At 55.8% G+C, this 139,782-nt stretch overlaps 2 protein-coding genes across 2 annotated transcripts; both read left to right on the forward strand.

Moving 5' to 3' along the window:
- Positions 1 to 475: 475 nt before the first annotated feature.
- On the forward strand, positions 476 to 89,062 carry PARVB (parvin beta). Its single transcript, XM_069489550.1, has 13 exons — positions 476 to 590; positions 43,861 to 43,950; positions 45,665 to 45,735; positions 53,011 to 53,113; positions 62,762 to 62,902; positions 64,147 to 64,262; positions 66,792 to 66,850; positions 69,701 to 69,720; positions 75,105 to 75,166; positions 77,360 to 77,428; positions 82,082 to 82,183; positions 84,951 to 85,023; positions 86,941 to 89,062. The coding sequence occupies exons 1-13, from the start codon at positions 476 to 478 to the stop codon at positions 87,015 to 87,017; spliced, it is 1,098 nt and encodes a 365-aa protein (XP_069345651.1). The 3' UTR covers positions 87,018 to 89,062.
- Positions 89,063 to 98,111: 9,049 nt separating this feature from the next.
- Positions 98,112 to 119,042, forward strand: PARVG (parvin gamma). The gene is made up of 13 exons (XM_069490604.1): positions 98,112 to 98,154; positions 99,833 to 99,928; positions 101,843 to 101,907; positions 103,644 to 103,746; positions 104,798 to 104,938; positions 105,880 to 105,995; positions 106,948 to 107,003; positions 107,619 to 107,641; positions 109,489 to 109,547; positions 109,719 to 109,787; positions 111,865 to 111,966; positions 118,262 to 118,334; positions 118,751 to 119,042. The coding sequence occupies exons 2-13, from the start codon at positions 99,850 to 99,852 to the stop codon at positions 118,858 to 118,860; spliced, it is 996 nt and encodes a 331-aa protein (XP_069346705.1). The 5' UTR covers positions 98,112 to 98,154; positions 99,833 to 99,849; the 3' UTR covers positions 118,861 to 119,042.
- Positions 119,043 to 139,782: the final 20,740 nt, after the last annotated feature.

The raw sequence follows: 139,782 nt of genomic DNA on the forward strand, positions 1-139,782 counted from the left end.
GTGGGGACGGTTCCTTGTTCACTAGGGTTCCCTCGGCCCCAGGTCTGGCTCTTGTTAGAACCGCAACAACTGGAAGTGCGCATTTTTGTGCTGCTGGGATTCTCATCGCCTCCCAGACACGCTGAGGCCACGGCGGGCCGCCGCGCCCCGTTGGATCCAGCACCGCGTCAGCACAGCTGGCGAAGCCCAGGGCTCAAACGTGGGCAAAAAGGCCGCAGGCTGAGCCCTGGGTGTTGGTCCCCGCGCCCCCGGTTCTTGGAGAGTCAGCTGCCCGCGCAGCGCGGGATGGGGACGGGCGGCGGCTCCGCTGGGGCGCGCGGACTTGGGCGTCCGGGGGGCCGCGCTCCAGGCCGGGCGGGCGCGGGGCGGGGGCCGGCGGCGGGGCCGCGCCCTCGGCCACTCCCCGGGGCGGTGGCAGCGGCGACCGGGGCGGCTCTCTCACGTGCTCCGCCCGCACCGGCCCCACGCGCGGCCCATGTCCTCCGCGCCGCCGCGCTCGCCCACGCCGCGGCCCCCCAGGATGAAGAAGGACGAGTCGCTCCTGGGCAGGCTGGGCGGCACGCTGGCGAGGAAGAAGAAAGCCAGGGAGGGTGAGTGCGCCCCGCGCACGCGCACACGCGCCCGGCCGCCGCGTGCCGGGACCCACGCGGGGCCGCTCCGCCCCGCCAGCGCGACCCACGCGCACCGGCTGCGCGGCGCGACCTTGGGGACGGGCCCGTCCTGTTGCCCTAGGCTTTAACGCCGCCGGGAACCAGCCGCGCCTGCCCGGGTCCCGCGTTTGGGGCTCGGGCGTGTTGATCGCGCGCCGCCAGCTCCTGCGCGGCCAGGGTCGGAGCAAACGTCCGGTTCCTGCGCCCACCCTCGCTGCAGGCGCCATTGATTTAGCCCCGTGCGTGGCCAGGCGACAGCCGCCGGCCGCTCTGCGAGCAGGCACGCCGGGCCGGGAGGGCCGGCCCGGGGACCCGCGGTGTTTCGCTGCGCGCGTGTCCCGCAGGGCACGTGGGGCGGGGAGGCAAGGAGGAGGGCGCGGGACATGCGGCCAGAGGCCGGGGAGCCCTGCGAGCAAGGCCTACGGAGATCCCCCAATTTTTTTTTACCCCATGTGCTCCCGAGAATATTTCTGAAAAACTCCCTACCTCCTGGTACATTTGTAAGTTTTTTAGAGTTGCAAGGGGCATTGTGGCTTCTTTAAGCCTACAGCGTTCCCAGGGCCTCCCCGGGAGCTGCTTCCTGAATTTTCCCTTTGTTTGGGCCTGAGGTTCTTCCCCTGGGGCAGTGCCTTATTGTGAGATCTCGGAGGGGCAGAGGGGAATTGAGGAATTGGCCGAGGGGAGGCAGGAAGCCCAGGGGCTGGCCTCAGGCAGGTCACTGGGAAAGAGCTCTCCAGTGGGGGGGTATGTGGAGTGTTTTCTTTAAACTACCTGGGCCTGACTTGTTCCCCGGAACTCTTCCTGTGCCTCCAGCAATGAGTGTGTACCCCTGGGACACATTAGCTCCACTGTGTATTCCTAGGGACGTGGTGCCTGTGGGACACGTGTGACAGATGGACCTCAGGGGATGTGTGTCTGTGTGTGCCCCATGCACCCCACCCTGGGAATTTGTGTAGGTGTAGGGAATGCACATCCTCCGGGGCATCTCCCCAGGGCAGCGTGGGCCCCAGGGAGGCCCGTGTCCCCAGCATTATCCAGCTCCCCCAGGACAGGCCCCTGCCACCTTCAGGAGGTCTCCTTGAACATTTCCAAGCAAATTGGACACTGCTCTCTCAGGCCTTGCCCGGAGGACCCAGCCTGGCTTGTGTTAATCTCTGCTTGTCAGGTCTCCTAAATGAGATGATAAGTGGCTGTCACCCTTCTCTCTGTCATCGCCACTGTCTCTCAATGTGCTTCCTCCCCTGCAGTCAGCAGCGCCCTCACCAGAAATCTTCTCAGTTCCTCTTTGCGCCTTACAATTGTGGACATCCCCCTCCCAACTCATCCCGCAGTCTGCTGCGCCCGCGGTGGGCCCCGGCTTTCATGGGACGGGGAGTCGTAATGAATAAACAAACAGTACCATGGCAACATGTGCGGTGGCGGATATACAACGGGGCAGTCAGAGTGCCCACGGAAGGTCTCCGGGGGTGGGGGGGATGTTTGGGTTGAGACCAGAAGGAACCAGAGAAAGAAGTCTTTCGCAGAACAGCAGAAGCGAAATGTTCTGGACTATTACAGCTTTTTACAGGTGGTATTTATGCTCTTGGAGCACGAAGAACACACACCCAAAGTCATGGGCTGGTCCTGAGTTTCACAGTAAATGCTTTGCATCCTGGCTTTTATGAATTAATGTGTGCGTAGAAAACTGAGGGCCAATCTGGTTCAATTTAAATACACCAGGAATCCCAGTAGCCCAGAGCCCCTGTGATGAGTACAGTAGACATGACAATAGAAGTGTGATGTTGCTGGCGTTGCTGATGTTGCTTTCACATGAAAGTTAGCTGAGTGCCCCCGTCTTGGTTCTCAAGGTTGGGGTGCCTGGCACTCTAGGGGTCCCCCATACAAACAGAAAGCCACCAACCCTAACTGGACCCAGATACAGGAATTGAGGGAGGGGCTGGACCGGGAAGGGCTTAGTGGCTTCTCTGTGGTCTTCTGGGAAGTGGAGGAGTCAGGAAAACTGGATAATGAGGTCTTGAATAATTGAGACTTGCCAGTATTTCTGCAGGCCTGTTGCCCTGGCAACTTGCACTCCTGGCCATTCCTGGTGGGAGCAGCTCCCGCCCCGACTCTGGGCGTCAGAGCTCCCTCATATGCCTGCAGGGAATGACCAGGAAGAGGGCGCTCCGAGGTTTTCCTCTGCCCTGCCCGCCAATGGGCGGCTGCATTTCCTCCTTTGTTAGAAAGTTGCCGGTGGAGTCAGGACAGTGGATGTCACTGACGTTTTCCTGAGTTGAGGGCCCTGTAAGGGGGCGGGGGCGTGCTGGGAAGCCTGTGGGCATTTGACCTCATCCGACTGGCGGAGATCCTCTGGGTGTGACAAGACATGGAGGAACATTTGGGGCAAATGTCTTGTCCTATTCCGGGGGAGGCAGCGTTAGGAAATGTGGGGTGCTGGGGTTTGGAGGAACAAATGCAGGAAGTGTCTGTGCATGAACTTCACAGTGGGTGTGATTAAGGCTCATCCTCTGTGGGAGGCGACACCAGGAGTGTCACGTGGTGGCCAGTTCAGAAGAGGGAACTATGACTAACTGTGGGCATTGGGAAAGTGGACAGGAACACTCAGACCCCAGAGCTCCCACAGGGGTCTGGGGACTTCAGAGGACACTATGCTAGGAACGTGGACCCCTCCAGACCAGGTCCCCCTGGCAACCCCGGGATGAGGAACCCCAGCGGGCCAGCGGGCCAGCAGGTGGGCCGGGCACAGCACCGCCGCTGTGAACGTCCTCAGAGGTGGCGGCCAGCTCTGGGGCCAGGGAGGCCCTGACAGAAAGGGGCTCGGTGGAGTGCCACCACCATGTGCTGTGGGAGGCTGGCTCTGCGCTGTGCCCAGACGCTGGACATCAGGCACGACTGGCCAGTGATCCGTGTCAGGATTTGTCAGCAAACCGAGACCAGCAGGGCCAGGGCAGCCACATCCAGGGGTCCTGTCCCTCTTTCTCCTATGAGGAAGACTCTAAGGAAGTTCCTGTTCCCTGATGGCCTTAAAAATATGTATATATTAAACAATTATTTAGAGCAGTTTTAGGTGTTCCATCTGTCCCTTCTCCCAGCCCCCAACTGCCCGTCACCAGCACCCCCAGGCCTTGTGGTCCATTGTTACGGTCGTGAACCGGCACTGAGACATCACCTCCCAGCGACCATCGGTGGCATGAGGGGTCACGCTTGGTGTACGTTCTGCGGGTCTGGACAAACGTGTAATGATGTGTGTCTGCTACCGCAGAACCATACAGAGTAGTTTCACTGCCCTAAAAATCCCCGACTCTCTGCCCATTCATCCCTCCACTTCCCCAAACCCTGGGCAACCACTGGTCTTTTTTTTTTTTTTTTTTTTTTTTTTACTGTCTCCATGGTTTGTCTTTTCTAGAATGTCATATAGTTGGAGTCATATACTGTGGAGCCTTTTCAGATTGGCTTCTTTCACTCAGTAATGTGTTCTTACGGTCTCTCCGTGTATTTTCATGGCTTTATAGCTCATCCTTTTCTGCGCTGCATAGTGGTCCAGCGTCTGGACGTGCTGCTGTTCATCTCTCCTCTCACCTGCTGAGGCCGTCTTGTTGCTTCCAAGTTTGGGCAGTTAGGAATGAAGCTGCCGTAAACATCCGTGTGCCGATTTTCATGTGGACATAAGTTTTCAGGTCATTTGGGTTCATACTAAGGAGCTCAACTGTGATTGTACAGTAAGAGTATGTTTAGTTTTGTAAGAAACCCCCCAACTGTCTTCCAAGTGGCTGGACCATTGTGCATTCCCACCAGGAGCAAATGGGAGTTCTGGTTGCTCCATATCCTCGCCAGCACTTGGTGTTGTCAGTGTTCTGGATTTTGACCATTCTATTAATAATAGGTGTGTGCGTGGTGGTATCTCACTGTTTCAGCTTGCATTTGCCTGGTGACATGTGATGTGGAGCATCCTTTCATATGCTTGTTGCCACCTGCGTATCTTCTTTGCTGAGGTGTCAGCGTCTTTAGCTCATTTTTTAATCAGGTTGTTTGTTTTCTTATTGCTGAGTTGTAAGAGTTCTTTGTATATTTTGGATACAAGTCCTACATCAGATAGGAGTTCTGCAGGTGTTTTCTCCCAGTCTGTGGCTTGTCATCCTCTCTTGACCCTGATGTCTTTTAAGCATGTGATGTAGAAATAGTGATAAATGACAAGATACTGAGACGGCAGGAACTAGATGTGAAGAAATTATTAGGTGTCTGTGACATGGGACTGAAGGTTGAAAGTATTAAGTTTCTTTTTGACTATAAATAACTTCCAGGAGATAACTCTCAGAGCCCTAAACCACCAACCTCGAGTTCCCTTCAGATTATCCGTCTTTTATGCAGGGCCATTGGTAGTGTAGACGCTGAGTTGCTCCAAACACCACGACACTTAAACACGGCTGTGTAATGAGAGCTCCTAGAGACACACGCTATTTAATTTCGCCCCACAAGGTAGGGATTTCCCTTCATTTTAGAGCTGAGGAAACCACCTTACCTAGTAGCCACTACACAGTAATTTAAGCCAGTTGTTCTCAACCGGGGTGATTGTGACCACAGGGGACATTGCCAGTGTCTGGAGACACTTGTGGTTGACACGACTGGGGTCGGGGTGCTCCTGGCGTCAGTGGACGGAGCCCCGGGAGGCCGTTGTACGTCCTGCGGTGCCCCCATGGATGAAGCATCTGACCCCAAATGTCGGACAGCAGCGCTGAGGTGGAGAAACCCATGTTTCTTAGGTGTCGTAAGAAGTCCAAGAGAAGGTTAGTAACCAGATGGCAGGTCAGCCGGTGCCACTGAGGGGCTTCAACTGCCAGAGTCTGGGAAAGCCCCCCGAGCCCCACCGGGATGCCCCGGCCCAGCGCCCAGCGTCTGGGGCTCTCAGCCGAGTCCTTGAGCGGGAGGAGCCACAGGCCCACTCTGGCGGCAGCTGTGGCCGGGTCAGCCAGTGCCCGGTAAGTGTGGTGCGCAGGCACCTGGGGAGTGGGGGTCCTGGGGGTCCCCATTCCCAGAGGTGGGAGATGGGCGTGGCCTTGGCAGATCCCTGCTCTGGAGGTGGAGAGCTACATGAGAAGAAACTTTTGGAATTTAATCGGTTTGTGAAAGCTGAAAGGAAATGCAACCAAATCCTCCAGGATTGCAGGGGTCCTGGCTAGGAAGCAGGGGAGGGAGGCCAGCTTGTCCCCTCTGCCTCTGAGGGAGGGGTGCCCCTGGGGCTTGGAGGGTGAGGAAATATAATAGGTCAAAGGAGGTGTGATTGTGACAACAGAGTTCGTGCCAGGGACTCGTTCCCCGCCCCCCATTCCCTCACCAAATCTTCACCCATCAGGGCCTGGCCTGGGAGCAGGGGCTGGGTGGGGACCCTTGCTCAGGACAGTGTGGTCTGGGGGGAAAGAACAGGCAGACATGGGGACCGAGACCCATGGGGGACACACCACTGGACTCGGGGCTCTCCCAGCTGGAGGAACTGGTCCCAGTGGAATATAAGGGATGGTGGAAATTAGCCCAAGGAGGGGACCCGCAGGGCCCTTTTGGGGCCGTGCAGGGGCTCCCAGTGGCTGTGGTCAGCCCTGGTGGGAGGCTGGAGAGGTCCACAGTCCTGGCACCCCTGCACACGGGGCTGTGGGAGCCCTCGCCAGGTTAAGCAGGGGTTACCAACCTCGGTGACCTGCTTTAGGGAGTCTGGGAGGGCTGTAGAGTAGGTGGCCGGGAGGCCGCTGTCAAAATGAAGGGATTTTGCATAGGGACAGATTTCCAGTGTCCCTAGATTGCTGGTCTCAGGACAGGGTTTGTCTTTTCTTTGGGGGGATGTGTGACTCCAGGGCCGTGTCCCCCCAGCGCCCCCACCTGTTCTCACGGCCGGCTCCCCTGTGTCGGTGGGGGAGTTTGCAGCAGGTCAGGACGTTTCTGCACGGGGAGCTGCCCTGCCCTGATCACGACTCGGGAGCGATTCCGTGGCTGCTTGCCGGCAGATCTAGACGGCCCCTCTGCCACGAACCTTCGGAAGTAAAAAATGGAACAAGATCCTTCTTTGTGGGAAGATCCGGGAGAAGGATTTGCAGGGACTGTGTCTGCTTTGTGCGCGGGGTTTCGGAATCCTCATTTCCAGGCCCTTGGAATGGTAACTACGGCGGGCTGGACTCAGCCTATGAGAATGGAATGAGAGTGGCTGCCCTAAGGGAGGGAGATGAGCAGGTGCTGGACCAGGGCCACGTTCACCATGGTTTCTAGAATATTCTATGAGAAAGAGGAGTCAGTGACGGCCCTATTTGGAGACCTTGGGTCACAAGGCTCTTGCAGACACTGCCGAGGAAGAGAAAACAATCCTGCGTCCTTTCTCCACACCCAGGCCTTCTCCGCGCAGAGCACACCGCCGTTTGCGCACGGGGCAGCTCTTGGCTCGCTAAGCAAAGGTACAGTGAGGTCACCTGCAACGTCGCCCAGCTCCTGTGTTGTCAGACACCCCTCAGGGAGGTGGGGTGGAACTCACTGGAAATCCTCTCTCTGACTGAGAGGAAGTGGGTGGCTTTCAGGGATGGCTTAGGTACATTTCCTTTGATTATTTCTGATTCTAATCTTCAAATCCAGAATTCCCCATTGTGTGTCGCCCGACACATTCTGTCCTGCAGGGGAGCACAGTCAACTGTATGCACTGGGTGCTTTTCTCGGTGGCCCTCTAGAATTTCTCAGAAACTCTGCTTCAGCAGAAAAAGGAACAGGTGATACTTGGCCCAACAGGTGATAACGATACTTACCTTTTTTGGCTGGGAGGGGTTTCTGAGGGATAGCTGGCTCTTGGTGGTTCTCCCAGCGACTTGGTTACAAACCTCCCGGGAGACTCAAATCGCCTTGGCAACCCCCGCACGGTAGAGGAGCTCTGCATCGAATTCCTGTCTCACCTCTGTGCAATTAATATTTATTGCACATCCTGAAGTTGCCTACCAGCAAGCTCCCTGTCCAGTCATCAGAATAATTAAGGGATGTTTGTTCGATGTGAGTCTGCACCTGCTGTGCGTGGTTTGAAAGCGCCTGATTCGACTGATTCCTCCCCGCTGTGGTTGGCAGAGGCCAGGTGGGTACCTTTAGCTGTTTTCTTCTTTTCAGATATGTGGCTCCGTCACATAAAAGGCAGATCCAAAGAAAACTTTGTTTCTTTTTGCATTAGCTGTACTCGTTACTTCCTGGCATTCAGATGAAAAATTGGTTTATCTCCTAATGAGCGGATTTGCTGTTTATTAGGTTACGTGGAGGCTGAAGAGTGTATTAGTAAGCTTCGGAATACATTATAAACATATGTTGGCCCAATGGTGTTCATCTGCTTGTCTGTGCTACATGCTGTTAGGGTGAAAGAGTGTAGACACAACGCAGTCAATTCTAGAAGTTTTTGGCAGCTTTCGTGTCATTGAGGTACTTCTCCGTGATACGTATTGAGACGAGAGACTTCCTTTCCGTTGTAGGAAGAAACGGAAGGAGCAGCAGTTTCTGGCTTCGTCCAGTTTTCAGGGCTTCCAGCGTCCGAGCGATAACTTGATCAGCCCGGGGAGACCAGCAGTCTTTTAGTTTTCTGCCTACTCTGGTGCTCCAGCCTGGTGTCTGGGCCGTGGGGACCAAACTCCCTTGGAGGCCGCGTGTTGTGAAGCTTCGGGGCCTTGTTTCCTCATGTGCGACGTGGGGACGTCCGGGGCAGACGCAGCTCCCGTTTCTGAGCTGATGAGCTCCCGCGCTCTCAGAAATGCACGAGGAGGCGGCACAGCAGCGTGGTGTGGCCTCACTGGACCTGTCACTTATCTCTCTAAGCCTCTGTTCCTTGTGGTCCCTTGTTGATCATAGTGGCACTTGTCTCCTGTGTGGTGTGAGGATAAACTTTCACGAAGGAAGTGAAGCCCTATCAGCAACCGAGTGAGCGTTAGTTATTGATAAATGTTGACTCCAGAGATGGTTTGTGGTAGAACAGAAAGGGCGAGTGAGCTCAATATATAATGATCACCTAACTCTGTGTTGAGAAGGATTCTGAGGCTGTGTCTGGGCTTAGGGGAAAAGAATGCTGGGACCAGTTAGCCACCCTACCAGTGTATATGGAGGGTTAATGGTGTGACTGTCATGCCCAGAATAGAAGCCTTTCCCAGCTGTGGTCCTGTGTCATTGCTACAGCACTGGCTGCTTTCCCATTGTGTCTCATGCAGCAGCTACTTGGCCCTTGGTCACAAAGTTACAGAAATCCTGCCAGGTGTGGGTGCGTGGCCCACGCTGGAGTCCCAACTACTCTGGAGGCTGACGTGGGAGGATTGCTTGAGGCCAGGAGTTGGAGACCAGCTTGGGCAATGTAGTCAGACCCCATCTCTAAAAAAATTTTTAAAACAAAACACACAAAAAATCCCCAAACCAGAGTTACATAAATCTTTTAAGATATTTGCATTGAGGAGCATAAGTATCCTAACTCGTCCCTAGCCCTGTGTGACCAGGAAGCACCCTCCATTCTCCTGAGCTGGCCCCTGCACAGTAACAGTTTTGCATTTTCGGAGCAGCAGGTGTTTCTGAGCCGGAACTGAACGCTGGTGCCTGGAAAGTGAGAGCAGCTCAGGTGGCTCAGGGGCGTTCTCACCTTCCCCGCCAGCCTAAGGAATCAGAGAACATTAGGCAGACGAGAGTTTCTTGTGTTTGCGTGTTGGTAGTTGGATGTATGTTCCTTTAAGCTTAGCCATTTTAGGCCGTGCACAGTGGCTCACGCCTGTAATCCTAGCACTTTGGGAGGCAGGAGAATCGCTTGAGGCCAGGAGTTTGAGAACAGCCTGAGCAAGAGCGAGACTCTGTCTCTACTAAAAATAGAAAAAATTAGCTGGGTGCAGTGGTGTGTGCCTGTAGTCCCAGCTACTCTGGGAGCCTCAGCCTGGGAGTTTGAGGTTGCAGTGAGCTGTGATGATGCCACTGCACTCTAGCCTGGGTGACAGAGCAAGTCTCTGTCTCGAAAAAAAAAAAAAAAAAATCATCTGTTTTCTTTTTGAGACAGGGTCTATGTTGCCTAGCTTGGACTCTAACTTCTGGGCTCAAGTGATCCTCCCACCTCAGCCTCCCGAGTAGCTGGGACTATAGGTGCATGCCACTGCACCTGGCTCTTGATGAACATCTTGTCCAAAGCTGAATTTAAAATATCTTCATCTGTATCTTTTTTCTCTTTTTGAAAATTAATACAGTTGAACTTAGAACACATGGGTGTTAGGGGTGCTGTCCCCCTTGCAGTTGAAAATTTGAGTATAACTTTTGACTCCCCCAAACCTTGACTACTAATAGCCCACTGATGACAGGAAGCCTTACCAATAACATATGTAGTCAATGAACATGTATTTTGTATATGTATTATTTACTGTATTCTTATAATAAAGAAAGCTGTAGAAAAAATGTTTTTAAGAAATCATAAGAGGCCGGGCGCGGTGGCTCACGCCTGTAATCCTAGCACTCTGGGAGGCCGAGGTGGGTGGATCGTTTGAGCTCAGGAGTTCGAGACCAGCCTAAGCAAGAGCGAGACCGCGTCTCTACTAAAAATAGAAAGAAATTATCCGAACAACTAAAAATAGAAAAAATTAGCCAGGCATGGTGGCGCATGCCTGTAGTCCCAGCTACCCGAGAGGCTGAGGCAGGAGGATTGCTTGAGCCCAGGGGTTTGAGGTTGCTGTGTGACGCCAGGGCACTCTAGCCTGGGCAACAGAGTGAGACTCTGTCTCAAAGAAATCATAAGAAAGAGAAAATACATTTACAGCAGCGTACTATATTTATCGATACTGTATGTTAATGTTGATGAATCATCTGTCTGAAACAGTGGCAGCTGCAGTTGCGGACCTCCATCTGCGGTGCATCAGGCATTGCTACTTTTGCTTGTAATGTCATGACTTGTCTCTGCTTTTTGGGAACTCTTCCAGCATCACCAGGGGCACTTTGTGTGGGTCTTATAGTATTATTCAGGGTTTATGGGATTGTACTAAACATGGTGAAAAATATGAGAGAACTGCAAGAGATCACTTTTTACTGCAATTTGCAATTTACTGGAGAGAGGAACTGCTCACACAGAGATAATTAGGTCACACGGGGTTTTAAGGGTTTTTAAGCAGACACTTGCAACACTTGAGCTCGCCGCACTAGCAGTGGGAGGTGGCTACAGCGGTACAGTATGTACTACAGTTAATTTCATGCAGTTATGATTTAATACCACACGTTTATATTTGCTTACATTTCTGTCAGCTACAAATGTCCAGTCTGTGTTTGTGTGTGTAAGTTTTGCTATATTTTAACTTTGTATAATAGATTTGTGTATATTTTATGGTACTTAATGATAAAATAGACTGGTATTATATCTACACATATTTTATGCATTTATGATATACCTAAATTTTTCTTATTTTTTTTTGATATTTCTAGGCTGTGTGGTCAGGCTGCAGTTTTTTAAAATTGTTGCAAATCTCCAAAAAAAAATTTCCAATAATTTCCAATATATTGAAAAAAATTGACTTACAAGAGGACCCACGTGGTTCAAACTCATGTTGTTCAAGGGTCAGCTGTGCTGTCTTTAAAAGTAAGACCTGAACCAGCCCTTAGCTGATATATATAAGCATAATAGAAGGTCATCTGTGAAGTGAGAAAAAAAGTTAAAAGATGTTTAAAAAAAAAAATCCCAGAATGGATTCTGCAGTCGTCATACTGTACCTAAGACTTTTTGGGCACTTCTAGTGTTCTAGGCATCCTGCTAAAATAAACACTTTATGCATTATTACCTTGTTTACTACTCTCACCAGGCTGGGAAATAGGTATTGTGTAGTTATCCCCATTTTGCAGGTGAGCAAACGGAGGCTCAGAGAGGTTATTTTGATTTTGCAAATGGGCAAACAGGCTCAGAGAGGCACAAGGTCATACCGCCAGCAGGGGAGATTCAGTCCCAGGCAGTCCGGCTGTTAATTGCCGCTGACCCTGCTAAACTAGGAGAATGATTCAGACGTGAGTGCTTCTCCCAGCTGGCTCCTAGTAAACCGAGATCAGTCCTGGCATTTGAGCCGCACTCCGCCCCAGTGTTAGGAAGATGCACCAGAGGAGACAAATTAGATCCATTTTGTGCTGAATGAGCTTGTTGGCATTTACAGAAAGAGGACAGAACCCCGGCGGCTTCGTGCTGCTCCAGGACCGAGTCCAGATTCTCACCGGCTGTCCGGCGCCTGCCGAGCCCCAGCTCCCGGCCCTTCTCTGCCTTGCCTTGGTCCCAGCGTCTCGTTCACCTCCTGCGGGTCCCATGATCTCCCTTGGCTTGGAGCCCTCACCCGCGCTGTTCTCTCTCCTCAGCAACTTTCTGTCGCGCCTCCAGCACGGCTGGGGCCCCTCTCTGCCCACCTGCCCCACAGTGTTTGCAGGTTCCTGCTTGGGCTTGTTGGTTAGGTCCTGTCTTCCTGCTAGCCCAGGTCCCTGGGAGACAATGATGAGAAATGCTCTTCCGCCACTTCAAGTGGCCCTTGTGTGTTTTCACAGGAAGCAAGAGGCAGTGTGGTGTAGTGGTCGGGGGCACTGACCTTGGGGCCAAACCGCACGGGTTTGAACTGATCCTACAGGGCTCTGTCTGGGGCTCTGACCTTGAGGAAGGTGCTTCCCCGCCCTGTGCCTCTGTCCCCTCGTCTGTAAAGAGTACCTAACTCACGGGGCCATTAGAGAATCCAGATATTACGTGAAATGATATAACTAAAACTGAGCCTGGTCAAGCCATCGAGCGAGAGAAAATATTTGCAAAACACACGTCTGATAAAGGACTGTTGTCCAGGAGTCGTAAAGAACGTCTGCAACGCACTAATAAAAAGACAACCCAACAAAAGAATAGATAAAAGGTGTGAACAGACACTCCGCCAAAGATAGGGAGATGGCCAGTGTGCCTCTGGAAAGGTGCCCAACGTCAGGAGCCACCTGAGGGTGCACATTAGAAGTGGGGGAGCGGGTGGCACACTGCAGACCCGCGGGAAAGCCCGACACCGCCAAGTCGCGGCGAGGACTCCCTTCAGGCCGGGGGGATGCGCAGCGGCGTGGCCACTTAGGAGGTCGCTTTGGTCGTTTCTTTTATAACTAAGCGAGTCTCAGATATATTTACTCAAGAGAAGCAGAAACCCATAAGAATGCTTGTTCACGAATGTTCATGGCGGCTGTGTTCGTAAGAGCTAAAACCTGGAAATGGCTTGGGTGTCCGCCGGCAGGTGAGTGGACACACGGACGTGATATGTCCACAGGCAAAACGAGGGGGCAACGGCCAGGACAAGGTGCCAGTGCCCCAGACGACACGGCTCTCAGAACCGCAGTGCTGAGCGAAGGCAGCCATACCCGAGAGCACGCACTGGGTGGTTTAATTTCCACACCGTCCTGCAGCAGCCAAAGCTAAGGAGCCCAGGGGCCGGGCTCGTGGTTGAGGGACACAGTAGGAAACATACCAGGAGACCATCATGACGTTTGGATGGGTGCTCTCCTCTAAGAAAACGTGAGAGATAGAAGCCTGTCTCGGCGGGTCCCTCGGTGAGCTGCCCTTCCCGCCGTGGTCCGGCTGCGGAGTTGGCAGAGGTGGGCGGGAGCCGGCCTGGCGTCTGCAGACATCCTGTGCTGCTGCTTTTCTGAGAATGCCTGCACTTTGTTCAGAGAAGACAGTGTTTTAGTTAAATTTATCTAGAAAACATATTATTAGTATAATGAGATTTTAATGATTTGAAATTTGGTTGGAGCAGCACACACAGAATTTCAATCTTACTGTGTGCAGCTGGGTGGTGTTTTTATTTTATTTTATTTTTTTTGCTTGGGTCTCATTGCAAGGACATGTTTCTACAATTATTATTTAGTTATTCTTCCATAAAGCCCTGCTTTTATGCTGCTTTTAATTTTCTTGTTTAAAGGATCTCTTGGAAAAAAAGAATATTCTTTTTGGGAACACTTGGCTGGCTTGATCGGAACCAGAGTGTGAGTGTTGTTACTGAAGGATGCCTGTGTCTGGTTGAGGTTCGCACTGGCACCCTGTTCATTATTCATAATTGCTGCGGAGCGGGGACAGCCAGATGTCCATTAGCTGATGAATGGATCAACAAAATGTGGTACATCCATACAAGGGAATACTACGCAACCATAAAAGGAATGGCGTGTTGATACCTGCTACAACATGGGTGCACCTTGGAAACATCCTGCTAAGCAAAAGAATGCAGCTGCAAAAGGACAAATGCTGTGTGAGTGGGTTTATGTGAAGTATCCAGAATGGGCAGACCGGCAGAGACAGAAAGTAGATTAGTGGTCACCAGGGGCAGGGGGAGGGCAGGACGAGTGCTGATGGGCCAGGGTTTCTTTTCCGCATGGTGAAATGTTCTTATATTGATTGTGGTGATGGTTGCATAACGCTGTGAATACACTAAAAATCATTGATTTGTAGACTTTAAAAGGGCGAATTGTTTGGAATGTGAATTCTATCTCAATAAAGCTGGTAAAAAAAAAAAAAAAATAGTGTGCTGCCATAAGTTGGAGCCCGGAGCTCGTCAGATTTTTCTCTCCAATTGTGAATCGGAGTTCCTTGTGTGTTTTCCAAGGTGGGGTCCTTAACTTCGGGTAAGGAAGGGGGGATCCCAGACAGTCTACCTGTCCTCACCTTCCTAGTCACTGCCCCAGCAGCGGCGGCGGCAGCTGTTCCACATCAAGGGCTCTCAGGGGCTGTGCTTGGCGCCGTACACAGATTGTCTTATCTGATCACGACTGGGAGGCTTTCGAGGTGGGTACGATAACATCCTTACTGGGCAGGTGACAGTGGGGAGTCCCCAGAAACTGTGTGCCCCATTCTGCCCGATCCTACACACTTTGGAAGGGGATTTAGATCCGATTCTCAGGGGCCAACAAATGGTCAGGTAGCTCTGAACTGAGATGGTGGCTGTTGAACTCTTTTTTTGTTTTTGACCCACGGTAAGAAATATTTAATACATTTTCATAAGAATCTCTGTTCACACATACATTTATCCATATTCATAAGTAAAAGTTTCATGGCATAATATCTTACTACAAGTGAAGCGCACCGATATTTCCTCCCTACTGTTCTGGTCCATTTCACTAGAGAAATGTGCTGGTCACAGCTTAGCAAACTGATTTCATGACCCGCTGGGTCAGGGCGATAGTTTTAAACGGTTGCTAGCAGAGATGCCAGGAGGAAAATGAGTTGGCGGATGTTGAGGAACTCAAGTGCTTTTGAGGAACGTGATTCAGGTCTGGTGTCTCTTGTTCCAACCTGGGTTTTCAACTCTCCTTTGCTTGTTCAGCTGCTCGCTGATCACGCAGAGCGTGGCCCTTCTGGTGGCCTCTGGTCACGGGTGTTCCTCTCCTGGTGGTTACTCAGGGCCCCCTGAGCCCCAGGGGTGCAGCCACCCCTTGGATCACTCCCTTGGGAGGAACCAACAAAAACAGTGCCCCTCCCCCTGTCAGAGCAAAGCCAGGGCCTGGGCCGTGCATGTCACTGAACGGGCGGAGTGGAAAGAAATGCTCCTCCTGAGCCCCACGTGGAGGAGCAGCCTCAGCTCTGGGTGGGGAGAGGCCCTGCTCAGCGTCACCGAGGTGGTAAGTGACAGAAACTCAAGGTGCAACATTAAGTGGAAAAGGTTTTGGCTTAGGTCACCGTCGGAGCTTCCTAGGGCTGCTGTGGCAAAGTACCAAAAACTACGTGGCTTAACACAGCAGGAATTTATTGTCTCGCAGTGCAGAAGGCCAGAGCCCCAAATCTCGGCATGGGCAGGGCCGCGTTCCCCCTGAAGGCTCCGGGGCAGATCCTTGGCTCTGTCTTGGCTCCTGGTGTCTCCCGGCAGCCCTGGCTCAGAGCGTGTCACTCCAGCCCCACGGCTGTGTGTCCCCTGTGTGTCCAGTCCAAACCAAACCCACCCCCCCTTTTTTTTTTTTTTTTTAAAGAATCTCACTGTGTCACTCAGGCTGAACTTGAACCCTTGGGCTCTAGCGATCCTCCTGCCTTAGCCTCCCGAGTAGCCGGGACTATAGGCACCACCATGCCCTGCTCAGATTTCCCCTTTTTATAATAAGGACACCAGTCCCATTGGAAAGGGCCCACCCATATGACCTCGTTTTAACTTGATTACCTCTGAAAGATCCTATTGCCAGATAAAGTCACATTCCGAGGTACTGGGGGTTAGAACTCCAACATATCTTTTCTAGGGGGGCAGTTCAGCCCATCGCATAAGGAAGCCCTAGAAATGGCAGGGGAGGAGCTGGCCTCGGGGAGTCTTGACCCAGAAATGTGGTGTCGGTGTGACCCTCTACCTGTGTGTGTCGGGGGGGCCGGGCGCACATCCTTCAGCATCTTGGGGTAGGGTACCCCCTCCCAATCCCAAGTCAGCCCCAGGAAGACCGAGTGGGGGGCTGGGTCTCGTGGGCACCTCCCTGGCCCCTGTCCTGTCTCAGGCCACTGATTTGTGTTGGCTGCTCCCCTTGGGACCAGTGGGTGGGAGGGGGGCAGCCCCCCAGGTGGGGTGGAGGACGAGGTTCTTGCAGGTGACACAGATGCACACACAGCCGGGAGCAGAGAGCAGCGGGTGGAATGCAGCGTAGCGTCCCGCAGGCTTCTCAGTGCCCTGGTGTCGGGGCCTGAGCCACTCGGTGCAGAACAGGACCAGACGCGCTTGTCTTGTTGAGCGAATCATTCAGCGTTATTTAAGCGGAGAGCACTAATGACCACGTGGACATATCTTTTGGGGGCCACAAGCCCTCAGGGTGGTGCTTTCGCCCCGTGCTATGTGTGAGGGAAGGGAAGCGTGGGGTCCCTGGGAGCGCGGCCGCAGGCCAGGCGATCTGTGCTCCGTCAGCTGTGCCGCCGCCCCCCAAAGTGAGAGGAAACCGAGGCCCCGAGAGCGGGAGAAGCCACGTCTCTTGTCGAGTGCTCTTCTTGCCGGAAGACATCGGCGAGCGGCAGCGGGTGGCGTCACAAGGCACGATGCTGACCGTGAACGTGAGAGCCAGCCGGCCGACACGGCGCTGCCCCGGCTCCCTTTTCTCGTTTCAGGCAATAACGAGAATCAAAGGTCCATTTCCCAAGTTTGGCTCCTGTCTGATTAAATTTGGTTGTTGCTTCACTCTTTTTAACGGGCGGAGAGACATCCATCAAGTGGAAATGTGAGCAGAGGACACGCCGCGCCCAGGCTGCGTCTGAGGTCGATTAGATTCCTCCCGCGGTAAAGGCTCCTCTGGGGGAGTGTCTCCGCCGCGCCGTAGCCCCGCTGATTGGTTTTTACTTTCCTGGTGTGGGAGTGATCCAGTTTTAAGCACCGCTTCTGAGCACGCGGCGAGGAACTCAGGGGCTGCGGCAGCCCTGGAGACCCCGGCTGGACGTCCAACTCAAATTGGCGCTTTATTCCTATTAAAGGCGGAGACCTCTGCCCGGGAGCAGGCTGGGGCGCAGCCGTGGGAACCGAGTGCGTGGGCTTTGTCGCCGGGGCAGCTCGGGCCTCAGGCTCGCAGCCCGTGTGTGGGCCTGGCGGGGAGAGTCTTGGCGCTCCTGCCGTGAATAAGCCCCGTGCCTGCTTGAGACTTGGGTTTCTGTTTCACACGCACTTCCGTATGTTGGGCACGGAAAGCCCCAGACTGTGCCTGTGCCTGTGCCTGGGCTCCGTGTCACTTGCCGGCCCGTGGTGACACCGTCTGGGTAGGGTTGCTCCACCCCGACTGGTTGGGGTGATGAGATGAACAGGCCTCCTCTTCACCTCCTAATCAGGAGGGTGGGGCCTGGCCCGGGCCCTGGTGTCCTGCTGTCATTCACAGATCCTTTTCCAGATACACGGCTGTGTCTCTAAGTGCAGAGCCTTTCTCTGTTCCTCAGTTGTCATCCACAGCAAGGGCTGGCAGACTTTTCCTGTGAAGGACCAGACCGTAAATATTTCAGTCTTTGTGGGACAGACGGTCTCTGTCGCAGTTATTCAACTTTGCTGGCATGGTGTGTGAGCAGCTGTAGAAAACATGTAAACGAATGGGTGTGGCTGTGTTCTAATAAAGCTTTATTTACAAAAGCAGGCAAAGGAACAGATTTGGCCCCCAAGCTGTGGTTTGCTGACCCCCTATCTGTGGCATAGATTCTATACCGTAGGTTTGAGGTTCGTTTTTAGTCCTCTTTCCTTCTTAAACTGTTTGACAAGAAGTTCCGACAACCCAAACCCTTCTGGCTACCTTCTGCACTCTTTAAGTCTCCGCGTAGTGCAGACTGGCGGGGTACCGATACCGTTTAGAGACGGGACTTGGTCGCTTGTCCTCTGTTGGCTCAGTGACCTTGAGCTCAGCTCAGCCCTGTTGTCTTTGGACAATGCGATGATGCCAACACCTCCCTTATCTTGCAGGATTGTTTGGAGAGTGAAATATGATAACATGGGAGAAAGTGCAGGTATTAAGTAAGAGGACACATATTTGTCACCAAGGGCACACAAGGAGGAGAAAAGTGGGTAGAGATGTGAAAAACGAAAGCCAAGGCTGGGGCTAAGCCGGGTGTTTATTTCCACCTGTGCCACAGGTATTTCCCTTTCAGGTGCTGGGTGTCTGGCTCCTGTTGTCTGATCTGTGTAGCAAAGTCCCTGGTGGCCTGTGACTCTCCCTCACTGCTCCTGGCTTTTGTCCACCCTGTGTGCAGAGTAATAGCCATGGGGAAGGAAGCTTAGATCGTCTGTGGCCGTTTAGCTGGGCAGCCATAAACATCCCACTGCTGGTTAGTGGAAAAGGTCTCTCGTGACAGGTGCTGTGTCATCAAAGACCTGTGCTCTGTGGCTGCAAATTCTCAGCTGCAAAATACATTCTGTATAATTCTTAAGAAGTGAGGAGAGAGCTGCAGAGTTGGTACCTCGCTCAGCATTTGCAGGTGCTGGAGGAATTGAGAACAAAGTGGAGAATGTTCTGCCTGTGACTCCCTCACTGGGGGAGTGCCCAGGGAGTGCCTCACTGGGCACTCGTCCTGCCTCTAGCGAAGCCCTTCTGGCCCAGCTCTGACGTGCCAGGCTCGTGCTTCTGTGTCTCCGTGAAGAGACTAGCAGGTGATGGTACCAGGCGGGCACGGTGGTGCTGGCGTCCGACTTAGCAACTGCAGGGAGCGGGAAGGGACAGCTACCCCGTCCCTCCTCCATGGAAGGAGCACTTAGAGCTGGCGCTGCACTTAATAAACGACGCTTATGCCGTTGAAACACTTTGTGTGAACAGGGGAGAGGGCTGTATGGCCGTCTAAGAAGGGGCCGTGCAGGGAAATCGAGTGAAGGTCTCTGTTAGGGTTGAATTGTGTCCTTCTAAAAGGTATGTGCAAGTGCCTGGGAGTGTGACTTATTTGGAAATAGGATCTTTGCAGATGTAAATTAAGATGAGGTCGTCCTGGAGTAGGGTGGGCCCCTAAGTTCATATGACTGGTGTCCTCATAAGAAGAGGAAAAAGTTCAGAGACAGACACGTGCGGGGAGAGCGCCAGGTGAAGGCGGAGATCGGAGAGATGTGGCCACAAGCCAAGGAACGCGGAGGACTGACGGCCACCACCAGCAACTAGGAAGAGGCGAACGGGGACACTCTCCTAGAACCTTCAGAGAGAGCGCAGCCCCGTGACACCCTGGTCTCAGACTTCCAGCCTCCAGAACCAGGAGAGGATAAATATCTGTTGTTTTGAGGTGTCGGGATTGTGGCACTTTGTTACCATGGCCACGGGATGCTAACACAGTTTCCCTCTGGCCTTTGGTCCTCTGATCACCTTGGGGGGGCTGTGGGGGAAATGGGAAGGTCCCAGTTGGAGGTGGAGTTAAAAGCATTAAACTGGAAGTGCTCCTGAGAGGAATGCGGAACGCAAGCCGCAGAGCCGCACCTGCATAAATTGTCGCTCTCCGTGGCACCAAGAGACACCGGAGGGCGAGTCCTGCTTTCCTCCCCATTCTGAGAGTGCAGAAAAATGCATGTTCCTGACATCGCCCCGGTGCTGGATCAGAACATGGTGTCGTGAATGGTCATCACTGAGAAGTTGGCGGTCTTGTTCTGTAGGGGTCCAGAAAGTAAATATGTCAGACTTTGGGAGCCCTGTGGCCTCTGTAGAAACAATCAGCTCTGCGGTTGTAGCGTGAAAGCGCCGTGGACGCCGTGCGGCTGTGGCTGTGTCCCCCTTTGTTTACGGAAGTCGGTGGCGGGCCAGACTCGGCTCACTGGCGGCAGTTGCCGGTCCCTGGTTTAAACCGACAACGTAAATAAAACACACACACGTATGATATGGTATACTTTCCAGCGTGTTCTCAGAGACGGGATCGTTTGCAGTGTTCTGTTACTGCTCCCTGTGCCCCCGTGACATGAGCTGTCCCTCTGTCCCTCCGTGCCTGGCTGCGTGTGGGTTTCCTGCTGCTGGTTTCGGCCAGGGGCGGAGAACAGGCGGGGAGGGCACAGCCGTGGATGCAGGGTTGCCTGGGCTTGAATTCTGCCTGCGTCATTTCTTCCCTGCGGAACCTGATTGGACACGTTACTCCACCTCCAGGTGCCTCAGTTTCCCCAGTCAGGTAACGGGGAGCCACCAGCTGAGGAGAAACGGCCCCCACGGGTGCTCAGGGGGCAGCCTGGTGTCTTCTTTGGCAGGGGGGCTCTGGGGCTGCTTGTCTCAACTTGGGGAAAATGCTCAGTTTAGAAGCATATAGTTCCCTTTGTGGGAAAATTAAACACATTTCAGAGTAAATTAAATTAGAGACTTGTGATCGTTAGTTAAGTAAATTATTTTTTAAAAATCTAATGTTCCAAGCAAGATATAGCGCATGGTGGCATACTCAATAAATATTTGTTAGGATGAGCGATAATTTTATGAGCCAGTCAAGTCATATATAATGAGATTATTTGGCTCTAAAACTAATGAAGTGACTGTAGAGCAATAACGGCTTCTAAAAATAATCTGTGTGCTTGTAAAAAATCGCAGATGGGGGAGGAGGCTCGTGCTGGATTCCACCCAGGAGAGCTGGGACGCTGTGTCCTGGGAGGCGTCCAAGGGGGCATTTGTGACCTTGGTGCGGATTGTTCCGTGGCCTGCAGGCTCTGAGGCTGGAATCTGTCAGCGCTGGGCAGACTGGGTGTCAGGTGTGGCCTGCCTTAGCTGAGCTCGGCAGACCGGTGGGTACAAGGGGAGCTTTGTAGTTCCTGGTTTATGTCGTGCCGGAAGTGCAGCCGGGATCTAATGTCACTGCCCTTGGCACCTGTGGGGCTGGGGGAGGGGTCTGCCCAGCGCCAGGCCCCTGCTTGGTGGGGGAGGGGGTGGGAGGAGTGAAGCCGGAAGGGGCTGGAGCCCTGGTCCCACAGCTTAGATCCTGGGAGGCCACTGTGGGTCATGCTTGCGGGGTGGGGAGATTGGATGAGGGACAGGATGGGGGGACGGGAACCTCCCAGTGCGGTCAATGCTTTGCTGGAAGCCGGGGCTCTTGGAGAGGCAGCGAGGCCAAGACCTGCCAGACCTGGCTTCATCCTCCTGCTCAGCCACCCACCTGGGTGCACCCTGGCGAGGGACATGACCTCCCCTGTCAGTGGAGAAGATGAAAACACCTGCCTCACTGGGCCCTTGAAAGTAATAAGTGAGATAATACAAAATCAGCTGCCTAGGGCTGCAATAGCCAAACACCCTAGAAATTTATCCTCTCGCTGTTCTGGAGGTCAGAGGTCCAAAGTCACGGTGTCGGCAGGGCCACGCTCCCTCTGACGGTTCCGGGGGATCCTTCCTTGCCAATCCCGGCCTCTGGCGTGGCCGTCAGTCCTCGGCACATCTTGGTTTATGGCGGCATCACTCTAGCCTGTCTCCGTGGTCATGTGGCCGTGTCCTCCCTGTGTGCCTGCCTCTCTGTGTCTCCCGTGGCCTTCTTCCCTCTGTGTGTCTGTCCACATTTTCTTCTTCCAATAAGGACACCAGTGTGGCCTCATCTTGACTTGATTAGCAAAGACCCTCTTTCCAAAAAGGGCACATTCTCAGGTTCCAGGTGGGTGTGAATTTTGAGGGGGACGCCATTCAGCCCGCAGCACCTGTGTGAGACCCGCTAGTCCTTGTCACCACTCTTGTCACTGCTTTCATGGGTGGGAAGTCCTGGGAGACGAACAGTCGAAGCACAGTTGATGGTGTTAACATTTTATCCTGATTCCGCACACCCAGGGTTCGTTTGGAAGAGAGGGCGTGGGGAGGATTTGTTCTCTTTTGGTTGATAAAAGACCTGTTTGCGCAGTGTCCACACCGCTGAGCCTTTTTAGGGTTTCCTGCGCTCTACTGTTGCATCCTGTGCAATTTTCAGCCATAAGGTAAACAGCAATTTTTATGACATACAGTCCTTTAGAATAAGTGCTGTTCACTGTCAGCTTGGGAAGCCGAATGAGCCGGTGTGGCGTCCCGGTCTCGTTCTCAGGGGAGAAGAGGCGCCCACAGCCGTCAAATGTGGGTGTGGGGTGTAAATTCAGAGTATCACATGCCTGGTGCTGATCGTCCCAGCTTAAAAAAAAAAAAGATGTCATACGTCTTTTCCTTTAAAAAGTCTCACTTAGCTTGTTTGACAGGTACAAAAGGTGTGTTACTAAACAGATGCAGAGACTGCTGTCATTTGGTTTTAAATAGCACTTGTCATTCTCCTCGGGTGTCTTTGCTCGGTGCAATGGGGGGCGGATGGGATGTGCCAGCTAGACGCTGTCTCTGCCTGTCAGCAGAAGAAAGCTTCTTGCTTGTGTCCTGGGCAGCTGGAAAGGACACTCAGAAATGTAGGGTGACTTCTTGCATTAGAACTTGGTGGCATTTTTAATCCCAATATCTGTGGCAGTGGGAGCCACTTTCAATAGGGAACTTTAAAGGTTTGAGCAGCAGAACTGAGGCTGAGCTGGAAGAAATTGGTGGTGAGGAAGAGGGTAGAAGCTGGGAGTTTTGGGGTTCCAAAAATCTTGGCATTTCGGGTCTGGTCTCGGGGAAACCAGAGCTTAGTGTGAGTTACACCCGGTGGGGCGTACCCGGGTAAAAGTCTCTGGTAACCCAGCTACATGAGACTGTAATTCCCAGTCAAGGTGGGGATACTCCTGGGTTCTCGGGGCGCAGGCCAGGGAGATACATGTTGCTCAAGAAGAGAAGCAGGGAGGCTGGGAGAGGTCTAATGAGCCGGCTGGAGTGGGGCACTAGGTTCATTTAGTTCATTCCTTCTTAAATGCAGCCGGTTCTCGTCATTCTCGGTGGCTGTGTGCTATGGAGTCGCCATAGATGCTGGGTTAGCCAGTGCGAGCCGTTGCTCCTCGAGGACCACAGGGCTAGGTCCCCGTGAGCCTCTGGTCACATTTCCAGCAGCACAGCAGCATATAACTCTGCCTCCTATACGCTTCTGTCTAAAGACACCTCATTTATTACAATATATATTTCTGGTTCATGATCGTCAAATTCATGGCCAACAGCGCCATGATTCGTGCTGTTGAATGAAGCTTCCCTACCCTGTGCTTTCTCAGTAGAGAAAGAGCATGCTGAAGTCCTCTACTCTGGGGGGCCCGTTTTAAATAGGGAAATCACCCACAAAAATGCGCACAACGTGGCCTTAAGTCAACTGTGACATGGACACTGGTTTGCGATGTGAGAGCTGAAGCAGGACGGCGGAGCGTGGCTTGCTGACCTCAGATGGGAGCGTCAGGAAAGTGTTTTGCCTGTCTGTGCACATGACTGCCGAGAGCACTGATTTGGGGGTTAAAAATTTCAGTGAGCAGGCAAATCCACAAATACGGCGTTCATGAATAACGAGGATTGGCTGTACTTTGTGGAGCACTGTAGGAGGAGAGAGCAGTTTTCCTCACCCACCACTCCACGCACTGCTGACACCAGGTGCGTGGGGCTCTGTCCCCACACACCACGCACACACCAGCCGGGTGTCCTGGATGACCCTGTCTACCCGGAGAGAGCCCTGCCCAGCTCCCTGGCCCCGCAGCGGGGCGTTTGGTGGACGGGCACGGCGCCTTCGCTGATAAGACAGGCTGAGGATGTTTCCTCCCTCGGTTTGTGTGGGGTCGGGTGGCCCTCTCGCCCGTCCCCTGCTCGTGCCGCCTGGAGGTGGCACGTGTGCCTCGGCCACATCAGCCGTCTTCCTTCCTGCTGAGCCACCGGCCCTCAAGTGCAGCCTTCCTTACTGCAGGTTAAAGTCACGCCAAAGCCAAGGTGTTTGTCCAGGGGTGTGGCGTTCCGGGTGGCTGTTTCTTCCAAGCCACGGTGTCTTGGATTCCTTTTCCCTTGGATGTGTTTTGTGGTGAGGAATGACACGGCGCCTGGACGGGCCTTGCCCAGATGTGCAATGCTGGAAAAGCAGAAAGCAGCCCAACTAGAGCAGATGTTGGTGGCCCTGAGTGTGTAGAAAGGCCCAGCTGAGTTTCCCAGCGGCTGGGTTGGGGTCAGAGGCCTTCGACAGCTCCAGATCTGGGGGCCTCTGGGGCCGACCTCACCTGCGGGGCCAGTAGAGGTTATTGGCTTTGAGACATGTGGCTATAAAATGTTACTCCAGATAGTTTTAGAATCGGGAGCTCAGAGCTGGAGGGGCCTTTGCAAGTTGATCTTCCCATTGACTTCCCAGTGTGGTGGACTGAACCCCTTTAGGGAACGCACGGGGTTTTGTGGAGGAAAGAAAGGGGCATTTATTGGGGTTTACCCGGGTTGGCGCTGGGCACGGCCCCCTGCATGCAGGGGCCAGCTGGGCCTGTCCCGAGTGCCCCGAGGCTGCAGAACGTGCCGCGCCCCAGTGCTCGCTGGTTTCAGTGTTTTGTGGGGAACCTTCACCCCTGCGCTCCGTCTCCCCCAGACGAATCAGGGAAGTGGCGGCTCTGTAGCCGTGTGAGGACACCCGCATCTCCGCACCGTGGCTGCTCCCGGGTGGGTTCTCAGAAGAAGTCTGGGAAGATTGCATTTTATTACCCATCCTCCCTTTTTAAAGGAAGCCTCGATCTTTCTTAAAAGCTGTTGCAAGAAATGAGAATGGCAGTACAGCAAGTATTTATTGAGTGCCTACTGTGTACTGGGCAGGTGGCTACAGTGAGTTACCCTTTTCCTGAAATATTTTGTCCTTCAACTGTATGCTTTGTTATTGATTGATGGGTTAGACAGGGCATGTAGCCTCAAACTCCTGGGCTCAAGCCATCCTCCCTCCTCAGCCTCCTGCGTAGCAGGGACTACAGGCAAGCCACCACACCCGGCTAAGTTTTCTGTTTCTTGTAGAAACAAGGTCTTGCTGTGTTGCCCAAGCTGGTCTCAAGCTCCTGGCCTCAAGGGATCCTCTCACCTCGACCTCCCAAAGCGCTGGGATTGCAGACTTGAGCCACTGCACCCAGCCTGAATGCTTTGATTTTTTAGAACTTAGCATGTTTGTGAGCCAGTGAAGGACCCAGGTGATTCAGAGAGAAGGTAGGAATGGAAATGCCTTTCTCCCCCTCAGCCCCTGGGCGCTCAGATGGAAACACTTCACTAAAAAGGTGGAGCTCTTCTCTGGCTTTGAACAGATTACGTTGAAAAGGACACACCCTGTTTACAGGGGTGCAGCTTGCATTTGGTTAGTCTTAATTAAGCGTCCTGGTGAGGGTGCCTCCCCCACCCTCCAGCCCCACACTTATTTTCACAGCACCTGTCATTCTCTGAAATGTTGTATTTACATATTTATTGACTTTTCTCCCACTTTGATACCAGCTCTTTGTCTTCTCACCGTGGCACCCTGGGCTTCAGCGATGCCTGGTGCACAGTAGGTGCGCGGCACACCCTGGGAGGGGTCCTGCGTGCACCCTGTGTGTGACCTCGAGCACCCTGGCTCACCCCTCACTGCCTTGGTTTCCTCAGCTGTTCCATGAGGGTGGCGGTGAGAACTCCTTGCCTTAGGGGGCCTTGATGCAGATCCGATGAAGCCATGACCTGCCGTCCCTTGGGGGGTCAGGTTGCAGGCAGAGGTGGGTGTGGCTCTCGTCTGGCTCCAGGACCTTCCATCAGCATCGTGAGCGCCCCCGAAAGCCAGCCTGCCACCTCTGCAGCTGGGGAGGCCTCAGCGTGCTTCCGTTTTCTGTTTCTGGTATTTGATTTGTGTTGTCGTGGAAACGGGGTGACAAGTGTTCAGCGTTTGGTCCCCCGATGTAGTTGGCAACCATCGGGCACATCGAGTGCCTGCGGGGACGTCACCTCCCGCCGGGGTTGGGAGGAGAGCGGCCCCTTCGCCTCTCCTGTCTGGGGCCAGACAGAGCGAAGGCGAATTAGAGGCCGGAGTCTGTGGTTCGGTTTGTTCGCGGAGCCTCACGTGCCTTGAGTCGCACCCTTCCTTCCTCCGCCGTGCGTTGTGGGTTTGTGTTCCTGGGGAGCAGTCTCGGGGAGTCGAGATAGGGGTGACGTTTGTGGTTAGCAGGGCTCTATCGTTAGAGAACAGCCCGTCCTCCCTGCGGCTTGGGCCTCTGTGGCCGTCACCGGGGTCTCCCTAAAGAGGGCTTTTCCTCGAACTGCAAGTCATGGTGGCGTCCCTGCCGCGTCCATATATGAGCACGGTGGTGTCCCCCGCCTGCCCTGCGATGCCGGCCGCGCCGTCTGGTTGCCAACCCGCCGCCGCCGCGCCCTCCCCGCCAGTGAGTCGTCCGGTTTCCTTCCCATCGTTGTCAGCAGAAGTCAGCAGAAGGCCGGCCCCTATTTGCTTTTCTGCTTTAGGGCAGGATTTTATTTTTGTGAGAGGGGGCCCCGGGTGGCCACTGGACTTTTCCCAGGAAGCCGAGGGGACGTTGGTGTTAGGGGGGCGGGGGGGCCCAGGTGGCCGTGTCTGACTCGTGGGACGAGGTTTCCGTCACTCTGGTGGGGCATGTGGACCTCCGGGCCCCGAAGGATGGTGTTTGGAGCATTTCGGGGACAAGCTGCAATTGAGATTTCTCTTCCCGTGGGGGGCGTCTGGTGCGGTGGATTTCTTGGGTTCTGTCTTTCCCGTCCCGCCGGCCGCTCTTGGCCAGGCCCTGGCCGTCCTTCTGTCTGTCATGTCTTGGGGAAGCGGGTCAGTGGGAGGCGCTTTTCACCGGGCAGGCCCAGGGTTACTAGTGCTGTTCAGCTGTCCCCCCTGTGAAGCGGGAACAAGGGCACAGCTGAAGTTTGCTGAGCACTTTCTGCATCCTGGAGACTGTCCCAACCCCCTAACGCATTTTGCCTTGTGCTATTGTCATAACAACTTTTCTTTTGCAGTTGAGGAAACCAAAGCCCAGACAGGTTCTGTAACCTGCCCGAGGTCACACAGCGAGTGGGAATGGGGACAGCCTGGCTCCCTAGTCAGTGCTCTTAACCTTGGCTTGGAGGCCGCCTCCCTGGGCCCTGCTTACGCTCTGATCCCGAGCAAGCTCCCAGCAAACTCTCCTTCCCCTCTGTGCTGGAATACCCGCCTTGCGAGTCCTTAAGGAAAGGCTGCCGTGTCCAGGTCCGCAGATGAGCAAGGCAGGAGCCCTTCCCTGGGGGAGCTCACGGACTGGTTTTTGCTTTGATCTGTCACGTTCTCTCTGGAGGCGCGGGGCCTTTGCAGACAGAGACAGCAGGTGAAGGAGGGGCTGAGGGATTGGATGCGGGGGCTCTCCGCCCACGTTCTCTGAGGCAGCTCCTCAGAGACAACAGACCTTCCGGGAACAGGCAAAACGTGATTGAACCGGGCCCAGGGGCTCTTCCCCGCAGTGCAGGCAGGGGAGGGGGCGGACCCTGCGCCCCTCTTGGGGCCTTGCCGACTTGGCTCTGTCTGTCCAAGGGGCTGGAGCCCTTCACTCCAGCGCGTCACATGTTAACCCCTCAGGCTCCTGCTAGGTTTGTTCTAAGCCAGTGGTTCCTATTCATGGGCCCCTGCCCTAGACCCCAGGCCGGGACCCCACCCTTGGCCTGGTGGGGAAGAGTCACCGTGCAAGGTCCTTGAACCCAGGTTCACTCCCTGCAGCGTTTCCCGGAAAGTGTCCTGGGACCCTCACTGGGTGGGCAGGGGAGGGAGACGGTGAGTACTCTACCCCTCCGTTGGAGCATCACAAGGTGCATTGGCATAGTCAAGGCTCTGAGAAGTCCTGCAGAAAAGACATCTGTTTAGCTTTACTTAACCCAACACCTCCTCCCCTTCTGGGACCTCTGAATATCCACGCCATGGAACTCACTTCGGGAAATGCCAGTGGAGACCGAATAAACAGCTGTCTTGCTCGTGTATGTGCTGCTGCTCTTCGGGTTTTCTCGGGTTGCCTTGGGCTTCCTAAAGTGCAGACCAATTTAAAAGTGCAACCACTGGGGAGGGGAGGGCTCTGTTAGGTTTTCTGTTAGAAAAGGGGTCCCCGGCTCCAAACACTCGAGGACCTGACAGAGACCACCCCGCCCATGGTGGGCCACCTGTCCCCCACCCCCCACAGGCCTGTCTTTGCACCCAGAGGTCTCTCCTGGAATCACTCTTGTCACCCGTGTGTTTGTCACCTCCTTCCAAGCTTAATGTCCCCTGTTGCGTGTGAGGACGTGGAAGCTGTGCCGGGGCTCGTGAGTGAATGTGTGTTTATTCTGGGCGCTCAGCTCATTAGACAGGGAAGGTTCAAACCCAGCTGCGTGGCTGGCTCGTCGTGGCTCCCTGGGCGACGGCCTGGACTCACTCAGCTTTCTTTCCCTCATCAGTGACACGGTGGTAGTCAGGGTGACCCACTCACAGGATTGCTGGGGCCCCTGCGGGCGTCCGCGCTCGCCCGGAGCAAGGACCCAGGAAGGGAAACCGGCTGAGCTGCCGCTTCTGTGTTAGCGCCAGGTGCTGGTCGGGTCCTGCCTCCCTCCCTGCCGGCGGGATCCAAGAAGATGGGAATTTGGAAGATTTCTTAAGTGTCTGTGACTTCCTCACGTCGCTTATTTTGTGGAAAGGACGTTGTAGCCGGACAGACTTGGTTGCAGTATGAACAGCGCCACCGGCTGCCTTTCCTTGAGTGAGTCCCGCCTGCTGGGCCCCTGTCCCCTGAGCCGTAGGAGCCCCCCATGCCAGCCCCCTTTCCAGCTACTGGGAGCCCGAGAGGGCTCACCCGTGAGGACGTGGGCAGACAGGCCTTGGTGGACGCTAACTCCCTTCTCCCGTGGCGCTGCGGCCACGAGTCTCTGTCCCCACCGCACAGGCCATCTCGTACACCCTTTCGGGTGGGGGAGTTTCAAGTTGGACGTGGGGTAGGACGGGGGGAGGGAACTTGAGAAGGAAGAGCCGGCAGTTTGCTGATTGGGGCTTCAGAGTCACCCTCTCTCTTCCTGGCCGATTAGACATCTTCCTGCCACAGGACAACCTTGAGCAGAAGGACATGTTTCTGTTATCACTAATAAGTCCCCTGCCCTCTGGGAACATGAGGATGGAGGACTGGAACCCTCCCGCTCCACTGTACAGGACAGACTCCTTCAAGACTGGGCTGCAAGGTTGCCTCCTCCAGGAAGCCTCCCAGGACTACCACTTGTTCCCTCCAAGGTCCCCAGCATTCTCACATTGCTTACATTATTTGTCTCCTGGGTGCTGAGGCGTGGGGCAGGGCCTGGGTCCGAGTTCCACCCCCGGGCCCAGCCGGTGCCTGGTGCCAGGCCTGACGTGAGAGGACGTCCACTGAGTGGTCGTTGGATGAGTGAAAGAACAAGTGCAAACTAGGCCAAATCTTATCATAATTAGACTATAAATTTTGTCTAAAAAGCCAGACTTTTATTAAGTGGAGGAAATTTAAAGTTAAAAGTGATTGAATACGTCCATGCCTACTTTCTCCAGCTCTTGAACCTTCAACCTCTCAGACACCAGCTGCGAATAAAGGGGAGCAAGAGATGTCGGGTGTCCTCATAGTTACGGTCTCCAAATGCAAAGGTTTTGGTGCAGCTGAGGAGTGGGGGGTTTGGGGTGTGCTGTCCCTGAGCAGAAACTTTCATCGCCTGTAGAAGGCCGAGGGGACCCCAGGAGGGAACATCCCTCGGACAGGGGGCAGGCAGGTCCCGCAGCGGCTGTCCTGGGCCAGGCGCCGGGGCCACCTCCTTCCCCACTGCTGGGTCTCTGGCCGGGCTCGGGGACTGGCCTGCTCGCCGTGGGTCCTCAAGCTGGATGTCGAGCACTGTTGGCGTCTTTACACGTTCTCTCGTTTAGTCGGTAAGGCAGAAGGAGGTGTGATGATGGCGCATACTTTATGCAGTTTTTCGGCGGATACTATCGAGGACCTGCTATGGTCAGGCCCTGTGCTGGGCTCTGAGGATGCAGACAAGGTCCCTGTGCGCGGGAGCTGCTGCTCAAGCTGGAGACAGTTCATGAAACAAAATAGTGATGGGCAGAAGCGAGGCGGGGTTCTGTGCTGGCCGAGCCGGGGACGCTTGGTGGGGCAGGGAAGCACAGGGAGCCGGTCGTCTGAAGCTGGGCTGAGGCCCCGGTAGAGGGGCGGAGGGAGGCCTGGGGGTGCCAGCGAGCCCTGGTGTTTTGAGCCCGTGGTCTGTTCTGTTGCCTGCACAGCAGCCTGAGTGAGCAAGGTGACAGAGACCGTCCCTTCAGCACTGGGTCCCCTGGCGCAGGTCAGTGGCACCTCCTGGCAGCAGCTGTCCAGGCTGCTCAGAATGCTGACTGCACACTTGGCTGGGCTGGCCGTCCCTGCCTGGCCCCAGCTGTCACTGGTGTCCAGAGCCTGCACCTGGCCAGAGCGCAGTGGCTTCCCTACCCGCCACTGCCCAGCACTTCCTTGTGGGGGTGCCCCATTGCCAGGGCATCCAGAGGCCGACCAGAGCAAGCTGCTGAGCTGCTCACAGCCCTGAGAGTGGGGACCGGGGCAGGGTGACCCTGGCCTGTGGGACAGAAGCATCAGAGGAACCCCGCTACCCCAGGAGGGAAGGGGGGATGGGGTGGCATTATTAGTCATCACCTCTGCTCCCCTCTCCCCAGCTGCCCAGCGTGGCCCCAGGCCAGGCCAGCGGGGCTGTGCGGGACAGTTAGAATCTGGCAGTGGCAGCAGCTCTCTCTGCCCTCGGGCCCCTCCCTCTGCCCACCTCCGGTCCGCAGGATGAGAAAGCAAAGGACAGGGAGCACAGGCTGTCTCTTTGTGCCAAGGAGGCTCACCTGTGGGAGCCCCATGGGGAAGGGGTTGGGGGTTGGGGGTCCCCGATGACAGCAGGCAGGAGCCTTTCTGCTTGGCCGTGCCTTTGTCCCGAAGGGTCTGGCTGTCCTGGTAGACTGAAGGACGCCCACACTGTGCACATAGCATCTGCTGTTTACGCAGCAGACGACAGCTGGGGTGTCCACGTGACGACCCTTGGGGCAGGAAGCAGGACCCCCCCCCCAATCATGCCGGGGCTCCTAACCTAGGTGATGGCTCCAGACTATCTGTGGACGCCACACGTGTGGAAAAATGTCGGCAGCTGTGCCCGGCCGGCTTCTGGGGCTCCCAGGGCTCCCAAGTCAGCCCGGATCCCGTCCCCGACCTCGGCTCCAGATGAGCGGTTGTGGCGCTGCCCTGGGCATTGCAGGGTGTTTAGCACAGCCCGGGCCTCTGCGCGCGAGATGTCAGTTGTGACAGCCCAAACTGTCTCCAGACTCCGCCCCGGGGTCCCTGGCGGTAGGGGGCAAATTGTCCCGGTTGACGGCCACTGCCCTAGGAGGCGCCCCAGGAGTGGGAGTGGGGGTGGGGCGAGCGAAGGGAAAGCCTGGGCCTGGGGACGTGGGTGCCTGTGGCCTGCCCGGGACACATGCACATGTGTGTGCGTACACACACACACACACACACACACGCACACGAATGTGTGTACACAGTGACCCTGAAGGGCGCCCCCTGCTGCTCTTTTTTTAAAAAAATTGAACTAGACCATTTGTGGAGCAGTTTTAGGTTCATAGCACGATGGAGAGGAAGGACGCAGATGTCCCGCACCCCGGCCCCGCACGCGCACAGCCTCCCCACCGGGGGACGTTTGTTACAGCTGACGGGACATCGACATCCTTGTCCCCAGAGTCCACGGTTTACAGCAGCGCTCAGTCTTGGTGTGGGTGTCCTGTGGGTTTGGACAGACGCACAGCGACGTGGACCCGCCATCCTAGCGCGTCCCGAGCGGCTTCTCTGCCCCGAGTCCTCTGTTCACCCCTCCCCCACACAGCCCCCGGCGGCCGCTGACCCTTCTGCCGTCTCCACGGCTTTGCCTTTTCCAGAATGTCGTGTGGTTGGGATCACACGGTCTGCAGCCTTTCAGATCGGCTGCTCTCACGCAGTGGTGTGCGCCTGCTCGCTCGCGACTTGGTGGCTTCACAGCCCGTTCCTTCCCAGCGCTGAGTGACACTCCGTTGTGTGGACGCATCCCAGCTCGTGCGTCCCCTCACCTCCAAGGACCTGCTGTGCTCGCTGCAGGTGGGTGGCCCCGGGCTCCGTGGAGTTGTGATCGAGAAGCTGAGCCCTGGCCATACCCCGCAGGGGCCTGTGGGTCGTCTACACCGGCGGCAGTGGAGCCCGGGAGGGTGAAGTGAGAGAGGTGCTGAAGGGGGTGGGGGGGGCTGGGACCTGGCCGTGTCCAGCAAGGACGGCCTGCCTGCCCCCCAGGCGGCCTACGGGGGCCGAGGAGACAGCTCAGCCCCTCCGACGCTGGGCCTGTTGTGAGTTTCTCGATGAGAAGACGCTCACAGAACCTGGTGGGCTGGTGCCCAGAGGGATGGTGGCAGGACTGGGAAGACATGTGTCAGGTGCACCTGGGGACAAAGAAGAGACACAGAGGTTCTGGGCAGGGAGAGGCCTGTGGGGCACAGCTGCGTCTGGAAAGGTCAAGCAATTAGCGCATCTCTGGCCACGTCACAGGAGCCCATTCAATAGCCAGGCCACAGCGGGAGGCGGCGGGTGGTCTCAGCCCCACAGCCTTTGAGCCTGGGCTGCTGCGCTCGGCCGTCCTGAGAAGTCACGGCAGCAAAGCCACTTCAGGCCTTGCTGACTGTGAGGCCATCCTGTTGTTTTCGTGCATAAAAAACAGTACATTTAGCAGATTTGCTGCTAAGAAGCCAACCTGCTCAGGCCTTGGTGTCACGGGAGAGTGACCTGCGGCAGCCTGGGGACAATTGTGTTTTTATCCTTGGTGTCGGTCGGATGCATCTTCTCTGCTTGTTTGATGTTCATTCTGCCTCTGTGACCAGAGTGCCTTTGTGCCTTCGGGTGCCCAGCGTGGAGTGCGTGCTCAGTAAAACTGCTGCAAAGAATATTCTGGGCCTTTTAAAGTGACACGGGGTCACTGGAGTTGTCTTGAGACGATCAGTTTCTTAGGGCTGCTGTAACAAAATACCACAAATTTAGCAGATTAAAACAATACAAATCTATTACTTTGAAATTCTAGAGGCTAGGTGTTGGCAGGGCTGTGTGCCTGTCTAGAGGCTCTGGGGACAGTCCATTTCCTTGTCCACCGCCTGGAGGCCCCCTCCGTCCTCAAAGCTGCAGGTGTGGCGTCTGCAGTCTGTTGGCGTGTGTCACCGCACCTCCTGCTCCGAGACTCTGACCCTCCCGCCCCCTCTCATCAGCACCCACCTGAATAATCCTGGCTGATCTCCCGTCTCAGGGTCCTTACTTGACACATTTTGCCGTATAAAGTCACAGGTTCCTGGGATTAACATGTGGACGTCTTTCAGGGGGCCGCTATCCAGCCTGCCATGGAGACCATAAAAGATGAGGACAACCTAGGTCCTTTGAGTTCCAAAAAGGGACACCACAGTGGAAAACGTTAGCGTCCTGAAGTGTAGATTCATTGATTGATTCATTCATTCATTCACGGATTTACCACGGAACTCACTGAGTGCTCACAGAGCACCTCTCTGATCCAGGCACTGTGCCGGGAGTCGGGGACACGCAGCAGGCCAGGCGCCTGCCCTCACGAGCCCTCTGGACGTGAATCTGGCAACACGGGTGGATGCCTGCTGTGACTTCAACTGTGAGGGTGGGAAAGTATGTGGGAAGTGGGGGCAGGGAGGGACTCTCAACATGCCTTCAGCTCCCAGCCCCTCCTTGTCCTTCTGTGCACAGGCGCAGTGTCTGGGACGGATGCGGGAACACCCGTGAGTCGGACGTTCTTCATTGCCGTGGGTGTCGCGTCCGTTCCAGACAGTGGAGCTGCCTGCCGGGGGCTGAACGCCATGCCACGTGGCTGATGGAGTATGGCAGGTGGGAACAGAGCTGCCAGCATGAGGGGCTGATGGCTTCAGGCACCCCCAAAGCCACCTGCTTTTGGGAGGGGCTGTCTCCCCAGCAGGCGGCTTCTCTCCTTAGCAGAAACGTTCAGCGTCTGTCGCGGCTGCAGGCGGAGATTGGCCGCTAGAGGGCGCCGTCCTCCCGGCCTTCCCGTCCTCCGGGTTGAGCGTCTCTGTGGCAGGTGCACAGCACAGTCCATTTTTTTCTAATGACTTAATGATTTAATCTTCTTATTTTCTCAGCAGAGCGCACTTCGGCCGTCCCTGGGTACGCTGACACGTTGCGGATCGGATTAATTAGTGCGAGTTTCACAACTCGGGAGCCGCCGCACGTGCTCTCCAGACTTACTTTTTCCATTGCGTTTCTGTTTCCTGTTCGTTGAGCACGTTTCTCTACAGGTGTGTTAATCGCGCGGGCTCCTCCGCCGCTGGAACTGATGGGCGGATTCCGTCCGCCCTGGCGGGTCACAGCGTGCCGCTTGCCGGCAGGTGGCTGGGCTCGGAGGGGCGGCGACCGTGACACCCCCGGGGAGATGGTAGAGTCGCTTTTCTGATAATTGTTTCTTTTGGGCTCCCACCCGCCCCCACCTTCTGCTGCTTCTAGGTTCTTTTTTCCTTTATTATTAACTAATGACAGATCTTCATGACCGGCTGTTAGGGGCACTTTGAAGTATTCACGGAAAGCCAGCGTGATTGACTGGCAGAGACGCGACACACGCGCCCTCCACAAATGAGGGAAGCGGAGCGCTCGCATCAAGGACCCGCGGGGTCAGGGCGCAGGGGCTGCCGGCTCTGGAGCGAAGTGGGGAGAGGGAGACGGAGGCGAACAGGGTGACCTTTGGGGGCAGGGAGGCTGGCTGCAGGGGTGTGTGTGCAGCTGTTCATCGAGGTGGGGTAACTGCACCGTGTGCTCCGGAAGGGCGCACCCTGGCGGTGGCGCCCTGGAGTCCACCGCCGAGGTCCCGGGGGAGCGGCGCCAACCCCCCAGCAGGCCTGAGCTCGGCCACTCTGCCGTCCTCCCCGCCTGCGTGTGGCTGCGTCTCAGCTCCACTCCACGTACCTGGAGGGGGCTCCCCTGCCTCCTGTGGGCCCGTGGTTTCCTGCTCCCGGGTGGCCGTCGGTGCGATTGTCCTGGTCCCCGTGGACAGCTCTGACCCGGCTGGCCTCGGTGGGCTTTAGGAGGCCCTTCTCGCATTCCAGAGTTGGTGCTGCCACCCCAATGTTTACGCAGAGGAGGAGTCCTGCTATCACTCAGCCTAATTAGTGTCTGTTCTGGGTGCGCAGGGACCCAGTGAAGGCCTTTGTGGTGATGCCTGTGCGGTGGGTTCCGGTCTCCGAGGTCCTGCCTGGTTTGTGGGGAGGCGGATGTTTCCATGCCCAGATTTGTCGACAGTTACTGACCTCGGGGCACATGGGCCCCTTGAGCCAACCGGACAGCTGCTTAATGAGGCCACTCCACGCCAGGCACTGGCAGATGACTGAGGCTTTCGGGACTTGGGTTCAGTCTGGTTCCACATAGGCGAGACCTTGTTGAGCAGATGATCCTAAACTGTGCTAGTCTGGTCCCTGAACCCTGGTGCAGGGCTCATGGCAGGGACAGGCGGTGGGGAGGGGCCCCCATTCCTGCTCAGCTGCTTGGCCACACACCACTGTAGGAAGTTCATCATCATGACAGCCTTGTGACCAGCGCCGGTCCTCACCCCTCTGCAGTGAAGAGACTAAAAGATTGAAAGAGTGGAAGCATGTGGCCATTCTGCGAGGACCCTCCAGAGCCTCTGTTCCCTCTGATCCTCTGTCTGGGCTGGGGTTTTGGAGGAGGGGAAGGTGGCTTCTGGAGAGGGGACATCTGCAGTAGGCTCTGAAGGCCCAGTGCGTTGGGTCTCCCAGTGTGAGCAAAAGCACGGTGGACCCTGCTGGAGGGAGCAGGAGAAGGCGCTAGAAAGGCCAGCTGGGCTGGGTGGCAGACTGCGTGTGGTGCGTGGGGAGGAGTCTGGACTTTGTTTTGGAGGCAGAGGAGGGCTGGGATCGTCTGTGAGCCGAGGAGTGACCCGGTGGGCCTGTGTTCTGGGGACAGTGTCTTGAGACGCTGTGGGGTGGGGCAGTAGAGGGTCGGGGGATGGCCAGGAGCCCCGAGGCCCAGCAGCAGGTCGTGTGGCCGCCCCGGCCTTCCAGAGGTCTGGCCACTGTGGCTGGCCCCCGAGGACTCCATCTGGTGCCTTCAGAGGCGTGAGCTGAAGGAGCTGACCCACTGGGCTTTCAGTCTGAAAAACCGACCTGATTGTCGCTGATCTCTAAAGGATCCTTTTATCCCCTTTAGAAACGCGGAGCCCACCGCCAGCCCCTCCCGCACGCCGGTTTCTGCGTGCCCGGGCGGGCGATATGTAAACCTGACATTTTAACGCACACCTAGAAGTCTTTCTTTCTGTTCTCCTTCCCAGAGACAATTCGTTTTTCTGTGGTTCTAACATTTTTCTGATCACCCCAGGGACAGAGGGGAAGAAAAGGCCGTGTTTCCGGGCCGAGGGAATGATCTATTTAACATTGGCTTCTGAGCTACAGCTTTTTATATATATATATATTTATACTTAAGCAACTTTTGGTATTCAGGAGACCTAGTTTCCCTGAGACAGATGGCTGCTTTCCATCTCGGTGGTCTATATTTTGGATGCCTGCGGCAGGTGGCCCGCCGGAATGCGCACCGCGGGAGGTGAGGCTTGGGAACGTTGTCCCAGTGGGTCCCTAATTGCAGAGCAGAATCCGTCCTCCCGAGTCCTCGCCCTCTGCACGGCCACATCGCAGTAATTGGGTTCTTGGTGACCCACGACTGCCAGGCTAATGTAAGCCTTAGTGGAAACCCTCTTTTTCCACCCAATTAAGTGGCCGGAGGTGGAATGTTGTACGAGAACAGTCTGTTTCTGGTTTCTCTTACTTGAATTCCCTACTTAGCTCCATTGTGCCTATGTATATGCATTGTATTCATTTGCTCGTTCATTCCCTAGATACTGATTGAGTGGCTGTCACGTGGCAGGCTTTGTGCAGGATACGAGGCCATGGTCATGAGTAGGACCTGGCCCCTGTGCGCTCTGTGCCGGGGGCAGGGGGGCAGACACGCCCCACGATCACGTGCCTGGGGAATGAGGGTTTGTAGTTGTCATGTGTGTGGGGACCCAGAGGAGGGTCCCTAACTCCACCCAGGGTGGGAGGTGTAGAGAGAATGCTTTCCAGACAAGTCTGGGGCGGGGGATGGAGTTGGATGATGGAAAGTTAAGGGCATTTCAGATGGTGGGGACAGCTGGGCAGAGGTGCGGAGCTGTGGCCCACAGGAGTGGCCTGGAGTGGCCTCGTTGGCAGGTGCAGGCAGGAGCATGGGGGCTGCAGCTGGGCTGATGAGAGGAGGGGTCCGCCCATTAAGAGTCTTTAGGCACCACTGTGAAGGGGTTGGGTTTCATCCTGGAGCTGGTGGGAGCCATGGCATGCACTACACCAGGGAGTGACGTGACAAGCTTTGTGTTTCAGAAGACAAGACTTTGTCAGTTTGCAAATGACAGAAAGTCCAACTCAAAGTGGCTTGAGAACAAAACGGAATTCATTGGCGCATTTGACTGAATGGTCCAGGGGTGGCTGGCCTCAGGTAAGGCTCGATCCAGCACACAGATAGTGTTGCTACATTCTGTTTCTCCTCTTAGCTCTTCAGACCTGGCACCTTCGTTTCTAGGTTCTGTGTGGTGGTAAGATGATTAGACAGCTGCCGCCTGCATCCTGTCTGGGTCAAGGCCAGTGGGAAAGAGTGCCTGTCTCACCCTCTACTCCTGGTAAAGTCTCAGTGCAGTTCATTAGCTCTATCTGGGGCTGTGCCCATCCCTGACTATATTCCTAGGCGTGTTCTGGGATGCCTGCTCTGTGCCCTGGGGCTGAAATATAAGGCTGAGAGTGGTGGCAGGAGGGGCTGGCTCTCCCAAGGGAAAGCTGAGTCTTGTTTGGCAAAGAAGGACGAATGGATGCTGGAGAGAAAAAACAGTGGTGTCCAGGACAGTCACCTGCAAAAGGGGAGAGGCTGGGTTGGGGTGGGAAGAGGCCTGGAGTGAACCTGTGGAGGCCAAGGTGGTGGTCCTAGTGAGAGAGCTCCCAGGCCACCCCAAGGGTAGGTCATGAACTGCCACTGCCCAGGGTGGTCCTAGGTCCAGCATCTTGGTTCCTTCCTCTGTGTTCTTGGCACCGATACCTGGGCTGGAGCCTCTACTTTCACGCATTGACCCAGAGTCAGGTCCTTTGCATGGGTGGGGCTGTGCCGTGGGCGCCCCTCCTCAAGTTCCTCCCCTGGGGCTGACAGTGCTGTCAGGAGAGTCCTGAGGCTCCTTCCGGGTCCCAGAGCCATCGCTGTGGTTGAGCCCATTTTGTATCCTGCCCTGTAGAATTGGATGCCACTCCTTTGGCCCCCCCACCAGACCCTGCATATACCCTTGCCAGGGCATCTGTTCATTTTCTGTTCTTTTAGCTTTATTTTTATTCCACAAGGAGCATGTGAACACAATCTGTCTCCTCCCGGCTTCAGCCACGCAGCCCTTCCGGAGGTAATGCTGTTCTTGTCATGCTGGAGCGTGCCCTTTCACTCCTTTTTCTGTGAATTGAGATATTTGCACATAGAAATATACAATGTTTAATTTTTCTGGTTGTATTTTTTATATGAATATCATGCTATACTTTCTTTTTGAGATGGGGTCTTATTCTGTCACCCAGGCTGGATGGAGTACAGTGGCATCATCGTAGCTCACTGCAGCCTCAAACTCCTGGGCTCAAGTGATCCTCCTGCCTCAGCCTCCCGAGTAGCTGGGACGACAGTTGTGCTCCCCTGCGCCCAGCTCGTGCTGTACTGCTTTGCAACCTGCTTTTTAAAAAAACCTCAGCACTCGGAGCTGTATTGCACTTAATTGTGCTTTGAATCCATAGGTTGGCTGCTGGGGTGGGAGTGCCCGGACATACCTTTCCTCTTCGGCTGCCTGCAGACTCTCTGCAGAGCGAGGGCAGGGCCTGCCCGGCCACGTGCACAGCCCTGTTCCCCGCCACGGGGCTTTGTCAGATCAGCAGCCCGTGACATCCAAGGCTTGCCGCGACCTCAATAGGACAGGTCTTTAGCTGCGAGCTCTTGATGTGGAGTCAGTGCCGCCTGTCGACCTCCTCTGGATTTTACCTTACTGAAATGCTCACACATTTATTTTAGCCTCTAAACTTATTTCATTTTGGGAAACGGGGTGGAACCTTGTGCCCCAGCAGAGCAAACCCCATAAATCAGACGGCCGAGCTGAGCGATCCTTCTGGATTGGGCAACAGTCACGGTGCCCTCGTATTCCCCTGGCCCTGTCAGCACAGCTCAGAAACTCACCCTCCGCGTAGGCATTACGCTGCGTTAAATGTGCATAAATACACCGAGCTGATTACGGCGGGCTGGTGTCCTGCATGACAAGGCCAAGATCCACTCCTCGGGGACAACAAAACAGCTCTGCCGCTCGAAAGGCTCTTTCTTTTAAGTTTTGCTCCGTGGATGGCTGGAAGTCATTTCATTCTCCCCGTGTCCGGTCAGGAGGAGCAGCTGCTCTCCGTGGAGCTGTTAGCCTTTGCGTGTCTCACCCTGGGCCAGACGTTGGCATCCATCCAATTTGTAGTCACGAGAAACTTGGAGATTGAACGTGGGGTTCATGACCTCCTGGGGAGGGCCAGGCCTCGCTTTTCAAGGCTTTTGCTCGTGTGACACGCCAGAAATAGCCCAGGCCTTGAGTCAGGTCCGCAGAGCCTCTGCTCGCCTTGCCTTTGGATGTCAGGACAGATTGCCCAAGAGCGTCTCCCCCAGCTGTCGAGGCTGATGATGTTTTTGTTCTTATTTAGATCTTATTTGGGTCCTATTTTAACTCCACTGAGCTGTGAGATCTTCACATGAAGTACAACTGGATTTATTTTTGGAAGAACTGCTCTGTTAAGACCTTCATGGCTGATGAATTTAATTATTCTGAAACATTACAGCTTCTGCGAAGAAACCACCCCTCTGGGCGCAGATGGAGGTTGGAAAATTCATAGAAAGCTCTCCTTTCCCCGCGGAGGCCGGGGCAGCTCACTCAGCAGAGACGTCTGGGGGCTCCGGCGACCCCGCGGCGGCAGAGCTGGTGGTGGGGTTGCGGGGACCTGTGCCTTCCTCCCCTCGCCCCTCCTGGCGGCTCTGAAGCCCACTCGGGTTCTTTGAGTCGGATCAATTGGAACTGGAAGTGGGTGGGGCTTGAAAAGGGCGGTTACGTGTCCCAAATGGAGGCAGCTTTCCTGCCGTTCTCAAGTTCTCCTTTTAGACGGCCAGCCGACCAAGAAAGGCCGTTTTTGTTGGCTTTTCTCTTTGATCCTGGTTCAGACGAGGCCCTCTGAAGTTTCTCCCCCTGATCTTTTGTTGTCTGTGAAACCCAGGAAGTGCACATATGGTGTAGAAAGTCCCCATAGGTGGCCGAGAGTCTCTGCTGTGCTGAAATGACACACTTACAGAAATGTCAGAAATGGAGTCCACATCGTCCTGGCCGCCCAGGGCCCGTGGCTCGGTCTCCCTGAGGCCTCTGTGTCCTCACCAGGCCACCTGCAGCCAGACCCCACGAGCAGCCCCCCCATCTTTGCAGGGGGTACGTCACGGTCCCTCGTCCTGCCCCGAGGGGGCCTGCCCCGGGCCCCCTCGTGGAGCCGGAAACCAAGGAGCCTTTGTGATTTCAGATTAATTCTTTCCCTTAAGGTAACCTTGTACTTGAAACCAGCCTGCTGTCAAAGTTGTTTTCCTAATAATGGCAAAAGAAAAAAAAGCTGTCTCAAAATCCTTTTTTGGAAAGATCCTGGGTATAAAAAATTAAACAAATAAATAAATGAAACCCTCCAAAGAAAAAGATTAAAAAAAAAATCAAAGATGGAAACTTTGTGTTTGGCCTGAGGAATAAATGGCAGGCTTTTTATGAGATGCTTTTAGTGTTCAATTCTCTTTCCTCCTTTTTATGTTCTTGTAATTCTAAATCAGAGCGGTGGTTCTTTTTTTTTTTTTTTTTAACCTTGCCCAGTGTTTGGGTGGAGCAAGGGAGAGAGTGGGCTTTGGAAGCATGTGTTCATCCATCAACAGACAGGAAAGTTGGCGTCCACCGAGGGTCACGCGTGCCCATGACTGTTCCGTGTGCTCATCTCATGGAAACTTTGGGTCACTCCAAGGTGTATCGGCCCCATTTCACAGGTGGAAACATGCATGGCTCATCAGTGGCCGAGTTGGGATTTGAAACCCAGGTTCTAAGCCCTTCCTTGTGCTGTTCCTCAATTATGAAGACCTACTTTGTGCAGGAGCTGAGTTTTCACTGGGTTGGAGGGAGGTCTAGGAAAGAGATAGGGCTGAGTGACTTGAGCTGGGTAGAGGGAATCCTGGACTGGGAGGGGAGTGCCCAGAAGGGCTTCCTGGAGGAGGTGGCCAGTAAGCTGAGGCTTGAAGATGGGTAGGATTTAGCAGGGTGCAGTGAGGTGGGCAAGATCAGGTGTAACTGGGTTTAGTTCCCTCTCCAGAGCTCACTGGTGGTGTAGGTCAGGTGGCTTCACATCTAACAGAGTAGGCCCAGCTAGGACCCAGCCACTCCCGCAAAGACTTGTTAGGAGAATAAATGAATGGATGACATGGGAGGTGCCCTGCACATAGTAGGTGGTCAGAAAATGTTTGTGACCATCTCCCCCTTTCCCTCTGACGGTCAGGATATGGGTTGGATGCATGCTACACTCCAAGTCTGCAAACTGGTGACCTCTGGCTGGCCCACAGAACTTGAATTATTTGCTCACATTTATAAATTGGGAGATTCCACACAAAACCTCGTATTTCCAGCTCTTCTTGAAACCTCAGAAGATCTGGCGAGTGTGGCCTGCACCTCCCACTCTGCTGTCTTGGGCCGAGAGAGGAATGGTGTCCCCAGAGACAAAGTGGCAAGGGGCACTTGTCCCGGCAGATGCCCTCCCCGTCTCTCTCTCCTTGCTTGGCTCTGGAGCCGCGCACCGGCCGTGGAGCGTGGTGCCCCAAGGTGAACTCCAGCGCGGTGGGAGCGTGTTGGCATCGCCTCCCTCGTGGCCGGCTGTTGGGTTTGTGTGGACAAAGGCATTCATCTCAGAACAGCGCAGACACTTAGGAAAACAAGCGAGAGACGGTCTTTCCCCCTTAATCACTGATCTCACGAAATCGAGCCCCAGTCCCTGGGAACGTTCACACCCTCCGCGCGCACCGCCACCGCCCGGGAACGCGTGCCAGGCCAGCGGATCTCTCTCCGTGACTCAAGACTGCCGGCATTTCGCATCTTTGAAGTGTTTGTCTTTCTGGCAAGTGGACCCGTACTTTAAAAACCAAAACATTCCTGGGATTAACAGAAAGCCACTAAACTGGCACGGGTAGGTCCTCGGGGAGGGAGAAGCTGTGGGCACAACGGGAGCCCCTCCTTCCGAAAATCAGGCGATCCGCGGAAGACAGCAGTCAGGTTTAGCCTGGAAGCTCCCAGCAGAGAGGATGTGACTTTGTGAAAGGGGCAGGGCCCCGAAAGGCACCTCGTGAACCTTGGTGCGGTTGAGTATCAGCGGCCACCAGGCCAGGCTTCAGGGACTGCTGGCTCTGATCCGCCACCCATGTGGTTTGCACAAGGTCCCAGAGGCCCTTTTCCCGATTGTTGCCGTCTTTCAAGGCCAGCTCAGTTGCTGTCTCCTCCAAGCAGCCTTCCATGCTTCTCCATGGACCGAGGGACCTCACTCTCTTCTCGGTCACCTGTCTTTTGGTTTGTTCCTCTCTTGGAGCCCTATCGCAGAGCCGCCCTCCCACGCACAGGGTGTGCGTTCTGGGGCCCCCGGGCACTCGGCAGTCTCCCTTATTCCTCCAAACCCCGTGAGGTGGGTGCTGCTGCCACGCCCACGTCATAGATGGGGAAACTGAGCCTTACTGGGGTGAAGGGACTTGCCCAAGGCCACACGCCAGCAAGTGGCAAAGTGAGATTTGGACCACGGCTCTGTGGCCACAGGCCTGTGCACGTCCCGCCGACCGAGGGGTCTGCCGGGCTGCACCCCGTCCTCCTGGCCCCTGGGGTCTCTGCATGGCTCAGGGCGCCGCGCAGAGCAGGCTCCTTCGGGGTTTGCTGTGGCACAGGAGCCCGGGCGGCTTTTGTGAGCGTTTCCCGTTTATGAAGGTTGCAAAATCCCCGGCCCTGTTTAGTGTCATCTTTGATGTTCAAGGGCGGTGTGGAAATTTCTCTGTTTTTATGTGACCCAATTTCTGTGCTTTGAAAATGCTGTTCCTTTCCTCCTCCCTCTCTGTTTTTGACATCAGACGAGCAGGGCTGCCTGCAAGCATTTCCCCGTCTACCCGGCTCCCCTCCGCCCCCCCAGGCCCTCGGCCACGGCTCTGGGGTCCAGGCCCGTCCAGTACGCCGGTGATGTGCTGGATCTCGGGTCTTTCCGAGAGGAGTCACAGGATCACCGTGGCGGCTCACCTGCGCGTCTCACCTGTGCCGTGAAGCCCACCTGTACACCTTTCTGCCTACAGGAAACCTGGGTCTTCTGTTCTTCCTTGACTGTCAGCACAGCCATTGCAGACGGCCACGGAAGGGACCTCCCTGGGCCTCTTCTACCCTCTCTACCTGCAGGACGCGGCTCTCCAGGGGAGGGGAGGGCGGCCCCACCTTCTCAGGCCCTGTTGCTGAGGTCCAAGCTTTGCCTTAGCAGCCTTGGGCAGATCTGGAAGCCTCTGGAAGCATCCAGAACCTTCGATGTCTTAGTCATGTGTTTCAAAGAGCAGCGAAAACAGACTGGCAGGGCTTGGCTGGCATTGGGAAGTATTTGGTGAGGGGGAAGAGTTGCAGAATGTATTCTTGGTTCAGAGCATTTTCCCTTGGACTCTTTCTGGGCAACAAGCCTTTTAGGAATGTTTGTTAAATGCTGAAAAAACAGGAGTTTATTTCTCTCCACTTGCACAGCCAACATGTGAGGCTGTCTACGCTAACCTGGGTTTTCTTTCTTTTTGCTCAACAGTGAGTGACCTGCAGGAAGAAGGCAAAAATGCCATCAACTCGCCGATGTCCCCTGCCTTGGCGGACGTTCGCCCCGAAGACACCCAGCTAGGTAATGCCGGTTTCCCCAACCCCTGCCACGAGACAGTCGGGCTTCCGTGGCTCGAGATGGGTCTTGTTGAGGCTGACAAGGAGCCCGAGAGTTCTGGCCGCCTGATCCGACGCTGGTGGCATCGAGAGTGTGGTTCTTAGCTGCAGGTCACGTTTAGGAAAGTCCATAAGGAAAAGCAAGTTCTCCCTCGTACACTTCTGCCCCCGTCTGAAAACGTACATTTTATTGTTACTCAGGTTTGGTGAAGCCACGGTGAGGGGAGACTGACGCTGAAAAGAGCGTGCTGTGCTGCCACGCCCTGCCACGCCACGCAGGGCCGGAGGAAGGAGCGTGGCAGACGGCTTCACTGTGGTTTTCTCGAGAAGGAGTGGGCGGGGCAGGGTGCGCAGCTCAGGACTGGCCGGTTAGATTGTCTCGGTGGCTCTGGCACAGCGGCTGCCCTGAGTTGCCTGGTACCTGGCCCTGGGGTGTGTCCAGCGGGATGTCGGTTGGAGCGTCAGAGCCCCGAGAGCCCAGTTACAGAGGTGGCGGGGGCTCCGGAGTGGTTTGCACGTGCAAGGCTCGCTCTCAGGGGGGCGGTTTGCCGTCTCCAGGAGTTAGCTGGCTCTGGAGGGGCAGTCGCTCTGGGGCCAGCGAGGCCCCGTGATGTCAAAGCATCAGAAAATGAAAAACATGATTAATTCACCTCCCATCTCTATGCCAGCTGGAGCTGCCCGAGGCCTGGGGCTTGCTGAGTGGGCCCTGCCCAGTGGCGAAGGGCCCCACACTCACTGTCTGGCGGTGATGAGGTGACAGCCCAGGCACGTTTTGGGACCCAGTGGATCTGGAAGGCAATTGTGGAACATTCTGCACATTTCCAATCCCTGATTCAAAGGGAAATCCCGGCTGATCCCTCTCTGGAAGTTTCTGCAAGGCCAGGCCAGCAGGAGCTTGCGGAGAGGAAATGCTAGTGCAGTTCAGCCGGCTGGGCTCCCTGAGATCCCGCCGGGGTATCCAGGTGGTTTCTCTCTCCCTCCTGGAGGAGCACAGCTCTGTGCGTTGCTGCTGCTGTTCAGGCGGACACTCCCGGGTCACTCTCTGCAAGGGGAAACTGAGGACTCAGGTGCTCTGGGATGAGCCTGCTTTAGTGCCCGTTTCTCCTCCGTGGCACTGTGGACCCCTGGGGCCGTCCTGTGCACTGCCGATATGAAGCCGTGTCCCTGGCCTCTGCCCACCAGCTGCCAGTAGCGTTTCCCCACCAGTGGGGACAAACACAGATGTGTCCGGACATTGCCACGTGTGCCCGGGGGCGTGGTCGCTCCTGGTTGAGAGCCCTGCTTTAGACCAACGGGAGCCCTAGAAATAGAATATCTTAAACGCGACAGGCTGTTATGTTCTCAGCATAGACCTACTGAACAGTGTTTGGTGACGCTAAGGCTCGACACAGCATCTGTGTCCTCCGTCACCCATCATGGGCGCCGACCAGGCATCACCTCTGGGTCAGGCACCCTGTTCTTCGCTGGTGTCCCCGCTGACTGAGGCAGGGGTGCCACGGGGATTGGACATAGGCCCAGAGTCTGTGGGCAGAGAGAGGGAGTTCCGTCTAGGAACACGAGAGTGCTGGGTTCTCTGCTTCTCGGCCCGTCTCCGCCCATTTGTGAGGGGGGCGTGGCTGCCCCCAGCGTCCCTGCCATCCCCCAAATGCTAACCTGTGACTCCCTTTTGTCCCTGGCAGAGGAGAACGAGGAGCGCACGATGATTGACCCCACCTCCAAGGAGGACCCCAAGTTCAAGGAGCTGGTCAAGGTGAGGTCCGTCTTGGTTGGAGTGTCCTGTCGGGGTGAGGGCTTGGCCTTGGGGTTCAGGGCTCTGGTGAGCACAGTTACTGCGGCGTTGGGAGGGGCCGGGCGCATGGTTGAGGAGCGGAGGGAGGTCCCAGCCCACAGCACTGAGCACCTTCCATGTGCCCGGCTCGGCCCGGGGCCTCACAAAGCCTCTCTTGAGCTCCGCAGGACGGAGTGGGCAGCCGGGAGTGAGTGGCTGGAGTGGCCTGTCACACGCCTGCAGGTCGGGGTGAAACTCCCTCTGGGGCCTGCGGGGTCTGGATGAAGAGGCGAGTGCGGCCCCTCTGGCCACTGCTGCCCAGGAGACCTCTGACACGGCTGCGCTGGTGCTAGGGGGACGGTCGTTTTTGCTGTGTCGGGACGGGCAGGTGTCCCCGAGGCCAGAGGCAGCGGCCGCTTGGTTCCCGGAAGTCGGGGAGCCGTGAGTGGAGGGGCCGGCGGCTCTGTGTTGTCCCTGGAGCAGCGGCTCCCACCTGCCAAGAGGCTTTGTGCGCGGTGTTTGTCCGGGTGAGGTTCACGGTACCATCACCTAACAGGGCGAGCAGCTTAGAGACAGGACGTGGTGTTTTGCCCCAGCCCAGACCTATGGATTCTTACCTCTGGGGGGATGGGGTGGGGGTTGGGGGAACTTGCGAATCGGATGCTGATGTGGATGGTGCCAGGTGCACACTTTGGGAACAGACGGCCCGTTTGGGTGGTTCAGACAAAACCCCTCTGTCCGTGTTACCGGTGTGGTTCTTGCTGCTTTTCCAAATGCCCGTTGAGTGCTGTGGATGGTAATTATTGAAGTTTCTAGATAGATCGGACCCCTCCCAGTGGTTTCTTATAGGATTCGGTCCAGAAGCAGATGTTTTTAGTGCAAAGCGCGTACAGTGTGCAGGCCTGAGCAGGTCAGGGGCAGACGGCGTGTCTGGTTGTGGCCGTCCCTCGTGGCCTCGTCCCAGTTTTGAAACTGGGGAGCTTTTCCGGGAGCCTGGTTGTCCCCTCTTTTCTCTGTCACCTGCTCTTTTCCTTGTCTTGGTTGCCTGTCCTGCCTTCCCCTCTGCGCTGCCCCCTCGACCCCTGCTGCCTCGGGAGTGTCACCGTTGCACGCACTGCGAGTGGCCCTCTGCTCCTGGGAAACGATCCTGGGCCTCGGCAGAGCCAGGCTTTGGAAATGAGGCCGGGTGTTCCGAAATGGTCTCCGCGCATCCGTTGTGTGTGGTGTCGTGCTGGGGTGAAGGTGACTTGGGTCAGCGGGCTGCGTTCAAATCCCAGCTCAGATCGCAGTGGGAGAATAACAGCGCCGGCCTCGAGGTGTCACCGTGAGGGTAACGCGAGGTCCCTCACACGGTCCCACGGTAGTGCCGCTGGGCAGGCCTGGGAGCGTGAGTTGAATGGGGGAGACCCCGGAGGGAGACGATGGCAGACCTGCAGTGCCAGCTTGGAAATGGGCGCACGTGTCCCGTGGGTTTAGGTTCCTGAAAGACTTACCTGAACGTGGGTTTTGCTGGCGTTTCTTCCTGCAGTTTCCTCCAGCAGCGACCTGCGGGTGGGCGGCAAGTGCTGCCCAGGCAGCTAGGGGCTTGTAGATGAGATACTTTATGTTGTTAATGATTCTCGAAAGAGGGGTGGCAGTTCCTGTGCCTTCCAGAATGAATGGCACTTGTGGTCAACGAAAGGCCTGCGTGTGGTCTTCATGCCTGGTTCCTGGCACAGGTCCCTGGTGCACAGCGCCTGGAGCCCTGGGGGAATTTCCTGAGTGAGAGGAGCATCTTCTGTTTATCATCAAGAGCCCTTTCGACGGCACCCGAGTTTATGCCAATGAGACGCCCCAGGCTGGGGGCTGGTCCCAGCCGAACAACCGCAGGATAGAAGGTCGGAGCCCTCAGCCCAGCCGCCAACATCTGGGGAGGGCAGCGGGACTGGAGATTGAATTCCTCATCAGTAGCCAGTAGCCACGTGCCTGTGTCATGAAGCTTCCGTGAAAACCCTTAAACGAGGGGGCCCAGAGAGCTCCCGCATTGGCAAGCGCATGGGGGTGCAGCGAGGGGGCACCCCCCACCCCCATAAGGCGTGGACACTCTGCATCTCTTCCTGTGAAGGCTGTTCCTGAGCGGTGTCCTCATTAATAATAAACTGATAATCCTAAACATTAGCGAATGCTCTCCTGCGTTCTGTGCGTTCCAGCAAATTGCTGAACCTGCGGTGAGAAGGCCCGATCAGAGTCAGCCGGGCAGAGGCGCAGGCAGCCTGGGGGACCCCATCCCAGCGTCTGCAGTGGGGCCAGCTCTGTGGGTCTGAGCTCCTAACTGTGGGGTCTAACTCAAGCTGAGTCGTTGGACTCCAGTTGGCATCAGATGAAGAGAGAATTGCTGTTAGAATGGCGCACTCGGTGTCAGGAGGAGACCTCATACTTCCTCGGTGCGTTGGTCCAGGGCAGGCGTGGAGGGGCACGCTTCTCCAAGAACACATTCCACGTCCCATCTCCCGGGACTCTCCTGGTCTTTCAGTTCTGTTTTCTCGCCCCCTTCCTCTCTGGGGGGGAGGCAGCTGCAGGACAGTGATCCTCTGGGTGGCAGTCGGTGCCCTGGGAGCCATGCAGAGTGCCCCGTGATGCCCTCGGGCCCCCACCGCCTGAATCTCCCCCGCCTGTCACAACAAGGCCACGTCCAGCTGTGACTCTTTTGGAAGCGATTAAAACATAACTGTCATAGCTCTGGGGGACACAGACTGCAGATCCTGATTATAATTCAGAAGGAACTAAAGGAAAAGTAATTTTTTATTCTGGGTAAAGCAAGCTCGTGAGCCGTCTGTGACAGAGTGGTGTGCCGAGACCACAATTAATGATGTCCTAGATATTTGCCTGCGGGATTTCGAGTTTGCAAATGAGTATGTCCCTAAAAACAATGCCGGTGCTACCTTTAAAAAGTCCTTTGTGAAGCAGAGGGTTGAGATGGATGGCCTGGGAGGTACAGTGGCAGGGTGATTTGTGGCATCCAGGGACAAGTCTCATCTCCTCGCGGCAGTGGTGACGCTGGGTGGTAAATGGCTTTTGCTCCCCAGGGCTGACCGCTGTGGCTTGTTGCCTGGAATGTGACTTTAATCTCTTTCTGTTTGTTATTTCTGTATTTGGGCTTGGACCAGGTTAGAGACCCAGATGTGATTGGTTTTGTGGTTTCTTCATAGCAGAACCATTGTCTCCTGTGTGTTTTCCTACAGGACTAAGCTCTGGGCAAGACAGCCTCTGGAGCCAAATGTTTGCATGCCCAGGAGACCTTTCTAGAAAGTCTCTAGGTGGTTTTGCAGTTTGTTTGAGTCTCTTCAGAGGGTCCGTTCCTGTTCTAGCTGCGGGGGATGTGGCATTGAGCAACACACTGGCCCGGCTGCCCACCCATGTGTAGCTAACAGTCCAGCCGGGAAGACAGACATGACAAGGGACAAGTGAATATGTGGTCAGATGGCATGAGTGCTTCAAAGACGACTAATGCAGGAAGCAGAGACCCCACCCCCATCCCTCCACCCCCCTGGTTAGGGTGGGATGGTCAGGGAGGTGGCATTTGAGCAGAGACCTGGAAGAGCACCCTTGGTGTGCTCCTGCCTGGCATGTCTAGGACCAGCGAGAAGGGCGGTGTGGCTGGAGCCTGAACAGACAGCAGAGGGGCCAGAGACGTAACTGGAGCGGTGGCAGGCGTGTGCCACGGTGCCCTCGAAGGCACTCCATTTGATGCCCAGTGCAGTGGGGACCAGCTCTTCTGGTGGCCACGGCATGATGAGGTGGCTCAGCTCCCATGTCCTCCCACGGGCACCCTTCACGCGTGTGCCCTTCCCAGCACAACATCTGCAACCCCTGCAACGTCCTGCCTGGTGCAGAGACGGGGTCTGGGTTCCTTAGGGTGGTACCTGGCATACAGTAGATGCTGCTGGGTGGATTCAGTCAGAAAAGGGCTTTTGACATGCAGAGAACCCAGTGACCGCCATGCCAGCGTCTATGTGGAGCTCTGTCGTGGATGAGGACGGCAGCCAGCTCACCTCACCAAATCCGCCCTCAGCCCTGCACGGTCCAGACCAGCACCTGCATCCTAGAGATTAACTTTTTTGATAACGGCTTTACTGAGATGTAATTCACATACCGTACAATTGAATGGCTATTAGCACGTGCACAGTGGTGTTCAGCCATCACCGCAACCCGTTTAAGGACATTCTCGTCACCCCACAAGGAAATCCTGTGCCCGGTAGAAGTCAGTTCCTGTTCTTCCCTCTCCCCAGCCCCTGGCGACCACTGATCTGTCTTCTGTCTCCATGGATTCGCCTGCTTTAGGTATGTCGCACAAGTGGAATCACACACTCTGTGGCCTTTGTGACCGGCTTCTTTCCCTTAGCACACGTTTTCAAGGGTCATCCGGATTTTAGCGCGTATCATGCCAAACATTCTCTTTATAGCAGCCTCCTTCTTATGGCCGGATAACATTTCATTGTACGGACAGACCACGTTTTGTTTATCCACTCATCCATTGATGGATATTTGTGCTGTTGCTACTTTTTTGGCTATTATGATGAACACTGCTGTTGTGAACATTTGTGTACGACGTTTTTGTGTGGACGTGTGTGTTCGATTCTCTTGGTATATACCTGGGAGAGGAACTGCTGGGCCACGCGGCTACTCTACATTTGACCTTTTGAGGGTCAAAGGCTGTCTTCCTCAGTGGCTGAATGTTTTCCGTTCCCACCAGCGACGCAGGGGATTCCAGTTTCTTCCCATGCTTGGCAGCACTTGTTACTATACGTCCTTTTCATTGTTGCCACCCTAGTGGGCCTGAAGTGGTCTCTCATTGTGGTTTTGAGCTGCATTTTCCTAACAATTAGTGAGGAGCATCTTTTTGGCCATTTGTTAATCTTCTTTGGAGTAATGTCTATTCAGATCTTTTGCCCATTTTTAACTGAGCTGTTTTTGTGTTTTTATTATTGAATTGTAACATACTTTGTATATTCTAGACACAAGTCCCTTAACGGGTGTATGATTTGCAGACCTAAATGTAAGAACTAAACTCTAAAACCCTCAGCAAACATGCAGGTGGGTCTTTGTGACCTCGGCTTAGGTAATGGTTCCTTAGATATGACACCCGAAGCACAAGCAACAAAAGAAAAAATAGGTAAATTGCACTTGCTCAAAATTAAAGACAACTGTGCTTCAGAAGATACTATCAAGACAATGAAAAGACTGCGCCCTCCGTGGGCTCTGGGTCCAGCCTCCCGCTCTGCTAGTGCCCGGGACGGTGGTCCTGCTTCCTTCCCAGAAAAGGAGCAGTTAGAGGCCCCGTGGAACACCCGAGCAGAAGGATCGTCCAGAAGTTTCTGGGTTAGGGACGGCACTGGATGTCGTGGGAGGGCATGAGGGGCCTCAGAGGAGAGTGGAGCCAGGGAAGGCTTTGTCCAGGGCGAGGGCTCAGGAACGTGCCCTGTGAAGGTGGGGGGAGGTCAGGAGGATCCCCCAGAGGAGATGGCAGGGGGTTAGAGGGGAGGGTGGGGGCCGCAGCGTGGTGGTCTGCGGGCCACGGGGGGAGAGGACCTGGAGGGGAGCGGGCCGCGCGCTGGGCGCTGAGGGGGAGTCAGGTGCGGCCGGGACTCCAGGCCAGCTCTGTCCCCAGAGAGCCAGAGCCGGGGCACGGTGGCCCACGCTGCCCTCCTGAGCCTTCGCAGAACCAGAACACCATGGGCTGCGCACCTCCGTCCTCCCCCAAACCTTCCCTTTTTTTTATTTTTGCTTCTGTTCTTCGTAGGATTGTGTGTCAGGTTTAATATTTTTGAGTTAGTGGAAAATAGAATACACCTGGCGGCAATGTGCTGTGCGGCCAGTTTTGCCGGTTGCCGCTGTTTCGGAGAGTGACAGCGACAGAGAACAACATACTCTGGACTTTGCCCTTTTGTCCATGTCACAGACGGCTGCAAACTGCCATTTCTGAGCGGTCACTGGGACCAATTAGAGGGTTTTATAGTTTCGCCTGCGCGGGAAGATCAGGACTCCGTGTCACTGGTGACGTGCGCGCAGGCCTCCGTTTCGTTCTGTGGGGTCGGCGTGTGGGCGCGGGATGGGCCAAGTGGAATTGACGGGTGGGGAGCCCGTCTCCGTAGACACCCGCACGGTGGCTGCCGTCGCTCCTGCCAGAGCGCAGCGCCCGGAGCTGAGTGGGGGGACGGTTGGGAAAAGTGCAGAGGAAGGCAGGCTGGCGGGAGGGCTGCAGACCTGTGTTCCCGCGGGAACCCGCACCCGCGTGTTCGCGGCTGCACCGTCCGCAATGGCTAGAACGTGGTGGGAGCCCAGACGTTCGTCGACGGGCGGATGGACAAAATGCGGTATCCCCGAGCGGTGGGACACGACTCGGCGTGAGGAGGGAGGAGGCGCTGACACGTGTGCAACACGGACGGAACTCGTCAGCGTGGCGCGGGTCAAAGCAGCCGGACACTAAAGGTCGCGTGTGGCATGATTCCAGTTATAGGAAATGTCCCGAAAAGGTAAATCCACAGGGACAGAAACTAGATCAGTGCCTGGAAGGGGAGGGGGAGGGAGAAACGTGGGGTGCCTGCCAATGGGTCCAGGGTTTCTTTTGGGGGTGACGAAATGTCTAAAACTGGTTATGGTGATGGTCGCACAACTTTGTGAATACGTGAAAAAGCCACTGAATCGCACACTTGGAAAGCGCGGACCGCGTGGTGTGTGAATTCTGTCTCGGCGAGGGAGGGCAGGTGCTCTGAGCTTCTTGGCAATGCCTGTGTGGGGTCCCTTCCCTACGGCTTAAGGCTCGGGGTGATCCAGGACCGGCGGGGGATAGTCTCGGTGTCACTGTCTTGGGGCCGTGGGGGGCAGTGCTATCAACATTTACACGTCTGACCCCTCCCCCACAGCAAGGCGAACAGGCAAGCTCCCCTCACTGGCGGTTTCCCCCTTGCCCGGGTTCCCAGCTGGGAAGAGGCTCAGTTTCACCACAGCGACGGCCTCTGCCAGGGCTCCCCTGGGAATTCCCTGGGACGTCCCGGGCTAGGTGGAGAGACTCAGTGCGCCTGCGCCCTCCCCTCCCTCCCCGTCCACAGACTGAGTGATGCTCGTCCCCTGCCCCCCCCGCCCCTGGCCCTGGCTCTCCAGGCCACTGTCTGGTGGCCTCTGCGGCGCTGGGCAGGGCTCCCTGCCACACTTGCTCTGGTCCTTGCCCGTCCCCGCGGCACTGGCAGAGCGCGGTGGTAACGCCCTCCTCTCGTGCAGGTTCTCCTGGACTGGGTCAACGACGTGCTGGTGGAGGAGAGGATCATCGTGAAGCAGCTGGAGGAGGACTTGTACGACGGCCAGGTGCTGCAGAAGCTCCTGGGTGAGTCTGCCCACCACCCCCCCCCCCCCCGCCCCACCACCCCCGCCGACCCCCTGCAGAGGGCCCCAGGCGGGACCACAGGATTCTGTACGGCAGCCTCGGCCACACAGCTGGGAGCAGACTTGGAGCTGCAGCACACGCCTCCCTGGTGGCGTCCCCAGCCCGGACTGTGGCTTCATCGCGTGTCTCGGGTGTTCACAGGGCACCCGCCCTGGGGCTGCAGCAGGTCACGCACAGCTTCCAGAGCCGCTGGCAGTGCCTGTCCTGCGGGTGCTCCTGCCCTGGGGAGCACGGGGTTGGGGCACAGCCGGGAGCGGTTCTCCCCGGGCCAGCAGGTCTCCCACCCGCCCCGCCCCCTCGCCTTGCGCCTTCTCCTGTGAGCGCCTTGTCTCAGGACGGGAGGCGCCGGGAGGGGAGCAGGTCCCCAGCAGATGTTTTGTGAGTGAATGTGTCACCAAATAAATCATAGCTCATTATTCCTCACTAGGGGCAGCTACTTTATTGTCTGCATTTGCCAGCTTAGGCCGGTGTGGTCGTCTTCCCGAGACTGGTTGATGAATAGCTCGATGGGTAAATACACCGATTGTCTATTCATCAAGTGTTCCATGAATGCCGAGTGCTGGGCGCTAGGGCTTCAGTGACCTGGGAAACAGATGTCTTCCCCGCCTCCATGAACCTACAGTCCGTCTAAGAAGAAAAACTTCTGAGTAATGACAGTTACTGTCCGGTTCAGCTGTGATCGGGGCATTAAGGGATGCTACAGGTTCTGACACGAGAATGCCCGACCCGGCTCCTGCAGAAGGAGGAAGCGTCGCCGGCAAGGACGGGAAGTGCAGCGTTCACGGATGCGTGATGAAAATAATTTTAGCATTAACATCCACTGACTGGTAGTGGGTTCTCACTGTTCCTAGCACTGTTGGGGATTGTCATGTCTAATTGTCACGATGGCCCTGGGGACCCAGGGTCTCCTAGTTAATGGTGGGGCAGCCTGACCCCAGAGCACAGCTCCTGAGTGCTGTGGCGCGTCCCTGTCTCTCACCTGCTCAGGGAGCTCCCCAGGTACAGGCCCTGTGTGGACACCCACCTGCCTTATCACAGCTGGGCTCACAACAGCCCCGAGGGTGGGCTCAGTGGTCACTTGTCCCCCAAATGCCTTTTGCTTTGACCCAGGACACAACCACGTATTACGTTTGTCATGTTCTTTTTGACTTCTTTCATCTGGAACCCCTACCCCCTTTTCTCTCTCTCTTGTTCTTTCCGTCTTCTGTGACATTTCGAAGGCTCTAGGCCTCTGTTGAACATCCTACAATCTGGATTTGTCTGATAATCTACTTGCGATTAGATTCTGGGCAGACGTTCTTGGTGAGAATGTTCCAGAGCTGCTGACGTATTCTCTCCCTGGCGCATCACATCAGGAGGATGCCGGGCTATTACCAGCGAGCTGCAGGTTTGACCATTGGGTCGAGGTGGTGGCCGTCGGCTCTCTCCACGGTAAAGGTGCTGCTTTCCTTTGTGGAGAATGAGTGGTCTCCGGAGGGGAGGCTTGGAGGCCAGGGGGATGTCCTGCTCACCCACAGCGCTTGCCCATGATGTTGGCATCTAATGGCTGATTGTCCCCTGGATCAGTTACGGCACTGGGGGCTGCAAAGTAGTGATTACTCCCTATTTATCACGCCTTGCCTGCTTGTTAATCGGCATTCGAATCTGTAAACAAGAGCTTTCCCTCTCCCTGTTCCATTTATTTCTTGAACATCCGTATGGACTAATAGATGCTTTTATTTAAAAAGGGGAATGGTAATGAGACACCAAAATCTGGGCCCTGCGGGTCATTGTTGCCACTGGGGTGTCATTGCTTCTAGGCTCTTTCAGTCTGGAGAGCTAGGAAGTATATTTCTTTAGGAAACACCTGTGAGTTCACACAACACCTCTAATGCCAGCTGAGCTCAGCAAGTGTCTTCCTTACCTTCCACCGGTGATCTTGTGTTCTGGTCTGTAGTGAGAGCCTTGGCTCCAAAAATACGTTTGCTGTTCATTCTATCTGATGACACACACACTAGTTCTACAATTGCTGTACCAATGCCTCTGTCCACCACGAATGTGCTGATACGAGATTTCTTTGCCGTTAGTTTTTGTCTGTAAAATATAACCACTAAGTAGATATATAGTTGTAGTTCTGTGCTCAGAAGTTATCCGAATTAATTACTTCTTTTTTGAGTGGTCATTCGTGTCATCAGTTTGACGTACAGTTGGATTGTTTGTGTGTCTCTGTTCAGTTTTGTGGTCTACTTTTTAATTTAATATTTTCAATTTAATTTTATTTAATTATTATCAGTTTTCAAAGTATAAAGCACTTACATCGTGGTTCAAAAGTCAAAACTATAAAAATGGTTTATCTCGAGAGGTCTCGTTGCTGTCTCTTCCTCCTACACACCCCAGGTAACCATTTTTCAATGGATTCTGATTTTTGTCTTTCTTGTGTTTCTCTGCAAAAATATGCATACACACATAAACTTATTTCCCTCTTTCTTACGCAAAAGGTGCACGTTCCATATATTCTTTGACGCACCTTGCTTTTTTCACCTGATGATATGATCTGGGACTCCTTTCACAGAGAGATCATCTTTGTTTTTCTTCGTGGCCGTGTAGTATTCCACCGCGTTCTCCGGTTTATCCACCCAGTCTCCTCTGGGTGGGCGTTTACGTCAGGTCTGGTGTTTTTCTAGTGCCAGTAATGTGGTGGTGAGTAACCTTGCGCAAATGCTGAAGAGACTAAAACTGTTGATCTCGAGTCTGAGGAGTCTTCCTTGAGCTGTCCACCTGTGGAGGGAGGAATCCCCAGTTCCTTCCCCTCCGGCCTCCCCAGGTGTGTTGCCCCTGAGTTGGTCTTTCTGTAGCCATTTCCTCTTTCCTGGGCTGCTCACATCAGTGCGCCAACATGCTGTGATGAAAAAAAAAAAAAAAAAAAAAGGAGCCTCTCTCCTACGACACTCCTAACGCTTGGCGTGGCTGAAATGTGTTGACCGTTAGACCCCTGGGGGCTGCCGGTGGCCCAGAGAGCAGTTCGGTGCAGTGGTGGGGTAGCGTCCTAGTCAGAGGAGTCCAGAGAGTGGACCGCGTCTTTGGGGCACGAAATTTAGACGGGGAGAGCAAGGAGGAGAGTGAGCCGCGGTGCAGGTGGCTCCTTTCTGTGTCCCTCAGCCGGGGCCATCTGGGCTCCCCACCGACACACGGCACGTCGGGCACTTAGCACGGGGCCCGGCACAGGCCTCTGGTCCATGGGAGTTTAAAAGAAAGAGACAAATAAATGCAAAGTAAGAGTGAGGCTGTTGAGTGTCTGGCTCCTGCCGGTCCCCGGAGTCCCCCTGGGTGACTGGCACCTGGTTGAGCATATGTTGATTTCGTGAGTGAAAAAGCCCTCCGTTTGATTACTTATAAAGACTGGGCCGCGTCTGTAGGAAGTGAAAGGGAGCGGTCAGGTGAGGATTTGTCTGGAATTTGCCAGGCCTCAGTCCCATCTAGAGACTCATCTAGAGACTCCAGAAGGGATCGGCTGTTTGTTGAACAGCATCTCAGTTCTCATAAAGCTCTCGTTTTCAGGGTCCCAGAATGCCCTGCGATGGCGGCCTCAGGGACTCAGTGTCCCCTGTAGGTGGGGATGACACATGTCTTAAAGGTCAGCAGAAGATTCCCCCCGGCCCCCCAGCAGCGGGTGGGGTTAGCAGATGTGCCATCTGGGGTTTCCTTTTCCGCTCAACCCCCCTCCTTTGATGGGTCCCAGGGGCCCCATCATCCTGGTAGAGGCGTCTCCCCCCAACACCAGCCTGGGGTCGCTCCTTTGGGAGTGACTGGGGTGGGATCCTGTTCCCCCATGGTAGTAACAAGGGCCGGGTGCCCTGGGCAGAGGCTGCTACAAGGCTGTGAGTGTGCGGAGCTGTTGGGAGAGAGAGGCTGAGGGGGCACCCCTGGGGCCGGGGCGGGAGAGGAGCCCCTGGAAACGGGGGTGCAGCGTCTGCAGCCGCGTGGATTGTGATCGTGTTGCCTGGGCAGGGTCTGCACACTCAGCGTGAATGGCTCTTACAGACCATCTCTCAGGGGGAAGGGGGACCGTGACACGCAGCTCACTCTGAGGACCACGTATTGTGTTGTCCTGACTCAGCGGGCTCTCAGAAAGTGCACTTGGAGGGAAACACTTTTGTGTTTGTTTTGGTCGTATGTTCCTTCCTTCATCTGATGAACGAGTATTCGTTGGCTTACTGTGTGCCAGTTGGGGTCCTGGCTCTGCAGACGGGACGGGAAACGAGAGGGGTGAGGTCCCCTGGCTGCCGCCCCCAGCACGCATCGCAGCAGAGGGAGGGAGGACAGTAGAGAAATATTAGGGGGTGGCGCGGTTCAGCCTGGAAGATAAATACCAAACAGATGCTTTCAGAGAGTGACGAGCGCTGGGAAGAAAACGGTAGAAGGTTGTGGGGTAGAGAGTGGGGGGTGGAGGGCAGGGTGGTCAGGGACAGCCCCTCAGGGAGACATCTTAGTGCCCGTGTGCACAGCGAGTGTGGGAAGGACATTCTGCCAGGGGCTCTGACGTGAGGAGGAGCCTGTAGTATGGGAAGGGCAGTGAAAGGAGGCCGGGGGTGGCAGGTGGGAGTCACAGGGTGAGGCTGGGAAGATGGGGCCAGATGGTGTCCAGCCCTCCTAGACAAAGGCTTTTATTCCAAGTGACAGGAAGCCACTGGAGGTTTCCAGGAGGGCCGTGGCATGATCTGAGTGAGAGTTTTCAGAGGTCACTGGGGCTCTGGGTGCAGCACGCAGGGGGCAGAGGGTCAGGAGCTGCAGCCGAGAGAGAGCAGGATGCCATTGCGCGGCCCAGGCAGCGCGTGAGGCTGCTCTGTGCGGAGGGAGGGCAGATGCGGCGAGGCATTTTGGCGGTTAAAACTGCCAGGGGACCCACGGCTGATGGCTAGGGTCGTGGCTTGAGCAACTGGTGAGTGAGAAATCCCTTGGCGTAGGGTGGGGGTCGGGACTGAGGATCTCGGTGCCACATGTAAGGTGGAGATGCCCGTCCTAGTGGAGTCGCTGCTGGGCACACGGGCCGGGAGCCTGGGCTGCTGTGTAAACGTGGAGCCCGCAGCACCGAGATGGTGTTTGACACCGTGGGGCTGAATGCCTTCACCTGGAGAATGTGTTCCAACTTTGTCATTTGGCTGAATGCCAAATGGCTGAGAATTAAAATTTATATTTGGCTAAGGTGAAAATCGTGTCTTAGAATGAGCTCCCGGGGTACCAGAATAAATCTGAAATGTTAATCGAGATTGTTTCATAATTATCACAATCTTATAAAAAAGTTAGTGGTCAGAGTTTAGATATTTTACATCGCAGCGTCAGTACAGTCATTCTCAGCACTGTCGGATGCTAGCTGCTCTCAAGGTCTCAAGCCAGACACACGATGACAGACACTCGCTTTCCGCCAGGAAGCCTGGAGGAGCACATCGATCTTTAGCTGGTGCTGTCTGAAAGGACACTGCTAATGGTGACGCTTCTCCTGGCTTGTCGGTTCTTCTTCCCCCCTCAGAGTGATTATGATAGAGACTTACCTCCTCTCCACACTTGTGCTTGAAGACACTCGTACTCGCTGTTGGCGATGATGTTCCTGTATTGAAGCAGTCCCTCAGACTGGTGCGTTAGCTGAAGCAGATACCTTCTGATATTTCCAGAAGCAAACTTGAGTGTTGTGTTCACTTACACTTTTTATTTCTGATGCTTTCTCATGTACCTGTGGCTTCTCCCACCCAATCACTTCAAGTAATGTGTCCCTGTGTGTAGAGCCTTATATACAGCAGTGTGGCTGTGGACCTGGCCCTCAGGATCACAGCACAGGCTCTAAATTTGCATCTGCATCTTAGCCATGGTTACCTGTCCACAATGCCGGCGCTTTCCTTGGAGTTGAATGACAGGGGCATTGTTAGAGCAAGTATCCGTCCCTCTCAAGGCACATCCTTTTGGTCCCCTCTTCAGTTAGCCCCAGCAAATGCAGTCCTCACCCTGAGGTTGCTGTGATTGTGAATCCTGCTACATCAGTTTTGTTACCTGTGAAGTATAACACGAGGCTTCCTTTGGCTCAGGCAGCCTTTTTATCATGGAGCAGCTGCTGTTCTGTCTCATTTGAATATCTCACATAAGTACTTGAGAAAGCAGTTCTAACATCTCTTGTATGTCAAGTGGTTTGACATGACACATTGAGAAAAAGAAAAATGGAAGAGAATATGCAGATATTAACAACATCAAAATGTCTTGCCTGGTTGTGTGAATGATGCTGTTAAACTGACAGGAGGTAAGAGTAATCTATGTAATCACGTGGTCCTTGAGTCCAGAGATGCCAAGAATGGCACTGATGTAGGCATTCAGCTCTTCGGCTTTCCAAAGGCATCTGTGCATCACTAGTAGAGAAGAGGTCTGAGCCCTGGGCCCTGGGCTGTCAGCCGCCAGTCGTCAGGAAGACGAAGTACCAGCAAAGGAGTCTGACCACATCAGCCACGAGGGAGGGGGACCAGAGGAGTGTTGCATCTGGGAGGGACAGAGGAGAAGGTGTTTCAAGGGGGTGGGAGTGAGTGGGGTGAAGGCAGAGAGCAGACCCCTGGGTTTGGCCACGTGGAGGTTGCCCAGGGTGAGTCGCCAGCGGGACCCCAGGTGAGGCCCTCTTCTTGAGAGGAGATTCTGGAAGCAGCTGCCAGGTTCTCTGCTGCATGCCGGGCTTCTGTGGGTGCAGCGTCACTCTCAAGGTAGGTTGTGTGTGGCCAGAGTGAAGGTGCCCGTGCTAGGAGCTGCGGGAGCTCCTGGGGGGCTGTTGCCCTGGACACACCCTCTCCCCGCAAGCTCAGGCCCTTCCTCATACGTGTTCACAGCCCCGTATTTGGCCATCACCACAGTCACCTGCCACACGTGGGAATCTGCCCCACCTTTCTGTGTCTCTCTGCGCTAGGAAGACAGAGGTCCTGGCCACGACAAAGCCCTGAGCGGCTCCTGTGACCCCATCAGTGAGCACAGTGATTCTGGTGATGTGGGCCACCAAGTACCTTATTCTCGGTCACACAGGAGAGTCACCAAAGACCCAGCCCGAGGCAGCACCCGGGTACGGCCAGTCTCCTTGGTCTCTGTTATGGGCTAAGTTGTGTCCCCCCAAAATGCGTGTGTTGAAGTCCTGATCTCCATGCCTTGGAATGTGACCACGTTGTCGAACCCCAAATTCAGGCTCGTGTACCCTATGCGCTGCTAAAGCCAAACACTGTGACATTTGGAGATGGAGAAAGGTTTATTTGATTGGCCAAAGTGAGAAAACAGGAGAGCAGAGTCTCTCAGAGTTGTCTTAACAAGAGATGAAGTCGGGAGCTTATGTGTGGCTCGGGAAGGAGGGAGGGGGGCTTCGGGGAACCAAGGGGGAAAGTCTGTATTGTTTTTCATCTCAGATAACACCTTGAGGAACCAGGCTTCTGGGCATCAGCAGCCAGTTGCAGCTTTCCTAAGGGCATTTGTTCCTTCTGCAGAGCACACTCACAGATTGTCCTGTGACCCCGGAGTTACCTCTCCTACCTGACGAAGAAACAGCGCATCAGCGGTTAATGACTGCTGGGAGAACAAGCTCCTGGGCAGGAAGTGAGCAGTTGACATGCACGAGCAAACCAGGGCCTGGTGATTTTACATCATTTGTCATTAAGAAAATTCTGGGGTACTAAAATCTCAAGGGGCCTGGCAACAACTGTATTTGGGGACAGGGCCACTAAAGAGATCATTAAGTTAAAATGAGGTCATATGGGGGCCCTAATCAATAGGAATGGGGTCCTCATAAGAAGAGGAGATTAGGGGACACACTCACAGAGGGACGACCACGTGAGGACACAGGGAGAAGATGGCATCTGCAAGCCCAGGAGAAAGGTTTCAGGAGGAACCAGCCTTGCCAACACCGTGATCTTGGACTCCTGGTCTCCGGGACTGAGAACATGAGTTTCTGTTGTCGCTCAGTTTGTGCTGCTTTGTTAGGGTGACCGCAGCCAACTGAACAGCTTCCTTCCCTTCTCCGTGGACTCTTCCTCCTCCACCCCACGTGATGGGCTGTGCTTAGTCTGCAGGGCTGGCTGGTGGCGGGGCCGGTAGGGGTGTGCCAGGTCCCCCATCTCTCCTGGGGGCCACCTAGCTCTCTACGACCCTGTCTCCCCCCTTCCTTCTCCAAGGGCGCCTGCTCTGCCCTGTCCTCGGCCGTTGAACACCCGTGGGGCCCGCTTGCCGTGTGTGCGCAGGGTGTTCACGCAGACAGCTGTGAACGACTCCGCTAGATGCTGTGAGGTGCAGACGGAGGGATCAGAATGTGTAAATGGGAGCCCTTTCCATTCCCTGGCAGGATGTGTCTTGTTGGGTCGCTTTGTGCTTCCTCTCGCACTCCCACGTCTCAATCTGACGTCATTAGGTGCGTCTGTGCCGCGTCCAGCACCCAGGACGGTGCCTGGCACATAGTAGGTGCTCAGTAACTGTTCTGTGAGCAAAGTGAATGAATGATTGAAGGGGTTTCCCAAGCCCGGGAGGCATTGGTGTGTAATTATACTATCCCAAGGGGGCTACCAAAGCTGTTTTCCTTCTCATGGAGGGAGGGGAGGCCGCGGGGAAGGCTGTGTCGAAGCTCCGGGGTCCCCCTAAAACGCTGTAAACCGGGTTTTGTGCTGGGGTCACGTGCCAAATGCAAACCCTGTTTGTGACCAGCCCAGACTTGATTGCTTTAATGGCCTCCCCTCCGCGCTGTGCCGAAGGCTCTGTGCCAAGCGCTTTGTAATCGCCCTCCCGGTGAGTCCTCTCCTGTGGCTGTGATGCGTGTGTGACGTTGCTGTTGCTTTTGTCTTGCAGAGATCTGTCGGGAGTCTTAGAATGAAAGAGTGGAGGGGGAGACCGGATCCGTCTGCGTCTGCCGTACTGCCCTTCCGCAGGCGGGGGTTGGGGGGGGGGTCGCGGGCTGGGGGCTGGTGCTGCCGGCACCACCTCTGGCAAGGGGAGGCTGAGGGACGCGGCCGCTGGGCCTCAGTCCCGGTAATTGAATCTTGAGCAGACGTGAGGGCTCCCGCCTGGGCTGCCCGAGATTGCTTCCTGCTCACCGTGGTGATGAAATAGCGGCGAGTTCTGTGACTGTCTAATCAAACTTCTCATTGTGCTGTCAGAATGTTAGAGAAGCACGACTGGGAGCCTCAGGTGTGTAGGGAGGCGGAAGGCGACTTCTGAGACCGTTTTTTATTATCTTTGTCAAAGTCTTCCCCCTCTGGGACCCGCTGGGACAGGTCCCACCTCCCTGCCCGCGCTCCCTCTCCTCCCAGGTAGCTCCCTGCCTCCGGCTGCATCTCCGATTATTTTTCCCATTTTCTGTGCATAGAATGTTCCCAAGTGTGACACCAGTTCTATCCTGCGTTCTTCTCCCCTTTTCATTCTGGGGTAGTTTCCTAAGGGTTCTGAACATCCTGAAAGTTCAGAGTTCCTTGGCTCAGCCTCAAGAAAAGCCCCCGTTGTCGTGTGCAGCTCTGCTCCACCTTGGGGACCTCACTCCAGCCAGGCCACGGGGGCTCCGGGTCCCTCCGGCACGTTCTGACCCTCTGCCTCTTGCCCTTGTCCTTCTCGTTGCAGAAAAGCTGGCAGACTGCAAGCTGAACGTGGCCGAGGTGACCCAGTCCGAAATAGGGCAGAAGCAGAAGCTGCAGACGGTTCTGGAAGCGGTGCACGACCTGCTGCGGCCCCACGGCTGGGTGCTGCGGTGGAACGTGGACTGTGAGTGCCACGACGGCGGGCGTGGGGGCAGTGTCTGGAGGGAGCCTGTCCCCCAACACTCGTCACTGACGTCCGCCATTGACATTCATCATCGAGTCTCACTTTGCATTTTAAAAACCGATTCACCTCCTGCTCTGTGTGAAAAGCAGGAGAGGACAAGGGTTAGGGAGCTCGTGGAAAAGGGACTGAGTCACACTGTGATTCTGTTCCTCTCATGCTCAGCACAGAGAGGGTGGATTGGGGACCTCCAGAGGCAGAAGCAGCCCTATGGGATTCTGGCTGGGACTCAGCCCCAGATACCAATGGCAGCAACACCCGGTGAGCTGTTTTCTGATGACCCTCTGGAATGAGTCACAGAGCTGGCTGGCTGGCATTAGGAGTATGTGACGTTGCAATATTCCCAGCCAAGACATGAACCCGAAAGGTGAAAAACCTAAACCAGGAGAAGCTGGAAAGATCTCCTCTGTCCTGGCCGCCCCTGCCCCACTCCTTAACCTTGAATTGGGGCTGTCAGGGTGTGGCTTCAGAGCCCTCACTGCCGGCCAGGGACCTCTGTGGTCTGCGGCGCTTTGGGGACAAGACCGTGGAGCTTGGCCCTGTACCTGGTTTCTTGGTGTCGAGACCTCGGACAGACCCAAGCTGCTTTATGGGTTGCCGGGATTGTCCGTGTGAAATCAGGTGCCTTCTAAACTGTAAAGCCCCACAAAACAGCGGGCACTGTGACCAAGCCTTAGTCCACATGCTGAGGAAGAGAGGGGACGGACGTGGGCAGGGCAGGAGTTAACGTCCGACGTCCCCAGAGCAGCATTCGCCCTTGACAGCCTGCCCTCGTCCTCACGGCCCCCTGCACAGGGGCAGGACTTGTTAGTGCCAAAGATAACACGCATTATGGTGATGGGTAAGTGCCGTGACCTGGTTTTCATGATCTTCCCCTTCTGTTGTGCTGACTGTACCATCCGCATAGTCCTGCTCCTTCTCACCAACCAATTTACTGCTGTTAAAACCATTATGCTGTTAAAATCATTATGCTTTTAAAAGTAGGCACACAAGTCGCCATAGGCCAACAGGAAGAAAAAATCAGAAACTAGAAACGAATCCTCCCAGGATGCCCATCAACTCTCTGAATTTTTCCAGGGCCCTTCTGTCCTTGCCTCCCCGAGGTCTGGTTTAGACGCGGCGGCCGTGGGCTCAGGCTGCTGTGGAGCCGGGCCTGACGCATCTGCCTCTTCCCTCCCCGCCCAAAGCAATCCACGGCAAGAACCTGGTGGCCATCCTGCACCTGCTGGTCTCCCTGGCCATGCACTTCCGTGCCCCGATCCGCCTCCCCGAGCACGTCTCCGTGCAGGTGGTGGTCGTGCGGGTGAGTAGAACCCCGAGGCCGGCCTGCGGGGGGCTCTCGGGAGGCGGCGTGACTTTCCTCCTGCAGTTTTCCGGCCCCTTCTGCCCTCCCCGCCCCAGAAGCCAGCGTTTATTTTTCCCCCTTGACAGAGTGTGTGTCTCACCCTGGTTTCGAGATAATGGTTTTAGCAGGAACAATGGCGTTGATTTGATTTGAGGAGAGGCGGAACCAGGCCAGGAGGGTGTTGAGGTTTAATTTTCCACGTTTTTGAAAAGAATATTCATTTCTCTCTGAAGCCAACTGGCGGGAATTTGGTCGCTTTAATGTGCTTATTGCTCGTTGGAGGAGGAGAGACCAGCAGTAGGAAGCAGATGCGCCAACGGCAGCTTCTCTGTGTTAGCGCCGTCACGCCCCGTCCTCTCTTGTTCTGGGTCCGTTTCTCTTGATTCACTTGCAGAAACGGAGCCAGGGCCCAGGGTCCTTCTAGCAGACGCGACGTGGGGTTACCTTTCTCTGGCTGTTTCCTTCCTGTAAGCGGACAGGCGCTGCCTGGGGTTCGTGTACGGTGCGGGTCAGTAAACCTGCACCGGGCACCTGCTCCACACCCAGCTGCCACGCAGGCTCCTGGGGACACTGAACGGGGAAAACATGCTCAGGGCCTGAGGAGCAACTGCCAGAGAGTTGAGGTCACGCTCAAAACCCGGACGTCTCAAGTGTTTATATTGCTGGAGACATCTGGCCCCACTCCCTTCTCTGGTTTTTAAACTTATCAGTCCTGTGGTCTCTGTGGTCTGCGAGGACCTGGCTGGACCTGTGTTTTCCGAAGCTGTTCTGACCCCTCCGCTGCGCCGGGAGCTCAGACTTGACCTGCCAGGAATGCCGCGTTCTGGCAACAGGCGAGGGCCACCCGCCATTTCTCTGCGTTTCCTTCCTAAGGAGGACGTCTGTGGTTGGCGGTGGGGACTCGAGGGCCGGGGGCCATGCCTGCGGCCCTGGTCTTGGACGCTCGCTTGCAGGCATTGCCTGGAAAGGCTTCCCGAGGACACCCGGGAATGTGGTTCCCAACCCTGCCTGCGTCAGACTGGGGCCCCAAGAGTGCTCTGCGGGCTCCACGTCCAGGGTGTCTCCTTTCAGGCTTGCGCTCGCGTCCAAGACAATCTGCTGGGCTCGCGGGAGGTTTCGCTGACCCGGGCAAGCGCTCACTGGTGCTTCTGCCTTAACCGGGGCTAGAGGAGGAATCTTCGGCCCATGCCCTAGGTGGAATGAAACGGGGAGAGGAGGTCCCGGCAACTGCTGGACGTCATGCCTCAGACCTGAGGGCTGCCTCTGTCTTCCCCTGCAGTCCCCTGAGCTATCCTCTACCTCTGGGCTACTCGGGTGACTGGTTGTCCAACCCAAGATGGGGCTGTGCAAGGACTGTGGCATTTTGTGGGTGGAAGGAGTGAAGGGAAGGGCCTTGTTTACCACCTCGCATGTGGCCTTGGGCAGATCACTTGATTTCACTGAGCTGCAGTGATTTCTCCCATAAAATTGAGATTATAGTAAGGTAGGAGGATCGCTTGAGGTCAGGAGTTCGCAACCAACCTGAGCAAGAGTGAGACCCCGTCTCTTCTAAAAATAGGAAAATTGGCTGGGTGTCGTGGCATACTCTTGTAGTCCCAGCACTGGGGAGGCTGAGGCAGGAGGATTGCTTGAACCCAGGAGTTTGAGTGCTGTGAGCTACAATGACGCCACTGCATTCTTGCCCAGGCTACAGAGCAAGACCCTGTCTGAAAAAACAAAAAAACCTTAAAGGACCAGACACGTATTCCTGCACAATCATGGGAGACAGGTCTGAAATCACGGGTCTGCAGGGCTGTGCTCCTTCTGAAGGCCCTGGGGGAGGGTCCTTCCCGGCCTCTTCCAGCTTCTGGGGTGGCCGCCAGTCCTTGTGCTCTTGGCTTGTGGCTGCGTCTCTCCGACCTCTGCCTCCCTCGACACGTGGTCTCTGTGTTTCTGGATCTATTTTCTCTTCTGATGAGGACGTGAGTCACATTGGATTTAGGGCTCACCATAACCCATGAGGCCTCGTCTTAACTAGCACGTGCAAAGATTGTCTCCGGGTGACATCCCAGTCTAAGGTTCTGGGTGGTTGTGAGTACTGGGGACCCTGTTCAGTCCCGGGCATGTCATTATGTCGTCAGCTGCTTCCCTGTCATAATCAGGATTACATGCCTGACCTCTCCCAGCTGCGCGATGTAGAGGGTCCCTTTCGAGAATCCTGAGCTGGGGCATTTGTCCTGAGACCCCCACAGACGCCAGCTCTCAGGGCAATGTGGAGGACAGCGGGTGGTGGGGGAAGCTTGCAGCGGCTGAAAGGCCCCCATGGTCACCTGGGGTGCACCTGCCGGGCGTGGCGGGGCTGTCGGTCTTCTGTGCTCTCCTGTGAGATGGTCTCCTGGCCCCAGGGCCGTCCGCGCGCAGCTTTGACGACCCTGTCAGTATGTCCTTCCTCCTCATCTCGATGCCTGCCTGCTTTTTGTATTAATTTGTTTATTTTGGGGTTTTCAGAAGCGGGAAGGCCTGCTGCATTCCAGCCACGTCTCGGAGGAGCTGACCACAACCACGGAGTAAGTGGACACGCCGTCCGCCCTTCCAGGCCCTGCTGCCGCTTCAGCCAGGGACGTCGCGCGTGGGGGTCTGTTTCCTGCTCGTGTCCCCTGATCTTAGGCTGAGATTTTCATTCAGGCCTCCGCCCTGGTTTTCCTTCCTCCACATGCTTTCTTCGAGGTTTTTAACGTTAGAACCAAGTAGTCTTCCTTATTTTTTGTTTCTTATTTTAGAAGGTGAGCTTTAAGCATGTTGCAGGGAGGGGTGGGCAGGGGGAGAGCTTGAGAAAGGGTTTAGGGGGTTACAGAGACCTGTCATCCACGGGGGGTGGGGGGCTGCATGTCTGAACTAACAGATGTTGCCGAGCCACCTCTTGTCTCCTAGAGAAAGCCAGAGGGTAAGGGTTAAGAAGTCTGAAAACCTTCATATGTGTTGAAAACAGTAAATCAAATAGTATATGTTGTGTGTGGGCTTTATGAGCCCTTATGACACCCTGTTAAGGCTCTATAAAATTCACTGCATTTGTGCCTCGACTGAATCTGCTTCAGATGAAATAGAACATTTAGAAATTAACTGTCTCAGCCAACCCACCAGCTCAGTTCCCGGAGTGATTAGTTACTGTGTCACGAATTCAAAAATTGGAGCTGACACAGGAAACCGCTCACGGCGCTCCAGTCCAGCTGTTGAAACTGCTGAGACGCTGGTGTGCGGTCGGACGCACGTGCACAGGCCCACTCGGGCCTCCCCGTCTGCCCCGAGCCGCGGAGGGAACGAAGAGCTGGGGGAGGGAGGATGAGGAAGGTGGTTCTGCGCACACAGTGGGCCTTTGGCAGCCGCTCAGCCGTTTAGCAGTAAAAGGGCGGCTTGGCAGGAACTGAGACTGGGCTGGTGTCGTAGTTGTCTGTGTTGTATAACAAATCACCCCCCAAAGCCACGTGGCTTTAAACGATAGCCATTTCGTTTTCTGCTGCAATTCTGTCGGTCAGCAGTTTGGGCAGGGCTCAGCTGGGTGGTTCTTGGGCTATTCCCACTCGGGCTCACTGGTGTGACTGCAGACATCCGCAGGCCCGAGTGGGGCTAGGGGGCTGAGATGGCACTAGGTGCTGGCCTCCCCCACGAGTCCTCCCTCCTCCTGGAGCTGGTGTCTTCCCAGGGTGCCCTCAGGGTTCCGAGAGTCCAGTGCAGCTGCAGTCTTGGGTTCCCACGCCATGTCCTCACTTCTGTGGGTCGGAGCAAGTCCAGGTTGTCGTGGGTCAGGGTGGGAAAGACTCCACCTCCTGACGCAGAAGTGGCCCCCACACTGCAGCGGGGCGGACGTGCTGCCATGGGAAGAAGCCGGGGCCGTCTTTGCATTCTCCCACAGGGGAGCGTGCGGAAGGAGGGGAGCAGGGAGTCGGGAGCTCTGCTGACATCCTGGTCCAGAGACAGTCGGGGAACAGGAGTGGGTGGGAGAATGGCCTCAGCAATTCCCCAGCAGCAACCGCAGGCAGCGGGTTCTGTGTGCCAGGCACCGTGCGGGGCGGCCAGAGATGCTGAGAGGCCTGTTAGACGCAGGTCTACTCCTCCAGGGCTGCCTGTCACGCTGACGAGAAAGAACGTATCCACAGAAACGTAAAATCCAGCACGGGGGGCGTGTGGACGTGCCACGGGGCCCTCCTGGATTTTCAGGAGGAGGGAGTGCCCCGAAGTCAGGGCTGGGGGGACTGCGGTGGAAGCCGCCTCAACTGGGCTCCAGACAGCCCTGAGCCTCGAAGGACAGAGCTGCGATTTTCCAGCTCTGAGTGGGCGTCACTCTGCTGGCTGGGGTCAGGGAGAGACTGGCGGTGACCTCCAGGCTGATGCCCCAGGTCAGTCCTCTTGGCTCATCCCACAATCCTGGTCTCCTGGGTCCCGATTGCTATCTCCTGTCCCTTTCCCTCCTGTGGCCGCAGAGGATCTGCCGGAGCCTCTGAATCGTCGGGTGTCTGCTGAGAACCACTTACCATCCAAAGATCCACATTCAGTTTCTTAAGGTGTCATCGCCACCTCCTGTCTAGTCTCAGTGTTCCCACTTCACTTTCTAGAGGCAGCTGTGAGTGAGGTCACCTCCTCTAGGAAGCCCTCCAGTTTGCCAAGCCAGGAGAGCTTGGCTTCCTGTTTGTTCCCGTAGTGTCTCAGCACATGTGGTCCGTTTTGAAATACTGGCTTCTGAATCTCTCTCACCACCAGGCGTCCCAGGGGCAGGGGCCACGGGGTATTAATTTCTGTATCTCCAAAGCCTGCACATAGGAGGGGCTCAAGGCAGTGTTTGTTAAATAAGATGGAGCCAAAGAACTTGTCCCAGAGGGATTTGGGAATGAAATCCAGCTTTCCCGGCCTCTCAGGAAGGCAGTGTGTGTAAGGGAACTGTGCACCCAGGCTCTGGCCATCTTTAAGGACAACCTAGTTGTTGTGTCCCTTGTGCCAGAAATCCGGGCCTGGCCTGTGGCTCTTTTAGGATCCTTTAGGTTCACGAGTCCCTGAAAGCGCGTTGTGTTTCCTCGCTGGAACGTGACGCTTGGCAAGTCTGCGGCCCCGCGTTTGAGGTTCGGGGTTCCACGGCTGCCGGGAGACCTGTCGTCTGACAGACTCTTCTCCGTGTTAACAGCTCTCAGGGTCTAAGTGCCTCTTCTCCAAATGGCATTAAAGGGCTGGTTCCTGTGCAAACAGTGATTTGCTGCTGATTTTGTGCAAGCATTAATAATCCACACAAGCACCTCTCGTTCGTAATTAGAGCAGGACAGAAAGTAGCAAAATGTGACTGGCATTGGTAGGGCGCCCCGCCATCCTCCCGCGCTGGGTTCAGCCGTGTCCGAGCGGCCGCTGACGACTCTCTGTGTTCTTGTTTGCAGGATGATGATGGGCCGGTTTGGTGAGTAGCCCCGGGGCCGGTGGTTGTGGCGGTGGGGGGTGTCTGAGGCGTGCTGGGGCTGCCCCGGGAAGCCCCGGTGTTGACGTTGCAGGGGAAGTGGGAGCCGGGTGGGTCTTGCTGCCCCCAGCAGTGCTGGAATCCTGGGGAATGTGGGTTTGTTTCTCAGAGCCGTGGGGGCTGGGTGGCGCTAGGAGGAGCAAGGTGGGAGGCTGGGTGGGCAGCGGAGGAGCAGGGTGTGCCTGGGACGTGGCTCCTGGTCGTGCTGTTGGAAACTGGGGCAGGAGGGAGGCGGGGTCAGCCCGAACACGGGGCATGACCAGCCAGGAGAGACGTTCCTTGTGGGATGGACGTCATGCCTGTATTTCCTACCTGAAAATCGCCAGTGTAGCAGACTTCTTAGAGTCAGGCAGCTGCAGCTGTGGACCCGGCGGATGACCTTTGGCCTGCCCCTTCACCTCTCTGCCCCTCATCTGTGAAATGGGAGTGTGAAGGGCTCTGCCTGGCAGGGCAGCTGAGGGACGAGGTGAGATGGCACACGTGAGCCCTGCTCAGCCTGGCCTGGCCCTCCTTAAGTGGGGTGTTCAGGGGCTGTTCCCAAAGAGGGGGTGATTATTCCCTCTCCGCCCTTCCCCCAGATGAAGCCTGGGACCCCATGCTCATCTCGGCAGGTGGAAGCCCCTGGCTGTCAGCCTGGGCCGGGCTCCCTGCTGTGGGAGCGTCGTGAAACGGAAAGCGCTCGAGCCCCCCAGCACCGCGTTCTCCAGCGAGCAGGGCGGGGAGAGCCGCTGTTAGAAGGAAAGGTGGAAACCAGGTAGAAGTCCCCCTGCCAGCCTGAGCTGCGGGGTCCGCTGGGTGGGGTGCCACCCGCCCTGAGTCCCACAGGGTGAGGATGGGGTCGAGTTGGCGTGGGGCGCTGTGACCCCACAGAGCTGACAGCCCACCACTGTCGCCACATACGGAGACCGGTTATGGCCCAAGTTCTGCAGGGCTTGAATTGAGAAAATGCAGTCATTTTGTGTCCCTGAGCTTTCTTTAGTAGATCTTAAGCTGTGCTGGGAAAATTCACGAGCTTTCACGATATATTTTCTTACGGAGCGATTCAGCCCTTTTTAACGTCTTTATTATTAAAAAACAAATAGAGGAAGAGGAAAGGGCAGCCTCCTGTTCACAGTTGCTGAGGAAGCATCCCCCCACCCTGTGTCTAGGTGGGGGCCGGAGTTGGGGGTGCAGGGCCCCCCTCTGTGACCTCCTTTCGTCCTTTCTTCACGGAGGAGGCTCAGATCCTCCCAGGTGTGAAGATGACAAGAGCGTGAGACCTCAGAGCGGTTTTGAGAGCCGTCTCTGGTTTTCTGTGGAGTTGTCACCGGTGTGTTTGGCTCAGGTCTCGTTGGGGATTTAGGGAAATCTAAAGAGAATCAGTTCAGTTCGCTTGGGGACACATAAGCCTCGAGCTGTGTGCGGCACCCAGGCCCAAGGGAGTGGAAGCCTGGCTGGGAACTGAGCTTATGAAACGCAAACAGGCCATTAGTCAGTGACGGGCAATTAGTTCCGCCCCCGGCTCTGCCGCCTCTGCTGACGCAAGCTCCGAAGTCTCCTGGTTACCCAGACCGGCACCCTCGGGCGCAGCAGGGCTTCTGGCCCGTGGCCCTCACCCGGGCAGCAGCGGCACGTCTTGTGGCTCCTGTCCATGTCACTCGCCCCTTCCAGCCCCCCTACCCTGCCAGGACCTGGCCGAGACACCCCGACGGCTGGAACCATCTCTTCCCTGGTGTGCGTCCCCCAAAGCAGCTAGTCCTGGGCCAGGATCCACCTGCGGCAGATCCCAGATGTTCCAGGAGCCCCCAGAGCACTAGGCAGACCCTCCTTGGCGAAAGTCTGGGCTTTGCTGGGAGCTATGTCCTGGGCCTCGTTTCACCCCTGAGCACTCTGAGCCAGGGAGGGACAGGGCTCTAGCTCTGTCCACCCCTGTCCCACTGGGAGAACGGGCTCCCCCAGCCCCTCCTGGCAGCACTGCTGTCCTGGCCGAGGTGGGTGAGGGGGCTTTCCTCTCCGTGGAAACGAGTCTCACAGGAGCTGGGGAGGTTGCAGCCTGGTCTCCATAGCAACGGGTTTGCTGGTTGCCTCTTCTCTCTGCAGGCGGCCCTGCCCCCTCCCCAGCTTCGCTGGCCCAGAGCCCCTTCCCGAGGTGGGAGGGGAGCAGGGGAGGACACGCTTTCCTCGTCCCCTCCTGCCTCTCTCCTTCATGGCTCTCCCGTTTCTGCCAATAGAGCTTGTTCTAGAAACTCCAGGTCGCTCTCACCAGCCCTGGTTCCGCACCTTCCTCACCCCTTGGGTGCAGGGGCAGCCAGCTCCTGAGCCTGCTCCGGGCTTTGGTGCACCTCCCTTTGTGCTTTCTGTCCCCTCTGCCCAGAATGCCCGCCCTCCTCTTCTCGCCCCAGCAAGCACCACTCAAACTGCAAGGCCTTTGTTCTCCCAGCCCTCGGGTGGTGGGCTCCAGACTCAAGTGCCTGCAGGGACCAGGCCGATAGCACGAGAGGAAAGCAGCTAGATTATAAAATGATAAATGGCGGCTGCCCCTGGGACACCCCAGCAAGCCCGCACCCCACCCCGAGGGCAGCTTGCTGAGGCCAGGTGGGCGCCGAGGCTCACTGGTCTTCAAGGGAAGCCAGATGTTCAGGACTTTGGACAAACCTTCCAATTTAAAATATGTTGACTCAAACCCAAGCTGAGCATCCTTGCGGGTTGAACTTGGGCAAATGCTGGCACACTCTGGTTGTTTTGGTCTCTCCCTGGGCTTCTCTTTTCTGGCACTTCCCGGTTGTGCCACACAGTTTACCCCTCCCCGGGCCTCCTCCCCAGCCTGGGCCCTTCCTGAGAGAGCGGAGCTGCTCCTTGTTTATCTCTGGCCGTCCCTGGAGCCTACGGAGAAGTCGGGTCCGGGGGCCCTTCGGGAGGGAGCTGCCAGGAGTGGGCTTGTCCCTCATCCACCGCCTTGCTAGTTCCTGCACCGGTGGTGGGCTCGGGCGGTCGGTGCTCCTGCCGGTGCTCCCACACTCGGGGAGGAAGTGGGTTTGCAGAGAAGGATTTGCCCAAAGTCACTAGATTTTAAGTCAAGCAACTGGGATTTGAACCTGGATCTATTTTCCTTCCCAAGGCTGAGCCCACCACAGAGGTGCAGTAAAGACTTGCCCAGGTTCTGTCACCAGAGCCCCCGGCCCCTCCCAGCCGTGTGGGCCGAGTGACAGTGCTCCAGGCCCCTGGGTGCAGGTGAGCGCGGCCTCCCCTCGTGGCACGACTCCGCCAGCCCAGCGGTGGCCCAGCTAAATATACCCCGGCTGACGTCAAGCGCTCTTCTGCTCCTGGGGTTTTTCTTATGCTGCATTTAAAGTTCGCGTCTTGCTCTGTAAAGATGTAGCTTTTTTCCTGGCCCCTTGGCAGACTGTCTTATTGAACATAATCTGACTTAGATGACTATAAAAATAATTCATAGCCGCCGCGTTAGCAAAGCTGGCACGTGTCAGGAGGGCGCATTCTGGTCAGTGTCGGTTTATTTAGGTGAAGGAAGCTTCCCTCCCCCCCCCAAACACACACACACACACACACACACACACACTTTCCTTCTCTCCCTTCCTCTTTGTTTCTCACCCCTTCCCCCCACCCCCACCCAAGGCCAAGGAAGGGCTGGGCTGGGGGTGTGCACTGCCTCCTGGGGTCCTGGCCCTTGGGCACCAAGCACTTTCCTTTCGGGGCATGGGAGGGCCAGGAAGCTTCCTGGTGGGGTTCCTGGCTTACTTGGGCCTGGCAATGGCCTTCTGTTTCCTTTTCTCCCTCCTTCCCTCTCCTTCAGGCTGGCCAGGTCCCTGGGCCACCCCTAGAGAGGCGGGAGAGTCTTTCTGCCCGACCCCACCCTGTTGGGGGGGCCCCCCAGTCCCCCAGGGCTCTGTGTTGGGGTTTGGGCCCAAACCTTGGCTGGTGACAGGGCCTCTCTGCCGGTCTCTCAGCACACGCTGCCCCCAGGAACCTCGAGGACATGAGGCCAGGGGCCCTGGGTCCCTTCCACATGCCCTGGTGCCACATCTCTGCCCCCATCCTGGAGACCTGAGCCCTCTGCTTGGGGTCCAGGCTGCAGCAGTCTCTGACCCACGTGCCTCCATGTGACGCCCCCATGGTAGCGGTCAGCTCTGGCTAGAACCAGGCGCCTGCCCCAGTCCGCCCCAGCCCTCCTCCTCCACGGGGAGCAGGGCCTCGGATTGGAGAGGGGAAGGGGTTATTCCTTGTTAATGTGGAGCGTGCCTGCGCGGCAGCTGGAGCAGGCCAGGGCTCACCGGAAGAAGGAAGATGGGCAGCAGGGAGGGGTGAGCTACCCATCCCTGAGGACAGCCCTGCGGAGGCGGACACCCCTGCGGAGGCGGACGCCCCTGGGAGGACTGCTGTGGACAGATTCTGGAGCACTTGTTCAGAGCACCCGCTGCTGACCCTTCACCATTCTGGGAGCCAGAGACAGGGCAGGGAACAAGCGGGACAGCAGTCCCAGCCATGAGGGGTGACGGTCCAGCAGTTGCATAGAGAGATGTCACATAGTGACAAGTAGTATGGAAAAAGTGCACCCGGGTAGGAGGACAACAGTGGGGGCAGGTGCCTCTCGGAGGAGGTGAGGTCCGAGAACAACCCGAAGGAAGCCAGGCAGTGTGGGCAGCAGGTGCAAAGGCCCTGAGGCGGCACGTGTCTGGCATGAGCAGGAGCAGCTGGAGGGCTGGGTGGGGGGGTGAAGTCGGGGAGGGTGGTTGTGCAGGAGGATGGCACTGAGCTGGGGGAGCCCATAGGGTTGGAGAGTTTGGGTTGGGCTGGAGGTGGGGAGACGGGGAAGAAAGGATCCAGGTTGTACTGGAAAGGGCTCCTCTGCCTGCTGGGGAGGATGGGTGAGCAGGGGTGAAGCTACTCCCAGGTGAGGGGCAGCGGGGGCACAGCCACAGTGGGGGCGGGAGTGGTGGGATTCACAGACAAGATTTGCTGGTGGACGAGCAGCCTGGGAACAGGGAGAATTCAGGACGCCCAAGTCCTAGGAGGTGGCCAGGGCCAATGTGCAGCTGCCGTCCGCGTATTTCACATGAAAAGCTAAAAACCCAGTGAAAAGGAGCCTCAGCAGCGTCCAGCCTGAGCTTCAACTGTATTGTTCGAAGCGTGCTAACTTCCTTGGCTTTGCCCGGACATGCCGTGAGAGGCAGCCTCAGCCCTGGCAGGAACTGAAAGGATCCCAGGCAGGCGTGCGTGTTGAGGCCGGACATCCCGAGGGGTCAGGAGCTGGCAGGTCCCTGGACGGCCAGGGATCGGGACAGCGCCGGGTGCCTCCATAAACCTCCGCGTCTCTCTTTGCATGTCCTCAGAGCGGGATGCCTTTGACACGCTGTTCGACCACGCCCCGGATAAGCTCAGCGTGGTGAAGAAGGTAAGTGGCGGTGCTGTCCTCTGGCTCCGGCTCTCTGGCAGCTCGGCGCCTGCTGGGAAGGAGGTGGGGAAGTGTTTGGAGTCTCTGAAATGTTTGCCACATGGATTGAAATGTAATTACAGTCAAAAACCTAACTACAGTGCATAAAATTAGCGCCTTTTAACTCAACATCTCTGCTCCCCGGGCATCCCCTGCCCACCCCTTCTCTGCTAAGTGAATTACCGAGCAGCAGTTCACTGTGACTCGAGGCCGTTTCTCAATGTGGAAATGTGTTTCCGCGTGTCAACCTGCGGGCGTGCCGGCCTCATTACCATGAAGCTGCACCGGCAGCCTGCCAGGTACACAGGCAGGCCGGGTGGCAGAACTGTCCTGTCCCTGGATTTGGGCTCCAGACAGAGGATGGGGCATTACCAGCCCAGGCAGCTGCTGGTCAACGTGTGGATGCAGAAGGACGCGGGAACCCAGGCTCCGGAGCCGGGGCTGGGAGCGACCAGCTCCCGGGGTCCTGTGGGAGGACTTGTTTCCACCCTCTGCACAGGGGCCGCCCATGCTTGCAGACGTCCCATTCAGGGAGGCCGCAGTGGGGCGGCTGCGTGTTTCTCTGCTGTGACGTCCGAAGCGCACTCTTTCTGCCCCGTGGCCCAGGGAAGGGAGTCCAGGCAGCTTCCCCAGACGGGTTTCTTAGCGCAGGACGTGTGAGAGCCTGTTGTGCGCTCCTCCACGAGGGGACGTGGTAGGAGGCATTTCCCAAACTGGTTTGTTGATGGCGGGATTTATCTGTTACTCTGGGGGTCGAACACACGCGTTCCCGTGGAACCCACTTTTGGAAAGTGGTTCAGGCTCAGATGATGAGGTCGTTAGATCTTGCAAGCATTTTGCAAAAGGCTGTTGGAACCACGCTAATGGTCCTTCTGGAATGGAGCCATTTTAGAGTCCTCGGGTCACGCGTGACATACTTGGAGCCTCAGAGTCCCCCACCCTCCCCTGTCACATCTGACCCCAGGGACCCTGACAGAATCAGTCCCTGGATGAATCTAATCCAGCTCCCCCACTTACCAGCTGTGTGCCAGCCTCAGTTTCCCCATCTGTCAGGTGGGGCAGAGACATTACCTACGTCTTAGGGGCGCTGTGAGGATGAATTGGGGTCCTGTCTGTGCCAGGGCTCGTGTGCAGTACAGAGTCACTGATAGCGCTGGACGTGAGGCAGCTTTTATCTTTCAGTAGATAATGATGTTGATTCACTTTTTGGAAAGACGTTTTGGGGACTGGGCCACCAGCGGGGAACAAGATAAAACCCTTTTATCTGCCTGATGGCTTCTCCCCTCTAGCCTGCCCCTCCTCAGCCCCCAGCCACCTCTGCAGGTCTCTCCTCGGACCACCCACTCCTAACACCCTCCCCTCCCCACAGAGGGTTCTAGATGTGCCTGGCTGCCCACTCGGCCCACGCTGTCGTTCCCACTGTGTTCACGGAGAATTACACGCGGGCTCTTCAGGGAGGCAGGGGCTCTCACAATCTTTGGGTCCCCAGCACCAAGCACACGCCTGGCACATGGGAGAACATAAATTTGGGTAGAATGAGTAAGAAATCGTATCACCTTGGGGGGTGGGTGGTATTGAGTCGCCACTGAAGTTGGGCTTGATTGCCAACAGGTCACAGGTGGCAGGTTTTAAACGGCAGCGAGAAGCCAGTGCCCCTCGGTACACACGTAACAGGCTCGGAAGACCCCTGCAGCCCGAGAGAAAGCCCCGGATGGCTGTCCGTCCCCACGTCCTGAAAACTCAGTGGCTGTATCTATCGGGGCAGCCTTTCCCGCTCGGCCTTCCGAGTGTGCCGTTTGCCGTTCAGGGTTACATCTAAGGCACATTTGGAAATTCAGTTATCCTCCCCTGACAATTTTATCTTTCTTAAGAGCGCTGATCATTCCTCTGTGATTGCTAACTATGGCACACGCGTGTGCCTGGGTTGGAGAACAAAGACGTGTGTTTTCTGCTCCCGCCGGGATCGGCGCAGGCGCGATGCCGCCAGCACTGAGGCTGCTGGGAGGTCGTCGCCTGTGAAACACGGGCTTTTTATTCTAACAAAGGAGGTTGCGGGAGCGTCTCACGGTGCCGTGCGGGCACGTGTCAGACCTGCGCCACCCGACGGGACTGAACGTCCTCACTGACGCCGCCTGTGTCTCTTTGTCCTACCAGTCTCTCATCACCTTCGTGAACAAGCACCTGAACAAGCTGAATTTGGAGGTGACGGAGCTGGAGACCCAGGTATGCAGTGCTTCCGGTTGAAGGGCCTTTGTCCTCTGTGATTTTCAGGCAGCTTTTTGCTCCCACGCGGGGTGTGTGAATAGCGCAGACACCAAGCTGTTCATCTCCCGTTGTGTGCCCAGCCCCCGGGCCTGTCTCAGACCCTCTGTCCTGGTGTCCGGGAGCCGCTGCAACAGAGTGGCACAAACTGAGTGTCTAAAACAACAGACATTTGTGTCCTCCCAGTTGTAGAGGCCAGAAGTCCAAAATCCAGGGCATGGCCGGGTTGGTTCCTAACAAGGCTATGAAGGAGAGTCTGTCTCAGGCCTTCTTCCAGCTTCCGAGGTTTTCCTGACCGTCTTTGCTGTTGCTCAGCTTGTAGACACGTCCCTCCGATCTCTGCCTCCGTCTTGTGCGGCATCTCCTCGTGTGCACGTCTGTCTGTCCGTCCCGGTTTCCCGTTTTTATGAGGACGCTGTCATGTTGGATTAGAGCCCACCCTAAATGACTGAATCTCACCTGATTACACCTGTAAAAGCCTTGTTTCCAAACAAGGTCACAGGCACAGGTTCGGGGGTTAGGACTCTAACACACCTCTTTTGGGAGACACAGTTCAACCCATAACGCCCTCCAAGGCTCCACCCCACCCTACCACAGGGCCTTTGCATGGGGAGGTCCCTCAGGTCTGGAATGTTCTGTCGCCTCTGCTACTGCCCTCCCTGGCAGCCGCACTGTGGCTGGGACCTAGCAAATGCTCGATAAAATGTCCCTCCAGTGAACGAATACAACATATTTCTTTTGCAATAAGTTTATCGAGTAAACTCCTCACCCCCAGCCCCCACTCAAAGCTAAGGTAGCCTCATGAAAATATGTTTTTGAGCACTCAGCAAGCACTAAGGACAAAACGTAATTTTCCCAGGATTAGCTGGGTGCCGGAATTTGGAGTCTTTCGGGCTCTCGGTGCAGACTCCGCTAATCCACAGCTGATCCTTCTTAAACCCCAGGCGATTGCGTTCATTCCTTTCTCTTTCTTTAACTTTTCTCATTTGCTTTTCTAATTAAAAAAGTAATTCAGGTTCATCGTAGAAATGTCTGAAAATGCAGATAAGCAAAACACATAAAAATCATCTGTAATCCCATCAGCCAGAGATAACTGCGCGGAGGGTTTTATGCAGCTAATCGTGGACAGCATGGCTCTGTATTTGAAAGCCTAACGGTCCGTTTTTAATGTGTCTATTTATTTGTGCATTGTTTGCAAACACGTTTATCATCCTTAGCGGTTTACTAATGTTGCACATTTAGCCTCTGATTATTTGCTGTTTGATACGTTAACAGTCCAGGAGTGTACTAGGTGCAAAGTGAAATTTCCCCTTTCTTCTCTGCTATAATCCCGCCCTCGCAAACTCTCCAGAGGTAACCGGCTACAGTTAATGGGCAGATGTGTGCTTCTCTAGATATCTTCTGTACATAAATGTATTTTTTAAAGGACAGTAGATCATACTGTCAGCCGTTTTGTCATGTGTTTTTGTTGCTGAATATATTGTGGGCATCTTTTTGTATAAGAGGAAGAAAGAGTGTGTGTGTGTTTCTGTGTGGTCCTTTTGCTCGGTCTGTCTGTCTTGTCACTGTTACTGGGAAGGGTATGTCCCTGTTGGACGGCTGCACCAGACCCAGTTAAACTAGAGCTTCGTGACTGGACGTTTTCTGCTCTGGTCGGCGGTAGCACATGGGCATCTCAGCGTATGGCTGTTTGTGCCTTGTCTGTTCCCCAGAGCCCGGAAATGGCGTCGTCAGAGCAGAGGCTGCACCGCCAGGAAGGCTGGGTGCGGTCGGGCACTGGCACTGCCGTGGGGCGTGTACGGACTCCGCTTCCTCACACCTGCCAGCGTCCCCACCTCGCTTCTCAGAGCGTCGTGGATGGGGATGCTAAACTCAGATTTGCGTTTATCTTTATTTGTTTAATACCTTCAGTCTTTTCTCTGCCATCACACTCCGTAGACTCTTCAATGCTTTTTTTTTTTTTTTTTTTTTTTTGACAGAGTCCCGCTTTGTTGCCCAGGCTAGAGTGAGTGCCGTGGCGTCAGCCTAGCTCACAGCAACCTCAAACTCCTGAGCTTAAGCGATCCTACTGCCTCAGCCTCCCGAGTAGCTGGGACTACAGGCATATGGCACCATGCCTGGCTAATTTTTTCTATATTTTTAGTTTTCCAGATAATTTCTTTCTATTTTTTAATAGAGATGGGGGTCTCACTCTTGCTCAGGCTGGTCTCGAACTCCTGACCTTGAGCAATCCACCCGCCTTGGCCTCCCAGAGTGCTAGGATTACAGGCGTGAGCCACCGCGCCCGGCCTCTTCAATGTATTTTTAATCAGTGGTCCACCGGAAAAGACCACTTGCCACAGAAATGGGCAGAAAATATTTTCCTTTTGTTGCAAAGGAATTTGGGTGTTTTTATAAATACTGTATATTAATACCATTTATAAAGGGTATAAATCATTAAATTGTTGATGGCCTGAGAGTCAGAGAGGCCCAGGTTCAATTCCTGTTTGCGTGTGTGGTGTGTGTGTGTGGGGGGGGGTGTTTTCCCTCCTTTTAACAATCATTTTTCCCTGTGGACAGCTCCTAGCTCTGTGGTATTGGGCCAGTTTCTCAGCCTCTCTGAGCTTCTCTCCACAAGTTGACAATGGGGACAGTAGACATCGTGAGGAGCAGTTAAAATCCGTGAAGGCAGGGCTTGACAGGAGGCCGGCGGTGGTGTCTTGGGTCTCCTGCTGTGGGCCGCCCCGCTCTGCCCGGTCCTCGCCCTCCCGTGACCCTCCCTTGCTGTGCCTTCCTCTCTGCGTGGCCGTCTCTGCCACGTCCCGGTGTATCAGGGCAGGTGAGAAGACGCCGTGACCAGAGGCAAGAACCTGCTGTCACGGCCTGTGGGTGCAGCAGCACGGCCGCCCCGACGTCCCCGGCAGTGGCCTGGGTCGATGTCCTCACTCAGGCAGCAACTCCTGGCTCCCTGGGAGTGAGTCCCTGGAGACGCGAGCACTGGTCTCTTTGGGCGCCGGCTAGTGTCACTCTGGGGGAAATGCCCGTGCACTGGACCAGAGCGCTGCCGGCGTTAAGTTTCTGTGCTGAGTTACACGTACGTTTTTTAAAAACCCTTCTGATGTCCTTAAAGAGAGGAGGAGGTGGCTTCTTCGTGATATGGGAGCCTGAGGCGTGTGGCAGGCAGACCAGGCGTCACTCGTGCACCCGCTGCCAGCGCGTGGGGGCCAGGGCTGGGCGCTGGCGGGGCCCTGGAGGACGGTGGCCCACTCGGGGTTACCTTACAGCTCAGGTTTTCTAGCTGCTGTCCCCTTCCAGGGGACACGGCTTTGAACATAGGATGTTTGTGATTTTGACTTTGCATGTAAAGATACAATCAAGGGACGTTTGAGGAGCTGCTGTTAGTTTCAGTAAGACGCCCTCCCGTCTGCAAGTTCTCATTCTGTCCACTGCGCGTTGCCAGTCCCAGGAAGCCCCTCTGACCTGTCTGGGTGTCCTGCCTGACAATCTTCTGGACCAGTGCTGACCAGTAGAACTGTCTGTCGTGAGGGACGTGTCCTCTAGCTGCGCCGTCCAGTACAGCAGCCACGGGCCACGTGTGGCTCCTGAGCACTTGAAACGTGGCCCGTGTGATGAGGAGCTGACTTTTGTATTTCAGTTTTTTAGAAAACTCAAATTTAAGAGCTGTGGACCTTGGTCGTGCAGCAAAGTGAGTGTGTTTAGCATGAGTGAACTGCATACTTAAAAGAGGCAAAGGTGGTGAATTTCATGTTGTGTATATTTTACCACAATTTAATTAATTAAAAATAAAAAGCAAAATCAATATAAGCCAGACAGAAGCAGGCAAATGCCATAGGACGCCACTCACGTGGGGTCCCAGAGGAGTCGGATGCACAGCCAGGACGTGGGACGGGGAGCAGGGTGGGGGGAGTCGGCGTTCACCGGGTGCGGTTTCCACGTGGGGGACGAGGCGTTCTGGAGGGGGCGGTGCTGACGGCGGCGCAGCTGTGTGAATGTGCTTGGTGCCACCGAACGCTGCGCTTAGCGATGGTCAGGTGGCAAATTCCATGTCATGTGTATTAAAAATCACAATAAAAAAGAATAAATCAGCAACATTCAAACAAAAACATTTTAATTTAAATGGCTGCATGTGGCTGCGGCTACCCGATTGGACAGCAGTTCTAGGCCTCTGAAGGCCTCGGCTGGAAGGCAGCGGTGCTGGCCCACCCGTCCCCTCCGCTCCCCGCAGTCACTCCCGCAGCTGCCACCGAGCGCTGTGTGCTGGGCACCGGATCCCCAAGGCAGCCCTGAGCGACGGGAGCCGGTGTCATCCCCAGAGACAGTAGCTGGGGGACAGTTGCAGGTCCACGGTCCTAACCAGGCAGCCGCGCTCAACCCCACACACGCACGTTGGGCCTTCCCGGCGCCCTGTGCGTCAGGCCACCCCTCCTCGTGTTGTGTCACGTGGGTGGGAGCCGAGTCCTTCAGCCCCAGGCGCTTCCCTGCATTCCAGGTCCTCCTGCCGGAAGGGAGGGATGGACCGTTTTACTGTAAAATATTCCCCCCACCCCGGGCTTGTGCAGAGAGTACTCGCCGGCCCCGCACACGCCCAGAAACGTCACCGAGTTCTGTCCGCAGTTTGCAGATGGCGTGTACCTGGTCTTGCTCGTGGGCCTTCTTGAAGACTACTTCGTTCCTCTGCACAACTTCTACCTGACCCCGGACAGCTTCGATCAGAAGGTGCGTGCGCGGCCTCTGTCCTTGGTAGTGGCCCCAAAACGCTCGTTGAAACACGGAGCAGGGAATAATTCCGACAGCTCCTTCTGCAGCCCAGCTGCATTCTTCAAAAAGTGAAACCTGCACGAGTGATGTTGCAATTAGATGTCACTCTCGGTAGGAGAAATAAGACACCCATCGGCAGTGCACGGCACATCCGGGTTATGTTTCGTGCATTCTCTTCGGGGTCTTTCCCACGAGGCTGTGTAGTTTTTGATACATGTGGTCAAATGTCAGTGGAGCTGCACACCCTTCCCTTGTTCTGCCACAGATGTCACCTCTGGTTTTCCCTGATGTCACACGAGCTTCCCGAGCACCATTTCCGCAGTGGCCCAAGGTCCCAAGGATAGTTCTGTTGCCAGCGTCTTCCTGCTCCACGCTCTTGGGCAATGAATTTGTGTCTGTTTTTTCCCTGTTGAAACAATAGGGCATCTTCTTGATTTTATGTGTGTATATATGTTTTTTCCCTTTTTTTTTTTTTTTTTCGTTCCTGCGGGTGATTTTTCTTAGGAAAGTTTCTCAAACAGGCTTGCGTGAGTCAGTCCTTCAGACCTGGGCTGGCCCCACCCGCAGTGCCACCGTCTGCCGCCTGCCCGGGGCCTCCCATAGTTAAGCCTGCCGCGGCGGTATAGCGCATCGCCGTCAGAAACTTGGCTGTGCACGGGCTGGATTGCTGTGGACTCACAGGCGTCTGTCATTTTATTTTCCCAAAGTGCTAGACCCGTGAGTCAGGGAGGCAGACAGTGTAAGCCGGTGGCGGCAGCCAGAGAAGCAGCAGCACATGGGACCAGTGTTTATCAATCCGCCCACTTCTGGCACCTTGCAGTCTGGGTGCCTGTAGCCAAGTGTTGTTCCTGTCCTGCCTGCTGAGATAGAATCAGAGCGGATTAGAGAGGTCTTGGCACGATGGGCCCGCGTGAACGGAGAGCGTGCGCACGCAGGGCGCCAGCAGGACCGCGCGGAGCTCGGCGGGAGTGTGGGTGCCTGTGCTGCTGTTCTGGAAACGAGAAGACAAGTCGGTGGAGAAGTTCGGCATTTCCAGGCCCGCACACAGCTGACTGCAGAACGCTTGTTTTGGACATATCTTCTCTTTGTTCAAACTGATAAGAAAACAGGGGCAAGAACAGTGGACTTAGCCAGGAGATCTAGAACTGGTTTCTCTCCAAGACAAGGCTCTGTACAAATGGCGGGGGCGTCCTTTTCCCTTTGAAACGGGGATCAAAGTCCTTGTCAGCTGCTGCCCCAGCCTAAGGCCGTAAAGGCCTGAGCCATCTGCCTCCCCCTCTGAACGGGAGCAAGGACGGGAAGGCTATTTTAGGGTACAGCACGCAGCAGCCCTTGTCCCTTCGCCGTGGTGCAGGGGAGCCTTGGGTCCGGCGTGGCCTGCGGGCAACCGGCGCTCTGTCCTTGGAAATGCCGCTGGTTCCTCCCCGGCCTGCATGGCCCCCGGCCCCGCCTTCTCTTCCCTCCCCCGAATAGGGCCAGCGCCTGTGATGTTTATAATCTGCCTCCTGGTCCTCACGCCCCCCAGGCAGGTGGGTGGTCCCGGCAGTAGAGGACTGACCCACTGCAGCCGGGCCCAGCAGCTGTGCGCCCGGCACTGCCCGCAGAAGGGACAGTGGCAGCGCCGTCCAGCAACGTCTCCCGTGGGCGGAGGCCGCGCGGCAGCAGCCCCACGTGTCCCGGAGGATGGACTGAGGTTCAGTGGGCAAAACCCACGGTGCATCATGAGCCGCTGTCCCCAGGCATGGAGGTGACTTATTTTTAAACGATTGCATTAGACTTTTTTTGGTTTTTGATACCAGGCAGCTGACACCTGTAGTTTCTTGCTAACAAGAAGAGTGCTGTGGGCAGGACCACGGCGTTTTGTTTTAAAGCCACCGTTTGAGTCTCACTCTGTGTTGGCCACTGTGCCGAGCACCTCCCGCCCCCGATCGTCATTCTGCGAGCTCTGCGGTCTCCGGCTCTCTGTGCAGTGCCGTGTGTCCCGGAGACGCGGAGGTCAGCCCTGGAAGAACATACTAGAAAGGGCTTTGCGGTTCCAGGTTTCCCCTCTGTCTCCTCAGCTGACTCCCTCCATGAGGAAGGGAATCTCAGAAAGGCTGAGAGACCAGCCCAAGGCCACACAGCCAACAAGGGCAGGGCAGGGAGAGTCGACTCCGGTTCCGGAACCCACTACTCTTTTCTCACCTGGCCAGGTTTTCTAAACCCCTTTGAACTGCAGAGAGAAGGGATCTCAGGGCGTCCTACCTGTGTGGCTGGCTCAGAATGGGGACGGACGTGTGTGGCCTGGTCCCCACCAGCCTCGGGGAGTCCCACGGCAGTCACAGCCGGTGGGGGCAGGGTGAGCTCCGGCCTCGTCAGGAGCCGGTTGCCGTCCGTTGCCCTGTGCAGGGGCCGGGGCGCAGGGGGGCGTCTGCCGGGTGTGACAGGTTGTTGGGATGGAGGCACGGCCCTGAGAGGTGCCAAGCACGGGAGGGCAGTCATTTCCTTGCTGGCATCTCCTCAGACTGGGAAGAAAGCAGAAGGGAGATTCGCTTCCAAACCAGTTACTATCCAGCCAAGTAGCTGAGAGGAACGGGGCTTGGGGCTTGGACGGGCTCCCCCCGAACTATTCTGCGTGGGCAGGGGCTGGGTCAGGGCCACGCTCATGTCCTCGGGCGGTGGGTGGTAGGAGGCCAGGGGCAGGGAGGGTAGCAGCTCAACCCCAGCGGGACTCCTTCCTCGGCAGGTCCACAACGTGTCCTTCGCCTTCGAGCTGATGCTGGACGGAGGCCTCAAGAAGCCCAAGGCTCGCCCCGAAGGTAACGCCCTGATGCTGGGCCCCCGGGGAGGGACGCAGACCAGGTCTCAGTGGTGACCGGAAGGCTGGAGGTGTCACTTCCCGGATAGGCCCCGAGCGTCGGGTTCGCAGCCCAGCTCTGCCGACCCCAGCTCCTTGTTCTCATTCCGGGGCCAGGGGGACCTGGCCGGTGGAGCTGGTTCCTCTGTGACCCCTTGACGTTGAAGGACGTGGCCTCGGGACCGGGGCCTCTCCAGTCGGCCACTCGGGCTGGCAGCGCTGTTCACTGAAGTTTGGTGAATGGCGGGTTTCAGAGTCCCTGGTGCTCGGAGCAGGGACTTGGCACGTTCACCTCTGTGGTCTGAACCCTGGGGTAGAGGCCAGCGGAGCCAGGGTGAGGGGTCACCTCACTGTCCCTGCCTGACTCATGTTATGTTTCTTGTACCAGGATTCTCTAACGCAAGTGAGCATCAAGGTCCTTGGTGGGGGCTTCTCACTCAGTGCTCTGGGGCAGTCAGGCTTGGCGCTGTATGTGGCATGGCCTGTGAGCCCCTGCTGGAGAGCTACAGGATAGAGCTGAACACTAAAGGCTCTGACAAGTCCTGCGGGAAGAAATCTCTTGGCCTCCATCAAACCCTGGGCCACGCAGGAGGGGCCCACAGAACCCAGACACTGGTTTAGTGCCCACGGGCACCCCCTTTTGCCATGGCCCCCTCCCCAGCCTCACTTTTCCTCCTGAGCCACCCATGGTGGTGTATGAGTTGGGGGAGGCTGTGATGCTTCCTGCACCCCCTGAGGGGAAGCTCCGGGCGAGCAGGGCTCTGTGCCCCGCGTGCCTGGCGCTGAGAGCGCACCTGCTCGTGACTGCCCAGCAGCATGGGGCAGGGAGCGCTGCGGGGTGGCCCATGTGGCCCGTCAGGGAGAGCGCCATGGAAAAGTGGAACCAGGCCAGAGGCAGAGGGGCCGGCCCAGGGCGCACAGCGAGTTCCAGCTCCCGGGGCAGGTCCCTCGGATGTCCCGTCAGGGGCCTGCGGCCAGCCCAGCCAGGGGGCCAGGCTGCCCTGCTGTGTGCATTAGCACCTTCGCTGGGCCAGGCCTGGGCCGGCGCCAAGCGGTGGAGACTCTTAACCGTCCCGGCCGGGCCTCGGACTTTGTGCTGCTGCAGCGATGGAAATGCTTTCCCTTCTTCCTTCACAGCCAGCTAAGGAGTAAGAATCAGAGATGACAGAGGTGACAGTGACGTGGAGAATGGGCACTGAGCCCACGGTCTCCCTGACACCCTCCCGAGTCAGACAGACTCACCAGGGTCCTCGTGCCAGGGGAGCCGCGGCGGAGCAGGCCTCACGCCCGGAGCCCGCGCCGGGCTCCCCAGGCCCCGGCCTTGGTGGGTCACCCCCATACCCACTAGTGGAGGTCCCCGCCGCCGCCCCAGAACGGCCCCTTTGCTGGGAGACAGTCTTGTCTTTCACTGGAGCCCCGCAGGGGCCAGAGGGTGGGGCAGGCACTTTGGGAGCACAGAGGGACGCCTGGCCCTGGGCCGAAGCTCATGGGGTCACAGCACAGGATTCCTGTCCTTGGGCACAGGTGCCCTGTGGTGGCTGTGGTTGGTAGGGGCCTGGGGGGCTTTGGGAGTGTTGTGTTTTGTCTCCTTGGTGAGGCTCTCGAAGCCTCGAAGTTCTCCAAGTTCAGACCTGGGTCTGCTGAGCGGGGGCGTCGGGGCCGCCATGCTGCTCTCCTTGCGAACCTGCCACGAGGCCACACGCCTCTGAGGGCTCCACTGCTGCCCCTCGCCTGGGCCGCCTCCGGCCCCGCAGCCCTGGCCTCCCTCTCCTGCTGCCCGCTCCGGGCTGCACCGTCCTGGGCTGGGCGCGGCACCCGGCAGCCCTTACAGCAGGACAAGTTCTCATCCTGCCAATCGTCTCTCTGTTTCCTTCTGCAGATGTGGTGAACTTGGACCTCAAATCCACCCTGAGGGTTCTTTACAACCTGTTCACCAAGTACAAGAACGTCGAGTGACGGAGCAGCAGGTGGCGGCAGGGACAGTTTCCCAGCAAGAAAGGCGGAGTCTGTCCGTGCCTGGTCCCTCGGGGAGGCGCCCAGGCTCCTGGTCCAAACTGTGTGATCACCACCCCCCACCCTGCCTTTTCTTGGTTAATGTTCTTCTTTTTCTTCCCCCTTGGTTGTTCTGAAACTCCTTTCCCCGTGATTCGCGGTGGCGAGGGCCTTTGAAATGCAGGGTTCTGAACGCCAGTGGCGTCTTCGAGGCTTCGCCTCACCTCCTTCCACGGACGCTGAGTCAGGTGTCATCTGCCTTGACCAGAAGATGAAAAGGAAAAAAGCCCAAATCCCAACCGTCCGCCGACCGAGAGCCACCTTGGTTCCGTCCGCTGGCGCAGTGAGTGGTCACAGGCGTTCAGAAACGCACCTTCAGCTTCGCCAGAGCACCGGCTCCCCCGGGCCGCGGGCCGCTCTGTTCTCGGAGGCTCCCAGGCTGGGCTGTCCTTGGCGGCGAGGCCTTTTCAACAGAATTTTGCAGTTTTAAAAACTTGAAAGTCCCGGAAGCTTTAGATGTGATGTGAGCGTCCACCCCGCAGTCCTGTTCCTCCTTGGCCACTCAGTGTTGTTTCAGTTTGGCTTTTGCACAGGAGCAAGGCCCAGGACAACCCAAGTGCCACGGTCCGCGAGAAGAACGACTGGCTGAGGGGCCTGGGCGTGGCGTTGGCTCTGAATGTGCTACTGAGACAGCTCGTGCCAGAACTCGCCCGTCTCAGAGGCCCTGTCTGGGAGTGGATGCATTTTTAGAAACTTTAAAAAAAAAGAAGAGGGGGCTGTGTTGGTTTGCTAGGGCTGCCGTGACAGAGCCGCAGAGTGGGGGATCAGCCAGCAGAAGTTTCTTTCTCACGATCCCGAGGCTGGAAGTCAGAGATCCAGGTGTCGGGAGGGCGGGTTGCAGCGGAGGCCTCTCTCCTGGGCTTGCAGACGGCCGCCTTCTCCCGGAGTCTTCACGGTCGTCCCTCTGTGTGCGTCTATGTCATGCTCTCCTCTTCTTACAGGGACACCGGCCCTATTGGATTAAGATCCACACCAATGACCTCATTTAAGCGTAATTAACCTCTGTAAAGGCTCTAGGTCCAAACACAGTCACATTCTGAGGGTCTGGGGGCCAGGACTTCAGCACGTGAGTTGGGGGTGGGGGAGGACAGTGCAGCCCACAAGATAGGAGCGTTGATCTCACCCTCCTGCAGCCCCGATGGCATCTCCGTTTAGGCCACCTACAAAAGGAAATGGCGGTTCACCCCTCCCTTCCCCGGGCTCTGGGGAAACGGGCATCCCGTGGGCTGCATGTTCTGGGCTGGCTCCCGGGTCTTGGCGCACCCCCACCCCCACAGCCCAGCTCCACGCCCACCCTGGGGGGCACCTGCTGCAAAGGGGGCCTCCTTCCTTGAGTCCTCAGCATTCTCTGCAGCGAGAAGGGCCTTTCTGATCTCGAACGTTCACCTTCCTGCTGTAGATCAGAGCTTCTAAGTTGCTAATATTAAACTGAATGCCAACTCTAAAATTTTAGAAAACAGTTTAACATTCTCCTTCAGTTCTGGGCGGCTGGGGACGGGTTCAGGACAGCCGTTTTGGTGGAGGTGGTTTCCAGCAGGGGAAAGAAATAATTAAAACAGCATTACGGCTTCTCCTGCGGGATGCAGTGACATTAAAGAACCACATTGACAAAATAGCCGGGGCTGGAACGTTCTGTGCTGTCTCGTTGTGTGCACAGAGTCACAGCAACCTGGAGCCGGTGGAGCCGGATCCGCCCGCCTTGTTCGCAGGTGGGCTTGGCGAGGCCCGCGTGTCCCTGGGGGATCAGGATTTGGAACAAACACAGCCTCAGATTTTCAGCCAAAATGGGCAGTTCCGGCCCATTCCATGCCATTGAAGGGGAGGAGAGGATTCCTCGGGGAGGGGCTTCGGCTTCCCGGGGTGGCCCTGGCAGCCCCCATCTGGCAAACTCAAGTCCAGCCTCTTGCCAGCTTCACGTCCTTCTGTGTTTCAAGTAGAACGATGAGAAGAATAAGGTCTGTGGGAGACTGTACACGGCACTCTGCTTCGCAGCAGGGACTGTTCAAGGCCGTGATTCCAACAAAGGATGTGATCTCTCTTTTTGTGGAGAGGGGCTCTCGCTCTGTCGCCCGGGCTGGAGTGCAGCTCATTGCAGCCTCCACCTCCTGGGCTCCAGCGATCCTCCCACCTCAGCCTCCCCAGTAGCTGGGGCTACAGGTGCCCTCTTTGGATGTGATCTTTTTGTCCAAATTCCTTTCCAGCTGGTTCAGAGGTGTGGGTGTGCCTTGTGCATACCTGCAAAGGGCCCTCTTGGGCCTGACACGTCTCATTCTTCTCCCTCCACGAGGGGTTCAAATCCCAACGCCATGCACCAGGGCCAGCTCCGAGGCAGAATTTGGCATGAGCTCTGCTGGGGTCGGCTCTGCTGTCTTCTCCCGTAATCGTCCTCGGTTCCCACTGGCTCGGGGAGATGGTTGACGGGACGTGAGGCTCGGGTGAGACGCTCCCTACCCACGGCCCTGGGTTCTTAGTTCAGGGACGTTCTGGACCCTCCCCATCTGACACCACATTTTCAGCGAATTGTTCTTCTCCGCAGAGGGGCCCTGGTCTGTAGGAACCAAGGGAAGACACGATCGTTGTGTCCATCCGTGAGGGCCAAAGCCCGGCAGCCGTGGCACAAGGAGGTCTCGGGTCTGCAAGGCCTGAGTGGATGGTTGGGCCAGGGCCACAGAGTATCTGCCGTTTGTCCTTCTCCATGTGACATGTCTCTGGATGCCCCTCCCCCCCCCCCCGCTGGTTTGGGGAGTCCACTTGCAGCTTGGGTTCCCCTTTGACAGCCACTCAGTATGTTGCAAGCGCTGAGCCCAGAGCCCCACCGAGCCCCATGTCCTAATTGGATCTCACAAAGAGCGATTTTATTTTAAAGTGGCTGAACCTTTCCCCCTCCCGTTTTGGGTGCTGACATTTTACTGCCTTTGTCATTGTTTTAAGCAATGTTTATTTTGGATTTCTGGGTACTAAATAAAAGCCACTAAAACCCTGGCCATGCTGCCGGCCAGGCCCGCCCGCCGACGGCAGGAAGCCAGCGCTGCTGGTGAGCCGGGCTCGTCCTAAGCAAGAGGTGTGGTTGGGCAATGCTGCGCGATGTCACAATGTGCTGTTATTTATGCCAATAAAGAACTCGTGAGCACGGGGCTGTCCTCTGTCTTTGTTTGGCTGCTGTTTTTATCTTTCGTGGTCGTTGGCGGTGCCAGCCCAGGACTGGGTGCTGGGGCCGTGGGAGTCCACGCAGCCGGGTTGCCTTTGAGCTTCAGTCGCGCAGGGAAGGGGCTGAAGCTGAGGCTGGGGGTGCGCAGGCGGGACCACGGGGAAAAGAGGGCGGCAGAGCCACCACTACAGATGAGTCACAAGGAACAGATCGGGGCGAGTCTTGCTAGGGGCACAGACCAGAAAAGGTGCCCCTGCAGGGCGGTGGTCTCCTCCTTGCTCTTTGGAAGGGACGTGCAGTTGCGAAGCCCTGCAGGCAGACTAGCAAGGCCGCTCTCGACTGTGGGGTAGGGGCCCCTGTGTGACCACGGTGGTGGCCTAACCTTTTTGTGTTCCATGCCGGCCCTGCCGTAAACCCTCCTGGGCAGAAGTCGTGGGATGCTTTCGGTGCATGGGACTTTAGGAAATGGTCTTACGACTGGGACTATTCCAGGACGGCCAGCCTGCAGAGAAAGGCAACAGTGCCAGTTCTCAAACAGACTAAAAATTATAAACTGGCTGGAAAGAACGTGGGCTTTGGAGAAACTCCCGAGTTTGGATCCAGCTTTGTCACTGTGACTGCTGGTGAGCTAATTAGCCTGAACCTTGCAGCTCAGGGTTCTGAGGGACAAATTCAATCCCCCTCCTTCTAAATCAGCCATCCTCAACCAGGGCTGACTCTGCCCCTCGTGTCTTTGGCGCTGTGTGCAGGCAACTGGAGTTGTCACAGCTCAGGGGACAGGTGCTCCTGGCATGTGGCATGGGGAGGCCCGGGCTGCTGTACAGCATCCTCCCAAGCACAGGACAGGCCCCTCCCCACAGCAAAGAGCCATCTGGCCCCAAATGTCCACTGAGCCCTGCTGTGGACTGCCAGGTCTGTGAGCCAACCTGTCTCGACCTGTGCCTTGATTGGCTGGGACTCACCTGTTACATCGATGAGGATGAAACATTGTCCCCTGAGGTGCCCGTGCTTGTTCTTTGAGGCCGGCAGTGGTGCATAAGCTCCCAGGGATCTTCTCACTGCTCCTGTTCCGTGGCCGGTCCTTCACCAAGAGGTGGGCGGGAAGGCTCCTGGGGCTGAGAGGTTGTAGCCAAGACCTCACGCCCTTCCACTCCCCAGCCCTCTTGGACTTAGGTGGGCCGTGTGGCTAGTTCTGTCAGCCAGGACGTGGTCACCCAAGGCTCAGCACCTGCCACATCACCTTTAAGGTGCACGTCACATTCAAGCACGCGGCCCTTGGTGCGCACCGGCATGCTTTTCAAAACGTCTGCCAGGATTCTGGTGTCCTGGATGTATCAGCTCTAGATTTTTGCCTCAAATTAATTCCTACAATGTGTTGACAAGGTGAGCCTGAGACTGTGCCACAAAGCAAGGAAGTGCAGGCGTCTGTGGTGTCTGGCGGTTGGATCCAGGAGCCCCGTGGGTACCAAAACCACGGATGCTCAAGTCCCTGACAGCAAGTGGAGTAGCATTTGCCTGTGACCTGCACACATCCTCCGTGCATGTTAAATCATCTCTAGATTACTTAGACTATCTGATACAATGTAAATGCTATGTAAATAGTTGTTACAGGATATTGTTTGGAGAATAACGGGAAGAAAAAAAAACTCTGTACATGTTCAGTACAGGTGCAATTCTTTTTTCAAATATTTTCAATCTGCGGTCAGTTAAATCCACAAATGTGGAGCCCAAGGATATGGGGGCTGACTGTGCTCTGAGAATGATGGGGACATGTCAAAGGACACAGGAGCTACAAGTGTCCATATTGTCAATAATTTGAGCATCAAAAGGAACAGTGGAGTGTAGCACATTGAATTTTTTAGAAATCCATGCATTTATAGTGATACTAAACAAGGATGAGAGAGAGGACTTCATTTTTCTTTTAACATTTTACTTTTATAGAATTTCAAACTCTGAAAAGTTGCAGGAATAGGACAGAGTTCTGTGTTTACCCAGATACCCATAAATGTTAACATTTTTGCTTTGTCATCCTTATTTTATATCTTATCTGCCTCTTTTTCTCTCTCAATATAATAATTTCTTTATACACACATTTATGGATTGATATATATCTTTCCTGAATCTTTGAGAGTAAGTTGCATGCATTATACCCCCTTTAAGACACTGTCTTACATAATCTCAGTACAAGTGTCATTATCGGGAAATAACATTGATACAATAGCATCATCTAATCTACAGACCTTAATTATATTTTTCCAGTTGTCCCAATAATGTCTTTTATACGGCAGTGTGGGGCATGAATTGAACCAGCTGTCATGTGTCTCCAGCCTCCCCTAGTCTGAAGTGGTTCTTCAGTCTTTCTTTATGTTTGGTAACAAATTTGGAGAACACAAGCCAGTTATCCTTTATAGAATGTCCGTCAGTTTGGATTGGTCTAGCATTTTCCTTATGATTAGATTCAGGTTGTGCATTTCTGGCAGAAGCGATGTGTTCTTCTCAGCACACCATTAGCAGGACACATCAAGTTCATTTCTCCTGTTTTGTATGACATTAATTTTGATTACTTGGTTAAGGTAGAGCTTATCAGGTTTGTATACTAAAAATGTAACTTCTTTGTAGTCAATAAATATGTATAAAGAAGGAATATTCATTTTTGAAGTTACCTTTCCACCAGAAATAACTAGAAAAAGCTTTTTCAGATGTTAGACCAGAGGCAGTTCAGGTTTGTTATTCCTAAGAAAAGGGAAGCAAGTGAGTTGAGCCCTCCCCTCCCCCCCCAGTCCCTGGGCTGTGCTGGAGGGAGGGACCCAGACAGAGCCAGGTGGTCTCATTGAACTGAGGAGACAAAAGTCAGAGTTTGAGGAGGTCAAGTGTAAACAAACGTCAGAAGAGTCAAAGGAATCCACGATTAACTGTGCCAGAAAAACTCCAACGCTTTAAAGAAATGCAACAAGATTTAGCACCTAACAACAAAAAATAATGTCTAGCATTCAATAAAAATTTCCTACACATACAGAGAAGCAGAAAATGTGACCTGCAACCGGGAGAAAGATCAGTCAGTAGAAGCAGACTGAGAAATGACAGAGAGGATGGATCCTGCAGGACAGCTGACCTGGCAAACATTCATGTCATGAAAGATTGTTCTAGATTAAAGGGCTCTCATGAGACTTAACAACCAAATGCAATCACATGTAATATGTGATCCCCGATTGCATTTTGGACAAAAATATACAGCTATAAAAGACATTTTTTGAACACTTATGCAAATCTGAATACGGATAAAATGTTAGAAAATATTATTATATCAATGCCAATTTTCTTGGGTGTCATATTGGTACTGTGTTAGGTAGGAGAATGTCCTTGCTTTTAGGAGATACATTCTGAAGTATTGAGAGATAAAGTGATATGATCTCTGCAATTTAATTTTATTAATTTTTAAAAAATTTTAATTGTAAAATACACATAACATAAAATCTACCATCTTAACCATTTTTAAGAGTACAGTTCAGCAGTATTAGGTATATTCACGTTTTTGTACAACCAATCTCCAGAACTTTTCATCTTGCAAAAGAGAAACTTTACGTCCATTAAACAATACTGCCCCGTTCTCCCCTCCCCCAGCCCCTGGCAACCGCCATTCTGCTTCTGTCTCTGAATTTGACTACTCTGGGGTCCGTCTGAGCGGAGCGCTGCAGTGTTTGTGTTTTGTGATGAACTTACTCAGCGGGATGTCCCCAAGGTTCATCCATATGGTAGTGTGTGTCAAAATGCCCTTCCTTTTAAAGGCTGAGACTCCATTGTGTGTATATACCACATTTTGTTTATCCCTGCAAACTATTTGTATATGGCTCAGAAAAAGTGAAAAAGAAAGCAAATGTAGTAAAATGTTTTTTAACAAAACTTATATTGAGATTTCTGGGATACAAATGTAATTTATGTGTTTCCTACATAAACCTTGGACAAGAAAATCACATTGTCTTGAGAGAGACATACATTTTGTAGGTTTCAGTATTAAAAACCAAGAAGCATTACCAGGAAAATATTAACCCAAGAAATACTCACATATATGTGTATATGTGCATGTGTATATATGTGTACCTGTGTATATGTATATGTATGTATGTGTATGAAACAGCAAGTAAGAAAATATGGGTAATTAATTAAGACCTCTGCCAGAGAATTTATGCAGCCTGGAGGCATGAGAGTGTATTGCCCTCCCTACCAGGTGAATGTTTAACTTCTGTGCTTGTTTTGATAGAGAAAAATGCATTTGCTAGCTCAAGAGCTGTACGCAGGGAATCGAGGGCTCTGCTGTTTGCTCCAGTAAAGAAATCACTTTCGGAGCAGCTGCCATAATTGGAATCCCACTGATAAGAATTTCCAAGTTCCATCTGTCTCTGCTTGGGCAAAAGAGGTGCCCTTGCCCATCAATGAGGTTTTGCTTTTCTTTTACCGTTCTGTTAGGATCAGGGTGCTCAAGACTCACCCACTCGGCCTCTCCCACAAGCGTCTTCTCTCCCCAGGTGAACAGCCAGTATGGGAGCTCTTGTCAGTCGGGGAGGTCGGTGAACTGTCCCAGGTCCCTCTGTCATGGTGACCCAATTCAGCCCTGTGTTGAACTCACCCAGACTTCCTGTTTTTTATCGAGCAGGCCCTTTGGAGGCCGCCCCTCTGTTTCCGCCCCAAGGACTGGGGGAGCAGTTATCCACAGCCTGGCACCCCCGTGGCGAGACCTTGCTGTGTGTCGCTCTGGCCCCTTCCTGTTACAGCCGCCCTGCCCAATGCGGTGCATTTTCTGCAAAAATGCAATAATCTCCTTCCCTCTCCACATGCCCTTGTGCTGTGAGGATTCTTAACTGGGCTTGCGGTGCTTGGACTCATTTGCATGTTAACTGTTCTGATTCTGAGGGTCCCTGTCTGCCCCTAAACAATGCCCCACCTCTCACAGAGGCGGCTGGCGTGGCTCGGGGTGTGGTCTGTGCTGTGATTCCACACCGTGTGGGGTTCGGTCCTACAGCTGATTCCAGCTGCACCAGCCCTGCCACCCCCCCAGGAGACAAGAGATTCTTTCAGGTCTATCGCGCACCTCCCTGGCACTCTGAACATAGCTTACACTGAGGATTTAAAGCCGCTTCTTGTTTTAAACCCTTCGGTGTGACGATGAAGAGTGGCCTCGCCCCGCAGTCCTTGGTTAACCCGCGCTTGTGTTGGGTATGAAAGCCACAACTCAGTCTGCCAAGGCGGGAATTTAACAGGCACTTAGTTCCGAGTGATTACAGGTTTGCCATCAGTGCTGTGATCTATTAGGACTCCCTTCTCTGATGGCTGCGAGATCCTCGCTGCCTTTAAATCAACCAGAACAAGTACCCAATCCCAGGTTCCTGGCCTTGAAAATGTGTTGCCTGCGATGGTTTCTGGTAACAGATTGTATATTCATCGGGGTTGGGTCACAGATGACTGGAACCACTTTAGTTGTCTGGAGTAGAAAAGAATCTGATACAGGAAGTGATGGGATTCCCAAGCCGTTGGAAGGCTGGGGGCGACTCCTCCCGCAGGTCCCCTCGGAGTAACAGTGCAGAGCCGGCCTGCGAAGGAGCCGCCCTGGCTGGGAAGCTGCCAAGTGACGCCGGCTCCAGAAGCATAATTCCTGGGCTTGTCCCTTCACCCCCAGCTCCACTGTCCACTCTCTGTCCTGACCTCTGCGGACTGACCTGTGCGCTTCCTCGCCTCTGGCGTCCGGCTGGGTGTGGTCGGGGGAAGCCCTGGCAGGAGGGAGAGAGGAAGGCGGGGGTCTCTTCCTCCAGCTCTGCCCCTCTGCTGGGTCGCCACGGGCTGGCAGTGTCCCCACCGGAGGCCACAGCTCCTACCCAGCGCTCTGGGCACCACTCCTTTGCCCCTGTAGGCTTTGGAGTGTAACCGCTCCCGCACGTTGCGAGCCTGGGGGTGCAGCACCAAGTCCGCTGGGTGCCTCAGCCCAGCCCCAGTAGTCCCCGTGTTAAACCCTCTTCAGTTACAGCGTTGGAATGTGCCATCTCTCAGCTGCTGGGACTCTGACTGATGCACCTGCTGGCTGTGATCCAGGGCACAGAATCCACCACCAGCACCCCTGGGTCTGAAACCAGGCTGAGCCTGCTCCGCCCACGCTAGCGAAATGGCCCTGAGCACGGCTGCTTCTCTCCCTGCCTTGTCACGAAGCCCAGTCTCACGTGGGTGCGTGGGCATGGCAGAGACTCAATCACGTGCCTCAGTTTCTTTCTCTGTAATGTGGGTATGAGAGTTATACCTACCTCACAGGGCAGGTTCCAGCAAAATTAAAGCCCTTAAAATTATGTTTGTTTCATCGTCAGTGACTCTATAAATATTAGCAACAGTAACTACTAATTTTTGTTGTTTTCATAACTTCTCATAAAAAACCCGACTCTCCTGCTCTCACGCACCCCTCACCCCTGCTTCCCTCCTGATCTGGCCACTTCTGCCTGATCTGTCAGAGAGAAAGGGTGGACAGCTTCATGGTCACCCAGCATGTCACCTGTTGCTGCGGAAACTCGCAATTTCTGCCTGGATCATGAAGATGCAAGCTCGAGAGACAGCTGCGGTCTGAAGTGCTGACTATCCACCGTGCTGGATCTCTCCGTGAACTCCTCTAGGCCTTGGCCTATGCCAGGTTCTCACTCCTCCTCTTCAACCGCTAACTCCTATTCAGCCGTCCAGGCCCACTTCTCTTCCTGATGCCCTAGGCGACCGTGGCCACCGCTCCTCCTTCATGGAGCCCACTCTGTGCCGGGTGTTGTCCTAGGCACGGCAGGTAACAGTGAGTGAGAGGGGCCACGTCTGATGGGGAGACAGGTATTAAACACCAGCTGACCGACTCGCTGAACCCACAGCGGCGCAGCTTTAAGTGCCGTGAAGGAGACCTCGGAGGCCGTGGAAAGAATCACAGGGAGGCCTTACTATGGAGAAGGCAGTTAGGGAGGGCTTCCCAGAGGAGGAGGCATTCGAGCTGACGTGACGGATGAGGACTCAGCCATGCCAAAAGCCGGGGCAGAGGCTTCCAGGCAGGGGGAGCAGGATGTGTGAGGACACGGAAGCAGGAAGGCATGTGGCACTTTTGGAGAACAGAAGGGTGGTCACCGTGGCTGGGAGAAGCTAGGGGACAAGGACGGACATGCGCCACCAGGTCACATATGTTGGGACTTGTGGGCGGGCTATGCAGGCTGGATTTTAAGAGCTATTGGACGTGGGTTTTGAGTGAGTTGGGACACGAAGTGAATGCTGTGCCCGCCTGTGGAGGTGCGGGGGCAGGAGGCGGCGAGCGAGCGCAGCTGGCAGCGGCAGCCCAGGTGGGAGGCTCCCGTGTGGTCGGGGCGCGGGAAAGGGGCCGCCAGGGTTTCAGGTGGGAGGATGCGCTGCTTGGGGAACGTGTGGGCGGAGCTGCTGCTGTGCTGGTGGCTGGGACGCGGCGGCTCATCCCCAGGCTCTGGCACAAGTAGCTGCCGTTTGGCGAGAGGGAGGCTGGGGAGGAACTGGCTTATTTGGGGGAAGATGGGGGAGGGAGAGAAATAAGAAATATTAAGTTTGAGTTGCCTGTGGGACCGCTGGGGTGGCCAGGAGGCGCGGCGGTGGCTGGGGCTCCGGGCAGAGCTTTCCGGTAGGTCTGTGGCACCGTGGCATCCTCCCCGGCCCTGCTGCACAGAGAGGAGGAAGCTGCCTGCAGGGCTGAGCAGGCCTGGAGGAAGTGAGCCCCTGCCTCCTGGCCTGCCCCGGCCCCAGGCGGGGAGGGAACCCGGAACCCGCTTTCATTCAGAGCCCAGGGACCACCACCGGGCTCCGGAGGCCTCTGTTTCCTTGCGTGGAGAAAGCAGCCAGGCGAGTCCTCCTGGTACCTGGGCCCAGGTGAGTCTGCACCTGCTGGGAGGTTCTGCCTGTCCACCACGCTTGGGTGCCAGGGGTCACAGAGGGAGGGTCCCGGGAGCCATGTGGACATGAGCCCAGAGTCTCCGCTGAGGCCGCACAGGGAGGGAGTTGGTGAAAGTGGGACCCTGAGACCCCAGGGCCCCTCTCGCCACGACGCGTATAGGCTGCTCGGTCCTCCCTCCCCACTTTATGGAGGAGGTGTCGAGGTCCCCACAGGCACAAGGACCCCGCGGTAGATCTCGTGGTGGCCCGTGAACAGTTCCGCTTCCATCCCACAGCCTCCTCTGAGTGTCAGCTGTGCTGGGGGGAGAAAGGCCAGTCCTCTTTCGTCAGCTGCAGAAACTGAGGCCCTGGGGCAGGGAGGGGACTTGCCCAGAGCTGGGAGTCCCTAGGGGTAACTCCCCAGTCTGTGTCCGCTCGGCTGCCTTTGGCCAGCATCGAGTCCAGGCCCTCCTTGTAAAGGTATGTCAGGACCAGAGAGGGCAGGGAGTTTGCCCAAAGTCACACAGCCAGAGTGAGGAGGAGCCAGGCTGGAACCCAGGCCTGCTAAACCCAGGCGGGGCTCTTTCCTCTTCTCTGGCCCTGGCCCTCATTCCGGAGTCCTCGTGTCCAGCAGGAGGCTTGGGGATTGAGGGCTGGGAGTCAGTTCGGTGGCTGTGTCCTCCCCGTCCATGCTTAAGGGCATCCTGGAACCCCTGTCCTCCCCCAGACTGGCTGCCGGTCTGACGGGGGTGGCTCTGGCCCTGCGAATGCCCCCATCTCGCACGGCTCCCCCATCTCCCTGCTTTGACCACCAACTTCTGCCGTGGCCTCCCCACCTGTTGTGGGTGAGTTTGTGAATGCTGGGAGCTCCGGGGGCTGGAGAGAGCGGGGGAGGGCAAAACCCGCCCGCCGAGCCGCGAAGCCTTCGCAGGACAGGAAGCGGCCACGGGAACAGGAAGGGGGCTGGGCTGGCCTGTGCGTCTGCCCCGTCCCAGTGGGCCTCAGCCCATCATGACCACGACGAGGTGGTGAGGGCACCCTCTGTACGCGCTGGCCCTTCCGGCACAGCCAGAGTTGGGACGACAGCCCCACTGTAGAGACCCTCACTCAGGATTGGGGGCCAGCCACCCCGAGGAGCCACGTCTGCGTGGAGTGGGGACATGTCTGGTGGCATTGGCACGCCCTCCCCTGGTTCACGCACTCAGAGGCTGGCCGAGCCTGCTCTGTGCTGGTCTGTCTTGGGCTCCCAGGCCCAGAGGGGACGGCCGGTTTCTGCTCAGGGTCTGGGGGATGTCATGATGTCATCCGTCCTTGTGTTCACCTCAGCCAGCCCCTGCAGGCCAGCCTGGAGTCCCCCTTGAGCCCTACCCGTCAAGCTCTGAGGAGCGGGCCGCACCCCCTCTCTGTCCTGACCTCAGGCGTGGGGGCCCCTGTGCAGTGCTGCTCTGTCCCTGGCCAAGGGAGGACCATGTCCCCGCCAAGCCCTGCCTGGGGCTGTGCCCCCGGCCAGTGAGGTCTGGCCCCAGGCCCCTTCTCGCAGGGCCCTGCCCCCGGCCCGGGGCTGTGCAGTGACTTGTCCACGGAGTCGAGCTCCCACCCTGTTCCGAGCCTCCTGTTTAGAGGAGACGACGAGCACCGAGTGAGGTTGCGGCTTCTCTGTCTCCGTGTCCTCCAGGGCAGGCGTGGGAGGCGATGGAGCCGGAGGCCGTCTACAACCTGCTGCAGCTCCCTAAGGCGGTGGACCTGCCAGTGGAGGAGGAGCTCCCGCAAGGTGCTGCGCCGCGCGGGTCTGAGGGCCGGGGCGGAGGGTGAGGGTCTGCACGGCCCGAGCGAGCCTGGCTGTGCCCGGGAACGTGCCCTGCTTTCCGAGGTGTCACCCCCGTCCTGCTCCCCCTGCCTCTGCCTTCCGCGCTATGCTCGCCCCACTGCCTGCTCCTGCAGCCGTCTGCGGGGTCACCCCTTGTAGCCTCACACCTCCAGGCTACTGCTGAGCGTGCTGTGAGCCTGCCCTGTGCTGGCTCCGCGCTAAGCACTTACGTATTCCTGTGGGTGGGCATCATGGCCTCCTGTTTACAGACGAGGAAACTGAGGCATGGGGAGTAACAAGCCAGAGTAACAGGCGACCCTGTTAGTATTGCAGCTGCATTCTCAACCCAAGGACGGCCCTAGCATGCAGGTTCCACGCCCCCCACGCAGGATCTGATGCCTCTCGGGACGTGGGGCCACTGGTCTGCTCCCCCCTCACGAGTAGGGCTCTGACCAGCAGGGGTGGGGGGTTGGGGTCAGAGCAATTCGGTGGGGTGGGTCACCCTTTTGAGCCCTTTGGGGACCTTGAGACCACTGCCCTCAAATCTCCCTCCTAGGAGAGGGTTCAAAAGGAGGACGCAGCAGGTACGCAGAGCTGTCACCATCGCTGTGTGCTCTAAAAGGGACAAACAACAGCACACCAGGGCGTGGCCCGCAGGTGCCCGCGGGACGGGCTTTAGGTGGACGCACTAGGGTTTCTGTGACTGCTAGAGCATACACGTGATGACGAAGAGCACGTGTGAAGTGTTTGAGGGAAAAGAGCAGAATGCAACTGTCTCAGATCCTGCGAATTCCGCCCTTTAAAGTCGGCGTTGTGGAGCAGGAATCCCCGCGCCAAGAGGGCCCCAGAGCGTGGTGAGACCCCAGGGGGGCCGGGCTTCGTCCAGAGTCTCCCAGCTGACGTCCCCACTGTCTCGTGGTGTTTGCAAACCGTTCGAGACTGGAAAGCATGCTGGGGACAGTGCGGAGTTAGAGTGGCAGGACTTAGTTACTTGAAAAAAACTTATTTTTTGTTCTGCAGTTGACTTAGAGATCCCCGTAGTTCTGGCAAGCAAAGCCGGGCATGGGGTAATTCCGAGTGGCAAGAAGTCTGCTCCGGGAAGGGGGTGGCGCCACATCCGTCCCTGTACTCACTGATTCCTTTGCCCCTCCGCACTCCCCCAGGTGTGTGTTGAGAGCCTGTCCCCTGAGGCACGTTAGCACGCGACTCTCTTGCCTTCTCTCTTGTCAAAAGACACGGGGCTGGGGAATCCTCAAAGGTTTTCAGAAAGTCTAGGAAAAGCCCCCACCTGGGACACCTGAGAGGCGATGCCTTTTTGTCAACTTAGGCCAGGCAGTCCCCACTGCTGACTCAGTTTCCCCCAGGGGACTAACTGATCTCGGAGGTCCCTCTCGGCCCTGACATTTTATGGGTTCTGTGAGTCCAGCATGCGGGAAGCTCCTGACCAAGGCCTCGGGGAAGGGGAGCTGCTGGGCCTCAGGGGGCGAGCCGGGTCTCACCCACGCGGGGCAGGCGGGCTTGGGTCAGGTCCCGCCTCAGTCCCTCACAGCCTGGTGGGCCCGGGCATGTCGGTGGCCTTTCTGACCCCTGGTTTCATTTTACGTAAGTGGGCAGGGCTGCCAGATAAAATACATGACACCCAGTTAAGTTTGCATTTCAGAGAATCAAGAAATAATTTCTGAGTGTAAGCACGTCCCAAAATGCCAGCATCGCAGTGCGTGGGGCTGAGCCGGCGCTCACTCGGGCAGCGAGGGACAGGCGTTCGGGCTGAAGACGCAGGACCTAGCTCCCCGTGGGGCGGGGCTGACCCTGTGGGTGACCTACAGGGAGAGCTGCCGAGCGCCCTGTAGGGTCCCCACATGCCCACTCTGCTTCCAGGAGGAAAGAAGAAATACCTGCCGCCCACTTCCCGGAAGGACCCCAAATTTGAAGAACTGCAGAAGGTACGGCCGCCCTCAGCAGCCCCGGCTCCCCTGGAGACGGCTTCGTGACCGGCCACCTGCCTCCGCCGGGCAGGGACGGCAGGCCACCCCCACCCCGACCGCAGGCTGGCGGGTGTGACCCCCGCAGGTCCCGGGAGGCCTGTTGAATGGCTGCATGAACGAGCGTTTATTGAGCACTGACTGTGTGCCTTCATGCACCATCCCGGCAGCATCATGGACCTGAGGGGATCTGTGTTCCTGGGAGGGGACTGCGAGGCTAGAGAGGTGATCTGTCCTGTGCAGGCCCACGGCTGCCTAGGGACAGACCTGGGGTTTGACCCAGGCTGTCAGCCCCTTTGCCTGCCCAATTGCCATGGTGACAGGGCAGTGGTGGCCTGAGCTGCCCAGCGCTCAGTTCTCTCCTCGGTCATGGGTCTGCTGCTGTGGCCACTGGGCCAGCAGGGCACAGGCGGGCTTGGGGCCTCTTTCCCTAAGCCCTACTTCTGCAGTCTCCATGTGGCCTCTCTGTTGCCTCCTCCAGGGAGGCCTCTTGGCCTACACCATCTTCAATACCCAGAGGGTTTGTGGGCCATTTTCCATTCTCCCTCCCAATCCTCACTCCTTCCATCCCCGTCTCCACCCTTGGCAAGCACGCCTGGCTGCGCACTGGGGACACAGGGAAGAACCACCTCTTGGGATGGTGCCTCTTGGGAAACCTTTGGGTGCTGATTCACCACCTTTGCTTGGGTTCCTCCCAGGCTGATCCTGAGATGAGGGTTCGAGTGTTAGTAGCTGAGCCGGGAGGTGATCCCAGGAGACAAGGGAGGGAAGGGGCTGGCACAGGGGGGTGACTGCACTGGTTGTGGCCTGCTGGGGACCCCTGCCCGAGGGCAAGGAGCTGGGGTATTTGCACACCACCTGCTGACAGCAGCGGCGGGGGGGGGGGGGAGGGGGGCGGGCCTTAATCCCCAGGACTCTGGCCTGTTGAGCCCCAGCGGGGTGGGGACAGCCCCGCCAGAGCTGCAGGGGGAGCGGGCCGGGGGCACCACAGTGGCAACACCTGGGTGTGGGGCGGGGTGCCAGCAGCCCCACGTGAGCATTCTAGGGCTGCCGCCACAAACGGCCACACGCTGGGTGGATTAGGCCAACAGAAACATATGGCCTCACCGTCCTGGAGGCCAGAGGTCCTCAGCCAGGCGTTGGCAGGTTCGGTTCCACTGGGGACTGGAGGAAGAACCCATCCTGTGCCTCTCCCAGCTCTGGGGGCTGCCAAACCCGGGCTCCCTGGCCTGTGGGCGCATCACTCCGTCCCACCTCCGTCCTCTGTGCTCTGGTAACATGCCCGCACTTCCTCCTGAGAGCTGCCAGGAGCACCCTGGTCATCCATATTTCTACCAGCCACCCCTGCAAGGCAATCTAGGCTTTTCCATCAAGCGTCCATTTCCAAGTCTTTCTGCCACTTCCAAATTTGTAGGTCTTTGTTCAGTAGCACCCCACTTTCACATGTCGTAATGACAGAGCTCAGGCTTGTGACGGAGAGAAGCAGGGGTTCTGCAGGAGCCCAGATTAGGCCCCAACTCAGCTTGGCAGATCAGGGAGGGTTTCTCAGAGGAGGTGAAGTTTGGCCAGGCCTTGAAGGATGAGTAGGAGTTGGCAGGCGGGAGGAGTGTTCCAGGCGAGGACAGAGCCAAGCCAGGTGTGGGCCAGGTGAGAAGTGCGCCCCCCCACCCCAGTCAGCTGTCTCTTGGGGCCTGCAGGTGCTGATGGAGTGGATCAACGCCACTCTCCTCCCCGAGCACATCGTGGTCCGCAGCCTGGAGGAGGACATGTTCGACGGGCTCATCCTGCACCACCTGTTCCGTAAGTGGGTGCTCGGGGGCTGCCCCGCCCCGTTGCCCCAGCCTGACCCCTCCAGGCTTCACAACGGCCGGGTTCAGGGTCACCTGTCTCACTTTCTAGATGGGCCTCCCCCCCACACTGCCTGTCGTTCATTGAGTGCCCGCCGTTTCTAGGCTCCGGGAGATAAAGTAACCCCCGTCCCTGCCCTCAGGCTGCCCTGGGCTGCTGGAGAGGAAGCGGGGGCAGGGCTGGGCTCCTGCCTGGGGTGCTCCTGCCTCAGTCCTGTAAGCTCCAGCGTGCTTTGAAGGGCCCGTTCACTCTCAGGGCCACCTCCTGGCCCCTGGCCGGTCTTCCCCACAGCCCCGGAGTCACCTTCTCCCTTTGCCGTTGTGTGGTCAGGTTTCATCTATGTGAGTGTCTCCTGCACAGAGCTATGGCCCTGGAGGGCAGGGACGGGCCCAGCTCTGCGTCCTCGGTGCCCGGCCTGGGCCAGGCTTGGCCGTGTTGCCTGGCGATGCTGCCAGCCTGGCTGACGCTCCCCGGGCTGTTCCCAGGTAGCAGGTGCAGTTCATCCTCAGGACAGCACTGCACTGTCACTAAGCCCATTTCACGATGAGGAAACTGAGGCTCAGAAAGGCCTAGTAACTTGTACAAGGTCCCACAGCCAAGAAAGCGGAGGAGTTAGGGTACGAGCCCAGGAATGTGGGCCTTACCCACTGAGCCCCACTCCCTGCAGAGATGAGTGCACACGGCTGTGCAGAAGGCCACGGGTTGGGCGCGGGGGGGTCCAGGGGAGCTGGGCCGGCTCAGCCAGCTCAGAGGGCTGTGGCTTGCTCATGTCACACGGCCTGTGTGCCCATCAGTCCTGTTTTGTGTGTGGATGGGGGTGTTCCTGGAGAGGGTGGACACATCTGCTTGCTGCTGTGGGGGTGGCCAGGGCCCAGTGCCAGGAATGCGCTCCCAGGCTCTTGCTGCCTGAAGCACTGGCCGAGCTCAGCCTCCTGGAGGGTCCCTGAGGTGCCCTGCTGTGCCACCCTGCCCTGGGGCCCTCAACGCCGTCTCCCACCCACAGAGAAGCTGGCAGCGCTCAAGCTGGAAGCACAGGACATCGCCTTGACCGCCGCCAGCCAGAGGCACAAGCTCGAGGTGGTCCTGGAGGCCGTGAACCGGAGTCTGCAGCTGCAGGAGCCGCAGGCCAAGTGGAGCGTGGACAGTACGTGGGGCGCCAGCCGGGCACCCGGGAAGGTCGGGCAGCTGGGGTCCTTCTGCTCCTCGGCTCCTCACCTGCCCAGAAGGCAACCATCCTCCACCCGGGCGGGGGCACACCCTGGGGGCCGGGAGGAAGGAGAAGCTTCTGGCAGCCAAGAGCAGGGGAGGCCAGGCATCTGGTTGAGGAGCCGACGGCCCAGCAGTCTGTACCCTGAGGGTCTCACCGCAGCCCCGGGAGACAGCCTTGCCCAGGTGATAGCCTCTCCTGAGTTCCAAGTACCAGGACACGCCCGCCAGCCCGGTCAGATGGGTGCTAACCGTCCCCTTTCACCATTCTATGCAAATGGTACCCGCAGTGCCTGCTGGGACAAAACTGAGAGTGTGCAAAGCACCTCGCCGGCCCCTGTCCGCCCCGTTAGCAGTTTGGCACAGACTTCCTTCCCTCCGGTTCACACCCCGTGTGCCAGGTGGGGGAACTGGGCTGGAAGGAGCTAAGTGGCTACTTCAAGGCGGGCGGTGCTGGTGTAACAGAGCCGGTTAACCCGGGCCTCCGGGCCCTGCATCCACGGTTAAAGCCTCACACTCAGGAACCGGCGTTCTAGTGTTGGCCCTGAGTTCCGTCCGTTCAGCTCACATCTAAGGAGGCTTCACCCAGCGCCCCACCCTCGGACTCCCACCGTAAACGGCGCCGCCCTGGGTGTGCTCGTGTCTAAAGCCCCATCCGCAAGGCGGGTTGTACCCCTGGGCTGTTTTCGCAGAAGTGGGGTGACCCAGGCGAAGGGTGGTTATTTTTAGGGCTCTGAACACGCACCTCCAGGTGGCTGCTCTCCAGAAGGCTGGGCGCAGAGCCCGGGCTGCGGGGGGCTGTTCTCAAGATGCAGAGCCCCCACGCGGCTGCCGGTGTTGGCCCCCTCGGCTCTGACCGGCGCTCCTGTCCCCTCCCAGCCATCTTCAACAAGGACCTACTGGCCACCCTGCACCTTCTGGTGGCCCTGGCCAAGCGCTTCCAGCCCAACCTGCCGCTCCCGACCGGCGTCCAGGTGGAGGTCATCACCATCGAGGTAATGCCACCCCCGGTATATGCATGGCGCGGCCCAGCATCTTGGGGCCACACTGCTGCCCCCTGTGGTGGGGGTGCTGCCTGGGGCAGGGGCCGACCCGGGTGAGCTTCAGGGAGCCGTGAGACATGGCAGGTCCCACTGGGACGGCCGTGGGGTGCTGGCTGTAGCTGGGGTCGGGCTGCAGAGGCCCAGCTGCCCCCTGGCCTCAGCAGATGGCATCTGCCTGGGCAGAGGCTGGTGGCAAGCCGTGGCACGAGGGCCACACGGGGCCATCTGTTTGTGGCCATTCGGGAGCCTTCACACCACTGAGTCCGAAGCACTGTCCTCGCGCTAGAGCGCTGACGGCTGTGCTGGTGGCCCGTCCTCTCTCAGGGGCCTTCTGCGATTTCTCCGCCCTGGACGCTCTCGAGCCTGTGCACTGCTGTGCTGTGGTTAATGCCCGGGAGCCTAGGTGCCCTGTCTGGGCAGACGCTGAGCCCACAGCAGGAGACCCACCTGTTCCTGCTTCCCAGCTCTGCTCCCCCAGCCTCTGGGTCCCAGGGCTGCCTTTGACCTGCCCCAACAGAATAAGCCACGTCCAGCGAAACCCAAAGGCATCTCTACTGCTTTCAAAGCCACTGATCACAATTCTGTACTGAGCAGCTTTGTGGCCCGGCGTGTACTTCTCAGGTGCCTCAGAGGTGATTTCATCCATTCCCTCGCTCACTCGCTCACTCATATCAGCTGTGCTCATTGGCACTGCCCCTCCCACCATGAGGCGGCCGCGCTCCCCGCCCTCATGGGCTCCAGGCTCCCGGGGAGGGACGGCTGAGCCTGGCCACAGGGCTGAGGGCCACCCGGGAGGCCGCCCACCAGGGCGGGGGTGAGGAAGAGCAAACTGGTCCCTCTGGGCTGCTTTGGGTCCCAGAGTTTCCTGGGATGACGCAGTTTCTTCCCCTCTGTTCTTTCTTAGAGCACCAAGAGTGGTCTGAAGTCGGAGAAGTTGCTGGAACAACTCACTGAGAGCAGGTGAGGGGGGACGAGGTCCACGGCTGGGGCTGCGCTGGGCGTTGCGGGATGGGCGCAGGCAGCAGGCGGGGCAGGTCTGCCTGACCTCCGTGGGAAGGCCCCCCCCACTCTGCGGCCTCCTCTCAGCCCCTGGGGGTCCACGCTGAGCCCTCAGTCCTGCGGTAGCACGCGGGAGCCTTCTGTCCCACAGCTGCCACCCTGCCCCGTCTCTGCCTGACCCCCTCAGAGCCACCCTGCCGAATTTTCTGGGGTAGGAACCCCTGGGTTTGGGATGCAGGTTCTGCCCAGTGAATCATAATGTCGCACAGCTGTGGGTACGGTACAGATGCACAAGCTGCACACTGACCATTCGTGCACGTCACTGAGTGACACACCCTCCTCAGAATGAAACAGCAGCACAAAAACAGCGAAATCCAAACGTTCTAGGTGTGGAAGCCTCAGGCGAGGGTGTGGACCTCTTTTTGCACCCCTCCCCCCGAGCTGCCAGGGAAACCCCGGGCACCCCAGTATCTCCGCACCCTCGCCAGCACCGAGGCTTGTAGTAAGAAATTACAGGTCTGCTGATTTTTTTTAACCATTTATTTGCTTTTTTCCCCTCTGCAATGTCCCCTTTAGCACAGACAAGGACCAGCCTTCAAGTGAGTGCTTCTGTCACTTAAGGAGACCTCTCCTGCCCGACGCGTGTTAACGCGGACACAGAATGACGGGTGTCCTCTCACCTCCCTCGTGGGCTGCTACTTGCACCTCAAGCCTTACTGCTACGCATCTGTCCCTGCTTCCGTCTGTCTGTCTGTCCCTGGGGCTGGCTCCTCCTCACGGTGCTGTCCCTGTGGGCAGTCCTGGTGGCGTCCGCTGAGGGTGTGGCCTCTGCAGCCGGGTGGCCTGGGGGGTCCCAACACAAATTCCTGCACTCATTAGGGCAAGTGTCTTCACCTGTCTGTGCTTCAGTTTCCTCATCTGTAAAATGGGTTAATTATGGCACCCACCGCTTAAACAGGCGGTGAGGGTTGAAGGAGGTAATTCGTGAATGTGTTCATCGCGCAGGGAATGCCCCGGAGCGAGTGGGCAGTAACGTGGCTTCTGCGCTTGCGCCAGAGCCGTTGGCCAATCAGTTGATCGGCTGCTGTTTCTTTCATTCGTCCATTCCTTGGTCAGGTGGCCCGGCCAGTTCAGCCCCCTGTCCGTTAATCCGTTGTCCTTCCATCCAGCCCCCCACCCCCACCCACCCACCACCATTTCCCTCCCTGCACCCTCCCACTTGGGCCCAGACCATGGCGGGGGGCTCTGAGGAACACGTCCCCCGCAGAGGTAGAAATAATGACCTTCTGAGAGTGGGGGCTGGGGAGGCTGAATGGGGGAGGGGGCGGGGCGGGTCTGTGTATGTGGGGGGAGGGGCGGCATGATGTGGGGGTTGCCCAGGGAGCAGTGTTTGGGGCAGACAGCAGCATGCAGACGGTGTCACCCGGTGGGGCAGGGACACAGAGCAGGGCGTCTTCTGACCGGGCTTCTGCCTCTCACTGCCTGGCTCATTCGGTGACACCGTTTCCCTGAACACAGACCAAGAGGTCTGGAAGGGACCACGGGTGTTTCCACGGTGTTTGCTGGGTTCTGAGGCATTTTAACGCGATGAGGCTATCTTCACCTGAGACTTCCCCCTTCACAAACGAGGGAACTGAGGCACAGATACAGGATGTGACTTGCTCAGAGTCACACAGCTGCCGAGTGGCAGAAGCCGCAGTAAACGTGGCCCAGTCTGGGTATTCAGTGCCCGGGGGCCAGTGTCCCCATGGGAAGGGTGTTAGCTGCAAATGGCAGGAACCCAGCTTGTGCGCCAAAGGGCACCTGAGGCTGGCCCCGGGGCCTGGGCCGCCGTTCCCAGGCGTTGAGGGAGGACTCAGTGGCTGAAGGAGCTGGCCTTTGGCACGCGGCAGGGACTCGTGGGGGTTGCCCTCCTCTCTCTGCCAGTGGAGAACCAGGGAGGAGGCTGGACCCGCGTCAGCCCCAGTCAAGCCCTGGCCAGCCGCCCATGGCAGCACCTGAGGGGCCCTGGGAGGGGAGGGCCAGCGCCCCGAGGGGGTGCGGCCAGGCGAGCACAGTGACAGGGATCCGCTGCGGAAGGCACCAACATCGACCAGAGTCCCACTGCATGCCCAGGCACCATGCCGAGTATGCGTGTCATCGGCTATCACCTTTGATCTGTACTGCCAACCATACTCTATGGATGAGGAAACTGAGGCACAGAGAGGGGAGGCCATTCCCCCGGGGCCACACAGCCAGGGAGCCACTCACATCCAGGCCCGTTTCATTCAAGAACCGTGATCTAAAACCACAGCTCCCCTCGGACTGGTTATACTGAGAAACTTTTGTGAAAAAAAAATTCCCTGTTTGGCACAAAGATAATAGTGTCGTAATGAGGTGTTTATCGGATCTGTGTCTGCAAGATAATAGTGTCGTAATGAGGTGTTTATCGGATCTGTGTCTGCAGAGGACGTCTTTGATGAATTGTTTAAGCTGGCTCCGGAGAAGGTGAACGCAGTGAAACAGGTAGGGGACATCACAGCTCCGGGCGGTTCTGGCCGCCTCCCGTGGGAGGGAATGGCCCTCGCTCCACACCTGCTGTGCAGCACGTGCGGTGGGGGGTGCTTTCTGTCACCCCAGGCGGGAAGGTCCCAAACCCGAGACCCGGGCCTGGCGCCCTTGTTCTTCCTTGGCTAGGCCATCGTGAGCTTTGTCAACCAGAAGCTGGACTCCCTGGGCCTGTCCGTGCAGAATCTGGACACTCAGGTAGGGACTCAGCTGTGGGGTCCCCAGGCAAGGAAGTACCTCCCGGTGCAGGGAGGAAAGAGGGACCCCGCTGTGTAGTCTGGGGGTGTGTCACCTCCTGGAGCCTTGAACTCCTCCTCCCTGACGGGGGTGTGGCTGGCAGGCAGCATTGCCCCCCAGGGACACCGTGGGGACCCTGTGTGGCAGGGACCATGGGAGCACTTTACAAAACTAGAGTCATTTCAGCTGTTACTGTTTTTCATAATTAATCTTAGCCTGTCAGATACCAAGGCTGAAAGCACACGAGCCCTCCTGTGTGCTGTGTTTGGTCAAACAGTGCTGATTAGTTTGTGCGGCGTGCCAGGAGGGGGTGACAGCACAGCCCTGCCATCTGCGGGCTCCGTGTTTCTCAGGTGCACCCGAGGAGCTCAGCCCACCGCGGCAGAGTCAAACCGAACTGTCCCCGGGGCAGCAGCAGGACCTCAGGGGTCAGCATTGTGCAGCTGGCTGCCGTGCCCCATGTGTTCCCTTGACATGGTCGTGGGCAGGGGACAGGAGCAGGGCAGCTCACTGCCAGCCGAGGGACTTCCGGGTGGTCATAGAGCCTGCTGGACCTGGTGGCCTCACCTGGACGTGGCATTGTGGGCGTCAGGCCACCTGGGTTGTGCCACGTGCTGGACCAAATGGTTTATGAAGCTCTCAGCTGGAGCTGCCAACCCCTCAGACACGCTCTGGGTGGGCAGTGGCCAGGGAGGGGCTGGGCTGACATGCTCCCATGCCTGGTGGCTACAGCCAGTAAAGCCCCCACTATGTGCCATGCCCTGAGCAAAGTGCTTTCCACACATGAACTCATGGAACCCTCCGAGCAACCCATGCGGTGGGAGCTGATGCTGCCCCATTTTATAGATGAGGATGTTAAGGTGCAGAGAGTTTAATTAACTTGTCCAAGGTCACACAGAATAAATGGTGGACCTTGGATTTGAACCCAGGCAGCTGGGGCAGAGTTCGTGCTTATACCCACCTCACATCATGGCCACAGAAGTTTGTGTGTGATATGGTGGCAACGTGGCAAGGTAGAAATACCAGACTCTGAAGCCAGGTGACCACGCTTCCATACTGCCTTTTCCACTTATGACCGTTGGCCTCCAAGGACACATCCTCCACATTAGCTGTGTGACCTTGGGTAAGTTACTGGACTTCTCTGAACCTCAGGCTCCTCTTCTTATAAAATGGGTACAAGGATATCAATCTCATAGAATTGTGAGTGATACATGACGTGGTGTTTAGTATATTACCCGGCATGCAATAAACGATAGTTTGTAGTTTTATGACATTTGTGTGTGCGTGCAAACAGGACAGTCTCTTAGGTTTATATTCCACCTGTTTCATCTTTATCTCTCCCTTGCTAATATAATGGCTTTTGGAGGATAACGGCGCGTGCGAAGGTATTTAGAGACTATTCAATAAGAGAGGGTATTGAAGCCTCTGGTGTTCCAACTGTATCACCAAGGAACATCAGCAGAAAAGATTTCAGGCCCAAACTAATAACACTGGAACAGATTTAATATGAGGAAATTCCATTAAGGAATTCGAATGTTGGTTTCCTCCGATATCCGTCTTGTGTTTTGTATCTTTGAAGAGATGCAGTGGGATTATATTAGCATGTGACACGCAGGTGGCAGGGACGACAGCTTTATCTCCGAACATACAGACGGAACAGACAGAAATATTAACGTGGCGGCCCAGAGGGCGCCGGTATGAGGCTGTCTGCCTTTTCCTGATGGGGTAGTTTTATACTTAACTCTGTTTTCCCCTGTGTTTCTGTAGCTCGTGGAACAGTGTGGTGTTTAAAAAATGATACGAGGCTATTCCACAGCGAGTTTAGAAATGGCTTTTTATTGAGTATGTACTATGTACCAGGCAGCCTACAGTGCTTGGTACCCACTATTTACAGCAACACTGTGGGGTTGGGAATGTCTTCCCCATTTCTCAAAAAGGAACCTGAGGCTCAGAGAGGTTGTGTGGCTTCCTTAGGGCCACACAGCCTGTCTGGATCCAGCCTGTCCCAGGTGAGAGCCTCCAGTCCCTTCCTCTGTAGTTCGCAGATGGAGTCATCTTACTCCTGCTGATTGGACAACTGGAAGGCTTCTTTCTGCACTTAAAGGAATTCTACCTCACTCCCAACTCTCCTGCAGAAATGGTAAGTTTTCCAAAGATCGTCCTTGATGGTCTACTCTGGCTGGACAGATGACAGAACTGGCACAAGCGGTCTGTGTATTCACTTCTAGGTGGAGTGAAGGGTAGAAGGGAAGTTGGGTTGTCTGTATGTCTGCCTGTCCATCCCCCCATCCCCCCACCCATCCATCCCCCCACCCATCCATCCATCCCCCACCCATCCATCCCCCCACCCATCCATCCATCCCCCACCCATCCATCCCCCCATCCATCCATCCATCCCCCACCCATCCATCCCCCCACCCATCCATCCATCCCCCTATCCACCCATCCATCCATCCCCCCATCCACCCATCCATCCCCCACCCATCCATCCATCCCCCCACCCATCCATCCCCCCACCCATCCATCCCCCCACCCATCCATCCATCCCCCCACCCACCCATCCATCCCTCCACCCATCCATCCATCCCCCCACCCATCCATCCCCCCACCCATCCATCCCCCCACCCATCCATCCATCCCCCCACCCATCCATCCATCCCCCCACCCATCCATCCCCCCACCCATCCATCCATCCCCCCATCCATCCATCCCCCCACCCATCCATCCATCCCTCCATCCATCCATCCATCCATCCCCCCATCCATCCATCCATCCATCCCCCATCCCCTCATCCATCCATCCCCCCATCCATCCATCCATCCCCCCATCCATCCATCCATCCCCCCATCCACCCATCCATCCCCCCACCCATCCATCCCCCCACCCATCCATCTCCCCACCCATCCATCCATCCCCCCACCCATCCATCCATCCCCCCATCCATCCATCCATCCCCCATCCCCCCATCCATCCATCCCCCATCCATCCATCCATCCCCCCATCCATCCATCCATCCATCCCCCCACCCACCCATCCATCCCCCCACCCATCCATCCCCCCACCCATCCATCCATCCTCCCACCCATCCATCCATCCCCCCACCCATCCATCCATCCATCCATCCCCCCATCCCCCCATCCATCCATCCCCCCATCCAGCCATCCATCCCCCCATCCATCCATCCATCCATCCCCCATCCATCCATCCATCCATCCCCCCATCCATCCATCCATCCCCCCATCCATCCATCCATCCATCCCCCCATCCATCCATCCATCCCCCCATCCATCCATCCATCCCCCCATCCATCCATCCATCCCCCCACCCATCCATCCCCCCACCCATCCATCCATCCCCCCATCCACTCATCCATCCCCCCACCCATCCATCCATCCCCCCACCCATCCATCCATCCCCCCATCCATCCATCCATCCATCCACCTGTCCATCCATCCATCCATCCACCTGTCCGTCCATCCATCCACCCACCTGTCCGTCCATCCGTCCACCCTTGTACCACGTCCCCGTTCCCCGAGGGCCTGTGCTGCGGGGACATAGAGATAACTGGACACAGCTCCTGCTTTCAGGGCCCTCCCGGCGCACACCCACCGTAGTCCCTCCCAGTGACGCGAGGACTGCCAGGGCCACAGTGGAGCGTGCTGGCCCATGGTGCGTGGGTCAGAAGGGGACCCGAAGGAGAGAGGCTGGTGTAATCCCAGGAGTCAGGAGAGGCTTCGTGTCCGAGCTGGGCTGGGAGATCGCTTCGGGTTTCGTCTGTAGAGCTGTGAGGAAGCTCCCCGAGGGGAGGGGCAGCGTCAGCAAAGTCTCGGAGGGGACAGGAACAGGAAGCTCTCGCGGAGGCGGCTGTGGTTCACGCTGGCTGCAGGGGGTGGGGGCCGAAATCAGGAGTTCCCACGTGGACCCTGCAGGCTGGCGGCTGGCGTTGGTCCAGGCAGGAGGGCTGAGGCTGACCCGGGAAGAGGGACAGAGAGAACCACGAAGCTGAGGGGGACGCGGCCGGGTGAGCCCTGGAACGCAGACCTGACTGCCTCTTCCTGGCAGCCTCTGTGCCCCCCCCGGCCCCGCCGCCCTCTGCCCTGCAGCCCCACCCAGGCCCCTCTCGTAGGGGCCACCCGTGCCCTGAGCTCACCACTCCCTCCCACCTCTGGGCTTTGGCATGGGCTGTTCCCCTGCCGGGAACGCCCTTTCCAGCTGGTGGACCTGCCCGAGGGGGTGGCACTGCTTTGCAAATGAGGAAACGGAGGCCCACAGCGGGCGGCCACTCGCCCGGGCCTGGCAGAGGGAACAAGCACTCCCTGCCAGGAGAGAGGCCTGGGTCTCATCTCTGGTCCACCCAGCACCACCAGCTCACTGCCTGTGCCTCAGGCTTCTTGTCTCTGCAATGGGCTGATGACCCCTGCCCCCATTCAGGCCACATAGGTGATAAAGAGCCAGGGGACCATCAAGGAGGAAGCCCTGAGGGGCGTGTGGTCCCTGGTCCCCCGCCCTGCCTGCACAGGAGGTGATGCTGGAGGCCTGGTCCCAGTGGCAGGGGCAGGAGGGCAGCAGGCAGGGCTGGGTGCTGCTCCCGGGCCAGCCGCTGGGGCTCTTTCTGTCCCTTTCACTAGCCCAGGGCATCCCTGGTGCCGGATCAGGCCTCTGGGCCTGCCTGGGGCCCAGTTCTAGGCTAGGTTCCCCTGGGCTCCCCCCCAGAGTCCCCCCACCTGGGCCCTTCATCCAGCCCCTCCCCTGAGCCCCTCCGGGCACTCCCCCAGCCCAGCCTCCCCGCTGCTTCCAGCAGAGCCGACCTCCCAGTGCTTCCCAGCATGGGGCCCTGCCCGCCTCCCTGGCCACATCCCCTGCTCCTGTCCAGGCCACAGCTGCAGGCCCCCGGCCCCCGCCAGCCCCCAAAGCCTCGACTCCTGCCATCTCTGGTGTCCACCCAGGCTGTTCCCTCAGCCCAGCCTGTCCCGGGCTTTGCTCCCACCTGCCTGCCCAGGTGCTCAGCTCTGACCCCCTCAGCATCTCAGTGGCAAGTCTCACACCAGGGCGGGGCTGCCGGACTCTAGCGGGTGTGGCCTCTGTCTTCCCGGCGGCAGGGGTGCCCTTGACTCGGTTGCCAAGAGCTGGGAAGTTGGGCCAGAGCAGACGGTGTCCGTGGTCCTGGACGTCGTGGTAGGCGCAGAGGTCAACACTTACTGGGCTCGCACCGTTCAGAGGCATCGTGTCAATCGGCCATGGCCACGGATGCTGCGTAACAAACCGTCTGAATCTGCGTTCATTTGCGGCTCCAATCCGTGGTCATTTATCTCACGGGTCGGCAGGTTGGCCGAGTCTGGCTGATGGAGGCTCAGCTGGGCTCTGTGGCTTGTCTGAGGGCTGGGTGGGGACCAGGCCTCCTGGCCTGGTTAGGCTCTGTGTCCCACGCCCCTCATCCTCCTCCTGGGCCCAGCAGCTGGCCCTGCAGAACACCCCAGCAGAGGCCGACACTGGGGAGTGGCACGCTGCTACCACAGCAGGCCCTGTGGCCATGGTGAGGACATGGGGGGCCCTGCAGAGTGTGTCGGTGCAGAGAGGGGTGCAGAATCAGGCCGGTGATGTGATCTCCCACAGGCATGGCAGGTGAGCTTGCTACGAATCCTCACATTGGGCCTCTGAGCTAGGAGCTCATTTCCACGTGGGAAGACAGTTCGGAGCTACAGGCATCTGGCCAAGAGCGCATGGCCGGGTACGGTGGAGGTCAGATTGGTACCCAGGCTCATCTGTCTCCAAAGCCCGAGCTTGCTCCCTGTTTTCTACCTGGGCGAGGCCCTCAGGGGATGGAGGGGACCAGAGCTCAGGAGGGTCAAAGCCAAGACTGAGACTGCGTCAGAGCCTCTGGCCACAAGGCAGGACGTCCAAGTGTGAGCAAGGAGGAGGGCAGGGAAGGACCACCCGCAGGGAAGGGGCTCAGAACCCAGCGCCAGAGCAGCACCAGGGCTCCCGTCTTTGTTCCCTGGGTGTTGGGGCTCCCCTGGACTGCAAGGCCTCTGTTAATAATTCACACAATCCAAACCCCAGTTACCAGCTGGGGACAAAATTTCAGGCTTCTCTGCGCACAGCCAGCTTGTGGAACCCACCGATTTTAGAACCTGCTTCCAAATGTGAGCCAGATTAGATGTGGGGGGGAAAGCAGCCGCCCTTAGCTCAGACCCCAAGAACGGGTTTTCACGGCATATTGTAGGAAATCTCAGCTGCAGGAATGTAGAATAAAAATGCTAAAGAGGTCGTTAGCTGAAAGGGGTGGAAAACAGCCCTTTCTGGCAGGGGATACCTGCGGAGCTGTCATGGCAGAGTGGGCTCTTGAAACTGGATTTCTCGTTATCAGACCTTCCTTGTCCATGGTGTCTGTGTGAGGTTGTCATTTGTTCTGGGAATGGAAATTGGGGGTGGAGGTGATCGTTTGCTTTGCAGAAACAAACCCCAGGAACCGGGATCTTTGTCTTCCTTCCACATTCAATTATTTTGCCCCAGGGGGATTTGAACCCAAAGGTCGTGACATTCTCTTGGCTCCGTGGGACAGGGTAGTTTTACCTTTGTCATCTCAAACTGTGCATGAAAGAAAAATGGTACTTTGGGTAGAGTGTGGTGAGACAGCTCTGGGACAGCTCTTCCGGGACGTGATCTTTGGTTCGTAGAGGAAGAGAATGACAAACAGTGCAGATGCGATGATTTTTAGCATCGATAGCAGCAAGTCCCCAAGCGTAAGCTCCATGAGGGCAGGGAGCTGGTCTGTTTCCCTGTTGCATGGCCAGCACATAGTATGTGATTAATAAATATCTTTTAAATAAGTGAATGTATGAAGTGTTTCCAAAACACTGGTCCCATGAGGTGGTCTGTGACAAACTGGTTCCAAGATCAAACAGCTTGGGGAAACATGCATAGTCTTGAAGGTTCATGAAACCCACTAACATGTTCAAGGCTCTGAGAAGTCCTGCAGTGAAGGGCTTCCACATTACTTTGTTTGACCCAACAGTTTCCCAAACCTTTTGGCCACAGGTACCCATTTCCCTCTGCCTGCGGGATGGTGCTTCAGGCGATGCCGGCTCACCCAGTACATCCAAGGCAGAGCTGTGGGGCAGAAAGCAGAGTGCTGGGTCCGGGGTCTCCGTGTGGCTTTCTCACTCTGACTCTCACTGTCTGTGCAACCTGCAGACAGTGTTCGCGATGGGACGTGAACCATAGAAACAATTGCAGCCCTTGTTTCCCAGAATGTTGCAGCCTAGGGGAGGCCTTGGGGACACAGGGACTGGATCTCCAGGTGGAGCTCTGGCTGCTCACGAGACTCCATTGCGGTCTGGGCGTCCCCAGAGGTGTGCCCCGCCTGTTTGAGTGCACAGTGCAGCTGGCGTGGCTGGGCAGATGGGAGGGAACATACCAGGCGTGGCGGGCCACCGGGCTGTGACGTCCAGCCCCACGGTGGGTCTGAGGATAGCTGAGACCACGGAAGGGAGGACCTGTCGGAGGTCACACAGCAAATTAGGAGCGTGTCCCACCTCACCCCACACCCCCTCTTTTGCTACACCAGGCTGCTGCCGAAGCAGAAGGGTGAGGTCACTTGGGTTCTGTCTGAGGCCCAAGGCAGAACCTAGAATGAAAAGGGGGGACCCCCTGGACGGGCTGGGAGGGGAGGGGTCCCACCAGTGGCCCGAGCAAGGCTCGCTGTGGTGAGCCCCCTTTGCAGGTGCGCCAGTGGAGGGACCGGGGGTTTGTCGAATTGATGTGCTTGAGTCTCCCAGTGACCGAGCCAGGTCTGAACCCCAGGTGGGCTCTGCGGGGGGCCGTGTCCGAGGCTCCAGCCCAGGCAGGGGTGGGGGTAATGCAAAAGACCAAAAGGACCGTCCCCAGCCCACTTTGCGTCAGCGTGGGCTGGTCCCAGCACTGTCTGTCTCGGGAGCTGCGCTGAGCTCCTGGCGGCTCCAAACCTTGATTTCCTAACTGTGCTTTGCCCAGGGAAACTCGGCTGTTTCTGAGTGGAGTGGGGTTCTGCTACTCACAGATGCTTTCTTCTTTCCCTGGCTGGGCCTCCTCACCTGGCAGGACTCCCCACCAGGTGTTACCTCCCCCAGGAAGCCTTCCCTGCCCCCTCTGGGTGCCATCCGCCATGTTTGTTTGCGTCACTTGATGCACGAGTGCTTAGAGCAGGGCCTTGAGTGGCTGAGCAATGACGTGTGGGCCCTCGTGTGAGGGGGTGAGCTCCCCGTCCATGGGGGCTGCAAGGGGACACTGGATGACCATGGATTGCGGTTGTGGTCAGAGATTCACACCTCAGGCAGAAACTTGGGCTAACGTGGGTTGACACCATGGATAACAGGACGGGCCTGGCACTTAGGGCCCAGGGCCTGGGCTGGGGCTGCCTCCTTTTGCTGACATCTGACGGGGCCTTGTCATCGTAGCTGCACAACGTCACCCTGGCCCTGGAGCTGCTGAAGGACGAAGGCCTGCTCAGCTACCCCGTCAGCCCTGAAGGTGAGTGTGTGGCAGACGCCACTGCTGCGACCGGCCCTGGGTGGCCAGCCTCGTTCGAGAGCCACGGGACGGGGCGCAGGGTGTGGGGTGGAGTCCTCTTGCCCGGTGGGCGGGTAACGAGCGCTCCCCAGGGCTTCCTTGGAGGGGGCTGTGGCCCTAGTGGGGGAGGTCCTGGGAGAGTAGGGACAGAGCTCTCTGAGGACTGGCTGTCCAGCCATGAGGAGTTGCTGTGTCGGGGGCAGCACGGGGGGCGGGGGGACTGGACGGGAGCGGGGAGGCAGGGTCACGTGTCGGGCACTGGTCCTGGTTTGCCAGGGGCGCTCCTGGTTCCAGCACTGAAAGTCCCACATGCCAGGAACCCCTCAGTCCCCCACAAGCCAGGACCTGACCCGCCGCCTGCCCCCTCTGGCCTGCAGACATCGTGAACAAGGACGCCAAGAGCACACTGCGCGTGCTCTACAGCCTGTTTTGCAAGCACAAGCTGAAAGTCAACATGGACGGGACGCCCCGCGGAACCCCGAGTTGACCTTCGCTGCTCCGCCAAGGCTCGGGGCCTGCCGGCTGGAGGGCCGAGGCCGCCGTGGGGAGCCCAGGCCCGCTGCGTTCCTGTGTTTGTGACTCGTCCTCCCTCCCGCCCGTGTCTCCTGGTTCCATCGTCTGAATATCTCTGAACCCACTAGGTGTGGATCCGCTTTGAGCCAACATCTGTCCTTGCTCAGTTGATTTTAATAAAAGTATTTCTGGGAGGATTCTGGGAGCTTCCGGCGTCCGGGGAGGGCCGTTAAATGTGCGCCAATCCGAGCCCAGCCCCGTGTTGCGGTTCCTCTGCAGCCCCTCGGCCCTGGGCCAGGGCGGCGGCAGCCCCCCCAGGAGGCCGTCGGGTGTCAGGGCTGATGGCCCAGGCCCTGGCCAGCTGCCCGCCTGCCCCTCACTGGGCCCCGACGCCACCACGCAGAGGCAGGACCCCCACGTGGCTCCGAAACCAAGCCCCACCGCCCTCAGAGAAGCGAATTCAGTTACTTGCCGAAGGAACCACGGCCCAGGCCAACCCCTACAGCTGCGATCGTGAGTTTTGCCCAAAAGTCATAAAGAAGAAATCTTTGTGGTTGATTAGTGGGTCCAGGTCGTTTCTAGTCTGTCCCCAGGGAGCCACGGTCCCCACTCTGTCCAGTGAGACTCCATGTTTTCTGCGTGTTTTGCCAAAAAAAAAGAAAAGAAGAGAAGCTTGTAGAATTGAACACAGGTGTATGGGTGTTCTGGCGCTGGCTTCCAGGGTGGGGCGGCGCCCGCCCCCGAGCTGACACCTGATGAGAACCAGCTGCTGCAGGCAGGCGGGGAGGGATGAGGCAGGTGGGGAGGGGTGAGGCTGACGGGGCTGTGATCCTCCCCGGGCTGCTCCCCTGCTCGCCCCCTCGGGCCCCTGTGGAGGAGAGAGCCCCAGGTTTGGGGTGTCACAGTTACGGCGGTGGCTTTGGAGAGGGGCTTTGGAGCAGGGGCTGGGGGCAGGTCATCTGTGCCAGACCAGCTGGTGGAGCGGGGGTGACATCCTGCAGGGAGTGAGACCCCGAGCCGGGGTGTGGCCCTGGGCCCGCCCTCGGAGCTGGTGTCTGAGCGTGCGGAGGTCTTGAGGGGTCTGCCTCCCCCGCCCTCCCGACTCACAGGGCAAAGTGCAGCCTTTGCGTGGGTTCCAGGTGTGCCCTGTCAGACGCACCCTCTGTCTGCACCTGGCTGCCCTGCTGCCTGAGGTGCCCCTCCTCCACACCAGCCGTGGCCTCCCCGGACCTGGAGCCAGGCCTTCCCCCTGCTCCCCCCGGGCCTCACCCTCTGTCCTGCGCTGCCTGTGGGCGCAGGCTCAGCCTCGCCTCTTCACACCTGGCTTCACCTGAGGATCCTGAAGTCCACACCCGGCTTCCTGGGTTCTTTGTCCCCCCGCCACGTGGGCCTCACCGCTGCAGCCTGGCCCTGCCTGGCCGCTCCAAGTCCTCACTCATTCTGTTTGACAGCAATTTTTTTAAAAATTTAAGTTATTTAATTTTGTGTAGCTTTATTAAGGAATAATTTTGCCAGGGGCAAAATTCCCCAATTTTAGGTGTACAATTGGATGAGTTTCGACAGAGGTATACAGTCATGTAACCACCACGGCAACGACTAAGATGGAATGTCCTGTCACCCCTGCTGCAGCCAGTCCCCTTCCCCGGACCTGCCCCGGAAGCCAGTGGTCTGCTTCCTATTGCCACCATTGCGCCTTTTCTAGAACCTTTTACAAATGGTATTGTGCAGCTTGTTGCCTTGTGCCTGGTTTCTTTTCGCTTAGCGTAATGCTGTCGGTGCCGTCGGCGCTGTTCCCGTCTGTCGCTGCGCACGGCGCCGCTGTGTGGTGGCACAGTCACTTGTTTGTGCATTTGCAAGTCTGGGCTGCTTTTCGGTTTTTAGTTTTGTGTGCAGTATTGCCATTCACGTACAAGTCTTGGCGTGGACATATGTTTTCATTTTTCTTGGGTAAATACGTAGCACTGAAATGGCTGGGTCATATGGTAAGTGTATGCTTTACTTTATAAGAAACAGCCAAATTGTTTTCCAAAGAAAATGTGCAATTTTGCATTCCCACCAGCAATGTATGCGAGTTCCAGTAGCTCCACATGCTTGCCAACACTTGGCATTGTCAGTCTTTTCATTTTAGCCATTCTAGAGAGGACAGTGGCATCTTATTGTGGTTTTCATTTTATTTCCGTAATGACTAATAGCATTTGAGCATCTGTGTTAGTCAGCGTGGGCTGCTATAATAAAATCCCACGAGAGAGAGAGGGAGAGAGAGAGAGAGAACACTTTGGTGTCTCTTCCTCTTCTTATAAGAAAAGTAAATGTCTTTTTCTACAATCTGAAAACCTCTGCCTTTTTATTGGAGGGTTTAGTCCATTTACATTTTTGTGATAAAATATACATAACATAAAATTTACTATTTTAGCCATTTTAAATGCACAGTTCAATGGCATTAAGTGCATTCACACTGTTGTGCGGCCACCACCATATCCAGAACTTTTTCATCCACCCACACGGAACTCTGCACCCATTAAACCCTGACTCTCTGCTGTCCCCTCCCGGCAGCCCCTGCTAACCACGATTCTACTTTCTGTCTCTGTAAACTTGGTTATTCTAGGTACCTCTGGTCCATTTAAATATAATGTAATTATTGATGCCATCTTGCTATTTGTTTTACATTTGTCTCACCTGTGCTTTGTGTGTATATTTTCTCTTTTCTTATTTCTTCTGGATTGAGGACTTTTTTTTTTTTTTTTTTTTTTGACAGAGTCTCACTCTGTTGCCCAAGCTAGAGTGCTGTGGCGTCAGCCTAGCTCACAGCAACCTCAAATTCCTGGGCTGAAGTGATCTTCCTGCCTCAGCCTCCTGAGTAGCTGGGACTACAGGCATGCGCCACCATGCCCGGCTAACTTTTCTATATATATTTTTAGCTGTCCATATAATTTCTTTCTATTTTTAGTAGAGACCGGGGTCTCTCTCTTGCTCAGGCTGGTCTCGAACTCCTGACCTTGAGCGATCCTCCTGTCTTGGCCTCCCAAAGTGCTAAGATTACAGGCGTGAGCCACCGCGCCCGGCCTGGATTGAGGACTTTTTAATGATTTCACTTTATTTCCATTATTGGCTTCCTAGCTGTATTTCTTTGTTTTGATTTCCTAGTGGTTGCTCTAGACTTTACAACACATATCTGCATCAGCGTCCTGTGGTTGTTGTAACAAATTGCCACAAACGTAGCGATTTAAAACAATAGAAATTAATTTTCTCACAGTTCTGGAGGCCAGGAGTCTGACACTAAGGTGTTTGCAGAGCTGCATCTGGGGCTCCAGGGGGAGCTGTGCCTCGTCTCTCTGGCTTCTGGTGGCCTCCAGCGTCCCTGTGCTTGTGGCGGCATCCCTCGAGTACCTGCCTCCGTGGTCACACTGCTTCCTCCTCCTTTCTCTGTGTGTCTTTTAGGGCAATTGTCATGGGATTTACGGTCCACCCTGATAACCCAAGATCATCTCATCTCAAGATACTTAGTCTAATGACATCCGCAAAAAACCTTTTTTTCCAAACAAGTTAACACTCACAGGTTCTAGGGATGAGCATGTGGACAGATCTTTCCGGAGGCCACCGTTGAATCCACTACAACATCTTAAACTTATCACAGTCTACTTTTAAATAGTACTACGTCCCCTTCTCACTTCTGATTGTGTCCCGTGGTTGTCATATGCCTTATTTCTGTATCTCTTATAAATTTCACAAAACATCATTTTTGCTTAGAAATGTCAACTGTCCTTTAAAGAGATTGTAGTGCTGGTCTGATGTTAATGAGCTTGTGTACCTGCAGAAATAGATTCAATTTTGAAAATTGTTTAGAAATGCGGGGAGTTAGCTACGCTCCCCGCAAAGAGGTCCTTTTCTCTTTGTTCCGATCGTGGTCTCTAAGTTGACTATGCCAGTTTGCAGGGAGTTAGCTACGCTCCCCGCAAAGAGGTTTTTTCTTCCAATCAGGTCTCTCAGGCAGGGGTCATCGCAAAGGATGAAAAATATAGTAGGAAACAGAAATAAAAGATAAAGTAATGGCAATGATAATACACAGAGCCAAAGATATAGTTTATAAAGTAAAAGTTTATGAAAATAGATAGAGGAGGGTATCCGGATGGAAATATTTTACCCGAATAAAATATCTCCCCGACTGAAACTCCACACAGGTATTATATAGGGTACATACAGGCTCCCCGTTGCCAAGGGCAACGGGATTTGCATACTAGCAGGCAGTTTGCTTTAGGGTCAAAGTCTCCTAAAAGGCTACTACAGATCCTTTAACTAACTCTAACTAGGGGAACAATGGGTTATAAAATCATCTTGGGGCAAACTTCTAAGTTTTATGATAAGGCTATTACTTTAGCAACAAACAGAGACATCTTGGCTCCGGTGATTGTGTTCTTGGAGACAGAGATGATCCCAGAAGTCAACATGGGCTGTGCTTTGTGTTAATTACTTTAACCGCATGGTTCCGTCTGGGCCCAGCTTGGGCATTAGCATATCTATCTGATTAGCTCTCATCTCCGGGGGTCCACCTGTGAGCTCCGGCAACCTTTGGTTCTAAGGGAGGCCTGCCTTGTCTTTCAAAACAGGTGAGAACCAAAGGCCCAGTTTACAGCTGTCTCTTTGAAGTGCAGCTTCTACTGACCAGCAAGACAGCCCTCCTGAGAGGAGGCAGCTTTTGAACTAACACATTTATTTTTTTCTTTAAGGTAAAGCCTTATTTGACTTCTGAAATCAAATCTTATCTCCAGAAATACAGGGGACATTTCTATAACTCAGTATTCTTAGGCTCAACATAGAAAGCTATGGAATTCTAGAATGACAGTTTTTCTTTCAGTACTTTATTTTTTGTTTATTTATTTATTTATTTTTGAGACAGAGTCTCACTCTGTTGCCTGGGCTAGAGTGAGTGCCGTGGTGTCAGCCTAGCTCACAGCAACCTCAAACTCCTGGGCTCAAGCAATCCTACTGCCTCAGCCTCCCGAGTAGCTGGGACTACAGGCATGCGCCACCATGCCCGGCTAATTTTTTATATATATTTTTAGTTGTCCAGCCAATTTCTTTCTACTTTTTTTTTTTTTTTTAGTAGAGACAGGGTCTCGCCCTTGCTCAGGCTGGTCTCGAACTCCTGAGCTCAAATGATCCACCTGCCTGGACCTCCCAGAGTGCTAGGATTACAGGTGTGAGCCACCACACCCGGCCTCTTTCAGTGCTTTAAAGATGCTCCTGCGTCTTCTGGCTGGCGTGGTTTTCCGTGAGAGGTCGGCTGCCGTTCTTACCTGGGGTCCTCTGTTATGTGTCCTTTTTCTTCGGCTGCTTTTAAGATTGCTGAAAAATAGCAATAAAATGACAAAGTGATTATCAAGTGTATGGTGTGGCATTGTCCGTGTTTCTTTTGTTTTGGGTTTATTGAGCATTTTGATTCTGTGGGTTTATGATTTTCATCAAATTTGGAAAAACTTTGACCATTATTTCTTCAAAAAATTTTTTTTGGTCTCCCTTGCTCTCTCCTGTCCTTCCTGGACTCCAAGCACATGGTCGTTCAGTGGCCTGATGTCAGCTCACAGGCCAGGGCTGCCACCTTCATTTTTCTTCAGTCCTTTTTCTTTCCACGCTTCATTTTGGATGGTTTCTATCGCCGTGTTTTCCCGTTCATTGATCTTTTATTTGGTGGTGTCTACTCTGCTTTTATCCTACCCATTGTGTTTTTCATCTCAGATATTGTGTTTATTATCTACCGAAGTTCAATCTGAGTCTTTTAAAACATCTTCTATTTCTCTCCTCATCATACTTATCTTCCACCTTCACCGACACATGGAGTATATTTATAATAATGTTTTAACATCCTGGTCTACTAATTCTACCATCTGTGTTATCTCTAGGTTTTTTTTTTTCCCATTGATAGATTTTTCTTCCTGGTTATGATTCATGTTTTCTTAATTTTGTGCCTGTCTGATAATTTTTAACTGGATGCTGGACACTGGGAAAATTTACACTGGTGAGCACTGTTTGTTTGTTTGTTTTCAATATTCCTTTCCATGTTTTGGAGTTCTTGCTGAGATGCAGTTAAGTCACTTGGCAATCAGATCTTTTTGAGGCTTGTATTTTCACTTTTTGAGAGTGGGTCCAGGACAGATTTTGGTCTGGGACTTCTTTGGCCCCACAGCTGAGGCAATGCCCATGTGAGGACCCTTCCCACGTCCCGGGTACAGGAGGTCTCTGCTCTGTGGCTGGCGGGATCGCAGACTGCGCCCTGCCTGAGCCCCGGTGAGTGTGTTACCTACTGCCTCCCTGTGGCTCTTTCCCAGCCAGGGAAGTTTCCGCGATGCACCTGCAGGTCAGCCCTTGGCCGGCGACGCAAGGAGAACCTCTGTAGGTCTTCGGAGCTCTCTCTCTGCAGCTCCTGCCTCTCTAGGACTGCGTCCCACAAGTTATAGCTGCGTTGGTTTTCCCGCAAGCCAAATGCTGTCCCCGCCACTCGGGGCTGGGTTTGGTTCCCCTCCCTGACTCTCCAGGTAGCAGGTTGAGGCCCTCGGAGGGCTCATCTCGTTTCCTTCCCTCTCTCGGGGGTCACGCTCCTGCGCTGCCTGTCGCCCAGGGCCTGAGGACCTTTGCTTGCAGATATTGTGTCTGGAAGACAGAACAGTAAACTCAGACCCTGCTATTCCGTCGGGGCTGGAAAATAGGGCCCCCTCTTGCCTGAGTTGGGGTTTCATTTCAGCCCCATCCTCATCCAGCCTCCCGGATCCAGGCTTTTCCTTGGCTGACTGGGCCCCAGGCTTCCCTGCTTCCCCTCCCGTCTCCCCTGCGCTTTCTTTGGGCTCTGTTTCCTCCGCTGACCCGGAAGACGCAGCGCTGGCTCCCAGTCCTGCTCACACCACACGCCTTCCCTGGTGACGTCTTCAGTGTCTGCGGTGCCCGGCCCTCCTCTCTGAGGTCCCTCTCCCATCTCGGCTCCGGCTCCAGTCCTCAGCTCCTCACCCCTTTTTTTCTGTTTCTTTCATTTGTTTTATTGTGATGCAAAATGTGCCACTTTATCATTTTTAAACGTACGGTTCAGCAGTAGTAAGTACATTCATATTACCGTGCAGCCATCCCCACCATGCATCTCCAGAACTCTACATCTTGCAAAACTGAAACTCTGCCCCCATTAAACAATGCCTCCCTCCTCCCTCCTCCCACAGGCCCTGGCAACCACCCTTCTACTTCCTGACCTGACCCACAGTTTTAACTGTCCGGGGCACAGCTCCCTTTGGGGTGCCCACCGCAAACTCACCGCACCCAAGTCAGAACTTGCACCTTCCAAGGTCCTCACCCTGGTCAGCTGGTCTCCCCGCCTTGTCTCCTCTGACTCCAGCTCTGCGCCAGCAGCCGCAGTGTTTCTGTCCTGGGAACCCGAGCTCGGAACCGTCCTGCTCTGACCCTCCCAGGTCCCCGCCTCCAGGCAGCGTCTGCTGCTCTGGTGCCGCTGGCTGTGTGGTCTCCTGCTCACCGTGTTCAGGGCTCTGTGCCTCAACCTTTCCAAACTGCTTCCAGGTAGTTCCCTGAAATTTCTGTGCTCTTTCCAGGCCTTTCTGATGCTGTTGTTTCTGCCCAAGATACCCTCATCCCACCCACCCCAGGAACTTGTAATTCACAAAAGGAGTGGGCACGTCTCTGGAGCAGAGAGTGGGGAGAGGAGGCCCGTGGGACAAGGTGAGCATCTGAGGGCCCCGTGCCTGGGGGCGGGTGGAGGAAGTGGCCCTACAAAGGAGGCTGAGAAGGGGGAGAGCAGGGACCCCCCTCTCCCCTCAGCCCACCGTCCATCACCCTGATGCTCCCTCTCCCTCCATCCCAAGAAACCCAACTCCAGCAGAAGTTGCAGCAGAAGCTGGAAACAGGATAATTATAGTGAGCTGAGCAGGAAGGCGTCCAGGGCCAGAGAAGGCGCTGGCAGCCTTGGGCTGGGTGTGCAAACAGCTCTGGAGTGATGGGAAATGCCTCGAAGGCTGGGGTGCCTCGGAGTTGAGCCGCTTCCCAAAATAATCCAGGGGGCAGCTGTCTCAGATTCCGAAACTGGGTCTGGCCGCCTGAGCTGCAGGAAGCCCCAGGCCCCACAGCAGCCCCGCTCTGGGAACAGATGGAGCTAGGAATTCTTTTTTCTTTTACCAAAGTCAGCTGGTGAGCGAACAGCTTGTCTAGAGAAGAGTGTGTTCCTCCCCCACTCTCTGGCAGCTGATCAAAGCTGCACTGCCCCCTACACGCCCGTCCCTGTCCCACCGGCCTTCGCCCCTTGTAAGGCACGGGCAGCGGCGAGCATGGGATGTCACATACCTTTCTCACTCGGGGACGCTTGGGGTCCTCACCCAGGGGAGGTGTAACCCAGGGAGCACCCTGGGCCCTCGGTCAGTGGGGGACTGAGCTGAGACGATGAGAACGTCCCAGAAATGATTCTTCCAAGGAGAGCCAGCCAGTGGAGCAGGGCTGGCCAACAACTGCACGAATTCATTCATTTATCCACAAGCATTTCATCTCAGTTGGTTCTTATTATCTGAAAAGGCGATGCATTAACACCCAGGTAGGTTTTTTTCATTTGTACAAATCATTGTGCACAAACCATTCCTAACAGACCTTCCTCAAGCACCTACCGTGTGCAGACCCAGGGCTCGGAGCTGAGGCTAAAGAGAGAACTCAGTCCGAGGGTCTATCCCAGGGCGGGAGAGGCTGGGGTTAGAGTGTGAAGCTCGAGTCAGACACGGGGGGTGTGGATCCTGGGCACATCTCTCTTCATTCTGTGACCCTGGACAAATCACTTGCCTTCCTGAGCCTCATCTTCCTTCCCTGTCAAATGGAGGCAATAAGGGATCTAGTCTTCATAGGGTTCCATGAAAGCTAAAGAGGAGTAACTGTCTAAAGCGATTGAAACATTGTGGGGTACATAACATTCAATAAACGTCAGATGACATCGTCACCACCACCACCGTCACCTCCATCGCTATCCCCACCACCACCATCATCACTGTCACTGTCATCAAATCACTACAACCACCACCATCATCACCGTCACTATCACCATCATCATATCACCACCATCATCATCACAACCAATCACCATCATCATCATCAAATCATCACCATCATCACCACCATCAGAATCATCATCACTATACTCACAAAAACAGTGCTGAAAGCCTCTCCCTCCCTGGATCCTGGTGAGCTGTGAGGTTGGGGAACTGGTCCTACAAATCCAGCTCATCAGCTGAGTCCACCTGGGTTTCGTGTGATCTGCCCCTGGGCTCTGCTCGTTGGAAACCCACAGCAGCACGTTGGAGGCACAGAGTAAACACCTGCTGGCTGACACACTGACAGTGACCTCTTAATTCTCCCAGGTGAGACAGATCCAGACCTGCCGCTTCACCTTGCAGCCCCCCCAGCTGGCCACCCCAGCACCCCAGGATGCCAGCGTTAAAGCTGCGCTCAGCTCTAGCTTTGTTGCTCTGACCTCCGGCCCATGTCCTTGGCTCCCGTGCTAGGCTGGAGGGCTCCCCAGCTCAGCTGAACCCGCAAGGCGCATGGAGGGCTTCCAGCTCCACACTCCGTCTCCTTCTCCTCGTTGACTGAGGCAAGAGACAGCAGTGTGATGTTGTAGCACGTCCTGGCTCCAGTCTTACTGAGTCTCTTAGCAGCTGTGTAGTCTTGGACAAGTCACTGCCCCTCTTTGAGCATGAATTTCCTCATCTGTAAATGGGAATGATCTTCCCTGCTTAGTTTAAACCCCAGGGTGGGGTAAGGATTCACTGAAATGATGGTGGGTAGGGTTTGAAAAGTGCTGTCAGCTAAACAGCAGTCATGGCTAGCGTTCACTGGACCCTCCCCTTTCTTCAGCAGCTGTGGCCCAGATGTCCTGGCCGCTCAACAACCCACCTCCTCTCCCTGCTGGGCATGCGGCTAGACTACATCTCCCAGCCTCCCTTGCAATCCGCCGTGGCCACGTAAAGGAGTCCTCATTAGTAAAATGTGAATGAAGTGGGATGCAACACAGCCAGGCCTGGTCCCCAAATCCGGTCTGCTTCCTGGTCCTCGGTGCACCTTGACACCAGGTGATGCAGACAAGCGTGGTGATTTTGGAATCATGCGTCGTGTGCTGGAGACGGCGGAGCCACAGATGGAGTCACCTGGGCAGAGAGCTGCCTGCAGTGAGGAACGCTTGCTTTGAACTTCACATGAACAAGAAATGTTTAAAGTGTTATCCATTTGGTGTTGGTTCCAGCAGCTGGTGTGACAAGCACTGCAGCACCTTGATTAAAATAGCTTCATCGACTGCTGTTTAATTGGAATAAAATGAACAATTATATATTTTTTCCATTTCCAGAAGTATTATTTGCTCCTTTCTCCAAATTTCTTGGTCATTTTCTAGTCTCTTCTTATTTATTCACATTTTTGAACCTTCTTTTAATTCTTTCTGTCTATGAGGCATCCTTATTTTATGTTCTGTGTCTGATGATTCTAATATCCGTGGTCTTTGCAGTCTGTTTATGGTGACGCTTCCTCATGGTGCTTTTTCCCTTGTGTGTTTTTGTGAGTTTTGACTGTGGTCCTTTCAACTTAATCATCAGCAATTCTTCAAGGCCCAGGTCGAAAATTGGAACCTCCAGAGATAATCCACATCTGCTTCTGCTCGATACCCAGGGCCACTCCAAGTTGGCCCCCTTTAGATTAAATTCTCAGTCTGAGGCTTTGGGGTCCACACAACTAGTGTAAAACCCATATTACAGCTGTGGTTACGACCCTTGGCTGAGTCTGTCCAGCTGCTGGTTATGACTTTTTAGGGGAGGTTTTTTTTCCCCCTTTTTGCCCAATGCCAAGACTTACCAGGAAAGTGTCCTTGCTCTCCCTTTCTTAGGTTTCTTCCCCCATATGATTCCAACAATGAACAGACAGCCCTTTGGGGAGAGCAGAGGTGGGGGCTTCCTATCTGACTTATGCTCAGTGGGCCTAGGCTGTCCTCCCACCCCCAGGGCCACACGTGGTCATGACAGAAGATCTGGTGACCAGGCCTCGCAGATGTCCCCAGGGCAAAGCCAGCTTGGGCAATGGCTCCCCTCTTGGGATTTCACTTTCACTTTTAGTTCCTTGGCTTGTATTTTTCTTGTTCTTGCTAGCTCAGTGTGATGCATTTTAATACATACATATGTATATGTATATATGCATATGTAAAAGTACATTTATATATATACTTACATATATATTATTTTTTCCATTGCTTTGCAGCGGGACACTTGTGCAGTGAAGGAGTCTGCCATGCTGTGGAAATAGAAGCATTCGCTGGTAGCACATGGCAGAATTTTAACAAGCAGCAAAGGATCTCTGGAATTCTCTCTCCAGCTCTGCCCCTGTCGAGTCTCCACCTGGAGGCATGTGCTCCCCACCATCCACGCTCCTCTGTTCAAGACACCCCTGCCCCACCCCAGTCCCCGGTCCAGCCAGGGGCGGGGGAGGGGTAGCACTTACCGACAGATGATCTTCTCCGTCGCGTCAGCGCAGCTGCCCTCTGTGACTGCGGCTCTGCATCCGTGGATTCAACCGACCTCGGGTTGAAAATATTCAGGAAAAAAACATTAAAAAAACAATAATATAACAATTAAAAGTAAGACAAATAAAATTTAAAAACCCATATAGTATAACAGCTATTCACATAGCAGGTACATTGTGTTAGGTATTATAAGTAACCCAGCGACGATTTGAAGTATACAGGAGGATGTGTGTAGCTTATATATGCAAATACGACTTGAGCATCCTCAGATTTGGGTATCCCCGGGGGGCCCTGGAACCCATCCGCCAGGACACTGAGGGACAGCTGTCTATGCCACCATCCAAAGGCTGCAGTGGTCTCTTCTCAAGGACAAAATTAGTGTGGGGTGTGCTGGGAGATGGAATCTTCCTGAATGGCTGGTCCTGGCTGTGCTGGGGGACGGAGCGGGCAGAGGTAGCAGTTCTGGCGGGAAGGAATCGGCCTGAGCCCCCTGGGGGCCGAGGGAGGCAAGAAACGGGTGCGAGGAGCCACAGCCTGAGGTGCAGCCTCTCCTGCGGGCGTCCCTGGGCAGGTGGAGGCCCCAAGCGCCAGCCCCTGGAGGCAGATTGTGTCAGCAGCAGGCAGAGCGTTCTAGCGGGCAGGGGTGAGTCCCTGTCCTGCGGGGTGTCGGCAGAGCGGGGTACCACCTTCCCGGGAGCCTGCACAGGGTCTGGCATCTGCCGCACAGGCGGGAACGGGGTGCTCCAACAGTGCCATGTTCAGACCACTCTGGGCCCGGCCCCGGCGCCCGTGCTGTCTGCTCTGGCCATCGACACCTGGGCTGTGGGGGTCGGGAAGGGCATAGCTGATGTCCACTCACCACCAGGGGCCCGTGGAGACAGGACCCCGTCACGAGTGAGGGCCCAGGGTGAGACCCAGGGCCCCTGCTTTGCACGGGAAGCGCCAGGCTCGCTGTGCCCACGGCGCCGCCCGAGCCAAAGGCAGCCAGGCTGGTTCCACCCGCTGACGGCTCCAGGTGCCTCACGCTGCTGTCGGCAGGCCACACGTGGACTCTCGGCCCTAGAGCGGTTCTCACCGTGGCTGCACATTGGACTCACCTGAGGAGCTTTAGAAACACCTGTGCAGGGTCCCACCTGCCGATGTCCTCAGTCTGGGGCGTGGTTTGGACGCTGGGGGCTCGAGACCATGCGTGTGATTGTCCCATGCAGCCACGTCTCGGCACTGGCGTTCTAGACCACACGGACACGGACCCTCTCGCCTGCTTTGTCCGTCCTTCATATCTCCGCTGTGACACAGATGTGACTAGGAGGAAATACTAACGTCTGTTTTCTCTGAGAATAAGCCGTACAGTGTGGGGCTGAGGAGGGACGGGCTGGCCCAGGACTGGAGTCCCTCGGAGGCACAGATGAGACCCCCGTGGACCCTCCCTACAAAGACTCCCCCCACCGGCTGACTGTGCGTGTATTTTTAGGAATTTCACACGAGGGTAAAAGCCTTTAAACACTTAGGTACACATTTTACCGGCTGCCTCTATTGATAAGAATAAAATTACATATAAGAATCACCAGCTTCAGCCAAAAATACCTTCCATCGGGCACATCCCATGCTGGTCACTTGCTGTGGGGTTGAGGGTGTGCTGACGCCTTTGTACTTCGGGCTGCTCTCTGCACCTACTATGCGCCAGCTCCAGGCTGGGCAGCTGGGCACACGGTTTGGGTCCTCACGACCCACTGGGGGTCTCACACACTCCACAGGAGCCCAGGGCCACGGCCAAGCCCGGGGACTCAGTGTGGTGGCCCCGGCCCCGGACTGGGGAAGGGGACCAGACGCCAGGAGTGGATTCGACCTTGTGGCGTTAACAGAAAGAAGGTGCAGGGCAGGGGATGCCCCGCTGTGCCCGGCCAGTCCCACACCCACTCCTTCTGCCATGTTTACGGAGCACTTGTCGCCTGAACAGTTTGATCTTTGCGTCTTCTCAGCGCTGCTGTAACGAATTTCTGCAGATGGGTGGCTGAAACCCACAGAAATTCACTCTCTCACAGCTCTGGAGTCGGAAATCGAGGTGAGGGCGGGGCCGGTTCCCTCCCGGGCTCCGAGGGCCAGTCTGCTCCAGCCCCTCGCCCGGCTCTGGAGGGTGCGGCAACGCTGGCGTCCCGCGCTGTGGCCACGTCACTCCAGTTCCCACCTGTGTCGTCAGATGGCCTTTCCGCTGGGTCTCCCCTGTGTCTGTGGGTCGCAAACCTCTCTCCTTTGTCTCGTAACGATAGCCGATCTTAACCACATCTACAAAGACCCTCCATCCAAATATGATCACACCCACTGCTACTGGACAAGGACAAGGACATATCACTGTGGGGACACTCTTCAGCCCATAGCAACCTCGGAGGCGGCCCAGGAGGGACAGGATTTTCCTTCCTCAGGTCTCTGAAGGGCTGTCCCCGGGTAAGGGAAGGGGGCACAGGGCCCGGAGGGCAGGGCTGGGCTGGTGGGCGGGGCAGGAAGAGGCGGGATTTGGCCTCGCAGAGTCCGGCAAGCACAGCGACCCTCGGCCTTCAAGGCCTCCACAGGTCGGGGAGCAGCCAGACCCTGCGCCCCAACTCGGCCCCTTCTCTGTGGGCGTCTTGGTTCATTTTCTGTTATGCTTACAACAGAATACCCGAAAGTGAGTTCTTTATAAAGAAAAGGAAGTTATTTCTTACAGTTCTGGAGGCTGGGAAGTCCAAGGTCAAGGGGGCACATCTGGTGGGGGCCCCCTTGCAGGGGGGCTCTCTGCAGAGACCGGAGGCACCAGGGCGTCGCAGGGGAGGGGGCTGAGCCCTCAGGGCTTTCTTCCTCCTCCTATAAAGCCACTGAGGCCCCTCCCCCTCCGTGATACCCATCCGTCCATGAATGGGCTAACCCGCTCCTCAGGGAAGATCCGTCACCTCTTCAAGGCCCCAGCGCTTCATACTGCCACACTGGGGTTAAGTTGCAACAGGAGCCTTGGAGGGGCAAACACACAGGGCTCACTGTGGCCTCAAGAGCCTCCTGGGGGTGTCTGTTCACTGCGACCAGAGCCCACCCACCCCTCCCCCCAGCACCAGTCAGAACAGGTGGGAAGACCATGAAGCCTGGGGCAGAGGTGGCGGCCAGAGGTGAAGGGGCTGCCCAGGATGGTGCACACCTGTAGGCGGCCAGTGCCAGCGCCCACTCCCATTTCCACTCCTGGGATTGACTTCCCCAGTGAGGGGAAGTCAATCCCGCCCACCTCTGGGGATCCCTCCCCCACCCCTCTGTCCAGCATGCTCCCTCCCTGGCACCCACATGTACAGCTCCTTGTCACCCAGCTCTCGGCTTAGTTGACACAGCTCCCAGTCACCATTGTGAAGGGCCCTGCAACTCTTTTCCACCGCGCTTTGTTCTCTGCCTCCCGTTAGCACTTGCTGGCATCTCCGCCCCCTCTTCCCTTTGCTGTCTGTGTGGATTCCCTGCAGGACTTATTCACTATATTCTGTGTCTAGAGCAGTGCTCAGCACATTCCTACAGGAATTCAGAAAAGGAGTTTGTCAAATGAAAGAACTTTCTAACAATTGGAGCCATCTAACAATGGCATGGACTGCTTAGTGGTAGTGAGCTCCCCGTCATTGGTGGTATGTAAGCAGTATTTGGATGAGTACCAGAAGGATGCACGAGAGGGATAAGCACAGGAGGTACAGCTCAAGCTTAGGGCAAGCACAGATGCCCTCCACGGGTCTCTGGCCTTCCAGTGCCCCCTCCCTATCCTGCTACCATCTTGCTGTGAGGCCCTGGGTGATGCCCATCCCCCCTCTGGGCCCCGGTCTCTCTGCAGTTCTAGAGAACAAGAAGTGGCAGCATCTATTTGGCTGAGGCAACCAGATGGAAAAGGCTGCAGAAGGAAAGACCAATATTTATTCATTATCATATTCAGAAATTAGAGCGGGGAGCCACAAATAGACATTTCTAACAAGAGCCCGTCTGTCCCTGCCTCTCGGGCTCACACTGCAGATTCCTCGTGCATGTCACGTCTCGCCGCCTCCCCCACTGGGGTTTGGCTTGAATATTTGCCAGCCGCTCGGTTATTTTCCGAGGTGATTAATGAGAAGGTGGGACGCCCGGCCGCAGTCCGGATGTTCTTTTTTTTTTTTTTTTTTTTTTTGAGACAGAGTCTCACTCTGTTGCCCAGGCTAGAGTGAGTGCCGTGGCGTCAGCCTAGCTCACAGCAACCTCAAACTCCTGGGCTCAAGCGATCCTCCTGTCTCAGCCTCCCGAGTAGCTGGGACTACAGCCATGCACCACCATGCCCGGCTAATTTTTTCTATATATATTTTTAGCTGTCCATATAATTTCTTTCTATTTTTAGTAGAGATGGGGTCTCGCTCTTGCTCAGGCTGGTCTCGAACTCCTGAGCTCAAACGATCCGCCCACCTCGGCCTCCCAGAGTGCTAGGATTACAGGCGTGAGCCACCGCGCCCGGCCCGGATGTTCTTTTAAAAGAACTTGAGCTCTCCCGACAGGAGCCCGTCGGAGCGCTGGGCCTGAGTGCGGTTCGGGTTCGGGGCTCATCCTCCTCTCGGATGGGTGGGGCAGGGGTGGGGAGAGCCGAGGCGAGTGCCACTGGCCGGAAGGTCCCCTCAGAGCCCAGGCTTCGTCGGGCGGGTGGTCTGTCTCCTTCCCGCAGTGGCCGGCTGCGGACAGGCGCTGGCTAAGATTTCTCCACCTTCTCCCTTAGCACGAGCTTTGCGAGACCAGACATTTCTCCGTCTGCAGACCCAGCTTTGGTCTCCACTTCTGCCCTCCACACCCCTGCGCCTTTCCCCTCCGCGATAGCAAAGCCCCTTGAAAGAGCAAAACTTCTTCCCATCTTTCTCGACCCCCATAGCACACTGCTGGCCCCACGGAGTCCCTACAACTGCCCTTCGTGAAGCCAGAAGTCACCCCCAGCCAGACCCTGATGGCCGGCGCTCGGGCCTCACCTATCGGGCCTCAGCAGCGCCTGGCTCTGCCGCCAGGTCCCTCTCCCCGACACATCCAGACTCCGACCCCCTCTCTGCAGCCCTGCTGCTTCCACCCCGGTACAAGCCCTTCTGTCCTTGGCTCCCTGCAGGCTGCTCCCAGCACCGCAGCCAACAGAAGCCTTTAAAACACTGGGCCAGGTGATACCACTCCTCTGCCTTGCCAGGCTCCTACTTTTCACCTGAAATGCAAGCCAGTGTCTGTTCTGGGCTCTGCAAAGCCCCAGGTAATTCGACTCCCTGGGCCTTCTCTACCATCACCTCCTCCCAGCCTCCTCTTCCCTTCACTCTGCTCTGGCCACACAGCCCTCCGTGCTATTCCTCCGACGTGCCAGGCATGCTCCTGCCTCAGGGACTTTGCACTTGCTGCTCCCGCTGCTTGGACGCTCTTCTTCCAGACGTTCACTGGGCTTACAGCCTCACCTCCTTACCTTCCTTCCACTTACCTTCCCAGTGCGATGACTCACCCGACCACCTTAATATTGCAGATACTCACCCTCCCTGCCTCGACTTTTCTTTTTCCCCGAGCGTTCACGGCTTTCCGGCATGCTGCTAGTAATACGTCTGACGATGCAGAACGTTACGATTCATCGTCTGTCCCCGCCTGTTAGAATGGACGCTCCTGCAAGGGTATATATAAGGTGCTCAATGGATGTGGGCGGAGAGCTCTTTGCCTGGGCCCGTGTGTGGCAGGTGTTCGACATTTCTGGTTATGCGTGGCAACTGCAGAGAGGTAGCGCCTTGTGCCTGTTGCAAATTCGCTAATCTCAGCCTCAGTGCTGTCACCTGCCGGAGAGGGAGCCTGTTAACAGGTGCCGACCTGTTCATTTGCTCTGAGGACTAAATGAGGCAAGGTACTACAGTGCGTGGTACAGCGCCTGGTTGTATTGCTACTGCTATTACTGTTGTTACTGACAACACTGAAATTGTGTAAAAAATCTAAAACTAGAACGGTTAACTCAGATTGAGAGCAGAACTTGCCCAATAATTTGTAGGGAGATTTCTCTGCTGGGGCAGATCTTTTCTGCTCCTGCGTGGGAAGCGGGGCATGTCAGGCAGCACAGTATCACCCACAGGCAGCCGAGTCAGCTTGGGGGAAGGCTCGGTCCCCGCCTCAGGGAGTGGGGACCGAGGGGACGCCTAAAGCAAACACGGTACGCTGGGCAGCCAGGGCCGCATCAGCCTGCTGTCTAGCACGGTGGCAGGACGTGGCGGTGGGTGGAGGGGTCGACGGATAGACCGATGGAGGAATAAACGCAAACAGGTGGGGTCTGGGCAAGGCAGGCAGACTGCTTTGGGCCAACAAGCAAGAGCCACTGGAGAAACGTGGGTGACAAGGCTGACATTTTATCTGAAGACCTGGCTGGTGTTCTGCTACTGACCAACTGTGTCGCCCTCCCTTCTAGGCCTCAGTTTCCCCCTTGCTGGGAGATGTTTGGACTAGATGCTCACTAATGTCCCTTCCAGCTCTGACTATCAATAAACCTACGATTTCATGTGGGACTGTGTGTGAGCAAGGGCCTGGACCATGGCGGTCCACCGGGTTTCCAAAGATGATCACCACAGCATCTCCCATCCTGCTACACCATTGCAACACGGTCTTGCACTTCTCCGTCGAAAGGTGAATTCTATTTCCCCTCCCCTGGAATCTGAGCCGGCCCTGTGATGGTTTTGACCGATGGAATGTAGCAGAAATGATGCAGCTCTAAGCCTGTGCCTCTTGGAGAGCTCCTTCTTAGAACCCAGTCACCATGGTGTGAGGAAGCCCAAGCAGTCACGTGGAGGCCCACATGGAGAAGAGCTGAGCTCCCGGCTTGTGGCCAGATCAACCCCAGCCATGTGAAGGTCACGTTGAACCCTCCAGCCCTCCCAGCTCCCCAGTCAACACATAGGAAGCAGATAAACCACATGCTCAACCCACAGAATTGTCATAGGAGATGGTTGTTGGTAATTTGAGCTAAGTTTTAGGGTGGTTTGTTATTCAGCAATAGATAACCTAAATAACTGTCCAGCTTAAGACTTGGTTTAAAAATGTATTTTAATGGCATGAACAAATACATACATATATTATACATAAATGCCAAAATGTGTTTCCATCTGCAGTTTGTTTTCTTGGCAGTCTGTTTGGTTCTGTTTTCCTATTTTGTTTGGCTTTTCTTCCTTCTTCCCACACAGCACACCCTATGCCCCCACATCGAGTTGATTTATTCTTCAGAATACTTATGCAATCATTTATTAATGTGTGCAGACACATATAGGGAGGCTTTTGGGGGGAGGTCATTATGTTACAAAAATGTAATTAATATCATACTCTCTTATTCTATATTTTGCTTTTCTTATTTAATAATTCTTTGTGAAAATCCCTCCAAATCCCCTGTAGAGCTCCAATTCATTCTTTTAAATAGTTGCACGAAATTCCACGGCGTGGCCATTCCGTATTAATCGACCACTCCCAGGGGTGCGCTGGGGCAGCACACACTGGCTGGTGAGAGCCTATTGTTAATTTTTCAGGAATTTTGGGAGTCTGTTGTTAAGTGCAGCCAGTAACAAAATTAAATTATATAAACTTCTAATTAAAAACAAAGGCAGTAAATACTCAGAGTAATCACTTCCTAATGATCTTACCTCATTTTACTATTGTTGATGCTCTAGAGGTGATGTGTGCTCGCTGCAAAATCTACATAATGGTGTGCTCTGCGCACCTCCTCCCAAGGCTGCGTTCAGAGACACCACGTAGACAACGCTGGCCACAGTGTATTACACCGTGGGAACTGGCAAACACCACAAACCGGGGCTCGCTTTACTGTTTGTCGATTGTCTAGACGGTACAAGTGATGGAGACAATGTTGTCAATGCAAATGCAACTTAAAAGTGTCTGTAGCTATCGCATTGTGAATTGCACAGTTGAGGGATTTGCAAACAGTTGTCCAATTCAGCAAAGAGGTCACTCACACCGTCGGTGCATGAGTGAAGTTCCAACGTCCTCTTTGGTCCACTTTCATTTTCCTCGTTAACAAAAACGAAACTATCAGTGAATGTTCGTGTTGGAACTGCATTTGTTATCGCTCGCAACTATCTGCTGGCTACCGATACGCCACTTTGGCAAAAGTCAACAAAAGCATTCTGTGAGAATCAGTTGACTATATACATTTTATCCTAAAGAGTATTACATATTTTATTATTTTTGTAAACTTTGTGCCACACGTCCTTTATGTTAATAAACTTTATAGCAAAAGCAAGTACATATGTGTGTGTGTATCTATCTGCATTTTCCCGTCGCACGGCACTGACTCTGTTCCCTGTTCGTAAGCCTCACTTCACTCCCATTCCAACCTGGAATTCCATTCCTTCCGTGCTGAGTCACAGGGTATGTGTATTTTTAATTGGAATAGATATTTTCAGATTGCTTCAACAGAGGTTGTAATTCTCAGCCGCAGCCTTTTCTCACAAGCCGCCAACGGTGGATTTGTGGGTTTATGTTTTACAGCTGGACAGGTGCAAAGTGGCGCCTCATTATTCCAATTCACTCCCCTCTCTCATCCCAGGGGGCCCAGAGGTCTTTTCACACGTTTGGTGCCGTTTGGATTCATTCTGCGACTTGCCTTTTCTTTTTCTGTTGGTTTATTGCATATTCTCTGTATATTAAATAAAAGCCTTGCATGTGGATCATTGTTCCAAATCTTGTTTACATACTGATTTTGTGTCATCTTTTGTCATACGAAAATTAATTTTTGCATTACCAGATGTTTATCATTTCTTTTGTAGCTTCTGGTGTCTGGTCTTGGTTGGGAACATTTCCCTGTGTTGGGAGTGTTCATATAAGCTTTAGAATTTCTTGCTGACTTTTTATTGTTCTATTTAGGTCTTTAATATGAAGTTAGTTTTTGTATATAGCTACAACATGGGTCCAATTTTATATTTTTCTGGCTTGGTAGCCAGTTATACCAGTATAATTTGTTACATATGTGTGGTTTGGTGAAAAATAATACCTACTATGTATTAATTAATAATTCCCCACTGTATTGAAATACTACTTTTGTCATACTAAATTATTACGTATGCTCACATATATTTTTATACTCGAATCTATTTGTCTATTCCTGTGCAACGAAGTATTGCTTGATAACCGCGTTTTCATCTGGGGGTTTGTAGGAAGGCAATGTACAATATCACCTCTGGGATGAGGTTCTTGAGAGTGACCCCTTTTTCTCTCTGTTTCCCTGTCTGTGGCCTTCACCGCAGGGAGGGTCTGTGTTAAAATCGTGGAGACACAAGACTAACGCAGCTGGATCCCTGAGTCACTTTGTGGAGGACAGCGTCCCTGGCATTGCCGGATGGCATCATCTTTGTATGCATT

This window comes from Eulemur rufifrons, chromosome 16, assembly GCF_041146395.1.
Source record: "Eulemur rufifrons isolate Redbay chromosome 16, OSU_ERuf_1, whole genome shotgun sequence".
NCBI classification, from domain to species: Eukaryota; Metazoa; Chordata; class Mammalia; order Primates; family Lemuridae; genus Eulemur; species Eulemur rufifrons.

Excerpts from the sequence above, each read along its gene's own strand:
- PARVB (XM_069489550.1), top strand. The coding sequence starts at position 476 with ATGTCCTCCGCGCCGCCGCGCTCGCCCACGCCGCGGCCCCCCAGGATG. Across the intron at positions 62,903-64,146 it reads GCTGCGGTGGAACGTGGACT|CAATCCACGGCAAGAACCTG; the intron begins GTGAGTGCCACG and ends CCCCGCCCAAAG. Across the intron at positions 77,429-82,081 it reads TGACGGAGCTGGAGACCCAG|TTTGCAGATGGCGTGTACCT; the intron begins GTATGCAGTGCT and ends TTCTGTCCGCAG.
- PARVG (XM_069490604.1), top strand. The coding sequence starts at position 99,850 with ATGGAGCCGGAGGCCGTCTACAACCTGCTGCAGCTCCCTAAGGCGGTG. Across the intron at positions 104,939-105,879 it reads GGCCAAGTGGAGCGTGGACA|CCATCTTCAACAAGGACCTA; the intron begins GTACGTGGGGCG and ends GTCCCCTCCCAG. Across the intron at positions 107,642-109,488 it reads AGACAAGGACCAGCCTTCAA|AGGACGTCTTTGATGAATTG; the intron begins GTGAGTGCTTCT and ends CTGTGTCTGCAG.